We start from the raw sequence: 144179 nt of genomic DNA, 5'->3' as shown, positions 1-144179 counted from the left end.
GACAGGTGATTCAATGGACGGGTGACATAGAACACAGGACTCAGAACGTAGAACATACAACTGAATAGGGCAAGATCAGGCACTTTGGTGCACCCTGTCTGCAGTTGTCATGATGATCCTCTAAACTAATCCCATTTGCCTCCACATGGTCCATTCATATTCTGCTTATTCATCTGCCTACCTAAATACCACTTAAACATTTTTCTGCTTCTACCTCATTCTCTAGCAGCACTTTCCAAGCATCTACCTTTCTCTGTGTAAAAATATTGTCTCACAAATCTCCTTTAAACTTATGCCATCTCTCCTTGAAACCAATCTCTCTACCCTGGGATAAAGACTCAAAAATACTCTTATGTCTCTCATAATTTAAACTACTTCTATCAATTTACCCCTCAGCTTCTGATATTCCAGAGCAAACAATCTATCTCTGTCCAACCTGTCCTTATAGTTAATATATCCCATGCCAGGCAACATCCTGATGAACATCTTCTGCACTTTTTCCAAATCCTCCACATCTTATTACTATTATGGTGAATAGAATTGCACATAACACCCCAAATGAGGCCTAACCAAATTATTATACAGCAGAAATATAACTTGCCAACTATTTTATTCAATAGCAGACTGATGAAGGCAAGCATGCCTTTGCCTTCTTTACCATCCTATCGATTTGAGTTGACACTTTCAGGGATCTATAGACACACCCCAAGATCCTGCTGTATGTCAATTGTCCTTATGGTCTTGCTATTTACTGTATACTTTTGTCTTGCATTTGGTCTCCCAAAATGCAATAACTCACTGTTATCCATATTAAACTCTGTTTGCCATTGCTCTGCCCAGATTCCAATCGGTCTATTTCTTGTGACAACCTTCCTCATTATCCGCAGCTCCACCAAATTTCATGGCATCTGGAAACTTACTAATAAGACATCTAAGTATGTGAATTCCCAGTGCCAATCCTTGCTGACCAGCACTGGTCACAGACTTCAACCCTCAGAGAAACACTCCTCCACCACTTTGCTTTTCTCTTCCATGACCAAGCTGATTTTGTATCCAGTTTACCAATTTATTATGAGGTTAGGATCATGTTGGTTCTGGAATGAAGGCAAAACATCTTGAACAGTTTTTATGTGTTCATTGGGAAGCTAACTGAGGCCAAGATGTGGCATTACTGTGAGGAAGAAGGAGGAAAGGTGTCAAGCAATGATACAATCTGAGTTGATGCTAATTTGAAAAGAGAATAGATATGTTCTTTAGGATTACAGATTGCATGCCTTCAATAAAGAAATATTAGATGGAGGTCAAATTTGATGTGGATGTTGCACTGTCCCTCTCAATTCTAAGGCTTAGTTTAGACAGACCAATACGTGTCACGTACAGTAGTTGGTGCTGCTTGCTACTTCCATTTTTCCTGGAGCTAATGTTTGCTGAAGACTGTGTTATTTGTGCATATGGAAAGAATCCACATTACAATTCAGGGAGAGATTCTCTGTCTAATGGGATGAGGTGGGAGAGGAGCAGACCAGCAATGATTTTTGGTGTGTCAGACTGGTGAGTGACTCCTCTAAAGCTGCTGCAGCTGGCTTTGTCTCCCTTCTTATAGTAGATGGATCTGCGAGGCAAGGCAACCCTAGCATCATTCATGTTTCTTATGCAAGATGCATAAGCAAGTTTAATTTATGTAACACTGAAACATGCATCAGTGGACAGTGTTGGCATGACATACCACTGATAAAAGATAGCTCATCTTTTTCTCACTGATTTGGAGCATATGTGCTGACATAATTTTAGATAAATTGTAATCAATTAACTTTAAATAAAATCATACTTTAGAACCAGCCACTGAGTGAAGTATGAGATTTATGTGCAATTTAAAACTTAGGAACAATCGCAGGATAAATAAAACTGCCTACTATTTTTTCCATTTGAGAAGCAATACCTTCAATGCTTATTCTGAAGTTCGTTATAATACTACTGATTCAACTTGTTGAAATTACTGAGAATTTCCATCTTTCTTTAGTACTTGTGTGGCATTTTAAGCTGTGTATAATTGCATTTATATAAGTGGTTTATTAGATCCAAACATATCAGTGCTTGGATATTATTCAGACAAATTATATTGTGTGTTTTTATCTGCTAATAATAAGCATGTAGACTATTATTTTGGCATGGCCCAATTAAGCTCCTTAAATAAACTCCTACAAAAGGTCTTTCTTCAAGGTTGCAAGCAGCATGAAAGGACACATACAGAATAGGTTCAGTTCACTAACAACCAATGGAACTAAGGATATGTATTTTTTTACTTATTAAGATAACTGGTTGATTCCCTGTGGTGTTGATCAGGAATCAAAATTTGCATAGTATTTGCCTCTTGACAAATGAAGCTCTCCCTCATTTATTCTTATTTTTGGACCTTGCAGAGTGAAATTGCTAATTTAGTTCCAATTAGTATTGGATTGGAGGTAATTTTGGGATTTCATGCTATTCAGTTGAGCTGGATTGAAAACTAGGCACTAATCTGCCACGCCATTCAATCATCTGAATAGGGAATTTAACGTTTACTCCAGGCTGTCAGGAATTCAGAGCTCTATGACTTGAAACACAGATCAAACATCGACCAGAAAGCTATGTCTCTTTGTAACTTTTCGGATTCTGCTGCAGTTAATCCAAAGTAATTTTGCACGTCAGAAGTCAGAACAACCATCAATAGTGTTGGCTGAAAGCGTAAGGAATCCATCAAAGAATACTCTACAGGATTCAGTGATACTTCATAGGATATTAATCACATTTGTATTGATTTTTACATTCACAGCCAGCTCTACGCTCAAGTCAGTGATTTTTACATTCACAGCCAGCTCTACGCTCAAGTCAGTGATTCTTGTGAGTGACCAGCTTTTTTTAAATTAAAATTTACAGTCAGAAAGGTTATGTGTGAAGAGAACATTAAGATTTTTAAAAATTCTACATGTAGATGTAACAAATATAAACATTTGTATGTTCATTTTTTATAATAGATTAGATTGACATTTTCCTTGGAACTATCACACAAAGTAATTTAAAACACTGTGGCAACCTGTAAATTGGTGAAATATTTCCTAGGTAAGCTTTTTTGACAATTAATGGAAATGTAAGAGCTGTTTTGTATTGTGGAATCATACCCTTTGGGAAGTAAATGGAAATGGATAGAACTAATTTGTCTAGCATTCTTATCAGTCATCAAAGTGAAGAGCCTTTCATCCTGGATCAGAGGCCCAGAAGTAAATGAGCAGAGCACTTGTTCAGACACACTGAGGCACCCAGCCTCCATGTGGCCAGGATTTACACTGCACTTGAGCTATACAACTGCTCTGATTGTAAAAGATAGCATGCAAATCATTTCATTGATGCTGGAAATCCCAGCTGTGTCAGCAAAACATTTTTCCTTTAAGCATCAGTTATCTTGTCGAATGGCAGTTGTGATATTATTGGTTTGCTGAACATAAGTGCAAGACACCCACTGTAACAACTTAGCTTTCAAATTCTAACTTAAAGTGTTCCCTTTTTTGGCTCGAGAGCTATATCTACTGTCGACATTCTTGACATTAAGAAGATCAAATACATCCCTGTAATTGGATCTCCCCCTTCCCCTCCCACTTTCAAATTTCTTACTAGCTCTTCCTTCAGTTAGTCCTGACGAAGGGTCTCGGCCCGAAATGTCGACTGTACCTCTTCCTAGAGATGCTGCCTGGCCTGCTGTGTTCACCAGCAACTTTGATGTGTGTTGCTTGAATTTCCAGCATCTGCAGAATTCCTCGTGTTTACCCTATAATTGGTTGTACGCTGAAAATACTGCAGATGCTGAAAATCTGAAATAAAGGCAATAAATTTTGAAAATATTGAGTGGGAAGAAAACAAGAGTTAATGTTTCAGCTCAGTGAATTTTCTTTTGAAGTGGGAAATGCTAATTATGAAACAAGATTAAGGCGGTTTAGAGCCAGGGGAAGTACAAAAGGCAAGATATGAAAGATAGGAGTGATGAAACAACAAAATAGATGATAATGCTACTGAAGAGAAAGGAGAATAGGACAAGCAGCAAAGGCACAAACGTTGATTGTAGACAAGATAAAAGATGCGGAATTCAGCTATCTGAAAAATGGTGTAGTGCAAATTAGATGATACTCTAAAACGTGATGCTGAGTCCAAAGATTTACAAAATGGCTAATATTTGATGATTCTTAAGCTTCTATTAACCTTTGACAGAACTTGTGCAAAAGACCACAGTGAGGTCAACTTGAAAACACATTGCAAAATTAAAAGCAAGAGATTGGAAGCTTGAGTTTGGTTTCCACATCTGCAATTGCTCTCCTAAAAGAGGAAGAATGCATATTGTGAGGAGTGGTTTCACCTGAAATGAGTAGTGGGGGCTCAGGATAATGAACAGGAAGGTCAAAGGATTATTCAGCACAGAAACAGGCCTTTCTGCCCATTGAATTCACACTGACTCTCAAATACTCCTAGATACATTAATCTCAATTTTTCTTCGTCCTGCACTCCCTCCCCCCCCCCCCCCCCCACACCCCTTGATTTTACTACCCATACTAGGGACAATTTAGAACAGCCAATTACCCACCAGCTTTCATGTCTTTGTGGTGTAGAACAGCGGTCCCCAACCATCGGGCCGCAAAGCATGTGCTACCGGGCCGCGAGGAAACGATATGATTTGGCGATATGAGTCAGCTGCATCTATCCTCATTCCCTGTCAACGCATGTGAGGTCATGACCCACACGTCATCCCTGTCAGCACGGGAAGGAGATCAACTCCTCGAGCTTTCAAATGATGGTGGGCTGAAAAGTATGTTTGACATAACATCTCTGCTGGCATTCCGGATGAAAGTCAAGGCTGAATATCCCGAGACAGCCACGAAAGCACTGAAAACGTTGCTTCCATTTCCAACATATCGCTGCAATGAACGAAACGGAAACTAAATTGGGGAATAGACTGGACATAAGGAACCCCCTTCGAGTATCGCTGTCTCCCATCAGCCCTTGATGTTGTTGCACGGAAACAAGCCCAGGGCTCCCACTGATTCAGCGATATTGGTGTGTTGCAATGATTTTATATGTTCATATGGGGAAAATATATGCTGTGTGTTTAATATCCAAACATTACTTGAAATGTTACGATGCTATTGACTTATAAGTGACTTATATAACCATATAACAATTACATCATGGAAACAGGCCATCTCTGCCCTTCTAGTCCGTGCCGAGCGCTACTCTCACCTAATCCCACCGACCTGCACTCAGCCCATAACCCTCCATTCCTTTCCTGTCCATATACCTATCCAATTTTTCTTTAAATGATAATATCGAACCTGCCTCTACCACTTCTACTGGAAGTTCGTTCAACACTTACTTCAAGCTCCCCTGTCCTCCCCTGATAATTGACTTATCACTATATTCATGTGAGGAAAATATGCGCTGTGTGTTTAATATTAAATTCGTTAGATAAACCCTTTTAGAAACGAAATTGAGTGTATTAGCCACTTAGCACCTATATTCCGGTCGTGATTAACACTCCCCACCGAACAAAATCGCCAAAAACCATTTGTAGAAAAAAATCGGCTCGTACACGCATGCGCACTGGTGTCCGTGCAAGGCTTCATGGTCACTGTGTTTATCCCGAGAAAGACTACAATGTATTTGACTGCTACTCTTGTCCGTTGGCAACACTACCCTTCCCCCCCCCCCCACCCCCCCCCACCCCCCCACCGGGTCAGCCGGTCCTCAAGAATATTGTCAATATTAAACTGGTCTACAGTGCAAAAAAAGTTGGGGACCCCTGGTGTAGAAGGAAACTAGAGCGCCAGAGGAAAGCTCCCATTTGGTCACATGAAATTGTGCAAGCTCCACACAGAACAGCACCTGAGGGCAGAATTAAACCAAGGCCTCCAACTCCTTAAGACAGCACCTCTACTAGCTTTGTCACTGTGACAGAGAAGTTGCAATCTACATTGAATATTTTGGAACTGACAAATGAAGCATGCCTGTGGATGTGGATGGTTGCAGGTATTTGACCAAACAGATGAAAATTAAAGGTGAACAAGGTAAAAGAACCTCTTCAGACTGAGCATTCAGACTAAAGAAACAGCAGTGAATTAAGCCAATTTGAAAGCAAAGTGATGTGCGGACAGGAAATCTGAAATCAAACATTGCAATTCTCAGTGGACCAGGCACCAGCTACAGAGAGGGCAACAGAGTTTATGCTTCAGTTCAGCAGTCTCTTATTGGAGCAGCAGAAGGCTAGAAATGCAATAGATTTTGAGCAGTTAACTGAAATTGGCTAATTTATCTGTGAAGCACTAGAAGATATCACATTATTTACTGTCTGGTGAGCCTTGTTAGCATTTTGAATGTTCGTCTCAGCTGCTCTAAATGATAAACCATGAGTAGCCTTGATAGGAAAAATTTAATTCTGAATTTATGTTCTCCCAATACTATGTGCAGAATTTAGCTTGTACTATCAAAAAAAAATTCCTGCCTGGTGCCAGATGAGCAGATGAAATGATCCAAATTATAAACAAGCCAGGAATGCCATCCAGAGTCCATCAGTTCCTCTGATACCTCATCTCTGTCCAGCTCTACCTTTCTGTCCCCAAACCTCCCTGCTTTCCTGCCTCCTTTAAAATACTCTTCAAATAGATAACTCTGACCAGCTTCCCTTTTGCAGCAGCTTGCAATACGTTTTTTTTTACTACCGTGCCAATAAAACATATTCACCTATTTTAAAAATGCAAACACGAGGAATTCTGCAGATGCTGGAAATTCAAACAACACACATCAAAGTTGCTGGTGAACGCAGCAGGCCAGGCAGCATCTCTAGGAAGAGGTACAGTCGATGTTTCCGGCCGAGACCCCTCGTCGGGACTAACTGAACGCAGGACATTAATTTTGTTGTTTTTAAGCCTTACAGTGTAGCTTTGGCTTTATGCTTAGGGTGATTGTCTTGCTAGAAAATGAATCTTCTCCCAAGCTGTAGTTCTCTTGCAGACTGCATCAGGTTTTCAACGAGGATTTCCCTGTATTTTGCTGCATTCATGTTACCCCCCTACCTTCACAAGCCTTCCAAGGGCATGCTACAGTGAAGCATCCCTACAGCATGATGCAGCTACATGGTTCATGGTAGGGATGGTGTGTTTTCGATGATGTGTGGTGTTTAGCTTACTCCAACATCGCGCTTAGTCTGATGGCCAAAAAGTTCAGTTTTGGTTTCATTAGACCATAGAACCTTCTTCCAGCTGACTTCAAAGTCTCCCACGTGTCTTCTGGCAAACTCTAGCTGATATTTCATGAGAGTTTTTTTTCGATGGACTCTTTTTCTTTGCCACTCTCCCATAAAGTTGTGACTGGTGAAGCACCCGGGCAACAGCTGTTGTATGCGCAGTCTCTCCCATCTCAGCCACTGAAACTTGTAACTCCTTCAGAGTTGTCACAGATCTCTTGGTGGCCTCCCACACTAGTCCCATTCTTGCACAGTCACTCAGTTTTGAGGACAGCCTGCTCTATGTGACTGTGCCTTATTCTTTCATTTCTTGATGAATGACTTAATTGTCCTCCAAGGGATATTCAGTGACTTGGAAATTTTCTTGTATCCCTCTACCGACTTGTGCTTTTCAATAATCTTTATGAGGAGTTGCTTAGAGTGTTCTTTTGTCTTCATGGTGTAGTTTTTGCCAGGATACTGACTCACCAGCAGCTGGACCTTCCAGATACAGGTGCATTTTTACTACAATCAATTGAAACATCTTGGTTGCACATAGGTCTCCAAAAATGGATATTGTTGTAATGTGAGTATTATTAAAAGTAAGTTAATACTAATTAGGATAATGGGTGGGGGTTTTCACTTCCATTCTTTTAACTTCCGGTGTGCTCTGTATGTAGTGTCCCTGCAATGCCGTACGGGTTGTGAAAGCCTCTGTATATACGTAACGGTTTTGACGTTCGAGATAAAGTTGTTCCTTTGGGCATGAAGTTGTCGAGTGTGCCTTTTTCAAAGTAGAAGTTACCACATATTTTTGGCGACGAGGTAAACTGGTTTTGTGGATGTGTCGGCACGTCTCAAACGGGAGCAGCAGCAGCGATAAGGGGCCTCACGTTCAGATGGCTACGTTTGGGACTATTGTTGAATTTATGGAAGTAATGGAGGACTGGCCAGAGTATGAGGAAAGGTTGGGACACTTTTTCTGTGCTAATGGAATTACTGAGGGGGCTTAAGAAGTGCTCCTTTCTCCTGAGTGTATGAAAGGCAAAGACTTGCAAGCTAATAAGGAATTTAGCCACACCATGGAAACTGGGGGACATTCCATATGACGAACTGGTCAAGCTTATGGGGAACCACCACAATCCAAAACCTTCTGTGATAGTCCAACTGTGTAAGTTTCACAGCCGTTTCAGGAAGCCAGGTCAGTCTGTGGCTAATTTTGTGGCCGAGCTTCGGCAGCTGTCAGAGCATTATGATTTCGGAGTGGTGTTGGATGACATGCCCCGTGATCGATTTGGTATGCAGCATTAATAATGACGGCATACAACGCTGCCTGTTAGGGGAAATCCCACTGTTGACTTTCAAGAAAGCCTTAGAGATTGCCCAAGACATGGAGATGGCTGCTAATAATGCCAGGGATATCCAGAAAAGACATGGGGGTCGCAGTTGGCGGCAGTGCACCAAGTCAGGAAGGAGACTGGTCAACAGGCAAAGCGGGTGGAATGTTTCCGGTGTGGAGAGACGCACTATGCAAATGATTGCAAATTCAAAGACACTGTCTGCCATGCTTGTAGCCTAAGGGACTTTTAGCTAAAAAGTGCAGAAGTTCAAAGGATAAGATTAAGCCTGGGCAGGGGAAAGCTCAACAGGCTCAGGCAGCCACACACCATCTAGAAGATGCAGATGAAGAGGCAGCGTGTACTTACAACATGTTTGCAGTGGAAACAGATGAGGAACCACCTGAACCATATTATGCCACAGTCACTGCCAGGGGAAAGGACATTAAGTTTGAGATTGATTCAAGGGCTACTGCATTGGTCATCAGTGAGGAGACCTACAGGAGGACATGGGGGTCCAATCTGCCTCCCAAAGCTCAAACTCAGGACCTATACGGGACAGCCTATACCTCATTTAGGGGTGTTATATGTGGACATTTCAGCCGGGAGTCAGAAGGCTGAAGCCAGGCTGGTGATAGCTAAGGGCAGGGGGCCCAGTCCTTTGGGACACAATTGGCTAAGTAAAATCCGGCTAAACTGGCATGAAATTAAGTATGCACTCACGGTGGAGGACATTCTGCAGCGGTACAGTGACGTTTTCAGGGACGAGCTAGGAACTGAAGGGCGTGACAGTGAAACTCCATGTCGACCCTGAGGCCACACCACGTTTTTTTAAGCCCAAGTCGATGCTCTATGCCATGAAAAGCAAAGTCGAGGAGGAGCTGGAACATTTACAGAGGCTAGGCATTATTGAGCCCGTCCAGTTTTCAAGGTGGGTGGCTCCCATTGTTCCAGTTTTGAAAGCAGACAAAACAGTGAGGATATGTGGGGATTATAAGCTTACGGTGAATCAGGTCTCTAGGCTGGAGGAGTACCCATTGCCACGGGTGGATGACCTGTTTGCGACCCTGTCAGGGGGTAAGCTGTTCACAAAGCTGGACATGAGCCACGCCTACCAACAGCTGCTGCTCGATGAGGATTCAAAGGAGTACGTCACAATTAATACACACAAGGGATTATTCAAGTACAATCACCTGGTGTTTGGAGTGGCGTCCAGCCCTGCCATTTTCCAAAGGACAATGGACACTTTGCTGCAGGGGATTCCGCACGTAGCAGTGTACCTTGATGATATTTTGATCACAGGGGCCACAGAGGTGGAGCATCTGGCTAATTTAGAATGGGTGCTGAAGAGGCTCTCAGATGCAGGGCTGCGGTTGAAATGTGGGAAATGTGTGTTCCTGGCATTGAGTGTGACTTACCTGAGACACAGGATCACAGCTGAAGGGCTTTTCCCTGCAGAGGACAAAGTGAGAGCTGTTAAGGAGGCCCCAAGCTCCAAGACCGTCACAGAACTCAGATCATTTTTGGGCATGGTGAATTATTATGGCAAGTTTCTTCCTGACCTCTCAAAGGTTTTGACCCCACTGTATAAGCTGCTTCACAATGACACTGTGACAGTGGGGTGAAGAGCAGGAGAAAGCTTTCAAGGAAGTGAAAGAACTCCTCCACTCAGTGAAGCTGTTTGTTCACTATGACCCAGACAAGGAGATCACCCTTGCATGCGATGCCTTGCCCTATGGAGTCAGGGCAGTTCTCTCACATGTAATGAGGACTGTTCAGAGAAGCCTACTGGTTTTGTTTCACGTACCCTGACGGCTGCTGAGAAGGGATATTCACAGCTAGACAAAGAAGTTCTGGCCATTGTTTTTGCGGTCAAATGCTTTCATCAGTACCTTTATGGATGCCTATTTACAATTTATACGGACCATAAACCACTGATGAGCCTGTTCAGTGAGACGAGATGCATCCCACCGCTAGCCTCAGCCAGGATACAGCGTTGGGCTCTTACACTGTCAGCCTACCGGTACACTATAGTGTACAGAGCGGGTAGGGATAATGCACTGAGTCGACTACCTTTACCTGAGACACCTGTTACTACATATGTGCCTCCAGAGACTGTGTTTTCATTGGAGAGGCTGTCAGAGACACCTGTAAAGGTGACCTAGATCAAGCAGTGGACAGAGAGGGACCCAGTTCCATCCCAAATCAAGACTTTTCTTTTACAAGGTTGGCCCAGAGTCATGGAAGGAGAGGAACTGAGGCCATATGCCAATCACAAGACAGAACTCAGTCTGCAGGATGGCTGCATTTTCTGGGGGGTGAGCATCATCGTGCCTCCTCCTGGCCATTCACAGATTGTGGAGGAAATTCACAAGACTAACCCAGGAGTGTCTCGAATGAAAAGCCTTGTGAGATCCTATGTTTGGTGGCCAGGAATGGATCAGGATCTGGAGAGCAAGGTAAAATCATGCACACAATGCCAGACCAATCAGAACATGACACCACCAGCTCCTTTGCACCCATGGGAGTGGCCAGACCACCCCTGGTCTAAGCTACATTTGGACTTTGCTGGCCCCTTTATCAGGTAGATGTTTCTTGCAATGGTAGATGCACATTCTAAAGGGATCAAAGCTCACATCATGAGCAACATCACAGCCCCCTCAACCATAGACAAACACAGGCAAGTGTTTGCAGTCCATCAGTTGCCTGACACTTTGGTCACTGATAATGGTTCATCAGTGAGTTGTTCAGTGAGTTCATGCAGCAGAACGGCATTCATCACATTCGGACGGCCCCTTTCCACCCAGCCTCAAATGGTTCGGCTGAGCGCGCTGTTCAGACAGTGAAGGAAGGCCTGAAGTGGATGACAGGGGACTCTCTCAGCATTCGGTTTTCACGTTTCCTGTTTAGATACCACCTCATGCCACAGACTATGACTGCCCGCACTCCAGCGGAGATGCTGATGGGGCGTAGGCCCAAGTCAAGATTGGACCTGCTGCACCCAGACATGAAGGCAAAAGTGAGACAGACTATGGTGGAAGCATATCCACCAGTGACTTTGCCAGAGGGCGAGATGCTGGCAGAGGGGTCGGGGTCCCCTGAGGAGGATGGACATTCTCACACAGACACACAGACCCCTCTCATGCCCCCAACACCAGACCCACCCAAAACACCATCACCAGCGATGCCTGCTGGGTCACCGGGGGTAGTGCACAGATCACAGCGTACTCATAAACCTTTGACAGACTGAATCTTTGATGGGACAGTTTATTTTGTGTTGTTAGATTGAATGTTGAATCTGTCATGTTTTCCAGATGACTTGTATCGGTAAGCTGTTGTTGAGATACTAGTATAAGTTTTCAGGGGTACACAAGTTAATAACACCACTGTTTTTTATTTCCTAGTTACTTACTTTTGGGAATGTTGGATTTTAAAGGGGGAGAAGTGTTGTAATGTGAGCATTATTAAAAATAAGTTAATACTAATTAGGATGATGGGTAGGGGTTTTACTTTACTTCCGGTGTGCTCTGTATGTAGTGTCCCTGCCATGCCGTATGGGTTGTGAAAGCCTCTGCATATACGTAACGGTTTTGACGTTCGAGATGAAGTCATTTGTTAGGGCATGAAGTTGTTGAGTGTACCTTTTTCAATGTAGAAGTTGTAGAACTAATTATGTGACTTCTAAAAGCAATTGGCTGCACCAGTGATGATTTGTTGTGTTGCATTAAGGGGCGGGGGGATACTTATGCAATCAATTTGAAATTAACTTAGATCACTTCGTAGAGATCTGTTTTCACTTTGACATGAAACAGTTTTTTTTCTGTTGATCAGTGTCAAAAAAGCCAAACTAAAATCCATTAATCCATTGTGATTCAATGTTGTAAAACAATAAAACATGAAAACTTCTGGGGGGGGGGGGTGAATACATTTTACAGGCACTATACTCAAGAGCTACTACACAAATGGAAGTAGTTGTAGCCAACTTTTCATTTTCAGATACAGTAAAAAGAAACTAATTCAAACACTCAAACATTTCCAGGATTATTTGGATTTCTAGTCCAATAACACGCATTATATTACCCTATCTATCTAGGATTTTGGTAGGATTTTGGTGGGAATTAACTGTACCGATTATGTGTGAAATTTCATGGTCACATTTTTAATTAAACCTGATCTATTATTAAACACTAAATTTCTTGTCCTCTTAAAATGATAAAGAATATGTATTCAGTACATCATTGAAAGGACACAAGTGAAAGGCATAACAAAGGAATAGTTATTCTAAAAGGAGAGAAGGAGGATGTACTACAGAATGACCAGATTGTGAGTTTATGGCCCAAGTACAGAGGGAGAGGCACAGAATTGGATGAACAGTTTACTGGCTTTTAATAAGAACTGTGCAGAAGTTAATGAAAACAAAGCAATAAATGTTAGGCCACCAGGGTCGTTAACTCACACTCTCAAACTGAAAGTGAATGGCAACACACTGCAACTCAGAGTCAGTAACTTCATAGTAAATAAATACCACTCCTTACAGCTTCACTCCCAGATGAATTCAATGCCGCCTTTGCTCACTTTGACCAACAAAACATGCAAGAACCTTCACAAATTCCCACAGCTACTCCTATGATTTCAATCTCTGAGGCTGAGGTGAGAGACTGGAGGGTGAACCCAGAAAAAGCAACCAGCCCAGACAGGGCTCCTGGCCGAGTACTAAAGATCTGTGCTGCTCAATTGGCTGGAGTGTTCACCAATACCTGTAACCTCTCACTTCAGCAGTTTGAGGTACCCATCTGCCTAAGAAGAACGCAGTAACTTGCCTCAATGACTGTCACCCAGTAGCGCTTACATCCACTGTGATGAAGTGTTTTGAGAGGTTGGTGAAGAAACACATCAACTCTGCCTGAAGGGCAACTTGCACCTGCTCCAATTTACCTACTGGAGCAACAGGTCCACAGCAGATGCCATTTCATTGGCTCTTCACTCAACCATGGAACATCTGGACAGCAAAGATGTACACATCTGAATGTTCTTTATCAACTACAGCTCGGCATCATCATCCTCTCAAAGCTAATAAATAAGCTTCAAGACTTTGGTCTCAATACCTCCTTATGCAAATGGATCCTTGATTTCCTCTCTTGCAAACCCCAGTCAGTTCGGATTGACAAGAAAACCTCCTGCACAACGTGCGTGAGCACAGGTGCACCACAAATCTGAGTGCCTAGCCCCCTTCTCTATACAGTTTATAATTATGACGGTGTGACTAAGCACAGCTCCAACGCCATATTTAAGTTAGCTTATGACACTACTATTGTTGACAGAGTCAAACATAGGTGGTGATGAATCAGTATATAGGTGGGAGGTTGAAAATCTGGCTGAGTGGTGCCATAACAACAATCTCTCTCTCAGTGTGAGCAAGACAAAGGAACTGATTATTCACTTCAAGAGAAAACCTCAGGCCCATGAGTCAGTCATTGGGGGATCAGAGTTGGAGGGGTTGGGGGACAGCAATTTTGTTGGTATTATAAATTCAAAGGACCTGTCCTGGACCCAACACGCAAGAACAATTATGAAGAAAGCATGGCAGCACTCCCTTGGAAGTTTGTCATGATATCTAAAACTTTGAGAAACTTCTATTATGGCTGGTGGAGAGTACACTGACTGGCTGAATCGCAGCCTGGTATGGAAACACTAATGACCTTGATGGAAAGTCCTACAAAAAGTAGTGGATATGGCTTAGTCCATCACAGTTGAAGCTCTCCCCACCATTGAGCACATCGACACGGAGTGCTGTCTCAGGAAAACAGAATCCATCACAGGGGTCCTCACCACCCAGGTCATATTCTCTCCTCACTACAAACATCAGGAAGCCTCAGGACTCTCACCACCAGGATCAGGAACAGTTATTAACCCTCAACCATTAGACTACTGAACCAGAGGGGATAATTTCACTTAGCTTCACCTACCCCATCATTGAATTGTTCCCACAACCTATGGACTCACTTTCAAGAACTCTTCATTTCATGTTCTCGATACTTATTGCTTATTTATTATTATTAATATTTCTTTTCTTTTATATTTGCACAGATTGTTGTCTTCTGCACATTGGTTGTTTGTTGGGTGTGGTCTTTTATTGATTCTATTATGGTTCTTGGGTTTACTACAAATGCCCGCAAGAAAATGATTCCCATATATAGTGACATATATGAACTTTGATAATAAATCTACTTTGAATTTTGAATCTGAACAATAATTTTCCTTCCTGGAAGGAGGACAAATTTAAGCAGGGAGTGTTGATGTTGTCATTCTCATGGTCAAGAATTGACAAGACTGAAGGGAGAGAAAGGGAGTTAAATACAACCACAATGAAACATTAATTGGCTGAAATGTGCACCCACACAAGTGTGATTTCCAACACCATTCCTCAGCCCACCTGTGAGGTCACTCAGGCCCTGCTACAAAGCCCATTGTTGTGACAGGGACCCCTTCCTAGGCACAGCTCCTTAGGTACAAGAGACCTGTGCGTGTTGGAAGTTCTGGATGAGAGACTTATGCAGGATGTCATAGGCCTGACCCAATAATGTTCGTCAAGACCATACCCCTCCTAATCTGTGAGATACAGGAGCCAGCCCTGCACCCGGTGAGATGCCAGGACTGGGGGTCCATCTAAGAGATGCACCATGTTACTGTTAAAGCAGAGGACGTGGGAGGTGCTGGAAGTGGGACTGACCTGGCCGCAGACTGCTACTGCTGAATTGAGGCAGTGAGAGCAGTAATCACCGCCACTCAATCCTGGCTGGATGTGGTGAGTTGCTGAACTATTGCTGCAAAGGCTGAAACCTGTCCTTCCTGCTTGGACTGAGCTTGCCGCTCTGAAAATGGCTGTCACACTGCACAAGACACTTTGGTCAACTCAGTTTCTCTTGATTTTAACTTCTCCTCCACGGATTTCATTTTGGGCCGGGCTTGTCATTCTGCAAGTAGCTGTTGCACTGCATGAGTCACCTCTACCAGCGCAGACTCCACTGACTGTAACTTCTCTCCAATCTGACCAATTGATGTCAGGGCCATGGTCAGCTGTTCTCTCTCCATGGTTTCATTTTCTTTGGTCAAATGTTGTTGACAAAAGTGTACAGTTATGGCCCAAGCATAGAGGGAGTGACACTACAGTGGATGAATAGTTCACTGACTTTTAATAAGAATTGTGCAGAATTAAAGGAAAAAAATACAATAAACATGAGACCAACAGGGTCATTAACTAACAATCTCAAACTGAAAACTTACACTAATACTGTGGATTGAAAGCAGTAACTTAATACTAAATAAATACCACACCTTTACAGCGTCACTCTCACAGTAGTCTTCCTTCCCAGAACAACAATAAAGGCAAGCAGGGAGTGTTGACATTGCTGTGCTTCTGGAAAATATTTGACAAAGGTGAAATGAGAGGAATGGAGTTAAATACAATCTCAATGAAACACTAATTGGCTGGAATGTGCATACTGACGAGTGTGATTGACAACCCTATTCTGCAGCTCACCCGCAGGGACACCAAGACCCTATGGCAGAGTCTGTGGTTGTGACCCAGAGAGGGACAAAATAATAGATATGTTAAGAGAAAATAAGTAATTTGATACCTAAGGGAAAACCAATGAAAAAAGATGACTAGTGCTAGGCATGTACTTAAATTAGCCATCGAACAATATTGTTTTTCAATAGCTAATTTAAGTACAAGCAGAGCATTGGTCTACCCTCCTGGGGAGTCAAATTATAGACAGACAGGAGAAAGATATGACCTTGTGAAGCACTCTGTATAACCTTTGAGGGAAAACCATTGTAAATCATTCCATATGTTGTCTATTGAAGGGTTCAATTAGCGAAATCTATTTACACCAAGGAAAGATATCCCATCTTCGCCTTATTGGCTCATTTCCCTTTCGACCAAATAAAAATCTATTAGCAAATAAAGAATTAAATACAGTCAGAATCCAGTTCAAAGCAGCATGGAGTCTTTGCTGCTGTTGACATGGAAGAAATCCTCTCCCATTTAACTAGGCAATGTTGATTTGTACTTTGATTGTTTTGATTCCCAGGCTAAGTTTATAATTTCACTTCCACGGTGTTTGGGAAGGGAAACTGGAAATAAATTATTATTCTCATATCAATTTCTACTTGCCTTTGTAAATATGCCTTTATCAAGAAAATTGAAAAAAGATGGGGTTATTTTGGTCTACATTAATCAGACTTAAGTAGACATTGATTAACAATGGAAGTGTGACGCACAACACAATAAGATGTGGCAAATTAATGGAATATATTAAAGGACAAAAGGGGCATGGAAGTAGAAGAACTGAAGAAGATATTCCAAACTGTGGAATACCAGAGATTTTTGAATACTTGGCTGCTAACTTTAGGGTGGAGGAATTTTGGGATGAAAAAGATTTGAGATTGAGAAATTGAGAGTACAAAATTAGGGCTTATTTTCCCCACAAGGAGGATGACTTGAACACAGATTTTATGTGGTTCTTAAAGAGAATCTCCTCTCCATTACGTTAGATTTTGAGTCTAATTATCAGGTGGCTAAGCTGCTTATTGTATGAGGATTAGTAATAGTTTGAAGCAAATTAAATCATTGTTGGGAGGGAGAGCAAATGTTATTAGTTGCATAATCATTACAACTGTGGGTTTTCATGGAAGAGAATCACAGACCTAAGCAGCATGACAAGAAGGTGGGGTAATGAAGGAGTGTGTGTTGATGGGTGTGGGATTGTGAGTTGGGAGTCTACAAGAGACCCTTTGTCACAACACTCTTTAGTTAACCTGACAGGGAGCCAAAGGTGCATGGGCCTGTGAGACAAGCATGAGGCTGTGCCAACTGTACAGGAACTAATGCTGACATTTAATACCATTTTAAGAACAAAGTGCAGCAAATATTCAACAAATCAAGCAGCATCTCTGCAGAGAGAATTAATGTTGTCCTGAAACACTGACTCTGTTTCTTTCTCCACAGATGATACCTGATCTGCTGAGTATTTTCAGCTATACTTGTTTTAGTTTCTGATTTCTAGAATTCATAGTATTTTACTTCAATAGTTTATGGTTAGGATATTTTAACCAGCTTGTCAATGTCACACACAATTATAATGAGTTAAAGGGCATGTTCTATCAGTTTAGAACTATGAAACTACTTTATGCTATAGGTATTATACCATTTGAAACATGAACCTGGATTCTGTTGAGTGACAAGAAGACTAAACCACCTGCTGAATTACACACACTTACCTTATTTGCCTCTGAGAAAGTACTTTGGCTGAGGCATTGCTGAAACTGAGTGGTGAGCCTTGAGATCAAGCATGGCTTCACACACTATAACTGATGAAGACCAATCTGTCAATAGGGAAAATAATCCTGGACACAAAACTCCTCTTTAAAACATTTTCTAATTTGCCCCAATGTCTATAAGCATTTGAAAACTACTAAAACTTAATAATCAATTAAATTATTAATATAATAAATAATTAAATTTCAGAAATAATTTAAAACACATAAAACATAACAATTTTAAATAATTAAAAACATTACCGCAAACACAACATTTTGTAGAAGAACTATAACTATTCTGTTTCTTACGGCTATCCTTTACTGTTATAAATTTTACTTTGAAGTAAGTGACTTTATGGATTCTCCTTCAGGTCCACATTGATGAAGGATCGGAGAGCTGATTCTGCATTGTAAACACCGGGAATTTTCAGCAAGCTCCTTCGCTACCTCCTTGGCCAGTGATATCTAATCTTCCACACTCCACAAGAACCTTGTGCAATGGCTGACAAATCCAGCAAAACCTGGCCATTCTGTTTCTGTTCCTCAAACACTCTTAGCTTACTTTTTTCCAGAACAGGTGATTTTTCAACGGATTGGCTGATAAGTTAAAACCAGAGTAAGATTTTGACTTTTGGACCAGTTCAGCAATGATTATGTCATACCATCCAAGAATGTGGTTGGTTTATTGTTTTTTCACCATCTCTTCTTTTTCCTAATTTTTGAATATGCACCTCTATACATGTAACATTGAATACAAGTATCCAAACTGTCTTCATAGAGTAGCTGGAAATGTAAGATTTTAAATGGTCTTGTCATGCATCAACTATGACGCACTCAAGATTAATTTTTTTCGGGTTATTGGGAAGTTTAAAGTTTGCAAATGCCTTTCATAAATATTTGCATTCCAGTTTTAGCTACTGCGAATGCACAAGGCTTGATCGCTAAACTTATGAATGGTACAATATTAGGAAGTGTTGTTGATAGTGAAGAAGGTTATTGTAGATTACAGGGGGATCTTGATTAGTTAGAGAAGTGGGCCGAGAAATGGAAAATGGATTTCAATATAGTTAAGAGTAAGGTGATGCATTGTGAAAAATCAAACCAGAGTTGAACTTATACCATGAATGGAGACAAGGAAGTGTAATGGAATAGAGGGACCTAGGAGTGAAAGTTTAGAGTTTGTTGAAAGCAGTGCTACTGGTAGTCAGGTAGGTGAAAAAGTCATTTAGCACTCTGGCCCTCATCAGTTTGAGCAATGAGTATCAGAGTTGGGACATTATGTTATAGCTGTATGTGAGGCCACACTTGGAGTACCTTGCATAGTTTATGCCACTCTGTTTTAGGAAAGGCATAGTTAAACTGGAAAGAGTGTAGGAAAGATTTATGAGGATGTTGCCAGGAATATAGGGCCTGGGTTGTGGATTTGGGTTGACCAGTCTAGGTCTTTATTCCTCCTAATGTGGACAATTCTGATTTGATGGAGAATGGACATGAAAGCTCAGAGGAATATCTGGAGAAATTTCTGAAATGCCCGTTTGCTGCTGTTGTTACTGTGTGGTCGTGAATCTTTTGGAGAGTAGGCCTCAAAATCCCCGGCCTTGCCTGCTTTTGGCGACCGAGAAGGAGGTCGAATCATTTGGACAGAGATAGCGCTCAGTACTCGATGTCGGAGAGCTGATCAGAGCTCGAAGTTTTCAGATGACTCAGAGTCGGATTGTGGTCTGCATGGCAGAGAGAGTTTTCCTTCCTTCTCCCGTCTGCGTGAGATGTGGGACATTTGCGAAACTTTGAACTTTACTGTGCTCACGGACTTCTTCATCAAGTTATGGTATTGTTACACTGTTGTAATTATATGTAATAATTATGTGGTTTTGTCAGTTTTTTCAGTCTTGGTCTGTCCTGTGTTTTGTGATAGCACACCGGAGGAGATAATGTATCATTTCTTAATGCATGTATTACTAAATGACAATAAAAGGGGACTACGTGTCTTCATAATCATCATGAGGATTGCCCTTACTGATGCGTTTAAAATTATGAGCAGCATAGATAAGGTGGATGGTAACAGTCTTTTCCCCAGAGTAGGAGTGTAGTGGGTTATTGACTTTGGATGAGAGGGAGAAATTAAACGGGATTTGAAGGGCAACTTTGTCACACAGAGGATGGTGAATATATGGAATGAGCTGTCAGAGGGAGTGGTTGAGGCAACTAAGACAGTATCATTTAAGAAGCACTGGGATAGGTAGGGAAAGGAGGGGCCAGGAAGGATATGGGTTGAACAAAGAAAATTGCTAGTTGCACAACTTGGTCAATGTGGTGTCGTTGGGCTGCAGGGATTATGTCTGTGCTGAATTGCTTATGACTTTATAACTCTAAATCAATTTTCTGTCTCCAAGTTTATTCAGTCTTGAAATTTGACACCCTATGCTGGATGACCTGGAAATCTTACAAAATAAATGTTGGACAGACTGAAGTTAACACCTTTGTTCGATCCCACGTATTATATCCTCTTGCTTCTTTTTGATCTCTCTCCCTGACATCTGATCAAAATTTATCCAGACTATTCGCAACCTTAATGTCATGTTTGATCCCAAGATAAACCTTAGGCCATGTATCCCAGGCAACACTAAGGCTTCCTGGTGTTGTGTCTTCGATATCAACCATGCAACCATGTCTTCCCTCACCTTCGAAACAGAAAAGAACTGCAGATGCTGGAGCATCTGAAGTGAAAACAGAAGATAGCCAAATCAATCAGTCAACATCTGTAGAAAGAGAAAATGAGTTAATGTTTCAAGTATCAGACCCAGCATCAGAATTTCCTCACCTTACATATTTCTACTGAAACCAACACCCATGCTTTTGCTTTATCCCCTTAAAGTTGCTACAGTAGGTAAAAATATCATGGAGCAAGCTGATATTCAAAAATGCAAAAAAGCTTCTGCCTCTTGTAATCACAATGCATTGTCTCATCTAGACATACTGTCCTTAAGTAGTGATAGTCACTTGTAATATCAGAGCTCTGTATCATGAGCAGTCATTGAACTATGCAGAAAGTCCTGACTGTAAGCAGCAATGGAGACCTTGTACTGCAAGCTACCATCATTGTTTAAGGGCAGTAATTTAGAGCAGACAGAAATGCAATGGATGGGAGTGTGTTAATCATGTACTCAATCCCCACATTCACTTTCACATGTTAGCAAATTTCTCATCGTTATCTTTTAAATGAGCCTGTATCTTTAATAATTAATCATTGCTGGATCAATGAAATTTTAAATTTTATATTATATTTTAAATTACCCATCCCTAAAATAATCTATTCCAAACTCAATGAATACCCGTCTTCTCAAATAAAATGATTCCAAGATATCTGGACAAATATGAATTATTTTGTAGAGCCTAAAAAGCAGTTAAAATGCCCCAACCTTATTCCAATAATTTCAGTGTATATTTTAAACTTCTGTAGACTTAAATGAGCAAACATCGATAGCTCATGCATTTGATGAAGTGTTCAATAATTTCACAGGCAAAGGAAGAGAACTATGAATCAAATGCATTGTAAGCTTGGAACATGGAACAGTTCAGACTCCCGTTTTACCAGGATTGACCTCCTCCAGGTCTCCTTTTCTCTGAGTCCTGTGTTCATTTGTAGAGGGCTTCTTCCTCTCTTCTGTAGTGCGTCTCACTCTCTTAAGGAATTAACCAAAGGCTAATTGTTGAAAATAAATTCACCACCTGTTACAGCTATAATATACCTTATTTTAAAGAGATGCCAGCACTATTTAGGTAACTTTGTCCTCCTGCAATTTCACGGCCTCTGGTGTCCTGCCATTGATTAGCAATTGTTGCTTGCAGTAAACATTGTGCAAATAGTACAAATTTTATTCTGCTGCCTGCAACTCAATAGACAGGCATGAGTTAATCACATGGTAAGATCTCAATGCATACTTTTAATGCTAGACAATTGTGTTTTAAATGAGACCGAATCTTTAAAATTTAAACAGAGTTGGAAGAAATGAAATTTTAAATTTTATATTACATTTTAAATTACTCTTACCCAAAATAATCTATTCCTACCTCAACCAATAACAGGTTTTTCAAATGAAGTGCATCACAAGTATTTCAACCAACTCAATTCATCAGCAAACCACTGACCAGGGTACATTCGTCACAAATGATTCAAATAATATTAAGTATTTTTTTTATTTTGATAAACTCAAGTAAGTTAGAGTTAATTGTTTGCATTTATTAAACTACCTCAGAAATACAATAACTCACGAAAGTCACACAGGATGCAATTTTCACAAAATTACTGGTGAAAATTAAGCTGCAGTAGAAGGATCTGGAGTCCATAGATTACCTTCTACAAATTGCTGACTGATTTGTACATTAATAATAGTTGGTGGTGTGCGTCAAAATCTAGTCCAATGTGAATTAGTACAGCTCTGTCCACCAGTTTGAGATGCAATATGGTGACAGTCCCTTCCAGTCCAATGACCCCGTGCCACCCAATTACACCTATATTACTAATGAACCTACTAATTTATACATCTTTGGGAGGAAACTGGAGCTCTCCAATGAAACCCATGTGGTCATGGGGAGAATGTATGAACTCCTTAGAGACAGCAGTGGAATTGAACCCAGATCACTGGTGCTGTAATAGCATTGCACTGACCATTACATGACCTTGCAAGACCATGTATTCCAATTCAAATCTTAATTAGGGTTAAAGTTAATTAGGGTTACCATAGAAAGCATTCTTCTAGGGTGCATCACAACCTGATATGGAAGTTGTCCTGTCCAAGACCGAAAGAAGCTGCAGAAGATCGTGAACACAGCGCAGCACATCACACAAACCAATCTTTCATCCGTGGAGTCACTTTACACTGCACGCTGTTGAAGCAGTGCTGCCAGGATAATCAAGGACACGACCCACCCAGCCAACACAATTTTTGTCTCTCTTCCCTCCGCGGAGAAGGCTCAGGAGCTTGAAGACTCGTACGGCCACATTTGGGAACAGCTTCTTTCCAACTGTGATAAAACTGCTGAACGGATCCTGACCTGGATCTGGGCCGTACCCTCCAAATATCCGGACCTGCCTCTCGGTTTTTTTTGCACTGCCTTACTTCCCATTTTTCTATTTTCTATTTTTGATTTATAATTTAAATTTTTAATATTTACTAATTTTAACTATTTTTAACAACTTTAATATTTAATATTTGTAATCCAGGGAGTGTGAAGTGCAGAATCAAGTATCGCTGCGATGATTGTATGTTCTAGAACCAATTGTTTGGTGACAATAAAGTATAAAGTTTAAATTCAGAGTATTGAAAAATTTGAATGGATCACACCTACTTTTGATGAGGCAGAAACTAAAAATATATTGAGACTAATTACTACAAAAGGGAGCAGTGGAGAGATGCAGAGAGGATTCACTAGGATGTTGCCTGAGATGGAGCAGTTCAGTTATAAGAAGAAACTGGAGAGGCTAGCATCCCTGGAGCAGAGGAAGTAAAGAAGGAATATAATTAAAGTGTATAAAATTACAAGAGGTATAGGTAAGATACACTACAAAAAACTTTTCTTTTATCAGAGGTAGATAAAGGTAGAGGCATTGATTTAGAATAAGGGGTAGAAAATTTAAAAGGGATACAGGTTAGAATCTTTCTTGCCCAGACAGTTAAGAGTTCCTGGGAAGCTCTGTCAGAAATAATGATGAAAGCAGAGTCACTGACAGATGTCTAACTGAGGGGAGGAGAAGATGGTGACACGACGCAGCACGCGCGGCTGCTCCGAATTGATACCGTATTTGTTAAATAGGGGCCATGCACAATCCTAATTTGATGGAGACCGACGTGAGAAGCACGGAGGAACATCTGGAGAAACTTCTCAAATGCCTGCTTCGCTGCCGCTGCTACTGTGCGATCAAGAATCTCCGGAGAAGAAGGCCCCAAATCCTCGGCTTTGCCTATTGCCTGTTGCCAGGGCTGGGGTCGAAGTGCTCAGCAAAGATGGTGCTCGGTGCTCCGTGTTGGAGGGCTGGTCGGAGGCTCGAAGTTTTCGGACGGACTCAGAGTCGGACTGTGGTGGGGTGCTTCCAGGATGCTGCATCGGCAAGTTTGTGGCGCCGGAAGCTCATGGCAGGAAGAGTTTCTCCCTTCAACAATCTGCATGAGATGATGGGACTTCCGAGAGACTTTGAGACTTTTTTTTACTGTGTCCATGGTCTGTTCTTCATCAAATTACGGTATTGCTTTGCACTGTTGTAACTATATGTTATAATTATGTGGTTAATAATTATGATTATAATTATGTCAGTTTTTTTAAAATCTTGGTTTGTCTTGTGTTTCTGTGTTATCATTCTGGAGGAACAAATTGTATCATTTCTTAATGCATGCATTACTAAATGACAATAAAAGAGAACTGCGTGTCCTCATAATCTAATCTAATCTAATCTAAATAAGTACTTGAACCAGCTAGGCATGGAATGGTAAGGGACAAGTGCTGGAAGATGGAATTAATAAGACTAAGTGTCCACTGATAAGTCAATGGTGGGTCAAATGGCCTATTTTCATGCTCTATGTATCTATGACTCAAAGTTCAAAGTAAATTTATTATTAAAGTTCATATATATCACCATATTCAACTCTGAGATTCATTTTCTTGTGTACATACTCAATGAATCTATAGAATAATAACCATAGCAAAATCAATGAAAGACCACCCATTGGGAGTGCAGAAAACAACAAACTGCAAATACACAAAAAAAAGCAATAAATATCGAGAACATGAGATAAAGAGTCCTTGAAAGTTACTCCATTGGCTGTGGGAGCATTTCAATGATGGGGCCTCTCAAACCTCTCAAAACACTTCATCACTGTGGATGATAGTCATAGTGGCAGATTACCTTGCTTTTCTTGACCAACTGTACAATTGAAGCAGGTGGGTACAACACACTGCCAAAGGGAGAGGTTAAAGGTTTCAGTGAACATTCCAGCCAGTTGATCAACACAGGACTTTAGTACTTGACCAAGTACCCCATTTGGGTTGGATGCTTTTCATCAGTTCATCCTCCTGAAAGCTGCTCGCATGTTGGCCACAGTGAATTAAATCAGAGAATCATTGGGGGAAGTGGGTGTTTGTGATTGTTCCTGCATGTTGTGTTGGTACCGCATGTGCTACAGGGTAAATGCTGATGGTAATTGGGCAGGATTTTCTTCAACAAGCCTGGTTGAAGCCCCTAACTCTGATTTGAAATGTGTCGGATGGACTGTTTCTTGTTTGGAGAGGGCATTATGCAGTATCTCAAGCATTTGATTATAGTTGGCTGCTGGTTGTATGTAAACTGCAAACTAGATTATGGAGGAAAACTTCCTAGGTAAATAGAACCAATGACATTTCACCACTAGGTGTTCCCACTCAGGAGAACACGAGTTTGACAAAACTGCCACATCAGAGCACCACTGAGAGTTTATCATGAAACACACACCTCCACCTTTTGGCTTTTCCAAATCTGCAGTTCAGTCCATTTGGTAAATTGAGAAGTCTTCCAGTTTGACCACCATGGCACATGGCTGGCACTGCCAACACTTTAGTGATTGGCGTATATCAGAGCCCAACAGTGTGGATTTAAAGTGTAGGGCTTGGAGCGTACTGGGTAATCAGCCAGCTGTGATGCTCTGCTAATTAATTGTATTAAACCCACAATGGAAGAACTCCTGAAGGTCATGCAAAAGTCCTCTAAGGGTAAATTTACTCTTTGATGTGATGTCTCACCATCTTTCACATTGTGAAAAATCTCCTGGACATTACTATGGCCCTGAGAGCCTGCCACCAGCTTGATGATAAAGTGATAGTCTCGAAAAGGTGGCATCCATCATTAGAGATCCCCATCACCTACCTCCATCTTCTCATTGTTACCTTCAAGCAAGGAGAATGTGCAGGAGCCTGAAGACACACACTCAGTGTTCAGGAAGAGCTTCTTCCCCTCTGCCATCAGTTTTCTGAATGGTCAATAAACCCATGAACACTACCTCAGTGTTTTTGCCCATTTCTTTTTGCACTATATATTTAATTTAATTTTCTTTTTTTATATATCCTTGTTATTGTAATTTATAGTTTTTTTTATTATGTAACTGTTGCTGCAAAACAACAGATTTCATGACACCTGCCAATTTAAACCTGATTTTGATTCTGATTCTGATCGCTGGTGTGGGGACATACTGTGAGCTTCTCAAATTTATCTCAGTCTGTTAATCTACTATGACTCATCCGTTTATGTGAGCAATTTGACAGCATCTTTCAAATGCTGACTGGGACACAACTTGTGGGTGGAGTCAAGAAATTGCAAGGGTAAAAAAAACATTATAGGAATCACATGTAGGCCTCCAAAGAGTAGTCAAGATGTGGGGTTGAGATTGTAAAGGGAGCTGGAAAATGCCTGTAATAAGGGTAATGACACAATTGTAATGGGGGACGTCAATATGCAAGGGGATTGGGAAAATCAAGTTGGTGTCAAATCACAAGAGAGGGAATTTGTTGAATACCTTTGAGATGGCTTTTTAGAGTAGCTTGTTCTTGAGCCTACTCGGGGAAAGGCAATCTTAGATTGGGTGTTGGGTAATAACCCAAATCTTATTAGGGAACTTAACATAAAGGAACCCTTAGGAGGCAGTGATCATAATGTGATTGAATTCATACTGCAATTTCAGAGGGAGAAGCATAAATTACATGTATCAGTATTGCAATGGAATAAAGGGAATTACAGAGGCATGAGAAAGGTGGATTGGAAGAGGATACTGGAGGGGATGACAGCAGAGCAGAGATGGCTGAAGTTTCTGGGAATAGTTCACAAGGAGCAGGATAGATAAGTCCCACAGAAGAAGTTGTTCTCAAATGGCAGAGATAGGCAACTGTGGCTGACAAGTGAAGTTAAGGACTGCATAAAAGCCAAGGAAAGGACATAAAAGGTAGAAAAATTGAGTGGGGTTGGATGATCGGGAAACTTTTAAAATCCAACAAAAGACAGCTAAAAAAGCTCTAAAAAGGTAAAAGATAAAATATGAGGGCAGGATACCAAAAATTTTTTCAGTTATATAAGGAGTAAAAGGGAGGTGAGGGTTGATATTGGACCACTAGAAGGTGATGCTGGTGAGATAGCAATGGGGGGACAAAGAAGTGGCAGATGAACTTCAGGGGTACTTTGCATCTGTCTTCACTGTGGAAGACACTAGCAGTGTTCCAGAGGTCCGTGAGTGTCAGGGAGCAGGAGTGAGTGCCATTGCTACTACAAAGCAAGAAGTGCTAGGCAAACTTAAAGGTCTTTCGGTGGTTGGGTCACCTGGGCCAGGTGGATGAGTTACCTGGGTCAGATGGATGACATCACAGGGTAAAATAACAAGATAAAATCCTATGGCGTTACATGAAAGACACTGGCATGGAGGCAGTGAGTAGGAAAAAAGGGGGACTTTTTTGCTTGGCTGCCAGTGTCTAGTTGTGTTCCTCAGGGGTCAGTATTTGAACAGTTGCTTTTCACATTGTTTGTCAGTGATTTAGATAATGGAATTGATGGCTTATTGGCAAAGTTTACAGATGATACAAAGATAGGTAGAGGACTAGGTTGTGCTGAGGAAGCAATGCGATTTCAGCCTGACTTAGACAATTGGAAGAATGGGCAAAGAAGTTGCAGATGGAATACAGTGTTGGGAAATATATGATAATGCATTTTGGTAAAAGGAACAATAGGGCAGATTATTATTTAAATGTGGAGAAGTTTCAATCATCAGAGGTGCAGAGGGACTTAGGAGTCCTCGTGAAAGACTCCCAGAAGGTTGAGTCTGTGGTAAAGAAGGCAAATGCAATGTTGGCATTCATTTCAGGAGGAATGGAATATAAAAGCAAGGAGATAATGCTGAGGCTTTATAAGACACTAGTCAGGCTGCACTTGAAGTATTGTCAACTGTTTTGGTCCCCATATCTCAGAAATGATGTATTGCCATTGGAGAGAGTCCAGAGGAGATTCACGAGAATGATTCTGGGAATGAAGGGGTTAACATTTGAGGAGAATTTGGCAGCTTTGGGCCTATACTCACTGGAACTTAGAAGAAAGCAAGTGGGTCTAATTGAAACCTACCAAATGTTGAAAGAACTAGATAGGGTGGATGTGGAGAAGATGTTTCCTACGGTGGGGGTATCCCTAACTAAAGGGCACAGCCTCAAAACTGAGGGACAACTCTGAGGACAGAGATAAGGAGGAATTTTTTTTAGCCAGAAAATAGTAGATCTGTGGAACGTTCTGTCACATACTGTGGCGTAGGCCAAATCTGTGCATATATTTAAGATGGAAATTGATCGTTTCCTGATCAGTCAGGGCATCAACAATTTGGTGAGGAGGCAAGTGTTTGGAGTTGAGTGGGATCCGGGTTCAGCCATGATGGAATAGTGGAGCAGACTCAATGGGCTGAATATCCTAAATCTGCTCCTATGTCTTATGGTCTAACTTGATTACCTGTCAGCAGATATCCATTAGTTAGATGTTAACCTTGAGTCTGCCAACCTAGTGCCCATGTTGAGTGTCCTGAAAATCTTCCCAAAATCTTTTATTCAATATTTCAAATAATGTTAACTAATTGCTCTCCAAGCTAAATAATGCAGCAGCTAGAAGTCTGTCTCTAGACAACCATTTATGAAAAGATAGATTTTCATTCTATTTAAAATAGACCAAAGGTCTGCCTGTACACTTCACCAGTATTTGCTCAGGAATTGTCAGTCCCTCTAAGGATTCCATGTCAGGTAAGTTCCAACATGGAATTTCAATCTCATGGTAGGCATCTTTAAGAACATAATTATAATTATATTCTACAATATATTGTTATCTTATTATTACTCATAACAAAATATATACAAATATTTACTACTGTGAAATTTAAACAAATTTTGCTACTTTGTTACAGCTGTTAATCCATTAGAGATAATTAGGTTAACATCTGTATAACTGGGACAAGATAATGACAGTAAGCTTTTGTACATTCTTATCTCACATGATGGCCTCTTGGTTGACAAAACAAGGTTAGAAAAATTTGTAAAATAATATCCTTTTTTAAATCATATTTTATGCATAAGAGTTATGATTTTTTGAAAGTAACATTCAACCATAAAAATAGCAAATTATATAGTAATATTTATAAAGAGTAAGGCATTTATAAATTACAAACATTTATAAAGGTTGGCTAACAGTTGCAGCTGTGTGTACTATCTACAAGATGCACTGCCATAACACACCAAAGCTTCTAAGGCAGCACCTTCCAGACCCGCGACCACTACTATCTAGAAGGACGAGAACAGCAGATAGCTGGGAACACCACCAGTTGGAAATCTCCCTCCAAGTCACTCACCATCCTGACTTGGAAACATATCGCTGTCCCTTCATTAACAAGAGAAAGTCTGCAGATGCTGGAAGTTACAAGCAACACAAAAAAGATGCTGGAGGAACTCAGCAGGCTAGGCAGCACCTATGCACTTTTTCCATAGATGTTTCCTGGCCTGCTGAGTTCCTTCAGCATTTTGTGTGGTTTGCTTACTGTTCCTTCATTGTCGCTGGGTCCAAATCATGGAATTCCCTCCCTCACAGCACTGTGGGTGTACCTACACCTCAGGGACTGCAACGGTTCAAGAAGGCAGCTCATCACCACCTTCTCAAGGGCAACTGGGGATGGACAATAAATGCTGGCTTAGCTGGTGATGCCCACATCCCGTAAATAAATTTAAAACAAAATTACATTTCCTTTGAAAATAAAGGGGGTTGAATTGGTTTTGGCAGTACAAGGAACACTGGATGGAATGTAAAATTGATTGTCCACTTACTGGTTTTCATTGCCACTAAAGACCAACCTCACCCCTAATCTGTAAAATTTTTATTGGGTTCAAAACAAAGGATATTAACTAGCTTTAAGTGTGAAAAGAGAAACATGTATTGAAATGAGTGAAGGTTAATTCTTCATTTACTCTAAGTCATAAAGTTTGAAAATCAACAGAATATTCCAGATAATCTGTTAGCTTCACATGCATCTAACACATTTCTCATCCTGGCTCGTATGTGGTACATCATACCATCAAAAAGAAAGCTTCTTGCATTTTGAACTATGACGTGTTCAGTCTGCAGCTCCTAATAATGACACGCAGGACCAAGGATTATGATCTATGTTCCACAGCTCCCAGCTTTAATTCTGTTTATTGCTTGTCAAAGAATATTTAGTTAGATAATTTGCATCTCTTATGTACTCTAACTTTCATTTTAGAGATCTTACAGGCCATACTTTTTATCCACCACTAAACCAAAGGAAAGAAACTTTATTTAAAATCTTGCCTTTTATTCCTGCCTTATTTCTCCTGTGATTGGCAATGGCTGCAGTTTGCAACTTCGAATACTTAATCAGGATTTTTAAATAGATTTGATTTTAGCAGCAGTTTATGGGATGTATAATATTTAATTTTTCCAGCAAGTTGTTTCTTTATTCCAGCTTCCAAACATCTGCCGTCTTTTGTTTCTCTATGATATATGACATACTGTAAATTCTGCTTATAACACATGCAAATTCCACACATGCCTGTTAAACTGGAGTTTTAAAGGGAACCATTCCTGGAAATAATTAGGCAGTTTTGGGCAGCCTAATGGTAAAATTGCTGGAATGGACATGGTAGGAACCTTTCTGACTCCAGAGTGGATACTGTAGTAGTGCAGGGGAACAGAGGAGCAGTAAAAGAAATCAAATGTTTTACTGACAAAATGGAGAGAAATCCAATGTATCTAAATTGAATCAGTCCTTGTCCTCTTTGGCAAACTCCCAACAATTGTGAAGGGCAGTATGAGTGTGGTGCTTCCAGTTTGAAAATGTACTGTTTCCTAGTCACAAGTTTGCTTTTTAGTTTTGCAGTAATGACACAAGCATACTGTCTTTTACTCATGGACTGACAGCATTGCTACTGCCCAGTGACTTTCTTCTAATAAGTCAAGTATTCATTGCCATTCTGATATTAATTAAGCAAATTGGAAGGTTACTTCCTCTGGTATCCCCACATAAATACAATTTATAAACTTAGGCCATATACTTGAGAGTATTCTTCAAACAAACAACAAGGATAACAGGTAACGGTTTTAAAAAGCCAGTGTTGATCTCTTTAGTTAAGGAAGCAGCAGATACCACCAAAAGGTATGATAGAAAGCAATGTGATCTTAAACAGAAGAGATTCTGCAGATGCTGGAAATCCAAAGAAACGCCCACAAAATGCTGGAGGCACTCAGTAGGTGAGACAGCATCCATGGAATGAACAAACAGTCGACATTTGGGACTGAGATTCTATTTCAGAACCAGACCAGGACTGGAAAGGAAGGGAGAAGATGCCAAAATAAAAAGGTGAGTGGTGGGGAAGAAGGATAGCTAGAAGCTGATAGGTAAAACCAGGTGGGTAGGGATGAATATCAATTTCTCCTTCTGATAAAAAAATCCCTCCCCCTCCCTTTATCCTCTATTCCCCAATCTGGCCTCTTACCTCATCTCACCTACTTATCACCTCTGCCTAGTGTCCCTCCTCCTTCCCTTTCTCCTATGGTCCACTCTGCTCTGCTATCAGATTCCTTCATCTTTAGCCCTTTACCTTTTCATACCTCTTGTTTCATTTATCACCTTCTGTCTGCCCTTCTTCCACTCCTCCCACCTTTTTATTCTGGCATCTTCCCCCTTCCTTCCCAGTCCTGAAAGACGGTCTCATTCTAAAGAAGGGATCATTCAATTGATTTTGAAGATGCAACCACGAGAAAATCTGCAGATGCTGGAAATTCAAGCAACACACACAAAATTCTGGTAGAACACAGCAGGCCAGACAGTATCTATAGGAAGAGGTACAGTCGACGTTTCGGACTGAGACCCTTCGTCAGTTAAGGATAACTTCTTCCATTCCAGTTCTCTGTGTTCCATTGCTGGCGAGGCCACTGTGGGATCCATAGGTAGTAAACGTGATTGAGCTGGTCGGTGGGTGGCTGGTTAGGGGTGTTGGGCTCTCCCTTCATCTGCTTTAACCTGCTGCCTGTTCCTGACCAAGCACAAATGATGACCTGCTGGAGTGCAGGAAGTCCAGACTGCATGAAAACAATAGCATGTATAGACATTCTCATCACTGCCAAGGCCACCTCGGGTTCAAGTATCCAAGGCCTACTTTGCTGGAGGATCAAGAAGAGAACAAACATGTCAAGCACAAGAGGGCACCCATGACATAGCACACTTCAAATAACTCATCAGCTGTGGCTCTGTCCTTGACAAGTGTCCATCGTTGTCTTACTCCAAACTACAAAATCTGACTATCTCTGACAAAAAAAAAGCACGTTTTTAGGAGCAGGCAATGCTCCAGCTAAAGTTCTACGATCCAGAAAAAAGGAACTTCAAGCATAAATTTATAGCTTCATCTCTCACATCTAGGTTAGTTAGGGCAACTCAGAGAAGTCATGGGTACTGTGTTGGTGCATCAGGGCTGAAAAAAAAACACAAACTTTAGGCATGTCAAAGTTTGTTCAGTTGCTATTTTTATGCAATATAATTTGTTGAGACCATAAGACCATGAGACATAGGAGCAGAATTAGGCAGGTTAGCCCATTGAGTCAGTTCTGCCATTCAGTCATGGCTGATCCTATTTTCCCTCCTCTGTTCCAATCCGCAGCCTTCTCTCCGTAACCTTTGATGTCATGTCCAATCAAGAACCTATCAAGCTCCACATTAAATATAAGCAAAGACCTGGCCTCCACAGATGCCTGTGGTAATAAACTCCACAAATTCACCAGCCCCTGGCTAAAGAAATTTCTCTGCCTCTCTGTTTTAAATGGATGCCCTTCTATCCTGAGGCTGTGCCCTCTTGTCCTAGATTCCTTCACCATGGGAAACACCCTTTCCACGTTTACTCTGTCTAGGTCTTTCAGCTTTCGAAAGGTTTCAATCAGATCCGCTTTCATCCTTCTAAATTCCAGTGAGTATAGGCCCAGAGCTTTCAAGTGTTCCACATCAGATAACCCTTTCATTCCTGGAATCATCCTTGCGAACCTCCACTGAAGCCACTCCAATGTCAGCACATCTTTTCATAGATGAAGAGCCCAAAACAGTTCTCTATATTCAAGGTGAGGCCTCACCAGTGCCTTATAAAGCCTCAGAATCACATCCCTGCTCTTGCATTCTAGACTTCTTGAAATGAATGCTAACATTGCATTTGCCTTCCTCACCGACTCAACATACAAGTTAACCTTTAGGGTGTTCTGCACAAGGTCTCCCAAATTCCTTTGCAACTCAGAATTTTGGATTTTCTCCCCACTTAGAAAATAGTCTTCACATTTATTTCTTCTACCAAAGTGCATGACCATGCATTTTCCAACATTCTATTTCATTTGTCAATTTCTTGCCCATTCTCCTTATCTGTCTAAGTCTTTCTGCAGCCTACTTGTTTCCTCAACACTAGCTACCCCTGCACCAATCTTCCTATCATCTGAAAACCTGGCATCAAAGCCAGCTATTCCATCATCAAAGTCATTGATATACAGCATAAAAAGAAGCCGTCCCAACACGGATCCTACAGAACACCACTAGTCACTGGCAGCCAACCAGAAAAGGATCCTTTTATTCCCACTCGGTGCCTCCTATCAATCAGCCAATACTCTAACCATGCCAGTAATTTTCCTGTAATGCCATGGGCTCTTAACTTGGTAAGCAGCCTCATGTGTGGCATCTTATCAAAGGCATTTTGAAAGTCCAAATATACAACATCCACTGCATCCCCTTCATCTATCCTATTTGTGATCTCCCCAACAGGTTCGTCAGGTAAGATTTTTCTATAAGCAAACCATGCTGCCTTTGTCCTATCTTGTGCTGTGTTACCAAGTACTCCATAACCTCATCCTTAACAATTGACACCAACATCTTCTCAACCACTGAGGTCAGGCTAAATGGTCTATAATTTCCTTTCTGCTGTCTTCCTTCTTTCTTAAAGAGTGGAGTGACATTCGCAATTTTCCAGTCCTCTGGCACCATGCCAAAGTCCAATGATTTTTGAAAGATCATCTCTAATGCCAACACAATCTCTAATGTTACCTCTTTCAGAACCCTAGGGTGCAGTTCATCTGCTCAGGGTGACTAATGTACCTTTAGGTCTTGCAGCTTTTTAAGCACCTTCTCCCTTGTAGTAGTAACTGCACCCACTTCTCTTCCCTCACACTCTTGAACATCTGGCACACTGCTATTGCCTTCCACTGCAAAGACGGAGATGCAAAATACTCATTTAGTCCATCTGCCATCTCCTTGTCCCCCATTATTATTTCTCCAGCCTCATTTTCTAGCAGTTCTATATCCACTCTCATCTCTCTTTTATTTTTTACATACTTGAAAAATCTTTTGCTGGTCACCTTGCTATTGTTTGCTGGCTTGCATTCACTTTATCTGTTCCCACCTAATGTTTCTTTCAGTTGCGCTCTGTAGGTTTTTAGAAACTTCCTAATTCCCTGTCTTCCCACTAATTTTTGTTTTGTTGCATGGCCTCTCTTTTGCTTTTACAATAACTTTGACTGCCCTTGTCAACCACGGTTATACTATTTTGCCATTTGAGTGTTTTTTTGTTTTTGGAATACATCTACCCTGCACCTTCCTCATTTTTCTCAGAAATGCACGCTGTGGTTGCTCTGCTGTTATCCCTGCCAGTGTCTCCTTCCAACTTACTTTGGCCAACTCCCATCTCATACCACTGTCATTATTTCTTTACTTCACTGAAATACTACTATGTCAGACTTTACTTTCTCTCTATCAAATTTCAAGTTGAACTCAATCACATTGTGATCACTGCCTCCTAAGGTTTCTTTTGCATTAAGCTCCTTAATCATCTCCGTTTCATTACATAACACCCATTCCAATACAGCTGTTCCCCTAGTAGGCTCAATGGCAAACTGCTGTAAAAAGCCATCTTGTAGGCATTCAACAAACTCACTCTCTTGAGATCCATTGCCAACCTGATTTCCCCAATCGACCTGCATGTTGAAATTTCCCATGACTATCATAACATTGCCCTTTTGACACACCTTTTCTAATTCCCGTTTTAATCTGTGGTCCACATCCCAGCTACAGTTGGGAGGCCCGTATATAACTGCCATCAGGGTCCTTCTACCCTTGCAGTTTCTTAACTCAACCCACAAGGATTCAACATCTTCCAATCCTATATCACATCTTTCTACTAATTTGATGCCATGCTTTACCAGCAGGGCCACACCACCCCCTCTGCCTCCCTTCCTATCCCTCCAAAATAATGTGTAACCTCAGACATTCAGTTCCCAACTACAGCTGTCCTTCAGTCACGATTCAGTGACACAGTTTGAATTGATACATTTATATTACAATGCCTAGTTTGAGCGTGGTTTAGAAATGTATTATGGGAGAGTGGGGGAAGTAGGAGAAGCAAGATAATGATTGGAACTGTTAGGCTAGGACTTGCATTTTATTTTATTACCAGAAAAATATGCCTTTTTTTATAGATAGGAGCTGTGAAGTTTGCCTCTACCTATCATCTTCCTCCATATGGCTGTCACCCTCTTGTTCTTCAGTGGGTGCAGAGTCTATTGACCTTATGGTTGTGAGTGTGCACATTCTGAAGCAGACCACCACACTCTGATAGCTGCACTGTTACTACTGGGCTTTCCCAGGGCAGCCCAGGCAAGAGAAACATTTGGTCAGCCCACTGTTGGTCAGCGTTAGCACATCCTGTGTATCAGCACTGTTGGTCAGCGCTAGCACATCCTGTGTATCATACTGTGCAAATATTCTTACGAGTTGAACACTGGAGTCATCAGTCACATCATCAGCAGAGAATGGGTAGGCTGGTAGAAATGCCTCTGCCTGGTCCATCAGCATGATTCCATACGTGTGTTGAGAAGTCATAGTGATTTACTCCTTCTCGACACAGCACCTGAACCCTGGGGGGATGAAACCTATTCAGTTGTGGGACAGCTCAGAGTTTGTCTGCAGCACTCACAAAACAGCATGCATACAGTCTGTGGGACCATGCATTAATGGAACCCTGTACCCTAGGTCAAGTCAGGCAAGAAGGAATCAAATGTCTTCTGACTGCTTTGAACGGTAAGTCACTGTGACCTTTTCTTATGCAACAGTGAAGAGAAAACTAAGAGATTCTGTTTGAAGCAGGCCACTCAACACAACAAGTTCCTGCCAGAATCTTGTTCTTTCTTTCTTCACTTAAATCTATCAGCATAACCTTCAATTCTCTTTGCCTTCATTTGATTTTTCAGCTTCCTCTTAAGTGCATTTGCACTTCTTCCAAACAGACAATTCACTGCAGATGAGATTTATTATTTATCATTTTAAATGCTATAAAGCTATGAGAGGTAGAAATTTATTATTAATTACCTAAATGTGCCGATCTTTCTGAACTGCCAATCAGTGAAGTTAAGGTCTTCTGTAATGGATGAAAAGTGTGTAACAGAATGAGTTGGAAAGAGGTACCTGTGAAAATAGAATAAAACAGAACCACTTCAGCTTTCAAGTAATGTAATGGTATTTAGCAATTCAAAATTACGCCTAAAATTGCTTGGTGGTTGTTTTGTTAGTAGAGGAAGCCGGGTGGCTGTGAATAATACACATGAGAGATGGAGACGTGAGGAACAAATGTGCTGCTGTTTATTTTGCTTGTAAGTCACCTACATAGAATGCCCTCTCATATTACGTTCGACACGTAACACAAAGGGAAGAATCAAAATTTTCATGAATATGTAACATACCCCCTTATATTTTAAAGGTTTCTCCCCCTTCCCATATACAGACTAGATGTTGAACTATTAACATTAAATGGAATAATCATCAAATTCAACCAACAACAAAAATAATTCTTTTTCTAAACTAAGGAAAGAGGGTAGACTGCCTCTGTTCCCAGGCATAACCCTGGGGATTATTCTGCCCCGTGTGCTGAGGGTGTCATGGTCCCATCTGTGAAGTCCGCATTCCGGTTCACGGTCCGGTCCATCGATCTGTATTCCAGGTTTTCTGGTTTTCCCTTGTCCTGTTGTGTACCTTAATTGAGGCACATGATTCTGATTTTGGGCTGGCTACGTAAATAGCTCCCAGGTTCAGCTTCATTTTCTGGACTGTTCCCTTCCCTTCCTCTTCACCTTCCTCCTCACCTTCCTCCTGAAGCCTCTGCCTGAAGCCTTGCCTGCAGCCTGGTCACGTTCAACCACCGGAGCGAGACTGGAGCCTTGCTGTGTCAAGATAAGGAACTGTCTATTGTTGAGTTGAAACTGTCTCTATGTCTATGCCTTTGCTAGGTAGGTCTGGCTGTTTGCCGCTACCTAATGTTGGGAATCATCTCATCGTGTTCAGCATTCTGTGTATGAGTCCTGGCCCTATGTCCTGTTCTCAAGGAGGGGTCCTGGCTCTGTGTTCCATGTTCCTGTCTCTCAAGTCCAAGGCTCCGTGTTCCTGTGCTCGAGACCAAGGCTCTGTGTTCTGCGTTCCTGTTGTCCCAAATCCATGATTCTGAGGTTTCTGTCATCCCAAGTCCAAGGCTTGGCTGTTCCTGAGTACCAAGTCAAGGCTTTGTGTTCTCATCCTGCGCTGGAGTTCCCTCATCTTGCCCAGGAGTCTCTCATTCTGTCCTGTAGCCTTGCCTAGTCCTTTCTCCCAAGACCATGTCGTCTTCGCCTAGTTCCGGAGTCCGAGCCTGAGTCAAGACCCAGGTTCTGGGTCCTTGTCCAGCCTCTGGCTCGGAGTCCGAACCCAAGCCTCATCATGTCCTTGCCTCGAGGAACCCAAGCATCATCATGTCCTTGCCTCAAGGAACCCAAGCCTCATCATGTCCTCACCTCGAGGAACCCAAGCCTCGTCATGTCCTCGCCTCGAGGAACCCAAGCCTCGTCATGTCTTCGCCTCGAGGAACCCAAGCTTCGTCATGTCCTCGCCTCGAAGAACCCAAGCCATGTCCAGTCCTGTAGCCACATCATGTCCCTGCCTAGTTTCGGGGTCCGAGCCCGAGTCAAGACCCAGGTTCTGGGTGCTTGTCCAGTCTCTGGCTCAGATTCCAAGCCAAGGATCCTAGTTCCCAGTTCCTTGTCCTTGTCCCGCTTGCCTAGCCAATGTCCTAGCCCAAGTCTGTGTTCTTGTCCCAGCTCTCTAGTCAAGTCCTGTTCCTAGTACTTCAGTGTCTGTGTCTTGCATTTGGGTCTGCTCCTAACGACCCCCTTATGACAGAGGATTAGTCACTAAACTAGAGAATCAGTCTGGAGGCCAACTGTTACTGTTAGGGTACCAACAAACTGGGAAACAATCCAAAGTCATTTTATCTCTGGGTAGTGTATATATAGATATTGGCTTGGATACTGCATTACCAGTAGGGGCATCTCAGAAAGCATAGGTGATGGGAGACAAATGACCTTGCTGATTAAGGACTGGCATATAATGATTCTGACTGCCAAGCAGGTCACCAAGAATATCTAGGGATGGAGGCCTCACTGCAGGGGGTGGTAGAATTTCAGGGGGGATTGATTGCAAGGCAAGGTTCCACTTGCCTTTATACTGTTAATGAGTTTATTGAAATCAGTCATATATCAGAGTCTTTTTTTTGGCATTTGTTTGGAACCATATCATGCAGTTTGTTCCAAATGTTCTGCCATGAATGGGGTGGCAAGCTTTCTCTCAGTTCCATTTTGATTCCTTACAGTTCTGCTTCCATCTCTCAAAAAAACAAAACCATTCCAGTCTATGAACTCTCCTTCAGTTTCTCCTTCTTGGCCATGAGACTGAACAGCAGTGATTTCACATTCACATTTCCTTTTCACAGTATCTCTAAAATATGAACCTTTTTATTGATCTCATTATCTTCTTGTGATGGAATGAGAACAAGTTGTGAAACAGGAGACAGAACCCTCTGCTCCAGACAAGCAAGTCTCTCAAGTTCTTCATGTTGGGTAGACTGCACAGTACTGGAGTGGCTACCTGGTCGAGTTAAGTTACTTGAAAACCATTGATTGAACTGGTTGGATGACACTGCTCCTTTACCAAGCATCTCTTCAAACATCAAAGTTAGTCCAGATACACTTTTCTCCATGTTGAAGAACTCATTGAAGTTAGAGTTCCCCAATGACGGTTCAAGCAGGACTGTTTCCTGGGGAAGCTCTAGCTCAGTTTCTGATGCAAAAACAGTAGGTACCTCTGCTTCGGCAGTGCCATGGCATCATGCACCTTCTTTAAGGGTTTCTGATTGCTTCCTCATCCTCTTTGCCTGCCTTGGATCCTCCATTAGCACTTTTACATCAAAGCCTGTCCGCTCTATTGTTTCTGATTGACTGACGGGCCCACCAGATAACCATTCTGGTTCCTCTTCAGTATGGGAATCACATCGCCTCCACTCACCAAAAATGCGTTTGCCACCACCAAACTCTCTCCTACAGAGATTTTTCTTGTAGTCTCGCTTCCTGCCTTTTCTAGTTTCTTTGTCATACGTCTTTGTCTCAGCCATGCGGATCAAAGGTTCTTGATGCTATCATGTGTCCACTTTCAATTCTCCACTGGCACCCTAACCCAGAAATATTTTCATTCTCTTTCATTTCCAATGAGCTTGCAAATAGTTAATCATTGAAGGTTTTGGCCACATGACAGCCACCACCAGTGCTTCAGCACTGAGCTCTGAGTACAACATTAAGATCTTCTGCCTTTAGTCTCTCTCATGGACCTGCAATTCTTTGCATCCAAGCTGCTCTCTCCAAATCTGAAGTATATTCCTTCTTTATTCTATCCAGAGGCAAACTCCTGCCGAAACTGGGATACAAGATAAGATAAGATATAGGAGCATAATTAGGCCATTTGGCCCATCAAATTGGCTCTGTGTTTCACCATGGCTGATCCAATTTTTTCCTCAGCTCCAATCTCTTATCTCCTCCCCATATCCCTTCATGCCCTGACCAATCTTGAATCTATCAGCCTCAACCTTAAATATACATAAAGACTTAGCCTCCACAAATCCTAGTGGTGAACATGGTCAGCACAACATTGTGGGCCAAAGGACCTATAGTGTGCTATAGATTTTTCTATGTTCTAATTCCACAGAGTCATCACTCTGTAACTAAAGAAGTTTCTCCTCTTCTCCATTCTGTCATAGTTTTCCAAAAGACATGCTAGTCTCTGCTTTGCATATGGGTACTCTGATTTGTTTTTGTTTTGGCGTTTGCGTGTGCGTCCGTCTGTGATGATGTCTTTTTCATGGCTTTTACAAGGCGCGGAGTGAGAGAGAGACTGCGTGGCGCGCCACTCCTCACACAGACATTTTCGCAGTATTTTTCCCTTTATTTTACGAAGCTGAGTTGTGATCTTGACACTCAACCTGGCACGGATGGAAAGCATACTCAGGAACGGACCCAACTGGTTTCGAACCCAGGAACCTCCGCTCCCGGGTCCGGCACCGATGTCATTGCGCCACCAGCCGGCCCGGGTACTCTGATTTCTCGCAGCGTTTCCATGGAATAGTTTCTTCATGCCACTCTTTTTTATTGTGTAATTTAATTGATCTTTTATCGTCAATCCATTTTTTTTTAATCCATGCCACCACCGAGGCTCAGCAGCTGCCTCCGGTACTCTGTGTAGAACCCAGGCTTAACAGCCAGCTTAATAGTGATTCCTTTCATACTGTCCAGCTCTTCATTGAACACTACTGTGCGTTTCTTCAATACTTCTTGTAGACCAGTGCGCCCACCAATCCAGTGCACTTCATGCCAGCTGAGTTTGAGCTGCTCCAACCACAAGCAGCCAGAAGCACTGGATAACTATCTTTAACGATGTTCGGTGGAAGTTTCTTTCTCTGTTCGTTAATCTCCACTGTAACATGTATTACTCCCCTCACTGAAACAACCTCACCAGTGCAAGTCTTTAAAGTCAACTTTTCACCTTCCGATTTTGTAAACTGACTCCAATGATTCGTGTCCATCTGCAACCTCACTGTGGCCCCATCCAACCATGGGGTCACCCAATAGTCATCTTTGTGTCCTGAAACAGATAAAACACGCAAAGCTTCTTCAGCCACAGAGTGAGAGTCACTCAGTCCATCCTCAGCATGCTCCATCTTCAATTAAATTTTCCTTTGAACTTTGAACTTGTTCACGCTGCCCTCAAATGCACCTCTCCCATTTCACGCACATCTGCTCTCACCCCATCCTCCCGCCACCCCACTAGGAATAGGGTTCCCCTTCTCCTCACCTACCACCCCACCAGGCTCCGGGTCCAACATATAATTCTCTGTAACTTCTGCCATCTCCAAAGGAATCCCACCACCAAGCACTTTTTCCCTCCCCCCCCCACTTTCTGCTTTCCGCAGGGATCACTCCCTACGTGACTCCCTTGTCCATTTGTTTCCCTCCCCCAGCCTTTCCCACTGATCTCCCTCCTGGCAGTTATCCGTGTAAGCGGAACAAGTGCTACACTTCCTCCCTCACCACCATTCAGGGCCCCAGACAGTCCTTCCAGGTGAGGCGACACTTCAGCTGTGAGTCGGCTGGGGTGATATACTGTGTCTGGTGCTCCCAGTGTGGCCTTCTATATATTGGCGAGACCCGACGCAGATTGGGAGACCGCTTCGCTGAACACCTATGCTCCGTCTGCCAGAGGAAACAGGATCTCCGAGTGGCCACACATTTTAATTCCACGTCCCATTCCCATTCCGATATGTCAATTCATGGCCTCCTCTACTGTTGAGGTGAGCTCTACTGTTGAGGTGAAGCCACAGTCAGGTTGAAGGAACAACACCTTATATTCCGTCTGGGTAGCCTCCAACCTAATGGCATGAACATTGATTTCTCTACTTCCGCTAATGCCCCTCCTCCCCTTCTTACCCCATCCCTAATTTTTAATTTTTTTTCTCTCTTTCCCTCTCCCAATAACTCCTTGCCTGTTCTCCATCTTCCTCTGGTGCTCCCCTCCCCCTTTCTTTCTTCCGAGGCTTTCCATCCTATGATACTCCCCCTTCTCCAGCCTTGTATCTCTTTTGCCAATCAACTTCCCAGCTCTTAGCTTCATCCCTCCCCCTCCTGTCTTCTCCTATCATTTCGGGTCTCCCCCTACCACTTTCAAATATCTTACTATCTCTTTTTTCCGTCAGTCCTGACGAAGGGTCTCGGCCCAAAATGTCGGCTGTACTTCCTATAGATGCTGCCTGGCCTGCTGCGTTCCACCAGCATTTTGTGTGTGTTGCTTGAAATTTCCAGCATCTGCAGATTTTCTCGTGTTCACGCTTCTTTTTTGTTTCTCCAATAGAAACATAGAAACATAGAAAATAGGTGCGGGAGTAGGCCATTCGGCCCTTCGAGCCTGCACTACCATTCAGTATGATCATGGCTGATCATCCAACTCAGAACCCTGTACCAGCCTTCCCCCCATACTCCCTGATCCCTTTAGCCACAAGGGCCATATCTAACTCCCTCTTAAATATAGCCAATGAACTGGCCTCAACTGTTACCTGTGGCAGAGAATTCCACAGATTCACCACTCTCTGTGTGAAGAATCTCGGTCATCTCGGTCCTAAAAGGCTTGCCCTTTATCCTTAAACTGTGACCCCTTTTCTGGACTTCCCCAACATCGCGAACAATCATCCTGCATCTAGCCTGTCCAATCCCTTTAGGATTTTATATGTTTCAATAAGATCCCCCCTCAATCTTCTAAATTCCAACGAGTATAAGCCTAGTTGATCCAGTCTTTCATCATATGAAAGTCCTGCCATTCCAGGAATCAATCCGGTGAACCTTCTTTGTACTCCCTCTATGGCAAGGATGTCTTCCCTCAGATTAGGGGACTAAAACGGCACACAATACTCCAGGTGTGGTCTCACCAAGGACTTGTACAACTGCAGTAGTACCTCCCTGCTCCTGTACTTGAATCCTCTTGCTATGAATGCTAGCATACCATTCGCCTTTTTCACCGCCTGCTGTACCTGCATGCCCACTTTCAATGACTGGTGTATAATGACACCCAGGTCTCGTTGCACCTCCCCTTTTCCTAATTGGCCACCATTCAGATAATAATCTGTTTTCCTGTTTTTGCCACCAAAGTGGATAACCTCACATTTATCCACATTAAATTGCATCTGCCATGAATTTGCCCACTCACCTAACCTATCCAAGTCACCCTGCATCCTCTTCACAGCTAACGCTGCCACCCAGCTTCGTGTCATCCGCAAACTTGGAGATGCTGCATTTACTTCCCTCATCTAAGTCATTAATATATATTGTAAACAACTGGGGTCCCAGCCCTGAGCCTTGCGGTACCCCACTTGTCACTGCCTGCCATTCTGAAAAGGTCCCGTTTATTCCCACTCTTTGCTTCCTGTCTGCCAACCAATTCTCTATCCACATCAATACCTTACCCCCAATACCGTGTGCATTAAGTTTGCACACTAATCTCCTGTGTGGGACCTTGTCAAAAACCTTTTGAAAATCCAAATAGACCACATCCACTGGTTCTCCCCTATCCACTCTACTAGTTACATCCTCAAAAAATTCTATGAGATTCGTTAGACATGATTTTCCTTTCACAAATCTATGCTGACTTTGTCTGATGATTTCACCGCTTTCCAAATGTGCTGTTATCACATCTTTGATAACTGACTCTAGCATTTTCCCCACCACCGTTGTCAGGCTAACTCGTCTATAATTCCCCGGTTTCTCTCTCCCTCCTTTTTTAAAAAGTGGGGTTATATTAGCCACCCTCCAATCCTCAGGAACTAATCCAGAATCTAAAGAGTTTTGAAAAATTATCACTAATGCATCCACTATTTCTTGAGCTACTTCCTTAAGCACTCTGGGACGCAGACCATCTGGCCCTGGGGATTTATCTGCCTTTAATCCCTTCAGTTTACCTAACACCACTTCCCTACTAACATGTACTTCCCTCAATTCCTCCATCTCACTGGACCCTCTGTCCCCTACTATTTCCGGAAGATTATTTATGTCCTCCTTAGTGAAGACAGAACCAAAGTAGTTATTCAATTGGTCTGCCATGTCCTTGCTCCCCATAATCAATCACTTGTTTCTGTCTGTAGGGGACCTACATTTGTCTTAACTAATCTTTTTATTTTCACATATCTATAAAAGCTTTTACAGTCATTTTTTATGTTCCCTGCCAGTTTTCTCTCATAATCTTTTTTCCCCTTCCTAATTAAGCCCTTTGTCCTCAACTGGACTCTGAATTTCTCCCAGTTCTCAGGTGTGCCACTATTTCTGGCTAATTTGTATGCTTCTTCTTTGGAATTGATACTATCCCTAATTTCCCTTGTCAGCCACGGGAGCACTATCTTCCTTGATTTATTCTTTTGCCAAACTGGGATGAACAATTGTTGTGGTTTATCCATGCGATCTTTAAACGCTTGCCATTGCATATCCACCGTCAACCCTTTAAGTGTCATTTGCCAGTCTACCTTAGCTAATTCACGTCTCATACCTTCAAAGTTACCCTTCTTTAAGTTCAGAACCTTTGTTTCTGAATTAACTATGTCACTCTCCATCTTAATAAAGATTTCCACGATATTATGGTCACTCTTACCCAAGGGGCCTCTCACGACAAGATTGCTAATTAACCCTTCCTCATTGCTCAATACCCAGTCTAGAATAGCCTGCTCTCTATTTGGTTCCTCGACATGTTGGTTCAAAAAACCATCCCACATGCATTCCAGGAAATCCTCTTTCACAGCACCCTTACCAATCTGGTTCACCCAATCTATGTGTAGATTGAAGTCACTCATTACAACTGCTGTTCCCTTATTGCACACATTTCTAATTTCCTGTTTAATACCATCCCCAACCTCACTACTACTGTTAGGTGGCCTGTACACAACTCCCACCAGCGTTTTCTGCCCCTTAGTGTTATGCAGCTCTACCCATATCAATTCCACATCCTCCCGGCTAATGTCCTTCCTTTCTATTGCGTTGATCTCCTTTCTAACCAGCAATGCTACCCCACCTCCTATTCTTTCATGTCTATCCCTCCTGAATATTGAATATCCCTGAATGTTGAGCTCCCATCCCTGGACTCTGTGATCCCAACTATATCATATTCATTAATAACAATCTGCACTTTTAATTCATCCACCTTGTTACGAATGCTCCTTGCATTGATGCACAAAGCCTTCAGGCTCGCTTTTACAACACACTTAGCCCTTACACAATTATGTTGAAAAGTGGCCCTTTTTGATTTTTGCCCTGGATTTGCCAGCCTGCCACTTTTACTTTTCACCTTACTACTTTTTGCTTCTACCCTCATTTTACACCCCTCTGTCTCTCTGCACTTGTTCCCATCCCCCTGTTGTGAACTAACCTCCTCTTTCCTAGTCTCTTTGATTTGATTCCCAACCCCCAACCATTCTAGTTTAAAGTCACCTCAGTAGCCCTCGCAAATCTCCCTGCCAGGATATTGGTCCCCCTAGGATTCAAGTGTAACCTGTCCTTTTTGTACAGGTCACACCTGCGCCAAAAGAGGTCCCAATGATCCAAAAACTTGAATCCCTGCCCCCTGCTCCAATCCCTCAGCCACGCATTTATCCTCCACCTCATTGCATTCCTACTGTCACTGTCGCGTGGCACAGGCAGTAATCCCGAGATTACTACCTTTGCGGTCCTTTTTCTCAACTCCCTTCTTAACTCCCTATATTCTCCTTTCAGGACCTCTTCCCTTTTCCTACCTATGTTATTGGTACCTATATGTACCACGACCTCTAGCTCCTCACCCTCCCACTTCAGGATATTTTGGACGCGATCAGAAATATCCTGGACCCTGGCACCAGGGAGGCAAACTACCACCTGGGTCTCTGGACTGCGTCCACAGAATCACCTATCTGACCCCCTTACTATTGAGTCCCCTATTACAACTGCCCTCCTCTTCCTTTCCCTACCCTTCTGAGCTACAGGGCCGGACTCTGCCGGAAGCATGGCCACTGTTGCTTCCCCCAGGTAAGCTGTCCCCCCAAACAGTACTCAACCAGGAGTACCTATTGTCAAGGGGCACAGCCACCGGGGTACTCTCTATTACCTGACTCTTCCCCTTCCCCCTTCTAACTGTGACCCACTTGTCTGCCTTCCGTGGCCCCGGTGTGACCACCTGCCTGTAACTTCTCTCTATCAACTCCTCACTCTCCCTGACCAGACGAAGGTCATCGAGCTGCAGCTCCAGTTCCCTAACGCGGTCCCTTAGGTGCTGCATCTCGGCGCACCTGGCGCAGATGTGGACGTCTGGGAGGCTTGGAGACTCCAGGGCCTCCCACATCCAGCACTGAGAACAACAAACTGCCCTCACACTCATACTGCCCCTCTCCTCAAATAACAACGAAAAATGAATACCAAACCTTCCTCGCCTCGCCCGTTTCTGCCTAAACCCGTTGAGCCAAAGCCCTTAAGCTTTCGCTCTGCTCCCGGCTCACTCCGCAGCCCACAAACTACGTTGCCCGCTGTATGAGGCTCTGTTCCTTTTAAATCTTCTGCGCTTCACTGCCTGACGTCACACGCCTGCGCAGTCCCGCCTCCCTGAACGCCGATGGGAAAAAAACCTGAAAAATTCAAAAATAGCTTCCTCCGCACTCCCGCTCCGATTCTCAGACTTCCTTCTTCGAATTAAACCCAAAGCAGGATTTCTGTCCTTTTAAATCTTCCATGCTTCACTGCCCGATGTCACACGCCTGCGCAGTCCCGCCTCTCTGAATGCCAATGGAAAAAAACCCGAAAAATTCAAAAATGGCTTCCTCCGCACTCCCGCTCCAATTCTCAGAATTCCTTCTTCGAATAGTAATTTTTCCTTTTTTTGTGATTTTGCTTGACTGTGTCTATTTACTTTTACAGACATGTTCAATACTTCCCTTTTTGCCACGGCTTTAGCAATCTAAGTACTTATACCAGCATTCTTTTGCTGAGTGACCAGTTTTGCCACAGCAGTAACACTGATTGCCAAAAGGTGACTTATTCTGAAAGTCAGTAGAAACTTTATGAACTCGGGAGATGTGTTTAATAGTTGTGCTTCTTTAGCTGCCACCTCCATAGATGTATTCCTGTCAATTGCCTTCTGAGATGTTATTCTGTCTTCTGTAAGCAAATGTTTCTGAATTGCCTCATTACACAAACCACATATGAGCCTATCATGTAATATGCCATTTGGCAATTGTCCAAAATCACAGAGTTCATCCAATTGCTTCAGCACTTCAACAGACTGCAAAATAAGCTCGTTATCTTCCTATACTATTTTTCCATAGATGCTGCCTGGCCTGCTGAGTTCCTCCAGCATTTTGTGTGTGTTGCTTGGGATTTCCAGCATCTGCAGATTTTCTCTTGTCTGTGATTTGATTACTACTCTGCGAAGTCTCTTCCAGGGATGCCTACCCTGAAGAAGTTTAAATCTTTCCTTCGGGTGTTCAGTGAAACGCTCTCGCTGCTCCCCCTCTGTGATCCCTGCTGCTCTCCAGCTCTTTGACCACGTGCATTTTTTTTGACTGCACTTTTTCCCACAGATGCTGCCTGGCCTGCTGAGTTCCTCCAACATTTTGTGTGTATTGCTTGTATTTCCAGCATCTGCAGATTTTCCCTTGTTTGTTGATTTCCTCTTGATTCCTTTTATGGAATTTAAACCTCTCGACAATAATCAAAGGTTCAGATGAATAGATATCCTTTACGACTTTAACTATGCCTTCAAAAAGCTTATCACCAGGCTTAGCAGGTTGCAGTAGACTGTGTAATAAATTGAAGGTTTTTGCGCCCATCAGTCAGAGAAGTTGGAATACAAATATCATCTGAAATTTGACTTGCCAGTGCAAAATATTCAAATCTTTCAGTATATGAATCCATTGCTCTGTCATTTCACCATCGGGCCCCTTACTCCCAAACATTGTCACCATTTTCAAAGACAAAACGTTCCAGAAAAGTTAACTAGTCTTATCCATCTCTCTTTCTCTATCTCTTATTTACTTCATTTAACCATTTTGTTCTTAGTTTTCTTCCATCGGATTTTACCCTCACTATGCTTCCAACACCCGTTACCGCACGGTGTGCACGTCTTCCTTTCACTCACCCATATTACACACCTTTTTCTTGCCAAAGGAGCAAAACTTTAAATATTGAATGAGGTCTTGTCACATTATCGTCATTTGTTATGTTTGTGGCACTGGGAAGCTGTGTGGCCATGAATAACACACACGAGGGACAAAGAGGTGAGGAACAAAGCTGCTGCTATTTATTTTACTTGTGAGTCATCTACCCAGAATACCCTCTCACTCTATGTAACACGCAGGGAAGCTCGACAGCAACCCATAATGTTCAAAATATGCATGAATACATAACAGTGCTATTGCAGAGGCACATGAGTCCTGGTATACATTCTGTAAGGTACTTCATCATCTTCATTCGTTAAGTGAATTCTATATTTGTCAGAGTTCCATCAGGCATCCTTTAGGACAGGTACAAAAAATGAATAAATAATCTTTTACCTTAGTTTTTGGACAAAGGCAGTTCCAAGAATATTAGCATCATTTTTACTTATTATCATTTATCTCAGTACCACACTAAATTAAGGAACAATGTTTCATTGGTAAATTCATCTGAGGAGGTAATAAGCAAACGGAAAGGTTGGAGATGTTCTTTGGTCCCTGAGAAATGCAGGCCATTTATAAGATCTTGAATTTTGCAGTAACAAATTTTAAATTGAGAACTGGAGTAATTTATGAACAAAATATCCTTTGAGATATTATGGTGAATAAATTATTCAAATGTTAATTTTTAGATGTCATCCAGAACTAAGATATTAATACCATAAGTATACGCTGCAGTAAAGGATTAAACGAATGAGTGCACCTGGCTGTAAAGGATTAGTTCTGTTAAATTTGTCATACACTGGGATATTGTGTAATATTTATGTCTAAAGTCATGCATCAACATGTCCGTAACAGCTAATAGAGGTAATAAACACAGTAAACCGTATTTTATGTAAGTAGTCTTCAGTGCAACATTTAGCCTTAAGCCTATTTCATATTAAATAAGGTAATATCATGGGCAAGTTCTGGGCAGCATACTGGGTCTTGGCATTTCTTTTTACAAGAATTAATGTTGGATGCCTGATTGAATTATATAACCACTGGAATAAATTAATAACATTCATTAATCAAAATGTATAATGCTCAGGCAATAAAGACCTCTGCTGCATTGTACTCTTCTCATCAATGACAGCATTTAATTTAAAGATGCTGTAATCCATTTTTTAAAGTAATAGGCATTTTTAAACATTTTGCTTCCTTATAATTATACAAAGCAAAAAAGGAATATTTTAATTTTTTTAGTATAGATGTTAAATTGGAAAACAGCTTTGTATTGTCAAGATTATTCAAAGATATTTTAAATGTCAGTCGTGATTATCTACAAATGAAATCAAATGATAACTAAAGTTTTGTAATAACTAACATTGTACTTGACAGAATTGCTAATAATGCAGCTAAAAATACATCTGATTATTGTTGGTGTATTTGTACACTAAGAGACAACATCTGCCTCATGTATACCTTAAAGCTGATTTTTAATAGATTTCTAGATCTGATGCAGATGCATTGAGTTCAGGATGAGGAAGATAATTTTGTTTAATTGGCTTATGTAAATATAAGTGGGTAACATTTGTTGGGGTTGGAGGAGGAATAGATGATGGGGATGTGAGAAGGAAAGATGGAATTAGTGCGGAATAGTTGCTGTGGGTATTGTCATCTGAAGAATCTATTTCATGCTATATGGCCCTACGATTCCATAATATATAAAAAAAACCCTTGTCAGACATAATCTCTGACAGGTATCCCAAAGTTCTCAATTTAGCAAACTATAAGATTTTTTCCTTGAAATTTTACTTAGCTTGTGTGAAATCCCCAGTATTAACTTTGCCAAGGTACCTCCATCCAGGAAAACTAGGCATGCACCTTGAAAACCTTATCTCTTGTGTTTTACTTCTGCACACAGCATCTAATATTCTTTCATATCCTATTTTGAACTTTAAAACAATCAGAAGTAAGGGTGGTACGGTAGAGCGGTGATTAGCATAGTGCTATTATAGAGCCAGCGACCCGGGTTCAATTCTGCCACTGTCCATAAGGAGTTTGTTCATTCACCCATGACTGCGTGGGATTCCTTCAGGTGCTCCAGTGCCCTCCCACATTCCAAAGATGTACAGGTTAGTTGGTTCATTAGTCATATGGTGTTATCGGGTGCTGTAGGCTCATTGGGCTGGAAGGGACAGCTAGCATGTGGTATCCATTAAAAAAATTGTACTTTGAAACCTCAACATAAACTCCTTACGTTAAAATTAACATCTGTGAATTATCTGAAAAGCAAATGGGCCATTCCAGTTGACTCTCAAAGGCAAGTTCCAAAACATAAAATGATAGGTCCCCTTGAAATTTGCCTTATTAGTGAGAAGATATCAAAAAAAAAGCATATACTCAAACTGACGGGGAGAAACAAAAAACTAACTGTTCACACTTTATAAATAAATAGTAACTTGTCTATACTCCTGGTGATTCCCACAACACATCAGGGATGCACTTCAAAAGCATTGTATCAACTGTTAAATGCACAGCCATGCCCTAATCTCATAGATGCTGTTTCATAATTGCGAGCTCCTGTTTTCTTTATCAGTAAGTCAATTCCTTTCACTTCTGTACTACTTAAACAGCAACGAAAATCAAATTACAGTACAGTGGGCAAGTAAACTGGATATTTTCCCCCCAAGAAAAGCTGAATTTGTACCAGATGCAGATAAACTTAGTTTATGGATCAAAGTATGTTTAAAATAATTGAGCCAAATTAAGAGTTTGATCCTTATCTAATCTGCAAAATGTATCACACCATTGTTTTTAATCTGCACATGCATCAACATGCTGATAGGTAAAATGATGACCAAAATTTTGCTATGAGCAGTTGAGGAATAGCTTTTACTGTTAACAGAATACAGAACAGTACAGTGCAGGAAGAGACCTTTGCCCCACAATGTTGTACTGAACTAATTAAATTAGTAATCAACTGCCCAACCAAACTAATCCCTTCTGTCTATATCCTTCAACTTCCTGCACATCCATTTGTCTATCTCAAAGCCTCTTGAATACTTCTATCATGTCCTCCTCCACTACCACCCTAGGGAGTGCATTCCAGGTACCCACCAGTCTTTGTGTACTACAGGAAGAAGCAGGCCATTCAGCCCATCTAGTCTGTGTCCAACTGTTATTCTGCCTAGTCCCATTGGCCCACACCTGAACCAGAGCCCTCCATACCCCTCCTATACAAACCTCTGAAATGTTGCAATCAAACAACATCCATCACTTCCTCTGGCAGCTCACTCCACAATCACACCACACCCTGAGGAAAGTAGGCCCCCTTAGGTTCCCCTTAAACATTTCATTTTCACCCTTAACCCATGACCTCTAGTTCTGATCTCACCCAATCTCAGTGGAAAAAGCCTACTTGCATTTACCTGATTTATACTCCTCATAAATTTGAACACCTTTATCAAATCTTCTTCATTCTCCTATGCTCCAGGGAATAAAGTCTTAATCTATTCAATCTTTCCCTATTACACAGATCATCAAACCCAGGCAACATCCTTATAAATTTCTCTATACTATTTAATTCTTATTGATATCTTTTCTGTAAGTAGGTGACCAAATCTGCACACAAAACAAAAAATTTAACTGCACCAACCTCTTATACAACTTCAACAAAACGTCACAGCTCCTGTACTGAGTATATTGCCTTGTGAAGGGCAATGTGCCAAAAGCTCTCTTTGTGACTTTATCTACCTTTGATACCACATTAAAGGAGTTAAGGGTAAATTCCTTGGTGAAAGGGGCGAGCCGCTTTGGATAACCCTCGAGCAAGTGCACAGACCAGGGCTTTCTTGATATCCGTAAAAGACTTTTCCTCATCTGGCTTCCATTTTACTTCCTCCAGAGGGGGGTTTCCCTCCTTTCATTAAGGCCTGTATTGGTGCTGAGAACCCTGATACAAAATTATCATCAGTAATTACATTCCTCACTCCTCTTACAATGACTAGGTGGGGCATGGAGCTAATTGCAGAATGTCTGTCATCTAAGATGTCCTTCCTCCATTGTAGAATTGTGTATCCTAGGTACTGTATCATTTCTTTCCCCATCTGAGCTATGTGTGGGCTGATTTTAAACCTCTGTCTTACAGAATTTCCAAAACATTGGCAATCACCCCTAAGTGACCTGCTTCATCCTCTGAGGCAATTAGTAAGTCATCTACAATTGTAAGATGGTCCAGCGGTTAGGGTGCTAAACTGAGCTTTTCCAAAGTCTGTGCCAAGACCTTATGAAAAATTGTTGGGCTATTGAGGAGTTCCTGGAGGAGTCTGGTCCATGTACACTGCCGCCCACCACGTGTGAAGCCAAATCGGTCTAGGGGCTCAGGTGCTAATGGGAACCCTCAAGATCTATTAGCACTGTCCTAGCCTGAGAAACTTTTATGTTCTGGAGACAGGCCATTCCAGATTGTGGCAGGGCTGGCCACAATGGGATTCTGTCTCAGTGTGGTCTCATTGAGGGTGGCATAGTCTATTGTTAACCAACATGATTCATCTGTTTCAATACAGGTCATATACAGTAGGTGAGTTAGTGGTTGATATGATCTCTATTAGCACCCCCTGGTGTTTCTGTTCCTTCACTACACTCTGAACAGCTGTCAGTACATCAGCTTTTGTGGGATACTGCTTATGGAGTTTATGCAGATCCCCCTGTAGGGTAATGCAATTGGTGGAAATGTACATAATTCACAAGCATTGACACTTTAAGAGGCTGATCTGACATAATTATGTAAAGGGTTTTCAGTGCACTTTGAGTTCAGTTTTTTGGAGTTCAATAAATGAGTTGCTATGGCTTTTCTGAAACATAAAGAGCCTCTGTCATTTTATGTGTGAAAACTTACATTGGTGACCTCAATACTTCAGGATGATTCCAGAGTTATTGAACATGTCAGCTGATGCATCAACTCAAAACTGCTAGAGTTTTGGGAGCAAAATGCCGTCGCTGAGTTTCTACAAGCCGAGGCTCAATTTCCACTTCAAGAAATCTCTGCTGATGACACCAAATATTTCTATGTAGTAGCATCGCTCAGCAACTCCATGCTGTGAGAGTGGTGAGTCTACCAGAACACTGGCCTGAACATGATAAATACCGATCACTGAAAACTCTGGAATATTTGGAGACTGAGTGTGTCAAGCAGCTGCTCTTCTTGCCAGGCCTCGGCGAAGGTAAGCCTTCAGAACTAATAGACCACATGCTGTCTCTATCGGGAAATCATCATCCTTGTTTTATTTTTAAAGAACTCTTCATGCAACAAATGCCTGATCAATAAACTCTTCTTGGGCTTGCAGCCAGGTACAGGTATCGATTATAACTGACATTTTGATGACAAACTCTGCCATCTTCATCAGGGATGATGTCTGGTCAAGTCTTGTCCAGTGGTATTTATACCCCTGTTATCATCTGTCCTGATTGGTAGGTCCTCATCCAATTATTTTTCCGATCTCCCATCTTGTTTACAATCAAATTTGAGTTTTTACTTAAAGTGAGACCTTCGTCTTTGTTAAAATCCTTTTCCTCTAGTTTTATTTCAATTGCTTTCTGCACCAGGTGGTCCCAAAAGCCATTGGCGCGGCACAGTAGCCTTGTGCTGTCAAAGTCAATCCTATGGCCATTGCAAATGCGGTGTTCTGCTACAACCAAACTCTCTGGGACACACCTCCCGTGCTCCTTGACGCTGGTTTCCACCAAGCGTCTTGTCCGTCCGATATACTCTGCTCCACGTTCACTGGGAATCCTGTAAACACCAACTGATCTGAGTTTCAGGTCATCTTTGACTCGCATAAGCTGTAACTTGAGCTTCTTTATGGGTTTGTGAAAGACATCAATCCGGTATTTCTTCAGGATCCTCGCAATCCTTCCAAAAACTGTGGAAATATAGGGAAGACAGGTAGTAGTGACAGGTTTCTCCACATTGTTAGGTTTCCTGGTTTTCCTGTCAGCCCCTTTAATTCCTTCACCTTGTAGCCATTCTGTAGGAATATTGTGCATAATTGTCTTATTTCCTCAGGGAAAATCTCCAGGTCCAAATTAGTTCTCGCATGGTGAATGCCTGATCAAGTTGCATAGTCCTCACTAATACATCTGTGATGGACTATAGGGAGCTTACTAAAATGCCGATGGTCTACATTCAGCTATGCAGCTGTGCATCATTCCTGCTCCCTTCCCTACCTCAATAAGCCTGGTCAGCAAGGCCCTCAATATAGGGGCACCCACAGCTTGAAACAGACGAATCTGGGCCTGTGTTTTTACCACACTCACTTTGGTAGGAAGTGCCGACCGCCTTGCAGCCTTGACAATGCCACCTCATCGAAACATCAGAGATCTGTGAACACCATGGGTTTCAGCTGCCAGGGTTGTCTACTGTTCATAATGGACACCTCTTCTGGGTGATGATTCTTGTGTGGCACAGGTGCTCGGGTGAGTGTGTAGCCAACATTGCCTGCTGATGAGAAGGCAAAGAGCAACAAAACCTCACTGGAGACTGCCAAAGGCAGGATCCAGACCTATGGGACACAACAGGTGACACTCTTCCTCAGTGGGTGACATTACATGTGGGACTTTGTCCTGGCTAAGATGGCTAAACCTCTGCTTGGTGCTGAATTCCTGTGTGTCCCAGAACTGTTGGTCGATCTTAAGAACTGCTGGCTCATGGATGCCAAGGACTTTGGGTCGTTACCCTGCTCTCCCAGTAAGTTCCCCACAGTGACTCTGTCAAGCTCACGCACCACCACAAGCGAGTTTACTCGACTGCTAGGTGAATTCCCAAACCCACATTCCCCACGACAGTCACATAACGTGGGATCGAGCACACATCAGTCCATGCCCACACACATAGAATGGACCCAGAAAAGCTGGCCAATGTGAAGGGTGAGTTTGCCAATGTGGAAAGACTTGGCATTGTATGCCAGTCGAATAGACCCTTGGCTTTGCTCCTCCATGTGGTCCCTATGTCCAATGGTGGTTGCTGCTCATGTGGCGATTACTGACACCTCAGTGAGGGCATCATCACCCTCCCTGTCCCCCACCCTGCGCCGATTGTTACCCAGTACACACATCACCACCTTTAGCCGGAAAGTCAATTTTTTCCAAAGGTGATTCAGTTATGGGCTACCATCAGGTCCCTGTGTGCTCGGAGGACATTCCCAAAACAGCTATGATAACCCCATTTGGCTTCTTTGAATTTCTGCCCATGCCATTTGGGCTGAAAAAAGCAGCATGGACTTTCCAATGGCTGATGGACTTGTATTAAAAGATTTAGCTTTTCTTTTTGTTTACCTGGATGACATATTTGCCACCAGTGTATCTAAATCAGAACACGTATGTCATCTCTGCACACTTTTTGAGCACTGAATCCACCATGGGTTGATTATTAACCCTATTAAATGCTAGTTTGGGTTGTCATTGACTTTCTCGACCATCGCATCACTGCAGAAGGTGTGAAACCTCTCCTATCAAAAGTAGCCACTGTCATGAGTTTCACACCACTCCACACTGCAAAAAAACTACTGGAGTTTTTTTAGGCATGGTGAATTTCTATCACCGCTTCATTCTGCGAGATGCTGAACTTGTGCTTCCCCTGAACAGTGTGCTTAAAGGCAGTACCCCTAATCACGTGCTTGACTGATCAGCAGACATGACCAGGGCATTTGATGACACTAAATGAGCTCGTTCCAATGCAACCCTACCGGCGCACTCACTCCCCAATACACCCATCGCTATTACTACTGGCACTGCGCACGAACGGCTGGTCGGAGTGTGTGGCGGCCACTTGCTGCCTTCAGCCAGCAGTTCCGTCTTCCCAAAATGAAGTACAGCACTTTTGACAGTGAGCTTCTCAGTCTCGATCTGCTGTCCGCCATTTTCACCTTCTTCTAAAGGGTCGCCATTTCACAGCGTTCGTTGACAACAATCCCCTCCGTGCACGTGATGTCCAAAACTCAGCAGCGACATCACCTGGCCTACATATCTGAGTTCACAACTGATATACAACATGCCAAAGGGAAAAGTATTGCCGTGGCAGCTGACCAAGCTGTAGGTTCAGGCTTACCAAACAGCAGTCATGGACCTGGGGTTGGCTGACGTTAAGTTCAGGAAAGCTGGGGTTTTTCTCCTGTGTGATGTCTTAACCAGCTGCCCTCGCCCCATCATGCCCGCAAACTAGAGGTGGTCTATTTTTGTCTCCATACATGGCCTCTCTCATCCGGCCCGAACAACCTTACAGAAACTGGATGCACTAAAGTTTGTGTGGAATGGCCTTCGTAAAGATGTGCGTGATTGGACTGCAACCTCTGGGCAAAAGTTAACTTTCAGGTTCAGACACCTTTGGCACCTTTTGAGGTCCATAAGCGATGGTTTGACCATGTCAATGTGGACCTTGTTGGTCCTCTTCCCCTTCAACAACCCCCCCCCCCCCGCATGGTTTCACACATCTCCTTCCCAACACCAGGTGGCTAGAGGTCATCTCCCTAGCATCGATGATGGCCGCAGAGTGGCTCAGATGTTCATCAGCACCTAGGTTTCTTGGTTTGTCACCCAATCTGATATTTTCTCTGACCGTGTTCTCAAATTCATATCAGAGCTCTCGGTTGCGATGAGCGAGAACCTCAGCATTAGGCTATGTCACACCACGGTATGTCGCCCACAGTCCAATGGCCTATGCGGGTGGTTTCACTGCTCCTTAAAGGCTGCTCTGAGGGCTGCCCTGACTGATGAGTGTTGGCATGTTCATCTCCTGTGGGTCTTGCTGGGGCTCAGAATAGCTACAAAAGAAGACCTGTAGTTGAATTGGTATATGGACAGCTATTATGAATGCCAGCTGATTTCATGGTTGATGCTACGACTGCCTGGTTGGCCTCTCAACAACATTCCATCCTCTTCAGTAAATTCAATTCCTTTTAGCCCATTCCTATCTCCCATTATGGCGTACAGCACTCTTTGTCCAGCATAATGCACACCAACATCTCTTGGCTCCCTTACGTTGGCCTGTTCTGCATTTTGGAACAGGAAGAAAAGGCTTTAATCATAGATAAGAAGGTAGATCGCCTTAAACTAGCCCACCCAGCATGACATGACCATGAGCATGTCAACGCACCTCTGGACGAGCCAGAGGCACCTGCTGTTCCTCCACCTCGTGGAAAATAGGATTGAGCCGGGCAGCAGACTGACTCACAATGCCAGTGTTAGTGAATTCTGGAGGGGGAGAGGGGAAGAACACCTGTGTAGAGTCACTTATTTGGTGGAAATTTTACATAATTCACAACCACTGACATTGAGTTGGGGTTCACTTTAAGAGGCTGGTTTGATGTGATGATGTAATTATGTAAAGGGATTTTAGCACACTTCGTGTTCAGTATTTTGGTGTTCAAGAAATGGCTTTTCTGAAACATAAAATGCCTCCAATATTTTATCTGCGAAAACCTACACTCTCTATTTTAGGTTTAGCTTCACTCAACCACAGTCTTGCTTGTGCCTAGCTCACACCACTGGGTCTGCTGACAAAGTAACCCATAGACACCATCCTGGCTCTAATTCCTGGTGATTAGAATGGCTGTGGCTATGCTGGATTCATTGTGTACTCATTAGTTGCATGTGTTGGCTATCCCTGACTTGTCCATGTTATTCCCTTTCCAGAGTCTACAGGAGCCCCTGCCTTTCTCAGTATGCCCATTCCGTGGTTCCAAGGATAGCATCCTCATTATTTGTACAGACGCAGAAATACACTGGAAGCTTCACTCCACCAATTTTGAGAATCAGCGACTCTCTTCTTTCTGCCTTTACTGTTCTTCCCCCTGTACCTGTAATATAAACAGCCTCTCCAGTCACCGGCCATGGTAGATCACTGATGCTCCTGTGTCCACTAACATATCACACTGTCAGCCCCCTAGCAGTGCTGTTGTGTACTTCAGTGGCTCACCAGTGCTGACGATAGGGGTTGCTGCCAGCCACTTGTCTGATCTCAAGCCTGACTTCACTAGTTCTATAATCTGGTCAACGCTCAGGTTGGAGGCAGAGGGTGCTGTCACGTTTGGGGACTTAGGTTCGGTTTTGATCTCTGTCTGTCTTCGTGGGTGACTCTGATGTCTCCTTCCCCTGTTAGGACACTGTCTCTAACTATGGCCTGCGACACCACAGTTGTCTTATTTTATCTCCTCTGCCCTTTTATGGCTAGCATGGCAGACCCTCTCTAAGCACCCTGGTTGGTGGCAATTAAAGCAAGATTACTGTGTCTTCACAGCAGCTACATCAGCTACAGCCACCTTATGACTCCCTCTTCCCTTTCTTTTGATTTATTTCACTGGCCCATGAAACTGTTGTGCAGAAGGCGGATCCCACTATTGCTCCCTAATCTAAAACCTCCTGGTGGGCTGAGCTCACTCCCTCCTTGAGCGTTTTCAGGAAGACTGGATCATCTTTCACTGGATTGCTCAGCCCTGAGCACTCCTCTTGGTAGGGTCAGCCAAGCCAAACATGTCAAAGGGTAAAGGCCAGATCCCACCAGGCATTCAACTAGCATTAGTTGGAGCAGAGCACTGGATCACAGTCATGTTCACCTGCTTCCCTTTCAGTCTGACTCTCATCAGCCTACGGCTGATTGGTTTCCAATCCAGGAAGCACTTTTCAATGCTTTTTTTTTCAAAATGACAGCTACACCATCATGATGCTATCTTCCTTGCCTGAGTATAAAACTGTCTCACCAGTTGCTGCTTTTAGTCTGCCAGACTCTGTCCATCTGTTTTCACTGACGTCCAGTATACGAAAGTTGCAATTCTGCAGCTACTTGCACTAGCTTGCCAGTGTAGATGGTTCATACGCTCCAAAAAACAATTTTGGTCTTGATCTTGGTGGTGTTCAGGGCTTCCTTCATTGTGTAGTCATCAAGGATACTGGAAGTCTTGCTAGTGTGGATCAGTGGTGGGGAGAGGGTATTGCAGAGAGCAATATTCAGGGAACCTCATCTTATCATGCATTTGCAAGTGGCAGGATTTACACTTTTACTATGTCAAAATAGCCAGTATTCCCTTCATTAATACAGCAAAATTCAAGTACTAAGTCAGTCATCCATAGGCCATAACCCCATTTGGTTATCCCATGCCAACAGATCTTAAGCAAGTTATTTTTTATTGAACTGCTCATACATGTCTTGTACTTTTACTTCTAAATGGAGAACCTAAGTACAAAAGCAAGTTTGTGGTCTGAATTCAACTTCTAATTCCATTGAGGATAATGATCCCAGAAAGCCTGAGACTGTTCATTGCTTTCAACTAAGCAAAAATAACCTTTAAGTTTATGAGGAATATCACCAGGAAAATATTTAAAAAGCTCTTTTTCAATATGTGAAATTTGCTATACTTTTCAGTGTTTTACTAAATAAAATATAGTTAGACAGGAAACAGCCAGCAAATGCTGCATTTTTAATTAACCCATGTAGGAGTTTTTCAGTTTTCTAGAATGACGTGAGGTGTGAGCAAAATGAACTTTCCTGTGTTTAAAGAGCCAGATACTTATAAAATCTATTTAAAAAGCAAGGAAGTTAGAAAAGTGCAGTCTGAAGATGAAACATATTTGAGTCTGACGTCTAGAGCTTGTTTACTATTTCACAATGACATCTGTTACTTCAGCTGCTCCATGTAACCATGGTCAAGAAACAAATGGTCAGGAGAAAAATCTCTTCCCTCACCAGAACGAAAAGGTCAAGTGTGACAATCATGTTATGTACTGTATAAAAACACAATATAACATATATTCATTAAGACGCCATTGGAAAACAATATCATGATTGAAGAACTGAGAACTCAGGCAACACGTGTGAGAAGAGCAGCTCTTGTATGTCTCGTGGCACCATGCTTCTGAGGGCTGCGTAGCTGAATTTCAATGAGAAATCAAAAATAAAGAAAAACTAGGTGATAATTGCATGGAATATGCATTTTTCCTTTAGGATTATTTATGAGTCTGCAGTACCAATAAAAAATGGAGTTTGGACATAAATGCCAAGCCATAACTTCTGGGGTTTTGTCTAAGCACACACGAGCTGCAGATATGTGTAAGAGCAAGCCCTTGCAATTTAGTTTCTGTTTCTGGATATCATGTTGAAGTAATGTGCTTGTCCATTCTTCTTTGGGTCCCCAGGCTTGTGACACCCACTTTCACTTGCTTAAAATCATTAACTAGTTCATAAATCCAAGTCTGTCCCCGTTACCACCAATCCTTCTCAATCACTGTCTGTTGGCCTAATGACACATCTGCCAATCACACTTCATGATAAGCCACCTATTAATTTTCCATTAATGATCCACTAATCTACACACATCTGCCAATATCTCAAGCCCCACCCTCACAGTATTAACGTCTTCTGACATACCCAGCATCCAACACTCACTCCATTCATTGTTAAATCATCTCACTATAAATTGATGATAAAACTTCAAATGATAAATGTTCGAGTCACTGAAAACTTCACTATCAAACTCTGGAAAGAAAAAAAGTACCTACTGGCACCGATGTTTAACTATATAACTTAATTACAGATTGATGAACCAGAGCATATTTCTGCTCAGCTTTATGTTTAATCATTTTGTACCATCATATAATGTCGCAGCACAGAATTAACGTTAAATTTGGTAGAATTATTCAACTTATCTCAGCTTCCATAGCTCTTCAGTTTGTACCTTTGAAAAATTACTTGTAGATCTGCTTTGACCACCTTCCCCGGCAATATTTTTCTGATCTGTCAGTTCACTGTATGAATGAAGGTTTCTCCACAACAGCTTTTGCCAGACACTTCAAGTGTTTGTTCTGTGGTTACAACTAGAAACATTTCCTTCATATTTACACTTTTGAAACTATGCATAATTCTGACAACTTTTCTTAGCTTTCTATGATAGAAGAAGAATGTCTAGAGGTTCTCCATTTTCCCCACATAATCTACTTTTCATCTGTAACATCATTCTAGTAAATCTTCTTTTTATGTATGCTAAAGCCTTAATACTTTTTAGTTTGAATGAGCACAACATACAATAAGATGTGATCTAGAAATCACTGTCTAAAAGCATTGTTGAAGTAGATTCAATAGCAATACCTAGAGCGAAAGAGGAGAACTGATAGGACATGGAAAAGCATTAAAAAAAGACAAAACACGCTAAATTAATTGGATGGCTCTACTGAAGAATTAATGACTTCATATGCTGTAAGCTTTTAACATACAAAATAGCAGCCATTGTTATATCAGAGTATGGTAGATGGTTTAAAGGCAAAATTCAAACACAAGTTAGAGGCTAGGCTAAAGGAATTGCAAAGATATCTCATAACAAAAATTACTTAATAATTAATAGACTAAAAATAATCAAAGAAGGAGTTAGCTCACACATCTAATTGAACTGTTGTGCATCACTGAAAGAGTACTGTGACTGCCAGCTAGTCACTTAAAAGAGTCATGGACCTATTGTCTTGATTTTCTGTATTTTTAAAGTTGAAAATATTTTAAGCATGTTTATCATGTTAGTTCCAGGATGGAAGAACGGTGTAATTAAATTACTTGGATTGGTTGGTAAATAAATATTTTTTACTTTATTTACAGTGCTATAATTTTCCTTAGCTGAATTATGAACTTACAATTCCTTAGGTGCCATATATATTTTTGAAGAGAATGGGAACGTGGATATTTTATGAGACCACTTCTGTTTTTTCAGAAGAAAGAATAAAAAGTAGTTAGGCTTTTCTTCTTTTTATTAGGAAACTGAGAATTTTCCTTAAGCCTCAGCAAAGAAAATTCCCAAGAGATTTGTTCAACTTTAACACTCACTAATAAAGCAGCTAGTTTATGCTTACATTTAAGATGAAGAAGGTGATTACAGCAACTTTAAGTGCCATAGGCATTTGTATGAATAGATTTGCATTCTTTGCTTAGGCTCTTTTGTCCCAGTATCATGTGCATATGGCTCATGACATATTCTCTTTTATCCTTCTAATTATATTGGACAATGACATATCACTGAAGTGTCAATTTAGCAGAATACAAGCTCTATGGTTGACAACATAAACTGCATTCTATTGGTAAAAAGTAACTATTTACTTTTTCTTTGGATAATGCTTACACATTGTGCCACTTAACATTATTGAAATAAAGAGAAAATAGTTTCATTTTTCTTCCTTTTGTTGGAGCTTTTTGCCTGACATATACACCCAATAATTTTTCCCCAAGTAACAATGACTTGTCAATGGCATCTTAGGAATAAAGTTCACTTAATTCAATAGGCATGATGAAGGTTGAAAGTACTCGTCAACTGATGTTCAATAACATTTTGTAGGTCTTTGGTCTTGCAACCCTCAGTTCACTGATCTGGATTTGAAAGTCAGTCTTTGTTACACAAGAAAAAGCAACTGTGCTTACATTTGAAGACCTTTCACAGATTACCTTCATCGTTCTCCTGTGGTTTTTTAAATCGTCTTCACCAGCTTATCATTCATAACATCCTTGCACTTCTTATCATTTTTACTTGTTAATATACCTCTGGAACTACATTGTGGTACATATCATTTGTGGGTTATTTGACAATAATATCAACCTACACTCTTTTCCTCTTCTCCATCAGGTTAAAAAATTCTGAAAGGTTCTGAGGCATACTTTCTGCTTCAGGCAAGGAAAGAGCATTTGATTCTACCAGTAATGAGGTGATGGCAATGTTAGGATCATGGTAGTATGTCTCTCACCTCATTCCTATTTAAATCTTGCTTCCTGCTATTTTACAAGTGGTGCCCTGGTGCCGGTGTGAAGCAGATGACAAGTGACTCATATATACAAATTTGAACAATTACATTTGGTTAGAATTTGGAAATACAAGTGGGCACAACTGGTCAAACAATGCCAAGAAAATTATTTATTTTGCCATGGTCTGTAATATGTTTAGATTGACACAATCAGTATAACATATCTGTTAGGCACAAGCTCAAAAGGGTCAGCAAGAAACAAAGGTACAGTATACAGTATCTCTCTGTTCTATGCCTCCCTCTTTCAGTAAAATCCCAAAGATAGAGTTGCTAAGTTTGCCGATCGTACAAAAATAGATAAAAATAGAAATTGTGAAATGGATATAAAGCCCTCTGAAGGGATATAGATAGGCTGAGTAGGCAAATAAATGGTAGATGGAGTATAATGTCAGAAAATGTGAAACTGTCTATTTTGAGAGAAAAGACAAAGAGGTAACACTTCTCCAGCCCTTTATCTCTTTCACCAATCAACTTGCCAGCTCTTTACTTCGCCACTCCCCCGTCCTGGTTTCACCTGTCACCGACTACCTTGTGTTTCTTCTTACCCTCGCCCCTTCTCACTCTGACTACTCACCTTTTTCCCTCCAGGGCTGATGAAGGGTCTCAGCCTGAAACATCAACTATACTCTTTTCTGGCCTGCTGAGTTCCTCCAGCATTTTGTGTGTGTTGCTGAGATAACACTTTATTGAATAGAAGATTATTGCTGTTCTCTATAAAGTAGAGGGATCATAGTTGTAATCAGCTCTGAGCTTATGTGGAGAGCCTGAGAGTTCAGGGCTCCGAGGTTTTTAAAGCACCTGAACTGGTTAATTGTTTTTATCGAGAGATGTTAATTGTTAGTTGTGTTTTCTTCGAGTTACTCACACTCGGTAATGTGGTCTCCCTTTGCTTTCCGTTTCAACTTGATAAGTTTATTTTGATAAGCTTGAAGATTCCATATTACTTGTATTATTTAAGTGGATGCCCAATTAGCACTAACGATAAGGTTCTAGGTTTGATAATGTTACATCTCGCAGTGTCGCTCAGCTGAGCCACTGATATTCTGTTGGAAATATTATGAACAAACTCTGGTCGCTGTCTCTATGTTGAAGTCTGTCTTTCCTCCATACTTGTTTTCTGACATTGCCAGTGCACATTGTGACAATAGTGTTCATCATTGGTGAGGCCACACTTTGAGGACAATGCATAGTAAAATGTGAACGTATTGGAATCAGTTCAGAGAACGTTTACTAAATTGTTACTCTAAATGTATGGGTTATCTAAAGAGGAAAGTTTGGTTAGCCTGTGTTTGTATCTGTTAGAGTTTAGAACAGTGAGAAAGGACAAGATTGAAACATATAAAATCCTGAGGGGTCCTTTCAGGGAAGATGTGATTAGGCTGCTTGCTCTCTAGGAGTAACCCAGAAATAAGGATACTATCAAAAATAAGGTGTTAGATAATTAAATCTGAGGTGATGCAAATCTATTTTGCTCAGAAAGTCATGAGTCTCTGGAATTCTCTTCCTCTAACGGCAGTCAAAACAGAAACTTTGAATATTTTAAGACAGAATTAGATAGATTCTTAATAGAAAGGTGGTGAAAGGTTACAAAGTGTAGCTGTGAATGTAGAGTTTAATTCACAGTGCGATTTCCCATGATCTCAATTTCCCATCATCTTGAATGCCTGAACAGGCTTGACAGGGCTGAGTATTTGACACCTGCTCCAAATTTGTGTGTTTGTTCTTTGCGTCCAATATGTGGAGTATCTGTATAAATCTGGATCTCCATTATCACATTAATTTATTAGTTTTCATGGACTGATCTGTCAACAAGTACAATCCTTTTGTTATGTTGTCTCTGCTGGCTTCATCTTTATAATGGAGTGAATATATTGTGGAATATATCTTAAGAACTTTGTGCAGGTGGAAAATGTAGACAGAAAATCAGTAACAAATTGCATCTGATAATTATACAGACTTGGAAATTTTGTAAGAAGTTCCATTCCCTGTGAATAGTAAACCCAGTGAGACTACTGGCTAATCAGCTGTTGAAAGTGCCATCACATTCCCGAACTGAAAACCATAAAAGTGTACTGACAGTATTGATCCTCTTCAGTTTTTCAGTCAGTTCAAGATTTAAAGAGTTTTAGGTTTCAATACAAAACCAAATCCAGGATTTTCTCTTGCATCTCAAGTGGTAAAATTTTGCTTTTTCTGAACTTCATTAGCAAAGGGCCAAATGATCGATGGAAATCTAATTTTACTCCATATTAATCTTTCAATATTGTGCACATCTGACAAGACCCTCACAAGTATTTAAAACTACAAATGAAAAGCTGCACATAACAAATTCTAAAATGTGGTCTCATTTGCTGAAGCTCCCTATAGGAAGAGCAAAATGGGAAATTATCCCTAAAGAACCAACTTATATAAACAGAAAAAAATGTGTCTTAAAATGAATCACAAAAAGCTGATTAGAAAGAATATTAAATATCCTTATCACCAAATTAGCAATTATTTCTTAATGGTTATTACTGATTAATGTGGATTACTATAAGCTTGAACCAAAAGTATATTTTTATATTTAAGAGTATAGCTAATATGGTATCATCAATCATTCAGTTAATGTTAAGAACTCAAATAACAATTCAAACAAAGCCACCGTTGTTGGCTATTTGGCTATTTTCTAATATAGCATATCAAGTTGCTTTAACAGATTTTCAAGGAATGACCTCCCATTGAAATGGTTTCCAATGATTTAAAAGTATAATGCAGTGATTCCCAACAGTGTCCTAAGGGGGTGTTAAGGGAAATAGAAGTCATCAGGGGATGTTTAAAGTTCTTGGGGGGGTGCAGTAAGTGGCACCCTAACTTGAGGCACGAGACCTGACTGACCATGTCAACTTGATGTTGTCATCAACATCCCATGAACATTCCCAGGTTGTGTTAATTTAGCCCCATTAATGATGTATAAATACATACAGTGTGATCTCTATGAGTCTGAAAGCAGTGAAGCCTTGAATTCTAATCCTGCTAAGAAACAGAAACTATAGTAAGTGCATCAATAAAATGTTACAAACCTGAAGGATGTTTTTAATCTGTTCTTATCTCAGCGATGTCCCATGTGTCTTATTTATGAAGCTGTACTGTCAAGTGAAGCCATGAAACCCTCAAGATTGCAGGAATACTTCTGTAAAAGACACCCTGAAAAGGCTACTTATGGTATTACTCAGTTCCAGAAGATGAAAAAAGCATTTGAAAAGCAATGCACACTCGAGTCATTTGCCAAGAAAGCTAAAACTGACCTTGATAGTGGTCTTATTGCTTCTTATAACATTTCCAAAATGATAGCAAAGTGTGGAAAATCACAAACAATTGGTGAAAGATTAATGATGCCTGCTGTAACGGAAGTGCTCACCACTGTTCACAAAATGCATACCAGTATTTTAAAATCAATTCCTGAGTAATAACTCTGTAGCTCGTCATATTGATGAAATGAGTGAAGACATTGAGTATCAACCATACAGAGCTACAAGAAACAGAATTTGGGATACAACTGGATGAGTCAACTGTGCAAGACAATGAGGCATTGCTAACGGCATATGTACAGTCTATCAAAAATGGAAACGTTTATGAAGAGATTCTATTTTATAAAAAGTTAAAAGCAAATATAACTGGAGAATCAATGTTCCCATTAGGGACATGATCTCTAGTGCAACAGGTCACCGTGCTGTTTAGTAGCATTTATGAAAAAAATCCAAATCTGTTTGCAATTAATTGTGTAATTCATCCTCAAACACACCGCAGCCAAAAGCCTCAGCTAGCGACTTTTTTTAAGAATGACTCTTATAATATCTGTTATTAATAAAATTAAAGCTCATCCATTAAATTGCTGAATGTTTCTCCAGTTATGCCAAGGTAACAATGAAGAGTTTGAATGCTTGCTTCTTCATACTGAAGAGTGCTGGCTGTCAAAAGGCTGCTGCTTAAATGTTTGTTTGATCTTTTTGACACTGTGGTTGAACTTTTGCTCAAAGTTGACAAGAGCTTAGGAAACAAGATTGAACTTCTACATGGAGATGTAGCATACTCAGCCGACCTGTATGACAAAATGAACATTCTAAATATGAAACTGCAGGGTGAGAATTTCAATTTAATCCAGGTAAAAAGTGCAGTGTCAACACTTATCAGAAAATTGGAAATATATAGGCAAATCACTGTAAGAATAATGTTCTCATAGTTTCTCTGCATGGAAAGTATGGCACTCTCTTTCACAGATGGCCATTTGGAAGAGTACTGCTTACACCTGTGGTCACAGAAGAAGGATTTTCAGAATTGATACAAGGATTTGAACAATCTGCAAATTGTAGACTAGGTAACTAATCCAGCTCGGACCGAGGTCCCGACCCTCTCCGGACTGGGACTGCTTTTACTGCTGCTGGGTCCCACCGCCCGTCTGATTGCCCCACTACCCTCTTTCCTCCCCGTGACTCCCAACCTTCCCTCTATCCCTCATCACCCTTCCATTCCTCTGATCCCTCATCCTCTCCTAAACCCACTCTCCCTGAACATCCCAACCTGCCTCTCCCTCCTGAGACCTCCCACTTTTCACCCTGCTCCGACCCCAGCCCCAACCCTTGCCGTGTCTTCACCATCCCCTCTGACCTTCCCCTTTCTGAGGCAGAATGTTCTGTCCTTAGCAAGGGCTTCACTTTTGTCCCCCTCCGTCCACACCTCAGTGAGTTTCGTGCCCACCGTGACACTGAACTCCTCTTCCGTCGCCTACGTCTCCGAGCCTACTTCTTTGGCAAGGATTCCCCTCCCCCTACTGAGGACCCCTTCTCCCACTTTCAACCCTCCTCCTCCTCCTGGACACCCCGCCCGGGCCTTGTACCTGCACTCGAACTTCTTATCTCCAACTGTTGCCGAGACATCAACTGTCTCAACTTCACCACTCCTCTCTCCTGTTCCAACCTCACTCCCTCTGAACGCACTGCCCTCCACTCTCTCCACACTAATCCCAACCTCACCATCAAACCCGCTGACAAAGGTGGTACTGTAGTAGTCTGGCAAACGGACCTCTACCTCACTGAGGCCAAACGGCAGCTCTCTGACACCTCCTCTTACTTACCCCTGGAACAGGACCCCACCAAAAAACATCAAACCATTGTCTCCCGTACCATTACCGCCCTTATCAACTCCGGAGGCCTTCCATCCTCAGCTACTAAACTCATAATTCCCACACCCCATACCTCTCGGTTTTACCTCCTCCCCAAGATCCACAAGCCTGACTATCCCAACAGACCCATAGTTTCTGCCTGCTCCTGTCTCACCAAACTTGTATTTGCCTTCCTGGACTCCATTTTATCACCCATAGTTCAGTCTCTCCCCACCTACATCCGGGATACATCCCATGCCCTCCACCTCTTCAATAACTTCCAGTTCCCCGGTCCCAACCGCTTCATTTTCACTATGGATGTCCAATCCCTATACACCTCCATTCCCCATGAAGAAGGCCTCAAAGCCCTCCATTACTTTCTGGATAATAGACCTCACCAGTTCCCCACCACCACTACCCTCCTCCGGTTGGCAGAACTGGTTCTCACACTCAATAACTTCTCTTTTGGCTCTTCCCACTTTCCTCAGATCAAGGGTGTAGCTATGGGAACTCGCATGGGAACTCGTATGGGCCCTAGCCATGCCTGCCTCTTCGTTGGTTATGTGGAACAGTCTGTGCTCCAAACCTATTCTGGTACCGCTCCCCAACTTTTCCTTCGGTACATTGACGACTACATTGGTGCTGCCTCCTGCACCCACGCTGAGCTCGTCAATTTCATCGACTTTACTTCTAACTTCCACCCAGCTCTCAAATTCACTTGGTCTATCTTGGACACTTCTCTCCCCTTTCACGATCTCTCGGTCTCCATCTTTGGAGACAGACTGTCCACTGACATCTTCTACAAGCCCACTGACTCTCATAACTACCTCAACTATACCTCTTCCCATCCTGCCACATGCAAAAATGCCATTCCCTATTCCCAGTTCCTCTGTCTCCGCCGCATCTGCTCCGAGGATGAGGTTTTCTGTTCCATGACATCTCAGATATCCTCTTTCTTTAAGGATTGTGGTTTCCCTTCTGCTGTCATCAATGATGCCCTCATCCGCATCTCCTCCATTTCCCGCACTTCGGCTCTCACCCTATCCTCCCGCCACCACAACAGGGACAGAGTTCCCCTTGTCCTCACCTACCACCCCACCAGCCTCTGGATCCAGCACATTATCCTCCGCAACTTCCGCCACCTTCAACAGGACCCCACCACTAAGCACATCTTTCCCTCTCCACCCCTCTCCGCCTTCCACAGGGATCGGTCCCTCCGCGACTCCCTGGTCCACACGTCCCTCCCCACGGATCTCCCACCCGGCACTTATCCCTGTAAGCGCAAGTGCTACACCTGTCCCTACACCTCCTCTCTTGCCACCATTCAGGGCCCCAAACGGTACTTCCAAGAGAGGCAACACTTCACTTGTGAGTCTGTTGGGGTCATCTATTGCATCCGGTGCTCCCGGTGCAGCCTCCTCTACATTGGTGAAACCCGACGCAGATTGGGGGACCGCTTCAACGAGCACCTTCGCTCCATGCGCCAAAACAGACAGGATCTCCCAGTAGCCACCCACTTCAACTCTGCTTCCCACTCCCATTCAGATATGTCCATACATGGCCTCCTCTACTGCCACGACGAGGCTAAACTCAGGTTGGAGGAGCAACACCTCATATACCGTCTAGGTAGTCTCCAGCCTCTTGGTATGAACATAGAATTCTCCAACTTCCGGTAATTCCCTCCCCCTCCCTTCCCCTATCCCTATGTCACTCTGCCCCCTCTTCCAGCTGCCTACCACCTCCCTTATGGTCCCGCCTCCTTCTACTACCCATTGTGTTTTCCCCTATTCCTTCTTCACCTCTCCTGCCTATCACCTCCCTGCTTCCCCTCCCCCACCCCTTTATCTTTCCCCTTACTGGTTTTTCACCTGGAACCTACCAGCCTTCTCCTTCCCACCCTCCCCCCACCTTCTTTATAGGGCCTCTGCCCCTTCCCCCTACAGTCCTGACGAAGGGTTCCAGCTCGAAACGTCGACTCATCGTTTCCACGGATGCTGCCCGACCTGCTGAGTTCCTCCAGCGTGTTGTGAGTGTAACTAACCCATTTCTTTGCAAGGTGGAAGAACAGGAAGAGAGCTTGGAAGAAGAAATTATCGAAATTCAGAATGATGAAGAAGCTCAAAAATGCTTTTCAAAAATGTCAACTTTTGTGGTCTGTGGCTACACTGTCATATGAAGTTTCCTGGTCTTTGCAGAAGAGCCAAACTGCTCTTCATTGCATTTCCATTCTCCTGCCTTGTTGAAAGAGGCATCAGTGCAGTGAACCACATACTCACAAAAAACAGAAACTGCTTACGTTGTTACACATGGGACTTAAGGATTTTGCTGTCACAACTTGAACCAGATATTTCAACTCTTGCTTAACACCATCAAGCTCAAGGATCACATTGATACCAAAACTGCTGTACAGAATCAGAATCAGGTTTATTCTCACTGGCATCTGAAATGAAATTTGTTAACATAACAACAGCAGTTTAATGCAATACATAATATAGAAGAGAGAGAAAAAATAAGATTTAAATATGTAAGGGGTTTCTTTTTTTTATGTCACTACGTAGTCTAATTAAAATGGCTTCTTTGTTATGTTATAATTGAAAGGGCTTCTTTGTTATGTTAACTGCTGAGAAAGTCCTTCCCGCTAGTAGTTTGTTTTGGATTATCTATTGATAAGAGGATGAATGAACAAGTTGCGATAGTTGTTATGCTTTGGTGTGTCTGTGAGATATTGTATGCGCAGAGTTTTGTGGGAGAAGGCGGGAGATAGAGACAGAGGATGGACCAGGTGCTGTGAATCCACTTACGGGTTCGGACCCCGAGCGGGGCGTTTGGTGAGGAGAGGAGACGGAGATGGACTCGTGTGGAGCATCTGGTCGACCACCATTGTTGGTCCCAGGCGGCCGGTCGAGGTGGTCCGAGGGGTCGCAGGGTGAAGGAGAAGGGTCCTGAGCTCCAACTGTTTGTGCACGAAGAGATTGAACGTTGATAAATGTGGCGCCTTTTATTTTCCTTTTATATTTTATTCTCTATTAATTATATAGTTCCAGTAATATCTATAAACTGTAAAGCATTTAATCATATCTGGTGTATTGTCTGTTATTTGGGTGGGGTGGGGTACATCACACAGCATCCACACAAACTAATCACCCAGTTTGGCGGGGCCGAGGGCTGTCTCCCTAGATGACAGCGAGCTGAGCGACCCTGAGGCTGGCCAGGGGGGCTACAAATAAATTTTAAAAATTGGGAAAAAGATCAATCAATCAATTACAGTATACATATATTGAATAGATTAAAAATGTGCAAAAAACAGAAATACTGTATATTAAAAAAAGTGAGGTAGTTTCCAAGGATTCAATGTCCATTTAGGAATTGTATGGCAGAGGGGAAGAAGCTGTTCCTGAATCACTGAATGTGTGCCTTCAAACTTCCGTACCTCCTGCCTGATGGTAACAGTGAGAAAAGGGCATGCCCTGGGTGCTGGAAGTCCTTAATAATGGATGCTGCCTTTCTGAGACACCGCTCCCTGAAGATGTATTTTGTAGGCTAGTACCAAAGATGGAGCTGACTAGATTTACAACCCTCTGCAGATTCTTTCGGTCTTGTGCAGTAGACCCCCCATACCAGGCAGTGATGCAGCCTGTCAGAATGCTCTCCATGGTACATCTACAGAAGTTTTTGACTATATTTGTTGACATGCCAAATCTCTTCAAACTCCTGATGAAGTATAGCTGCTGTCTTGCTTTCTTTATAGCTACATCGATATGTTGGGACCAGGTAGATACTCAGAGATCGTGATATCCAGGAACTTGAAACTGCTCACACTCTCCACTTTTCATCCCTCTATGAGGATTGGTATGTGTTCCTTCATCTTACACTTCCTAAAGTCCACAATCAGCTCTTTTGTCTTACTGACGTTGAGTGCCAGGTTGTTGCTGCGGCACCATTCCACTAGTTGGCACATCTCACTCCTGTACGCCCTCTCGTCACCACCTGAGATTCCACCAACAATGGTTGTATCATCAGCAAATTTATGGTTGGTATTTGAGCTATACCTAGCCACACAGTCAAGTGTATATACAGAGTAGAGCAGTGGGCTAAGCACACATCCCTGAGGCGCACCAGTGTTGATCGTCAGCAAGGAGGATATGTTATTATCAATCCGCACAGATTGTGGTGTTCCGATTAGGAAGTCAAGGATCCAATTGCAGAGGGAGGTACAGAGGCCCAGATTCTGCAACTTCTCAATCAGGATTGTGGGAATGATGGTATTAAATGTTGAGCTATAGTTGATGAACAGTATCCTGACATAGGTGTTTGTGTTGTCCAGGTGGTCCAAAGTCGTGCGGGGAGCCATTGAGATTGCGTCTGCCATTGACCTATTGTGGTGATAAGCAAATTGCAGTGTGTCCAGGTTCTTGCTGAGGCAGTTCAGTCTAGTCATGACCAACCTCTCAAAGCATTTCATCACTGTAGATGTGAGTGTTACCGGGCGATAGTCATTTAGGCAGCTCACATTATTCTTCTGAGGCATTGGTATAATTGTTGCCTTTTTGAAGAAAGAGGGAACTTCCACCTGTATCAATGAGAGTTTGAAAATGTCCTTGAATACTCCCGCTAGTTGGTTGGCACAGGTTTTCAGAGCCTTAGCAGATACTCCATCTGGACCTTCCACCTTGCGAGGGTTAACTCTCTATAAAGACAGCCTACCTTCGGCCTCTGAGACGGAGATCACAGAGTTATCAGGTACAGCATGGATCTTCACAGCTGTAGTTGTGTTCTCCCTTTCAAAGCGGGCATAGAAGGCACTGAGTTCATCTGGTAGTGAAGCATCGCTGCCATTCATGCTGTTGGGTTTCACTTTGTAGGAAGTTATGTCCTGCAAACCCTGCAAGAGTTTCCATGCGTCGAATGTCGCCTCCAACTTCATTCAGAATTGTCTCTTTGCCCTTGAACTAGCCCTCCACAAATCATACCTGGTTTTCTGGTACAGGCCTGGGTCGCCAGACTTCAATATTACAGATCTAGCCTTCATCAGATGACTTACCTCCTGGTTCATCCATGGCTTTTGGTTTGGGAATGTACAGTAAGTCTTTGAAGGCACACATTCATTCACACAGTGCACAGGAACTGTGGGTAAGCTAGATTTAAAGACAAATAAAAATTTAAAGCAGAATCATTTTTCTTATGTTAGCACATGGTAGACCTGTTTTTACACTACGGGGGCACCAGAAAGAATATTGTGCCTAAGAGGGGCATTGGCAAGTATTAAACTGCTTTAGGGGGGTGTTGGGTTAAAAAAAGGTTGGCGAACACACGTATAGTGTTTAGTGATATTTTCAAATTCTCTAATAATGCCAATCAGGTTTTATTACCACAGTACAAAATGTGTGTAAAACAAACTATTCAAAGGCCCAACATTCAAAGTGAGTGAGTGAATTCTGCTTCATTATGTTTACTGTCCACTGTTGTATTGAGGAGGTGAATTCTTAGACAAGAGTGTTTTTTCCATTTTGTAGATAACTTTCCATTCAGATTGCAGTCCAACATCCCAGAAAGGAAAAAAAATATTTTAAAGGCAAGCTGACGCAAGAGAAATCAAATCCAACGTAAAAGCCAAAGACAGAGCATATAATAGAGCAACAATTAGTGGGAAGTTTGAAGATTTTAAAAAAACAACAGTAGGCTACTAAAAAAGTCATTACGGAGGTAAAGATAGAATATGAAAGTAAGCTACCCAATAATATTAAAGAGGATATCAAAAGTGTCTTCAGATACATTAAGTGTAAAAGAGAGGTGAGAGTAGATATCAGACTGCTGAAAAATGATTTTGGAGAGGTAATAATGGGGACAAAGAAACGACAGATGAACTGAATAAGTCTTGTAACCCTCAGGCTCACCCAGCTTGCGTTTGTCTAGGGGAATCAGCCTTCGGCCCCGCCAAACTCGGTAATCACATTTGTGTGGATGCTGTGTAGTGTACCTCCAGTTACAAACCCACAATGCAAAATATCAGACAATACACTATATGCAATTAAATGATAGAACTTTATGAATCTTATTCTGGATATAGGGTTAGTAATGAAAATAAACAAAAAAAGGGGGCCCAAAGTCAAGTCAAAATCATGTTGGAGCTCACATAGTCATTCTTCCACCATCGGTCTCCTCCAAACATTGCCGACCTTCGAACCCTCAGATCCAAGTCCACTTCGTCCGGTGGCCTACCTGCTCTCTGCACACATGTGTTCTCTCTTCATCTCTCCTCGACAAAAGATCATGAAAAAAACATCTTTCCAGACTCACAAGACAAAGCAACAATCTCTTATTGGCTAACATGCATCCCATTATCTCCAACCATAACCCAGACATTGCTGCTACAGAGAAACTGTTACCTCAGCAGTGAAATGTACAAAGAAGCCATTACATTAGCAGTGAAACCCTGGAGCACGTTACAGTATTTTGCATCAGTCTTCACTGTGGAAGACACTAGCAGTATGGTGGAATTTCGAGAGTGTTATGGGGAAGAAGTGTGTGAAGTTGTCATTACCAGGGAGAAGGTTCTTGGGAAACTGAAAGATCTGAATGTAGAGTCGCCACATGGACCAAATGATTTAAACCCCAGGTTTCTGAAGGAGGTGGCTGAAAAGATTGTGGAGATATTAGTAGTGATCTAATGACTTTTCAAGAATCAATTGATTCTGGCATGGTTCTGGAGAAATGGAAAATTGAAAGTGTCACTCCACTCTTCAAGAAGGGAGCGAGGCAGAAGGAGGGAAATTATAGGCCAGTTTGTCTGACCTCAGTGGTTGGGAAGATGTTGGAGTCGATTGTTAAGGATGTGGTTTTGGGGTACTTGGAAGCACATAATAAAATAGGCCATCGTCAGCATAGTTTTCTTAAGTTAAAATCTTGCCTGACAAATCTGTTGGAGCGCTTTGAAGAAATAACAAGCAGGATAGACAAAGGAGAAACGGTGATTGTTATATAATTAGATTTTCAGAAGGCCCTTGACAAGGTGCTACACGTGAGGTAGCTTAGCAAGTTAAGAACCCATGGTATTACAGGGAAGATACTGGTATCAATAGAGCATTGGTTTATTGGCAGGAGGCAAGGAGTGGAAATAAAGGAAGCATTTTTTGGTTGGCTGCCAGTGACTAGTGATGTTCCTCAGGGGTGTGTGTTGGAATGGCATATATTTACGTTATATGTCAATGATTTGGATGATGGCATTGATGGCTTTGTGGCCAGGTTTGCAGATGATATGAAAATAGGTGGAGGGGCAGGTAGTTTTGAGGAAGTAGAGAGACTACAAATGGACAGATAGATTAACAAAAGGGGCAAATAAAGGGCTGATGGAATACAGTGTCGGGAAGTGTATGACCATGCATTTGATAGAAAAATTAAAAGCATATACCCATTATTTTTTAAATGGAGATAAAATTCAAATAACTGAGGTGCAAAGGGACCTGGGAGTCCTTGTGCAGGATTCCCTAAAGGTTACTTTGCAGGTTGAGTTGGTGGTGAGGAAGGTAAATGTAATGTTAATATTCATTTCAAGAAGACTGGAGTATAAAAGTGAGGATTAACTTTGATGCTTCATAAAGCACTGGTGAAGCCTCACTTGAAGTATTGTGAGCAGTTTTGGGCAATTTATCTAAGAAAGGATGTGCTGACACTGGAGAAGGTTCAAAGGATGTTCACAAAAATAATTTCGGGATTGAAAGGTTTGATATATGAAGAGTGTTTGATTGCTCAGGGCATTTACTTACTAGAATTCAGAATAATGAGGGGTGATACATATTGAATGTTTAAAGACCTTGATGGAGTGGGTGTGGAGAGGATGTTTCCTGTGGTAGAGAAGCATAAGACTAGAGAACACAGCCTCAGAACGGAGAGGCGTCTTTTTAGAATGGTGACGAGGTGGAATATTTTTATCCAGAGAGTGGTGAATCTATGGAATTCATTGTCACAGGTGGCTCTGGAGACTGTCAATGAGTATATTTAAGGCAGAGGTTGACAGATATCTTGATTATACAGGGCATGAAGGGATATGGGGAGAAGGCAGGAGACTGGGGCTGAGAGGGGAAATGGATAAGCCATGATGCAATGGCAAAACAGACTCGACGGACCAAATAGCCTAATTCTGCTCCTGGATCTTATGGTTTTATGGTCTAAGAGCAAGACATTGCTCAAGTTAAATTAACTATAAGATGTTCAATTAACAATACTTAGTTGGGAACAGAATGCCAAGAGCAGACAAAAAGGCATACCAGCAACTGCAGCAGTCATACAGGTGACATTATAGACAGAATATTATACTCTTTTCTCATCCTTCAGAATTTGGAAATAAATATTCATGTGGAAGGGATTTTTATAACATGGAAATATACAATGTTGAGGTCTTTTTGCATGTAAAATGCAAGCCTTAGTTTGTATATTACCCTCATTACCTTGCTGAGATCTTGTACCCTTCTTCAAGATCTCAGCTCGAAATCAGAACTGTTTATTCCTCTCCTTCGATGCTGCCTGGCCTGTTGAGTTCCTCCAGTGCTTTAGGTGTGTTGCTCTGGGAGTCTGAGATCTCTTCCTGCTGCTCTCCGTCCAAACCAAAGCATCAGCTCCTTTAAGCATTGCTGCATTTGATGCGATATTCTCTCTTTGAAGTACTTTCTTTTCTCTCATGATGGTTACTTAATACGGGCCCATTTTACATTCCTGCAGGAATAATGAGGGACCTTTGAAGCAAATGTTTATTTTGGGGTCCAGAAGGCAGCCAGTATTTAATTTGAACATTTTTGTGCAGTGATATTTAGGTTTGCAGTTGAAGAATCAATACTCAAGCAATGCAATGAAATTAAATCTACTTGTGCACTATTCCTTTCAGTAGAAAATAGTTGCAAATAAAGTTATAACATCTAGTGATGATCAAATTGTAAGATGTGAACACAAAGAAACATAGAAACATAGAAAATAGGTGCAGGAGTAGGCCATTCGGCCCTTTGAGCCTGCACCGCCATTTATTATGATCATGGCTGATCATCCAACTCAGAACCCTGCACCAGCCTTCCCTCCATGCCCCCTGATCCCCGTAGCCACAAGGGCCATATGTCATTCTGGGTAATGTTAATTGTTCTATACCAGCAGAGCTTCCAGATGGAAAGGATACATTTTTTCTAGTTTTCTTATTGCTGCTTGTAGTATAGGAAAATAATACCTCTTAGGTTTAGCAATGACACTTTGGTTGACTGGCACCTATTAGGCAGCAGCTCAGGAGCTCTAGTGTGGTGGCTTCAGGGATCTACAAGAAGAGAAAGCAAATACTCCAAATTTAAGATAGACAATGAATGGGCACTGCAAAAATGGAAGAAAGGAGTGAACAAAAGGGGAGAAAATCTGAAGATGACAAGCAGTACCTCCACATACCAACTGCTATCATACAGATCTCCAGCTCCCCAAGCTCCCAGCCTCCGCCAACTCCCCAGTCATCATGGACTCCCCTTCACTACCGAGCAGGTGAGAAGGGCTCTGGGAAAATTCAAACACAGCAAAGCACTGGGGCTGGATGGTGTGAACTCCAAAGTCCAGAAGGAGTGTGCTGAGCAGCTGTGTGGAGTTCTCCAGCACATTTTCAATCTGAGTCTCAGCCTGGAAAGGGTCCCGACTGTATGGAGAGCATCATGTGTGGATCCAATACCCAAAAAGGACCAACTAAAAGTCTTGAATGACTCCCGTCCAGTGGCACTGACCTCATACATCATGAAGACCCTAAAGAGACTTGTCTTGGCTCATCTCTGACCCATGGTCAGATCAATCCCCAAACCCCTGCAGTTTGCCTATCTGGAGCACATTGGAGTTGATGATGCTGTCATCTATCTGCTGAACAGAGCCTACGCTCATTTGGATAAGCAGGGCAGCTCTGCGAGGATCATGTTTTTTGGTTTCTCAAGTGCCTTAAATACCATATAGCCCTCAATGTTGGGGGGAAAGCTCCGTACAATGCGGGATGGCACTTCCATTGTATCCTGGTTAATGGACTACCTGACTGGCAGACCACAGTTTGTGCAGCTTCAGAACTGTGTGTCAGATATGGCTATAAGCAGCACTGGGGCCCCACAGGGGACAGTATTGTCTCCCTTCCTGTTCACCCTGTATACCTCGAACTTCAGATGCAACACTAAGTCATGTCATCAACAGAAATTCTCTGATGACTCAGCAACAGTTGGGTATATAAAGGATGAATACAGGGCCCTGGTGAAGGACTTTGTCAAATGGTTCAAGCTGAATTATCAGGAGCTCAATATCAGTAAGACAAAGGAGATGGTGATGGACATTAGGAAGATGAAGCCTGCACTGTTCCCTGTTACTATTGATGGCGAGGAGGTGGATATAGTGAGGACCCACAAGTACCTGGATGACAAACCTGAGGGAAGCACTAACACTGAGGCTGTGTACAAGAAAGACCAGAACCACCTTTACTTCCTGAGAAAACTGATGTCCTTTTGTGTATGCAGGACTCTCCTTCACATGTTCTACCTGTCTGTTGTCACTAGGCAATCTTCTATGCAATGGTGTGCTGGGGCAATGGCATCAACAATGGGCCTACAGAAAATCCTGGCAATTCTGGACAATGTTTATCACCCTCTGCAGGCTACTTTGACTGAACAGAGGAGCACTTTTAATAATAAACTAAGACAACAATGCTGCTGCAAAGGTCATTCTTGCCCTTGACCATTAGGCTCTATATTGAGTCAACCTTTAGATGGGGAAGTGATGATCCCCTCCTGCTAGACTGTTTGAAGTAACTTATTTTTATTCTTTCTTACTTCCTTTCTAATATTTGTATTTTTATATATCTGTGCACTTGGAATGCTACTGTGACACTGTAATTTCCTTTGGAATCAATAAAGTATCTATTTATCTCAGTAATATCTGAAAAATATAGAAAAGCCCGGATTCAAACAATCAAGTGCTTACAAGTGAAATTTATACATGTTCTCTTCACCCATGTTATTAACTGTGTTTTTAAATAATAAATTATTGAATTTTAATGATAACCATATACTTGCATAGTTATTACTGTAACGAGATTGGACTCTTGGATCAAGTTGCTCCTGTACTTTGGACGTAAAAGGTATTAGAGAGAATAGTATGAGTGGGTTTCAGATTGAGACTAGAATCCTAATAGTAGTGTAACTCAGAATCAGAATCAAAATCACGTTTAATATCACCGGTGTATGGAATGAAATTCGTTGTTTTGCTGCAGTAGTATATTGCAATACATAATAATAAAAACAGTGAGTTACAATAAGTATATATATACTATTTAATTAAGTCATCCAAAAAAATACCGAGGTAGTGTTCATCTGTTCAATGCCTATTCAGAAATATGATGGCAGAGTTGAAGAAGCTGTTACTGAGACATTGAGTGTGTACCTTCATGCTCCTGTACCTCCTCCCTGATGGTACAATCAGAAGATGGCACGTCCTGGGTGATGGGGGTCCTTCTCAAACAGTACCAAATGGCTAGTGAGAACAATTAATTTGCGATTGTTAAGTACATTTTGCATTGTAGTGCAGGGCTATTTAATAAATAGGATTATTTTTAAATGGATGAAGAATTGCCATCCCTCATCTCTTCTGTCACCTTCTTTCTTTATGGATGAATGGAGAATGAGCAAAACTTGCTCCCTGTGTCTTCAGGAGAAGGCTTTATTTTAATTCACTAAGTGATAACTTTCTATATAAGTTGAAAAGATTTTCTGCCCACTGGTGACATTTATTTTTGAACTAACTCATTAATTTCCTGCAGATAAGGATTTTACAGCAGTAACAATCTTTTGAATGCTTCTGTCTAGTTTCAAATACATGATAGGAAATGCACTCTAAAAACAAAGACGTATTTCAGTACAAAGATAGCTTGCTGAATACCGAAAGAGAAACAGAGACGGGATCTATGGTCCTCTGGGGATTGCTTGCATTTAACTCCACTGTGAATGGAATTAGCAATCTAGGAAAAAATACAAATAGTGATTGAAGCAATAAGGCGATATCAACATATTACTGCCATTCTGATATTCCCTTATAACCTGCACGGTTTTCCTAGAGGCATCAAATTTGAGGAATTTCAAATTATGAATGACACAGAGGCAATGGGAAAAATATTATGATGAAGAAGTATTTCAGTTCTATACTTCTGAGCAACGTTCCATTTAAGGTGTGTGCGCGTACATATCTTTTGCCACTAGTGCACAAAGGAGTTTAAACTGCACACAGAAGGTTGTCACCCTCTACCTCAATAGAATGGTAAGTATATTTCACTGTCGTACACAATCACATTTCCTTTTCTGGTTTCTGATGCAGTTGGTGTTGACAACATGGAGTTTGCGATGATATGTCTGCAGATTTTAGAACTGGCTTACTTATACCGTTTTTATTGAAGAAATTATTGATTCAAGATGTCAAATTGCAAAGAAACAAAAGGCTTGAAGTGCAAAAGAACTGCTAGTTCATTTAAAGTGGAATGGCTTAATGAAACATTAGAAACCTCTACTCTAAAAGCTCATGAGGTCAGGAACGTGCAGCTATGAGAAATATTTATGCACAGTACAGGAGCTGGTGCGACCTGTGTGTATTGTCGTGATGCAGAAATTGCTGGAAAATTTGCAAATGGGAAGAAGTGGAGGTATATTTGAAAACTTGACTTTTTAAAGTATCATTTTGCAAGCATATCACATATGGATGGTGTGCAAAAGGTCCAGGGAGAAAATCCTTCATTACCCGCTACAGGCCTGCTATGTATGTTTTGTGAGAGTGCAGATGAATGAGTCACAGTCAAACCCAGAGGAGATCAAAGTTCTTATTAACAGGGTTTTGCTAACTGTTAAAATGAATACCTCTTGATATAACTTCAGTGTGAACATGTTGTGAAACTGGGCAAAAAATTGCACAGTACAAGATTTCTGCACACACTGGTCATTACAAATTAGAGGAAACATTGCTTCTGAGTCATCAAGCCAAAATCTACATTTTACTTGTGCAAGATGAAAGTGTGAGTGTGTAGATGTGTACTTCCGCTTGAATAACCACACGGCAAAAGGGAGCATCACTGTTTTGCAGCAGACAATGCTCAAACATGCAGAAGTCAGGCAGTGGTTGTGGATGCAGAAACGAAGTTAACATTTCAAGTCAAAAATACCTAATTTCCAACATTTTATGTTTTTATTTCAGATTTCCAGCATGTCCAGTGCTTTTGTATTTTTTTCTTTTTTTGAGATGTAGGCTGAAGTAATCTATTGGGACAGCACAGACAAATCAATGCTCACTCCATAGTGCACTATAATTGACTGAGAAAGGCTAAGTACTAATACTGGAGCCAATGTTGTGCGCTCAGACATAGTTGGGTTATTTTACAGTTAGAAGCAAGAGCTAAAATGGAACCTATTAATTACTGAAAGGCCATCACTCAGTTTGCACCTCTCATACAGTCATAGAGTAATACAGCAAGAAAATGGGTCCCCCAGCCCAACAGGTCAATGCTAACCACAGCACCCCCCGATAGTCCAGTTATCATGTTCGGCCCATAACCCTCCAGGCCCTTCCCCTCCATGTACCTTTCCAAATGCCTCTTAAGTGTTGCAATTGCACCCACATCGGCCACTTCTTCCAGCAGCATGTTCCAGGTACACACATCCTTCTGCGTAAAGAAGTTACCTCTCAGGCCTCTTTTAGATCACTCTGCTTATATCCTGTATCTTGTGTTGGGACTCCGCAAAGCTAGGGAAAGGACCATGACTGTCCACCATATCTACACACCTCGTGATTTTATAAACTTCGATGAGGTCATCACTCATTTTCCTGCACTCCAAGGAATAAAGATCCAGCATGGGCATCCTCTCCCTGTAACTTAAACTTTCTAGTCCAGACAGCATTCTTCATAAATCTCTTCTGCACCATCTCTAGCTGGAGAAAGTCCAAGTTGTCACAGAGAGAACATGCAAGCTCTACACAGGTGATGGTGGAGGTCAGGATTGAAGGTCATTGGGTTGGCAACTTTACCAGCTCTGCAATACACTATGACACCCTAACCCTTCAAATTTTCATGCCAAACATAATAAAATGAAATTAAGAATTCTTCTCGGAATTAACCAGATTTTAAAAAGTAAACCATCAAATTGAGGTCTAAGTAAATTTAAGAATGTGCTAAGAAAACTGAAGAATTTCCCTCTAATTAGCAAGAGATCAGACAGGTTTAAAATAATTTTACCCTCAGTGTTTATATTATTCACATAATTTATGAAAGCTAAATTCTTCAGACTTTACAGTTCAAAATAGTAAACTTTTATTAAGTTGAATAAAGATTGATTTTTTTGTTTATGACATTCCAGTATAGCTTTTGCTCTTTGCTTTAAACTGACTAAGTGACAATTTCAATAGTCGGTGTTCATTGATTCTTTGGAAATTGATCTTGCTTCTTTTTTCAAATCCAGTTTTCTTGTTTTTTTCATGTTCTTTGAGATAATATTTACACAGAACAATCTTTTTATAGCAGTCCTATTTACCAGCATCACAAGTCCTTGTTGCAGAATTTCATACTACAATGGAATTGGGGCAATTTAACACCACTGACTGACAGTTTGATGAAACAAAGAAAGCAATGAGTCAAGAACAGTAAACAACTCATAAGCTGCAACCTCAATACTGATTCAATGGACAACTCAGGATGGTTCAGAACCTCTCAACATAACCAAACTGTGGCATTGTCTGTTTTCCAAATCAAATATGCAACTTGTAACCGATTGCTTTCCTTGCAAAACTGTTTATAATCATCAGATTTATCTTCTAAATGCCAAATAGAAGTCTTAAAATGTGGAAATCAGTCTTCACACTCTTAGTGCTTTACATTGATCCGTATGTAATATTCCATCGTCATTTATATGTTTAACAATGGAAGATTAGACTTCAGATTCACACAGTAAGCAAGTAGTCAATACTCTACAGCAGGACTACCGTTTCTTCAGTTATAGCAATTTGAGATACTTAATTATTTTCAGAACACAGGTAATGAACAAGTTCTGCCTCTACAGACATCCTTAAGTTGATTTTGCTCTAAGTAAGAAGAGTTACAAAATTCAGTCAACTGTATCTCCACGGTATTTTAATGAATGATATCAAAAGCATATTAGACTGTTATGAAAGAACAATTACTTGAAATGAAGGGAGAGAGGAACTTCAACAATTATGATTTTATGAGAACTCATTGGCATGTAGGGTGGATAAGCATTCTTAATCCTGGAATGTCCCGTAAATACATTTTGTGGTATGAAAGAACGTTAAATGTCAATTCATCATTCTGATTTAAAAAAGAATGCTAGGTTAACATATTCCTTAAAATAATGCAATTTTGGAGATGCATGTGCAATACATGGTGGAAGTGAGCAGTAGGTCAGCACTGGCTGTCAAGCAGGTGAGTAAGTGGGCTGAGGAATGTTACAAGGAGTTTAATTTGGATAAGTGGGAAGACAAATGAGGGTAGGACTTTTACAGTGAATGGAAGGTCCCTGGCGAATGTTGTAGAACATAGCGACCAATAATTTCAAGTGCATGTTTCCTTGGAAGTAGCACACCAGGCTAAAGTCAAAGTAAAATTTATTATCAAAGTGCGTATATGTTTCATTTTCTTGTAGGCATTTACAAGAACATAAAGAAATACAATAGGATTTATGAAAAACTATACATAAATAAACTCCGACAAATAGCCAATGTTCAAAAGGAGACAAATTGCACTTATATAACAGACTGAGATCATGAGTTGCAAAGGGTCCTTGAAAGTGAGTCCACAGTTTGTAGAATCAGCTCAGAGTTTGTAGTGAGTGAAGTTATTCACATCAGCTCAGGAGTCTGATGGATGTAGGACAATAACTGTTCCTGAACCTGGTGGCATGGGACATAAGGTGAGAATCAGGGGCAAAGAGACAATTTTGAATGAGTTTGGAGATGACATCAGATGCACAACAACTCTGGCAGGGCTTGCAAGACATAACATCCTACAAAGCGAAACCCAATAGCATGAATGGCAGCAATGCTTCACTATCAGAATCAGAATCAGAGGCAGGTTTATTATCATTGGCACCTGAGGTGAAATTTGTTAACTTTATAGCCGCAGTTCAATGCAATACATAATGTAGAAGAAATAAATAAAATAATAATATTAAATAAGTAAATCTTATTCAGTCTACTTTATACAGAATACGTATATTGAATAGATTAAAAATCGTGCAATAAAAAGAACGATATATTAAAAAAAAGTGAGGTAATATCCAAGGGTTCAATGTCCATTGAGGAATCAGATGGCAGAGGGGAAAAAGCTGCACTATCAGATGAACTCAACACCTTCTATGCCCGCTTTGAAAGGGAGAATGCAACTCCACCTGTGAAAATCCCTGCTGCACCTGATGACCCTGTGATCTCCGGCTCTGAGGCTGATGTAAAGTTGTCCTTAAAGAGAGTGAACCCTCGCAAGGAGAAAGGTCCTGATGGAGTACCTGGTAACGCTCTGAAAAACTGTGCCAACCAGCTGGCGAGAGTATTCAAGGACATTTTCAACCTCTCATTGCTATGGGCAGAAATTCCCACTTGCTTCAACAAGGCAATAATTATACCAGTGCCTAAGAAGAATAATGTGAGCTGCCTTACTGACTATTGCGCGGTAGCACTCACATCTAAATGATGAAATGCTTTGAGAGGTTGTCATGACTAGACTGAACTCCTGCCTCAGCGAGGACATGGACCCATTGCAATTTTCCTATCGCCACAATAGGTCAACAGCAGACGCAATCTCAATGGCTCTCCACATGGCTTTAGACCACCTGGACAACACAAACACCTACGTCAGGATACTGTTCACGGACTATAGTTCAGCACTTAATACCATCATTCCCACAATCCTGATTGAGGAGTTGCAGAATTTCTGCAACTGGGCCTCTGTACCTCCCTCTGCAATTGGATCCTCGACTTCCCAACTGGAAGACCACAATCTGTGCGGATTGGTGATAACATATCCTCCTCGCTGACAATCAACACTAGTGCACCTCAGGGGTGTGTGCTTAGCCCACTGCTCTACTACATGAATGTGTGGCTAGGCATAGCTCAAATACCAACCATCAATTTGCTGACGATACAACCATTATTGGTAGAATCTTAGGTGGTGACGAGAGGGCGTACAGGAGTGAGATGCCAACTAGTGGAGTGGTGCCACAGCAACAACCTGACACTCAGTGTCAGTAAGACAAAAGAGCTTATCGTGGACTTCCAGAAGGGTAACACATACCAATCCTCATAGAGGGATCAGAAGTGGAGAGAGTGAGCAGCTTCAAGTTCCTGGGTGTCAAGATCTCTGAGGATCTAACCTGGTCCCAACATATCGATGTAGTTATAAAGAAGACAAGACAGCGACTATACTTTATTAGGATTTTGAAGAGATATGGTATGTCAACAAATACACTCAAAAATTTCTATAGATGTACCATGAAGAGCATTCTGACAGGCTGCATCACTGTCTGGTACAGGGAGAGAGGCTACTGCACAGGGCCGAAAGAAGCTGCAGAGGATTGTAAATCTAGTCAGCTCCATCTTGAGTACTAGCCTACAAAGTACCCAGGACATCTTTAGGGAGCGATGACTCAAAAAGGCAGTGTCCTATTAAGGACCTCCAGCACCAGGGCATGCTCTTTTCTCACCGTTACCATCAGGTAGGAGGTACAGAAGCCTGAAGGCACACACTCAGCGATTCAGGAACAGCTTCTTCCCCTCTGCCATCCAATTCCTGAATGGACTTTGAACCCTTAGACACTACCTCACTTTTTTAATATATAGTATTTCTGTTTTTTGCAGGATTTTTAATCTATTCAATGTACGTATTCTGTATAAAATTTACTGAATAAGATTTACTTATTTATTATTATTATTATTATTATTTTCTCTTCTAGATTATGTATTGCATTGAACTGCTGCTGCTATGTTAACAAATTTCACATTACATGCTGGTGATAATAAACCTGATTCTGATTCTGATTCTGATATTCTGAAGACCAACGGTCACAAAAATGATGACTATACGTCTGAAATGTGGGGATTACATCAGGATTGAGAGGAATGCCTGGCAAATGTAGGCTCCTTTTCCCGGAATTTCTATTCTTTGACTGTTGATGGAGGGTCAGGGAAACATAGTGAGCATGCTCACAGGTATCTAGTTCACATGCTTGTCAATTGAACCAATAAGAGTATTTGCCAGTTAATACAGATTCTCTCTGTGTGTAATTGATCATTATTGTTGACAGTTAATACCTGTAACAGAATTAAGCAGGAAGCAATGGCTTGGACAAGGATGGAGGGTGGAGGGGTTGGGTCGGGGTGTTGGGGTTAGTCTGTAAAATGATAATGATCTGTGTTATGAATGAATGCTTCAAAGTGTATAGAGTGTTCTGATAGTTTGATGGTGTTAAATTGATTAAAATGGATTTAAGTTGCCAGTAAATTCAATGCATAAATATTACATTACAATAAGAGAAATATAAAAATTAATTCCAAGATGACATTTCAGTAGGAGGATAAATGTAAACAATAGGAATCTTGTTTCCTCAACTTACATTGGTTTTGGAGTCAGTTTACTACTTTAAAATCATTGACACAAATTGATTATAATTTGAGATGCAATAATTACACTGTATCAGTGATCACAGAACTTATTTTAATTGTATTCTTGTGAGAAATTAAATAGTAAGGTACCCCTGCCAAAAGTGATATACTTGCCTTTGAGGTGTCATAGTATTGGTTTCTTACTAATCATCCCTGGTGAACTAGAGAGAAAAGGGACATGTTTGTTGACAATCTGGGAGACGGCTTATTCTATTGTACACAAGCCCAGAATTTACTTTGTTTCAGGGCCCAAGTGAAGAGAGAGGCTCTTTGGTTTAAATATAAGCAAATATGGATTTTGCTTGATAGAGAATTTTTAACAGGCTCTCTTCCATAGTTCTTTCTTCTGACTTTTCTGTATTTTTCAGCTTGACTTGCCTATGAGATGCATGTGAGAGGGAGGTTAAGGGAGGTAAGAGAATCTGTGGACAGCAAACTATCATGTCAAGGTTAATATTAAGAGAGCCTGTGCTGCTTCAGTTCACATTCCAGTGTAATGCAACTGATGCAGCTCTGATTTTCTATCTGCTGACCGGCGATTTTTAAGATGTAACTACTGGAAATCTGCAGTGTGTCATTGCTTCTGTTCACTTATCCATTTACTGCTTGAAGAATCTGGTGGTTTATAGCCTGAGGTAAACTCTAGCAATTTTATTTCAGCATCTTCCGAAGTCGAGGAAGAGCCTGCGAAGAAATGTGATATAACCAGTAAACCAAGATACTGTAATAACTTTTTCACTTCAATTTCCAGACACGCTCTAAGTTAGCTAGATTTTGTCAGTCAAAGAACACTGTGCCCAGGGCAGCAATAGCTGTGGCCTGAGATGAGATGCCAAGAAAGATATCTGCGGCATAAATCAGAAAGCATTCCAGCAGCACAGAGAATAAAGCCACAGTCTCTCTGCTCCAGCAACAAGAGGTTGATCTTAACCTGCGGCCTCAAACACAAGACAATCTGCAGATGCTGGAAATCCAAAGCAACACACACAAAATGCTGGAGGAGCTCGGTAGGCCAGGCGGCATCTATGGAAAAGAGCAAGCAGTCGACATTTCGGGCTGAGACCCTTCATCAAGTCCCAATGAGGGGTCTTGATCGGAAACGTCGACTGTTTTCTCCTTTCCAAGGACGCTGCCTGGCCTTCTGAGTTTATCTAGCGTTTTGTGTGGGTGCTGTCTGTGTGAACTCTGCCTATTCCCTTGGTTATAAGTATAGGCAGAACCATAATTTCAACTGGAATTGCTATTTTAGAAGAGACTAAGTTATGGAATATGCATTAGTCCTTGGAAATAGAAATACAGCTTCCTTGAATTATACAACATAATGGGTGCAAAAAATGGACCACATTTCAACATCTGTTGAAATGCAGATGTTTATGATAAATACTTAACGAAAGTGTCCCATATATTCATTGGGCTTAATTCAAGGTTATTCTTTTAAACAATTGATGTTTACTCTTGGCATTGTAATTATGTGTGTGGCTTCATAAGCTCCACTGAAGATAGAAGAACATGATAAACCTCACAGCAGTGTAATTATTAAAAACATGCATTTCATTTCTCCTAATTTGGGAATGACATCAATCATCCTGAATGTCATGAAAAATGATTTGACAACTACCTTGACACTTACATGTCCTCAACCTCAAAATGATGCCAGAGAAAAATGTGACTTGAGTTTTATCATTATCGTTTGGATTGTGACTCCTGCACTACTTTGACAATGTATCACTAAGAGTTAAAGTTTGGGATATACTGAGCTTTTATGAATAAAGAATGGTATACTGAATTTATGAACGCCACATTATGCTTTCATTCATCATAGTCAATATGTGCAAGTAATTTGCTAACAAAATTAAAATAATTACAGGAATGCTAATCAGGTGATCGAGATTTCAGGCATAATTATGTGTTCTTCCTTTACAGTGAGGTAGCAATTAGAGACCAGATCAGGTAAATTTCAAAAATTTCAAAAGCATAACTTTTGATAACAGGCAAGTTCTAGAGTTAATGAGAAGTGGCGAAGTTGCCTCATGGCAGAATAATCTTACAGATGTAGCCTCAAACAATTGTCAGGTTCATTATTGTCATTTGAAATATTTTATAATTTCAGCAATATGCTGAGCATATTATTGAATCAATAGGCCTCAATGGCTGAAAATGGGTGCAACACTGCTGAATTTATGTGGCATGTTGTTACATAAAGTCAAACTGTCACTAGCAATTTATCCAGTATTTATCAAGCCTCAATTTAAACAGCAGAACTGGAGTGATTCCATGGGTGAACAGAAACTGAATTATTAGTCAGAAAAACTTGTGCTAAGCAGCCATGTATAGCTGCCAACTTCCAGCTTTGCAATTTAGGGATCAGATTGAGTGTGGCTGAGGAACAAAAAGCTGAACTTCCACGCAGCTGATGGCTGCTGTCAAGTCCAGTGCAGTCTAGCAGCAGAACACCAAATGCCAGACTGGGAAATCTGCCAGAGTAAATTGCTATAGGTAAGATCTGGTACAGGTTCAGTGACCGCTCTCATTTCAGTGAGCAGAGTGGCTGGAAGGGCAAAGGAAATGTCAAAGGTAATTAGTATTTTGTGACTTTATTGAGTTAGTTTAAAAGCAGTTAATTGTTTGGAGTGTTTTTCTTTCTTTAGTATAAATTATGTTTTAAAGAAATGCCCATTTTACTTTTTCTGATAGTATACAGTATTTAATTCTTAGTAGCCCCTGAATGTTTGTGAATGTCACAGATGTCCAAGTTATCTGAGAGCTTTAATACCTGACTCAGACTGAAAGTATTATTTACTTGGCTGCCAGGACATTTTTGTGGGATTTATCATCAGAAGGACTGGAGTTACTCAGGGCCAGTGTTTCATTATCAGAACCAGCTTCTTCGTGGAAGTTTCCACTGGGAGACCTACTCTAGTGAAGAATAAGTTGACGACCCACAACGTGTGCAGTGAACTGCTATGCAGGCATTTCAGGCCATCCATTAAGCCACATGGTTTAGCAAAACTCTGTTTAATTATACACCCATTGGCAGTTGACATTAAGCGGGTAGCAAAGGGAGTCAAATCTTTCAGAATCAGAGAGATTTCCAAACAGTTTGAAGCTGGCACATATTGTAATCATATTTATGAAAAATGTATAGGACATAGCAGAAAATTATAGACCTTTAATTACAGACTGTCAGTTGTAACTGATAATTTCTGATAGCAGGTCCACTATAGCAGGTAAGTTTTGGCAAATATTTTGAAATCACAATCTACTGAGCAGGTCAGTAAAAATTTTTAAGTTTTACGTGGAAATTTCCAAATTTAAAAATTTTCAAAGGAGATCAGAATTTAAGTAAATGGGTTGTTGTAGATGTCGTATAAGTACATTTGTAGAAATCAATTGATTAATTATCACAAGTGATTGGCTATGAAAATGAACATAGATTAAGGCCAGAGGTGTATCGTTGAACCAAGGACTCCATGCAAAAATTTGAATGGATTTATTTTAGCTTAGTTGATAATGTATCCCAGGGAGTCTACTGGAGAGCATTTTCATTCATTTAATTTGATGGAAAAAAGAATGGTATTAAAGTTTATGGATGCCACTAAATCAGGGGTCACTTCAGTGGAAAATGAGCAAGGAGGCTTAGGAGGTAAGCAGGGAGGGTAGGTAATAGTTCCAGATTAATAGTTATGTTCAAAGTAGCCTACTATAAAATGTGAGAGTGAGAGGAGTTCCTGTATATCCTCAAAGGCATTTTATTTTAAGAAACTAAACACAGAGGGACTTAAGCTACAGTGCTTTAAAGAGGAAGTGCTCGTATAAAGGCTTCTCAAATGGAATAGGGATTTAAATGTTGAACTGTTGCAGTTGAAAGGACATCTACTAAATTTGGACAAAGATATTACACCAAAGTTCCAGTATAATGGTATTGGATTTGCTAACTAGGAAGTTCTAAACTCAAATGAAGATCAAATGAAGACTTTAAGCCCTATCGGATATAATTACCAATGAGTACTCTCACTAAAGGGAGATTATACTGTAACTATCCAATCTCCAAAGACTAGTTCACTTTCCTGTTTATTCTCCACCAGGAGTTCAGCTGCCAATACCCACTTTTCAAGTGGTGGATCCCCTCTCCCTACCAAAAAGAAGATACTTGTAGCTAACAAAGTAGCTTAAAACACAGTTCATTTATTTCCAATGATACACATTTAAATCCACACAACACCCTCAAACACACAACACATTTAAAACTCAGAGGCTTTCTGTCTTGTCTTGAATTATTGAATTATTATCTTTAATCTTGAAACACTATGAAACATTTCCAAATTACAAACTATTTCCAATACATAAACCATAAAGCATTTCTTAAATTCAAAGGATTTCCAAAACATGGGCACAATCCCTATATATTGAAAAGGCATTCCAACAAGTTGCAGACAAACAAATCATCTGTCACTAAAACCAAAATTAGAGGAATGGATTCTCGTTCACCCCATGTTTCTTTCATGGCTTCTTGATGTTCTTTACCCCATTTTGCGGCCGGCTGGTGGCACAATGGCATCAGCGCTGGACTCCGGAGCGAAGGCTCTCGAGTTCAGATCCAAGTCAGGCCACCCCCTGAGCACGCTTTCCATCCGTGCCGGGTTGAGCATCGAGCTAGCCATTCGGCCTCGTAAAAAAAAGGGTCGTGTCAGGAACGTTCATATCATGACCCAGTTAATCCAAAAGGAGACCAATCTTGACACCACGTGCCAGACAAGAATGACTGACTGTCTGGTGCGACATGCTAAAAAAAATATTAAAAATTTCGAATACATTTTTCTATATTCAGACCCTTTTCCCCCACCTGGATGACTTCACACTCATATGGTATTTCTTCAGACATCCTTTTAGCACAAAAGGTTTAAAAGTTTTTTCAAAAACACAAACCTCAACTAAGGCTGTAAATATTGTGAAGTTAATTTTCTTGAGCAAATTAGTTATTGATATGGCAAGTTATATTATCCATCTGTTCTGCAAGCTTCCTTGAACTGAGCAACTTGTCTGTTTGAAGCAACACAAATTAAGAAACCCATTGTCTTATACTACATGTCCAAAAGCAGTAAAGCAGATGCAGTGACTAGTATCTGCCACAACACAGAGTGTTTGCAAAATAGCAAATACAGAGCTTGTTTGCAAAGATGTGTTTTAACTTCAAGTTGATTACTGCTTTCCAATTACATTTAGGAACTGAAAACTGACTTCCATTTATGACCAGAAAGCAATATAGTTGGAAGTTTTCTTACATCTATTTTTAATCTTACAAATGGCAGACGTTATTTAGAAAACAAGTTTAGCAAGCATGAGAAAGAAGCAAATATCTAGAATATCCAACACACTAGTATTAAATAAATTGCATACACTTTACTACAGGATCATGGTGGAAACATGGAAAGTGTAAATAAAATTATGGGCATTGTGAAGCTTTCTTAAGAAGAAAGATTTAAAATTATTGATGCTTTTGTCACTGAAATGGAGAAAGTCTAATAAAGATGTTTCAGGATGAATGCCTTTCGGAGTAAATGCAAAAAGATTGTCAAATTGGTAAAAAGGAAGATTAAATTATGGATTAACACTAAAATAAATGTAATATTAAATCGAAAGATATCCTATTATACAGAGATTAGTTTGGATTTGGACTGTTTTTCAATTAGTAAGCTGAGATAAATATCTCTAGAGATGTCTTCTCTGTAGATTGAGCTGTGAAGTAACTTAAAGACTGACTCTTGATCTCTGGCTCTCCCTCATGTCTTGCATTCTCTTCTTTTGTAAGGCGTAAAAAATTAGACACATGAATAAGGGTAATAGTATGTGTTACACACAAGAATGGAGAATCTTTGTCTATGAGGGATTTGACATTTCATAGGACTGAAGTTCAATGCCAATGGTGGCCGAATGAATACGAATGTAAGAAGTGCACAGATAGAGAGGAGTAGTGCACTGCAAGGTGAGACACATGACATATAATGTTGAAGTAGAATTAAGTGAGGCTAGAGTAGGTCAGAATGTTGGTGAATGTACCATTGTCATAACTTATCCACATCTAATGGAGTAGTTAAACAGCTTCCAGCATATGGATTCCAGGATTTCCAGTTACATGTGATTTAAGTCACCAGTCACTCTTTATCTCCTTTTAGTAGATTGAATAGCTCCTGTGTAACTTTGAGCAATGACTCACTGAATCTTGGGAAGCTTTGAAATAATGTGCACACAGCCAACTCCAGAATTCATCTCCTCTAATTGGTGGATCTGAAATTGTGTTTGCGCTGTTATGATGACTGCTTAGGCTGATTAATTGTGAAATCCTAAAATAATACAGTCATGGCATGACTGAGTGTAAATAGACCCTGGAAAACAGTGAGGCTTTGTTTATTTAAATGAACAGTCCAACACTCCCACTTGGCACTTCACATTCTAATATCCAAAACTCCAGCTCCCGGCATCACTTAGCCCGAGAATAAAATTTGTATGAAAAGCATAAATTATTAGTAACAAAACTTTTAAAAGGATACAAGGAAAATGAAGCAACATGAATGGCTTGCACTGTTCTATAATTATTATCTGGAATTAATACTTCCAACATTTCTGCCAAACTTTCACTAAGACGACATAATGTGCTGAGATCTCAACTAGAGTTTTCCATATGTACCAATAAGATACAATCTCCTAAGGGTATATTATAAGCTACAAGAAAAAGAATGAGGTCTGTTCCACTCAATGCCTTTGGGGTGCTGGTTCTACATTGTTAAATTATTTTAGTATCCAGGAAAGGAGGAACATATCTTCAGACAAGGCTAATTATTACACTTTCTTTTATCCTTACATCATTTAATTTTATGTACACTTTTTTTCATTGCAGAGACAGAAGATAAAATTTTTTAAATTCCTGCGTTATTATCTCGTAAATCATATTTTCTATACAGAAGACAATAACTCTTTTGGAACAATAATTAAAATCTTTGATACTACTAAAACAAACATAGTCTTAGACAGGTACATCATAGAAATAGGCCCATCGAATCCATGGCGACAACATTTAAACAACCTGCTCCTATCAACATGCACCAGGACCATTGCCCTCCCACTCCCGTACTATCCATGTACACATTCAAACTTCTCTTAAATGTTGACATAGAGATTGCATGCACCACTTGTGCTGGCAGCTTTTCCCACATTCTCATGACCATCTGAGTGAAGAAGTTTCCCTTCATGTTCTCATTAAACTTCTGACCTTTCACTCTTAATCTATGACCTCTGATTGTAGTCGCACACATTGTCAGTGGAAAAAGCCTGTTTGCATTTGCCCTATCTATACCCCTCATAATTTTGTATACCTTTATCAAATCTCTTCTAAATCTTTTATGTTCTAAAGTTGATGATCCTAACCTATTCAATCTTTCCTTGTAACTCAGATCCTCCAGACCTGGCAACATCCTTGTAAATCTTCTTTGTACTCTTTCAAGTTTGTTTACAACTGCACACAATACTCCAAATTACGCATCAACAATGTCTTATTCAACTTCAAAATAATATCTCATCTCCTGTACTCAATGCATTGATTTATGAAGGTCAATGTGCCAAAACCTTTCTGTACGACCTTATTTACTTGTGAAGCCACTTTTAACAAATTATGGACCTGTATTCCCAGATCCCTTTCTTTTACTACATTCCTCACAGCCCTGCCATTCACTGTGTAAGACCTACTCTGGTTGGTCCTACCGAAGTGCAAAACCTCACATTTCTCTGCATTAAATTCCATCTGCCATTTTTAAGCCCATTCTTCCAGCTGATGCAAAACCCTCTGCAAGCCATGATAGCTGTCCTCACTGTCCACTATACCTCCAAACTTGGTGTCAACCACAAATTGCTGATCCAGTTAACCACATTATCATCCATATCCTTAATACAGATGACAAACAACGATGGACCCAGCATCATTCCCTGTGACACACCATTAGTCACAGGCTTCCAGTCAGATGGGCAACTACCTAGTACCACTCTCTGGCTTCTCTCATGAAGCCAATGCCTAATCCAATTTACTACCTCATCTTGAATGCTGAGCGACTGGACCTTCTTGACCAGCCTCCTCCCATGCAGAACCTTGTCAAATGCCTCACTAAAGTCCATGTAGACAACATCCATTGTCTTGTCTTCATCTACATTCCTGGTAACTTCCTTGAAAACTCTATAAGATTAGTTAGACATGACCTACCATGCACAAAGCCATGTTGATTATTCTTAAGTAGTCCATGTCTATCCAAATACTTATATACGCAGGCCCTTACAATATCTTTCAACAACTCTCCCACAACTGATTTCAGACTTACCAGCCTATAGTTGAACTGGAGCGGGACTAATATCCTAGCAGGAAGATTTGTTAATGCTGTAAAGTGAGGTTTAAACTAGAGTTGTAGGGGGATGGGAACCAGAGTGTCAGAATAGTTAGTGGAGAGGTTGTGGAAGCAGATGTTGGTAAGACCTCAGACAAAGTTAAGAACCAAAAGTATGAGCATGGTGCACCTAGTGTTCTGTGCTGCATCTATTTCAATTCAAGAAGTATCGTAAGAAAGGCAGATGTTAGTGATGGAGATGAGGTAGCTGGTTTACAAACAGAGGCAGTGTGTAGTCAGGAGAGGCTGTCGACAGCAAAATTGCAGTTAACAGGATGAGGTGCAACTTGAAAAGCAGAGAAAATTGAAGAGGGTGAATACAGCATTGAAGGTGTTATACTTGAAAGCGTGCAGTAAACAGTATAAGGTAGAAGAACTTGTAGTAAAGTTGTAGATTGGCATGTATGATGTTGTAGGCATCACTGAATCATTGCTGAAAGAAGGTTATAGCTGGGAGCTTAACAGCCAAATATCAAGCAGGAAAGCAGAAGGGTGTGGTTGCTCTGTTGGGAACAAATGAAATCATTAGAAAGAGGTGATATAAGGTGTTGAATGATTGTGGATATAATTGAATTGAATTGACTTTATTACTTACATCCTTCACATATATGAGGAGTAAAAACCTTTACTTAGGACACAGCCCTGGGGGGGGGGGGGGCTCCTGTGTTGAGGGTCTGAATGTGCAATGTGCAAATTATAGTAATTTGTAATAAATAGTATGTACAGTAAGATATAGAACAGAACAGTCAATATAGCTTAGAAATACAATTGTGTCAGTGGGAATTAATCAGTCTGATGACCTGGTGGAAGAAGTTGTCCCGGAGACTATTGGTCTTGGCTTTAATGCTGGCGGTATCATTTTCCGAATGGTAGCAGCTGGAACAGTTTGGGGTTGGGATGACTCAGGTGTCCAATGATCCTTTGGGCCCTTTTTACACACCTGTCTCTATAAATGTCCTGAATAGTGGGAAGTTCACATCTACAGATGTGATGGCTGTCTGCACCACTCTCTGCAGAGTCCTGTGATTGAGGGAAGTACAGTTCCCATACCAGGCAGTAATACAGCCAGTCAGGATGCTCTCAATTGTGCCCCTGTAGGAAGTCCTTAGGATTTAGGGACTCGTGCTGAACTTCTTCAACTGTTTGAGGTGGAAGAAGTGCTGTTGTGCTTTTCTCACCACACAGCTGGTATGTATAGATCAAGTTAGATCCTCGGTGATGTGTATGCCAAGGAATTTAAAGCTGTTCACCCTCTCAACCCCAGATCCACTAATGTCAATAGGGGTGAGCCTGCCTCCATTCCTCCTGTAGTCCACAACCAGCTCCTTTGTTTTTGTGACATTGAGGAAGAGGTTGTTTGCTTGACTCCGCTGTGTCAGGGTGATGACTTCTTCTCTGTAGGTTGCCTCATTGTTATTTGAGATTAGGCCAATCAATGTAGCAAATTTAATTAGCATATTGGAGCTGTGTGTGGTGACACAGTCACAGGAGTAAAGGAGGGTCTTAGGACACAGCCATGGGGGGCTCCTGTGTTGAGGGTCAGAGATGAGGGAGCCAACTCTTACCACCTGCTGGCAATTTGAGAGGAAGTCCAGGATCCAGCTGCAGAAGGCAGGGTGAAGGCCAAGGTCTCTGACCTTCTTCTCAAGCCTGGAAGGGATTATGGTGCTGAAGGCTGAACAACTTTCTCACATAAGCATCCCTCCTCTCCAGATGTGTAAGGACGGTGTGTAGAGCTGTGGCTGTTGTGTCATCTGTCAATTGGTTGTGTCGGTAGGCAAATTGAGGGAGTCCAGTGTGGGTGGTAGCATGTTGCAGATGTAGTCCTTGACCAGCCTCTCAAAACATTTGCTTATTATTGAGGTGAGTGTGACAGGACACCAGTCATTCAGACATGTTTCCTTGGTCTTTTTAGGTACAGGAACAATGGTGGATGTTTTGAAGCGGGGGGCACTCTACGCTGGGAGAGCGAGAGATTAAAAATGTCTGCAAATGCACCTGCCAGTTGAGTCATGCACACACAGCCTCAGAGATGACCAAGGTGTGGGTCTTAGATAGAGCTAAGAAACTGCAAGTGTTAAAAGACCCTGACTGGAGTTGCATACAGAACCCATACAGTAGTAAGGATGAGGTCTACAAATTACAATAGGAGATTGAAAATGCATGCTATGGGCAATGTTACAATAGTCATAGGGGATTTCAATATGCAGGTAGATTGGAAAAATCAGGTTGGTTTTGGATTCTAAGTGGGGCCATGAGGTGACTTTTCAGACCTGCTGATGTTTGAGCCCACCAGAGGATCAGCTATTCCAGATTGGGTGCTGTGCAATGAACCAAAATTGATTAGGGAGCTTAAGGTAAAACAACCCTTCGGGGAAGTGATCATAATAGGATCAAATTCACCCTGAAATTTAAACTATATAATCTTCCTAGTTCTGGACTCACTAGCATGTGGCAAGGGTAGCAGTCTTGAGATCACAACCCTGAAGGTCCTGCACTTTAACTTTGCACCTAACACCCTGAACTCCCTATGCCAAACTTGTCCTACCCCTGTCAGTCCTGATGAGGGGTTTCAGCCTGAATCAGTGACTGTTTACTCTTTTCTACAAATTCTACCTGGCCTGCTGAGTTCCTTCAGCATATTGTGTGTGTTGCTTGGATTTCCAGCATCTGCAGATTTTCTCTTTTTGTGCTATAGTATCTGACAATATCATTCTCACCCAAAGAACCTCCTGTCCATTCTCCTAACTAATGAATCCTCTATAGAACATAGAACATAGAATAGTACAGCAGCACAGTACAGGCCCTTCGACCCACAATGTTGTGCCGACCCTCAAACCCTGCCTCCCATATAAGCCCCACCTTAGATTCCTCCATATACCTGTCTAGTAGTCTCTTAAACTTCACTAGTGTATCTGCCTCCACCACTGACTCAGGCAGTGCATTCCACACACCAACCACTCTCTGAGTAAAAAACGTTCCTCTAATATCCCCTTTGAACTTCTCACCCCTTACCTTAAAGCCAGGTCCTCTTGTATTGAGCAGTGGTGCCCTGGGGAAGAGGCGCTGGCTATCCACTCTATCTATTCGTCTTATTATCTTGTACACCTCTATCATGTCTCCTCTCGTCCTCCTTCTCTCCAAAGAGTAAAGCCCTAGCTCCCTTAATCTCTGATCATAATGCATACTTTCTAAACCAGGCAGCATCCTGGTAAATCTCCTCTGTACCCTTTCCAATGCTTCCACATCCTTCCTATAGTGAGGTGACCAGAACTGGACACAGTACTCCAAGTGTGGCCTAACCAGAGTTTTATAGAGCTGCATCATTACATCGCGACTCTTAAACTCTATCCCTCGACTTATGAAAGCTAACACCCCATAAGCTTTCTTAACTACCCTATCCACCTGTGAGGCAACTTTCAGGGATCTGTGGACATGTACCCCGAGACCCCTCTGCTCCTTCACACTATCAAGTATCCTGCCATTTACTTTGTACTCTGCCTTGGAGTTTGTCCTTCCAAAGTGTACCACCTCAAACTTCTCTGGGTTGAACTCCATCTGCCACTTCTCAGCCCACTTCTGCATCCTATCAATGCCTCTCTGCAATCTTTTACAATCCTCTACACTATCTACAACACCACCAACCTTTCTGTCGTCTGTAAACTTGCCAACCCACCCTTCTAACCCCACATCCAGGTCGTTAATAAAAATCACGAAAAGTAGAGGTCCCAGAACAGATCCTTGTGGGACACCACTAGTCACAATCCTCCAATCTGAATGTACTCCCTCCACCACCACCCTCTGCCTTCTGCAGGCAAGCCAATTCTGAATCCACCTGGCCAAACTTCCCTGGATCCCATGCCTTCTAACTTTCTGAATAAGCCTACCATGTGGAACCTTGTCAAATGCCTTACTAAAATCCATATAGATCATATCCACTGCACTACCCTCATCTATATGCCTGGTCACCTCCTCAAAGAACTCTATCAGGCTTGTTAGACATGATCTGCCCTTCACAAAGCCATGCTGACTGTCCCTGATCAGACCATGTTTCTCTAAATGCCTATAGATCCTATCTAAGAATCTTTTCCAACAGCTTTCCCACCACAGATGTAAGGCTCACTGGTCTATAATTACCCGGACTATCCCTACTACCTTTTTTGAACAAGGGAACAACATTCACCTCCCTCCAATCCTCCGGTACCATTCCCGTGGACAATGAGGACATAAAGATCCTAGCCAGAGGCTCAGCAATCTCTTCTCTCACCTCATGGAACAGCCTGAGGAATATTCCATCAGGCCCCGGGGACTTATCTGTCCTAATGTATTTTAACAACTCCAACACCTCCTCTCCCTTAATATCAACATGCTCCAGAACATCAACCTCACTCATATTGTCCTCACCATCATCAAGTTCCCTCTCATTGGTGAATACTGAAGAGAAGTATTCATTGAGGACCTCGCTCACTTCCACAGCCTCCAGGCACATCTTCCCACTTTTATCTCTAATCGGTCCTACCTTCACTCCTGTCATTCTTTTTTTCTTCACATAATTGAAGAATGCCTTGGGGTTTTCCTTTACCCTACTTGCCAAGGCCTTCTCATGCCCCCTTCTTGCTCTTCTCAGCCCTTTCTTAAGCTCCTTTCTTGCTTCCCTATATTCCTCAATAGACCCATCTGGTCCTTGCTTCCTAAACCTCATGTATGCTGCCTTCTTCCACCTGACTAGATTTTCCACCTCACTTGTCACCCATGGTTCCTTCACCCTACCATTCTTTATCTTCCTCACTGGGACAAATTTATCCCTTACATCCAGCAAGAGATCTCTAAACACTGACCACATGTCCATAGTGCATTTCCCTGCAAAAACATCATCCCAATTCACACCCGCAAGTTCTAGCCTTATAGCCTCATAATTTGCCTTTCCCCAATTAAAAATTTTCCTGTCCTCTTTGATTCTATCCTTTTCCATGATCATGTTAAAGGCCAGGGAGCGGTGGTCACTGTCCCCTAGATGCTCACCCACTGAGAGATGTGTGACCTGACCTGGTTCATTACCTAGTACTAGATCTAGTATGGCATTCCCCCGGTTGGCCTGTCCACATACTGTGACAGGAATCCATCCTGGTCACACTTAACAAACTCTGCCCCATCTAAACCCTTGGATCTAATCAGGTGCCAATCAATATTAGGGAAGTTAAAGTCACCCATGATAACAACCCTGTTATTTTTGCACCTTTCCAAAATCTGCCTCCCAATCTGCTCCTCTGTATCTCTGCTGCTACCAGGGGGCCTATAGAATACCCCCAGTAGAGTAACTGCTCCCTTCCTGTTCCTGATTTCCACCTATATTGACTCAAAAGAGGATCCTGCTACATTACCCACCCTTTCTGTAGCTGTAATAGTATCCCTGACCAGTAATGCCACCCCTCCTCCCCTTTTTCCGCCCTCTCTATCCCTTTTAAAGCACTGAAATCCAGGAATATTGAGAATCCATTCCTGCCCTGGTGTCAGCCAAGTCTCTGTAATGGCCACTACATCATAATTCCATGTATGTATGAAGCTCTCAGTTCATCACCTTTGTTCCTGATGCTTCTTGCATTGAGGTACACACATTTCAGCCCTTCTACCTTACTGTCTTTACACCGTTTATTCTGCTTCTCTTTCCTCAAAGCCTCTCTATATGTTAGATCTGGCTTTACTCCATGCACTTCTTTCACTGCTCTATCACTCTGGGTCCCATCCCCCTTGCAAATTAGTTTAAACCCTCCCGAACCATGCTAGCAAACCTACCTGCAAGGATATTGCTCCCCCTCGAGTTCAGGTGCAACCCATCCAATCTGTACAGGTCTCACCTTCCCCAGAATAGATCCTAATGATCTAAAAATCTAAAATCCTGCTCCCTGCACCAACTCCTCAGCCATGCATTCAACTGCCATCTCCTCCAATTCTTACCATCACTGTCACGTAGCACTGGCAGCAATCCTGGGAATGTCACCCTTGAGGTCCTGTTCTTCAGCCTTCTGCCTAATTCCCGAAACTCACACTTCAGGACCTCATCCCTCTTCCTGCCTATGTCGTTGGTCCCAACATGTATCACGACTTCTGGTTGCTTTCCCTCTCGTACCAGGATGTCGTGCACCTGGTCAGAGACATCCCGGACCCTGGCACCCGGGAGGCAACAAACCATGCGGGTGTCCTTCTCACGTCCACAAAATCTCCTGTCTGCTCCCCTGACTATAGAGTCTCCAATGACGACAGCTCTCCTCTTCTCCGTCCCACCCTTCTGCACCACAGGGTCAGACTCAGTGCCGGAGGCCCTGCCACCGTGGCTCACACCTGGTCGGTTGTCCCCGCCAACAGTATCCAGGATGGTAAACTTACTATTCAGGGGAATGGCTACAGGGGTGCTCTGCACTACCTGTCTGCTCACCTTCGCTTTCCCCCCTCCGACTGTAACCCAACGACCTGCTTCCGACAGCTTAGGTGTGACAACCTTCCTGTAGCTCTCATCTATGACTGCCTCATTCTCCCTTATGAGTCGAAGGTCATCCAGCTGCTGCTCCAGATTCCTTACACGGTCTTCCAGATTACCCAGCCATATGCATTTCTGGCAGATGTGACTCTGCGGGAGAGGGGTGTTCCTCCAAGACTGCCACATCTCACATGAGAGGCACATCACCGTCTCAGGAGACATTGTAAAAATTAACTGCGAGCTAGCTTGTCCTCTGCCTCTTCTCGTCGAAGCCTCTCGAGTCAAAGCCTCAAATCTCCACTCCTTCACTGGCCCACTCACTCACAGGCCGCTTTCCATATCACCATAGCAAGTCTCTCCTCCCCTATTCCCTTCTGAATCACAGAGGCAGACTCAGTGCCAGAGACCCAAACGCTGTGACTTTCTTCTGTTAGGCCATCAACCTCCCCCCACCCCCCAACAGTATCCAAAGTGGCATACCTGTTGTTGAGGAGGGCGGTCACAGGGTACTCTGCATTGGCTGTTTAACCCCTTTCCCCTTCCTGACTGTCACCTAGTTTCCTGTGTCCTGCACCTTGGGTGTAACTCCCTCTCTATATGTCCTATAACCCCTTCAGCCTCTCGAATGTTCCAGAGTTTATTCAGTTCCAGCTCCAGCTCCTTATCATGGAATGTTAGAAGCTGCAGTTGGATGCACTTCTCGCAGTTGTGGTTATCAGGGACACTGGAGATCTCCCTGCCTTCCCACATCCCACAAGAGGAGCATTCAGCTATGTTGCCTGGCATCTCTCCTGTCCTAACTGAGCAGATGTAAAGAAGGGAAAGGAAAAATGTCTTTACCTCGAGCTTTTTTTTAATGCTTTCTTTCCAACTGAAGCCTCTCTTCGCTGAAGCCTCGAAGAGCTAAAGCCTCACTACACAAGCAAGCATTTACAAAATTGTACCCAAACTCTCATCAGACTTATCACTAAATGGTACTTTTTATGTTAAATCTACACATTCTGCCTAATATGCAGAGATCAGGAAACATAAAAGCATGAGTTCAGAAACATATTTCTCCAGCCAATTCAACCAGAGTTGATCTGTATTATAACTCCATTTTCCTGCCTGGACTCATCTTCTTTTATACACTTATGCAACAAAATGTTATTGGTGTTAGTTTGTAAATGTTTTATTGATCTGGCCTCAATAGAAATCTGGAGGAAGCATTTCCTGACTTTTGCTGTTCCCGATGTGAGAGTTGGTATTAAATGGTGTTGTTAAGTTTATTCCCCTTTACTCTGAACTCTCTCAACAGAGGCAATTGTAATCTCTGCCAAAGGAAAACGAGGACTGCCTACAGCACAAAGAAGCTATTGGGTACAGTGTGGGTTGGTAAAAATATTGCAGCCTATTTGGAATCTCTCAAAACAGGAAACCTAAGAGACTTGCAGGACAAGTGAGTTTTGCCTTAAATTCTAAAATCCCACTTTAGCTTTGAAATTCTCTTATCTGATTGAATTTAAGCTAGTTCTTATTCTCATTCTTTTCTGAGTGTATTTCCTGAGAAACAGGTCAAGTTGCTCAGTGTATCTCATTCCGTTATGTGGGGAGGTGCCCAGCCATGTGCCACATTCAACACAGTTTTGGATAGCATTCACCTCTGGGCTGTGTAGATGCAAAGAGTTTTAAGGAAGTTTGCTGCCTTACTTGTTCCTTGTCCTTCAATGCCTGGATCCACTTGCAGGTGTGTGTGTTTTCTTAAGTTTTTAAATTGCCAGCACACCCTCAAGGTCCCAATCTATATACCTCAATTCTTACACTCCCCACTTCCCACCCTACCCCTCCACTTGAAGCTTCAATCTTCTTGAGACTTTAGTCCACAGAGATTATGAACCATGATCTACAACCTGCCTGGATTCAGAGTGTGTCATTTTGTTCACAAAATGAGCAAAACTAGCTCTAATGCACACAGTACCTTGGATCTTGTATGCAATACAATTACAGGTCGACTTTCACTAATCCGGCACCATTGGGACCTGAGGAGTGCCAGATTAGTGAAAATGCCAAATTACAGAAGGATCACATTAAGCATAATCAGTGTCGGACTATTGAAGGAACCGGATTACAGGTATTTGGATTAGTGAAGGTCGACCTGTATTTATTTTGTTAGTTTATTTATTTATAAGTATAGCATAGTAACAGGCCCCTCCAGCCCAACGAACCTGCACCACCTAATGACACCCATGTGACTAATTAACCTACTAACCTGTACGTGGTAGGAACACAGGAAGAAACCGGAGCACACAGAGGAAACCCTCATTGTCACAGGCAGAATGAATAAACTCTTCACCAACAGTGTCGGAATTGAACCTGGGTCATAGCATTTATTAACTATTATGCTTCTGTGTCACCCATCTGTTAGCCTCCTGCATGGCATTGCCCTGCTGAGTTGGAGAACAATTTGTAAGCCCTATCTTTAACTAAGGAGAATGGGTGAAAATGTGAGATTGAGTGGAATTAGATTAAATGGAAGTAAGTCAGCTCAGTGACTGCTGACCTCTGTGGCATTGAAAATCTTCTTCAGCATGGGGCTTGAAAGAAGTTTCTCTAACCACTTTAAGTGTGTCATCTGGAGTATGAACACAGATAGATTGAGTTTCTTTTTGGGATAGATCCTATCATGGGGGAAGAGTGACAGGCTGCCACACATAGTTCCATTTAGCAGCCCAATGATTAATGGAAGACATGACGTGATACCATATTCTGGTGTAGTGAGCTACAGAGTATCCAACAACAAATCCACCTCCAGCTTATCAAATATATATTAAATACTTTAAGGGCAAACACGCTTAACTAGCCTGAAATTAAATGCAAGTATTGTTACAATTTTGCAGTAAAACTTACAACACATTAAAGCAACTTATGTGCTAGAATATCAGGAAGGTCTTGAAATTCATTTACGTCTAAAACAGTCACGTAAAGGCCTGGGGACTAGGTTTTGAGTGGAGGGGTGGGGAAGGTGACTGCATTTCAGGTTATATATCATAAGTCAGCTGCTTACCCATTATCATGACTCAACTGTACAGATAAATTTATTCTTAGGGTGGACATCCGAAGGTCATATATCAAGTGCTCTCTCATATTACTTAAAGGCATTTAGGGCCTCTTAAGGGACAGTGAAAGCTAAAGCTTCAAAGGTTCAAAGGTTCATTTATCATCAAAGTATTTATGCATTATACAACTCTGAGATTTGTCTTCTCCAGATAGCCAGAAAACAAAGTAAACCATGGAAGTCATTGAAAGAAAGACCTCAACCCCACCCCCACCCACACTCAAAAAAAAGGGACAAAAACTCACAAACCCCAAATCCCCAACCCCCTCCCTCGCACACAAAAAACTAACAGATTGCATAGACAATGGCAACAAGGACATCAAACCCCAAATCCCCAACCCTCAACTTGCCAATTGGCAACGAGAAAGAAAGGGCAAAAATACAGAAAACTAAAGGATTCCAATATGAACTACAGACCACAGTCCCACACATAAACCTCAGAATTCTGATAACATCCTCTGACAGCATCAAGGAGAGCAACCACTCGAACACTACAGCCTTCTGAGGAGAGCAACCTCTCCAATACAGTGACCTTCTGAGGAAACAACCACTCCAATACAGTGACCTTCTGAGGAAACAACCACTCCAATACAGTGACCTTCTGAGGAAACAACCACTCCAATACAGCGACCTTCTGAGGAAACAACCACTCCAATACAGCGACCTTCTGAGGAAACAACCACTCCAATACAGTGACCTTCTGAGGAAACAACCACTCCAATACAGCGGCCTTCCGAGGAGAGCAACCTCTCCATTACAGTGACCTTCTGAGGGGAGAGACCACTCCAATACAGTGACCTTCTGAGGGCAGAGACCACTCCAATGCAGTGACCTTCTGCGGGGAGAGACCACTCCAATACAGTGACCTTCTGAGGGGAGAGACCACTCCAATACAGTGACCCTCTGAGGGGAGAGACCACTCCAATACAGCGACCTTCTGAGGAGAGTGACCACTCCAACACAGCGACCATCTAAGGGGAGTGACCACTCCAATACAGTGACCTTCTGAGGGGAGAGACCACTCCAATACAGTGACCTTCTGAGGAGAGTGACCAGTCCAATACAGCGACCTTCTGAGGGAAGTGAGCACTCCAACACAGCGGCCGTCTGAGGGGAGTGACCACTCCAATACAGCAACCTTCCGAGAGGTGTTACCACTCCAATACAGTGACCTTCTGAGGGGAGAGACCACTCCAATATAGTGACCTTCCGAGGAGAGTGACCACTTCAATACAGTGACCATCCGAGGAGAGTGACCACTCCAATACAGTGACCTTCTGAGGGGAGTGACCACTCCAATACAGTGACCTTCCGAGGAGAGTGACCACTCCAATACAGCGAACTTCCGAGGGGAGTGACCACTCCAATACAGCGACCTTCTGAGGGGAGTCACCACTCCAATACAGCGTCCTTCTGAGGGGAGTGACCACTCCAATACAGCGACCTTCTGCGACCTTCTGAGGGGAGTGACCACTCCAATACAGCGACCTTCTGAGGGGAGTGACCACTTCAATACAGTGACCTTCTGAAGGGAGTGACCACTGCAACACAGCAGCCTTCCGACGAAAACAACCACTCCAACACAGTGACCACACCAATACGCTGGCCTTCTGAGGAGAGCGACCACTTGATTTCCTCCACATTTGCCTTGATGTTTCAACCTTCCCTGCTCCCCGTCTCTGAGCTTCCCCTCATGGAGGAACTCACTTCCTGGAATTATTGCAGAGGCAGCAGAGCACTAGATCACTCAATTGATCTCCAAAGTGTAAGTCACAGGCTCCAACAGTTACAAAAACACCTTTAAGATAAATAGAAGATGTAGAAAAAGTGAAATAGCTGTAAGCAAATAGGAAATCCTCACAACACTCTCAAGGTACTATGTTACTACCTTGGATTACATGCTGACAGGTCATGGGCAGAGGATGGAGATCTCCTTCATTCACTTCAAGAAACCTGTTAGATCACAGTTCTGATGCCAGTGGAATGAGTTTGCTGAAGAGGTCCATGCCAGGAACTTACCTCCAAATACGTTTCCATAATGCTAAAAGAATTCACTCCTAACTTGAATTACCTGACTAATTTACACCATCCATCTCACATGATTTTCCAAACTCTCCCTTTCATCCTGCAGGAAAGGTCTGCCAAAGAAATTAGACAGCTTGTAGATAAAACTTTCTAATCCACTAATAAAATAATTTTCTTATTGTAGATATGGATAGGTTATGACAATGTTATGATGTCGCACGACCTCTTCATACCTTAATTATTTTCTCCTTAATCACATACATCTAACTGCACACAATAAAATAAAAATAGCTGACACCTTCACTAGATAATGCTATCCATTTTCACCACTTTAAACGCTATTCCACGTCCCACCCCATTAAACTTAGCCGTTGAAAACACAAACTTTTCTCTTCCAATAATGGAGTCACTTCTGCCAGGTTTTCTGATGGTACACAGCCAAACATTTTGACTTTCAGCATTTGTACTATGTATACTCCAGAGACATGGCAGGCGAAAGGGTCTTCTCTTGTAGAGAAACAAGAGAAAGAAGAACAGATATTCGGAGTTGATGGTAAAACACTATGTTTGCCAATGTACAATATCCAAACCAGCCCAGATGACTCAGGTGTTGACCTGAGAGGAACAGCTGACTGAACAAGGCTGATGGATATACAGCAAGATGCACTGGGCAGTCTGTTGGTGAAGTTGCACACAAATATACAGAGAATAGATGAGTCCAGCTTTATTTGCTTAAAGGTTCACACAGAGTATAGAGATTAATCTGCCCAACATGAGCTCAGTGATCATCCCCATCATTATGATAATCACCAGCATTAAGTGCCCCTGCTAATAGCTGTCATTTCAGGCAGATGTGTCAGTCAGAATTTGAGGATTTCATATCAGTTCGATGGTTTGAAGTACTATAGGGTGCTAAGGCACACTGTCAGGAAGCCTTGACTCTGGTGAGGGCAAGTAATGCATCAGTTGCTCCATTACTCACTCATCCATTGCCGTCCTCTCTACCACTCCATCAGAACATTGTGTTCCTCATGACTAGTAGCTGCAAACATTCTCAATGGAAATTCAACCAACTCCCAAATTGTCCTGGGAGTTATCATAACTCTCGGTGATAAGAAGTGGGGAGCTATACAAAAGTCATATATAATTATTTCTGTTTTCCCTTAAATATGGAATTGAGTTAACATATTCCTCAGAGAGGAAACATTGGAGTAGATCACCCAAACTATAATTTTCACTGTTAGTACTGTTGGTGAGGCCCTTGTTTGTTTGTAAAAGGTTGCCTTGATGATCTGAGGAAATAAAATGATGCAAATGCACTGGATAATATACTGACTGCATGGTTCCTGCCAGGCAGCCAGTATTGCCATATTTTCAAATGCATTTCAGAATGCAAAGAACTTACCAGAAATTTATGTTAATTACAACCATCTCCATCTACGATAGATTTTATCCAGGGTGACTTCTTGAGGATGTGAAAGGTGATTACTTCCCAAGTAGAGTAGATACTTCACAATGTCATTTGTAAGATTTGCTTTAACCTCAGTTGTTATCGTTGTTAGGTCGCATCTGGAATTTCCAGTTGGTGGATGATTTCCCTCCACGCCGCTCTGCCCCGACACTTGTCCACAATGTCCCTAGTCTTGTCCAGCTTGGTCCAATCTTTAATGTTATCCAGCCACATTGTTTCTTTACCTTCCTCTTCCTTTCTTTCCCTCCAACTTTCCATATAGCAAGTCCGCCAAGATGTTATCTCTCCGCGTAACATGTCCACAATAAGTAACTTTTAACTTCATAATCTTCTCCAGCAATATCCGTGGTCTATCAACTTCAGACAAAACCCTCTCATTTGAAACTTTCTCTACCCAGGTGATCTTTGACATTCGTCGATAGCACCACATTTCAAAAGCATTAATTCGTTTCATGTCATCCTTCTTCAGGGTCCATGTTTCTGATCCATACCTCAGCACTGACCATACGTAACACCGAGGAAGCTGATTCTATTTTGGATGTCTACTTTCCGATTGCATAGTAAATCTTTTAGCTTCATGAACTGGGTCTTAGCCGTAGCTATTCTCCTTCTGATCTCAAATTCACATCTCCCGTCATCTGCCGGACAACTGCCAAGATATTCAAACTTTTGCACCTGTTCAATATCTTGTCCATTCACTTGTAATGATACCATCATGAATGAGTCTTTAGTGTTTGTTTTGCTTACTGCCATCGAATTTGTTTTCTTAGGGTTGGTTTTTAGTCTGTAGTCAAGGCTTTTCTCATTCACTTTATTCAGCATAATTTGCAGTTCGCATTCGCTGTCAGCTAACAAAGCGATGTCATCCGCATACCTGATGTTATCCACCTTCTGGCCTCCGACTGGAATACCTGTCTCCTGATGGTCGCATTCCCGAAAAATCCATTCTCTGCAGAGGTTGAACAAAGTCAGCGAGCCAACACAGCCTTGCCATACACCTGGTTTAATACATGCCCATGGTGATAGCACATTTTCTACCCTGACCACCACTTACTTTTTCCAATACAAGCTCCTTATTATCTGCACATTCTCCCATCCCAGATCATACTTGTTCACCACCTCTATTGCTTTCTTGTGTTTTACTTTATCTAAAGCCTTTTCATAGTTAATATAGCATAAGTAGATGGACTGGCAAATGACACTTAAAGGATTGACGGTGGATATGCAATGGCAAGCATTTAAGGATTGCATGGATGAACTACAACAATTGTTCATCCCAGTCTGGCAAAAGAATAAATCAAGGAAGGTAGTGCACCCGTGGCTGACAAGAGAAATTAGGGATAGTATCAATTCCAAAGAAGAAGCATACAAGTTAGCCAGAAAAAGTGGCTCACCTGAGGACTGGGAGAAATTCAGAGTTCAACAGAGGAGGGCAAAGGGTTAATTAGGAAGCGGAAAAAAGATTATGAGAGAAAACTGGTGGGGAACATAAAAACTGACTATAAAAGCTTTTATAGATATGTAAAAAGGAAAAGACTGGTAAAGACAAATGTAGGTCCCCTACAGACAGAAACAGGTGAATTGATTATGGGGAGCAAGGACATGGTAGACCAATTGAATAATTACTTTGGTTCTGTCTTCACTAAGGAGGACATAAATAATCTTCCAGAAATAGTAGGGGACAGAAGGTCCAGTGAGATGGAGGAACTGAGCGAAATACATGTTAGTAGGGAAGTGGTGTTGGGTAAATTGAAGGGATTAAAGGCAGATAAATCCCCAGGGCCAGATGGTCTGCATCCCAGAGTGCTTAAGGAAGTAGCCCAAGAAATAGTGGATGCATTAGTGATAATTTTTCAAAACTCGTTAGATTCTGGACTAGTTCCTGAGGATTGGAGGGTGGCTAATGTAACCCCACTTTTTAAAAAAGGAGGGAGAGAGAAACCTGGGAATTATAGACCGGTTAGCCTAACGTCAGTGGAGGGGAAGCTGCTGGAGTCAGTTATCAAAGATGTGATAACAGCACATTTGGAAAGCGGTGAAATCATCGGACAAAGTCAGCATGGATTTGTGAAGGGAAAATCATGTCTGACGAATCTCATTGAATTTTTTGAGGATGTAACTAGTAGAGTGGATAGGGGAGAACCAGTGGATATGGTATATTTGGATTTTCAAAAGGCTTTTGACAAGGTCCCACACAGGAGATTAGTGTGCAAACTTAAAGCACATGGTATTGGGGGTAAGGTATTAATGTGGATAGAGAATTGGTTAGCAGACAGGAAGCAAAGAGTGGGAATAAACGGGACCTTTTCAGAATGGCAGGCAGTGACTAGTGGGGTACCGCAAGGCTCAGTGCTGGGATCCCAGTTGTTTACAATGAGGGAATTAAATGCAGCATCTCTAAGTTTGCGGATGACACGAAGCTGGGCGGCAGTGTTAGCTGTGAGGAGGATGCTAAGAGGATGCAGGGTGACTTGGATAGGTTGGGTGAGTGGGCAAATTCATGGCAGATGCAATTTAATGTGGATAAATGTGAAGTTATCCACTTTGGTGGCAAAAACAGGAAAACAGATTACTATTTGAATGGTGGCCGATTAGGAAAAGGGGAGGTGCAACGAGACCTGGGTGTCATTATACACCAGTCATTGAAAGTGGACATGCAGGTACAGCAGGTGGTGAAAAAGGTGAATGGTATGCTGGCATTTATAGCGAGAGGATTCGAATACAGGAGCAGAGAGGTTACTCTGCAGTTGTACAAGGCCTTGGTGAGACCACACCTGGAGTATTGTGTGCAGTTTTGGTCCCCTAATCTGAGGAAAGACATCCTTGCCATAGAGGGAGTACAAAGAAGGTTCACCAGATTGATTCCTGGGATGGCAGGACTTTCATATGAAGAAAGACTGGATGAACTGGGCTTGTACTCGTTGGAATTTAGAAGATTGAGGGGGGATCTGATTGAAACATATAAAATCCTAAAGGGATTGGACAGGCTAGATGCAGGAAGATTGTTTCTGATGTTGGGGAAGTCCAGAACGAGGGGTCACAGTTTGAGGATAAAGGGTAAGCCTTTTAGGACTGAGATTAGGAAAAACTTCTTCACACAGAGAGTGGTGAATCTGTGGAATTCTCTGCCACAGGAAACAGTTGAGGCCAGTTCATTGGCTATACTTAAGAGGGAGTTAGATATGGCCCTTGTGGCTACGGGGATCAGGGGGTATGGAGGGAAGGCTGGTGCAGTGTTCTGAGTTGGATGATCAGCCATGATCATAATAGATGGCGGTGCAGGTTTGAAGGGCTGAATGGCCTACTCCTGCACCTATTTTCTATGTTTCTATGTTTCTATGTCTTTTGTGCCTCAATGCATCTCTCCATGATGTCTCTCATCGCAAATATTCCTTCCCTTGTTCCTGAACCTTTATGAAAACCAAACCTCAGTAACAACGACAATAACTCAAAAAAGGTGCAATTGCTGTTGCAGTGATAATTAGTCAAATGGTGAAAAAAACTCCTCTTGCCTAAATTTCCCCTGAGCTCTTGAATACAGCAACTGAGCCACAGGGCAGATTTTATTCATGTTGCAGTGTTACAGACCAACATTGGTGACATGATTTAATTGAAATTTATCTGTTCCTCTTAGAAACAAGGCAAATAACATACTATCTCTGATCAGGGCAATTGCTGCATAACAGCACCATGAACACGAAACAAATCAGGTAGAGTCTTAACACCTTGTAAAAGGAAGGAGAAAAGGAAAAGGAAGCACAAAGGAAAATAAGGAAGGTTGAAATGCTCCAATGAATTTTATGACCTGAGGATATCCCAAGACCATCTCCCAACCCCCATCCTCACCACACTCTACAGAGGTTGTATTGAGAGCATCCTGAGCAGCTGCATCACCGCCTGGTTCGGAAATTGCACCTTCTCGGATCGCAAGACCCTGCAGCGGATAATGAGGTCAGCTGAGAAGATCATCGGGGTCTCTCTTCCCGCCATTACATTTACACCACACGCTGCATCCGTAATGCAAACAGCATTATGAAGGACCCCACGCACCCCTCATACAAACTCTTCTCCCTCCTGCCATCTGGCAAAAGGCACCGCAGCATTCAGGCTATGTAACAGTTTCTCCCCCCAAGCCATCAGACTCCTCAATATCCAGAGCCTGGACTGACACCAACCTACTGCCCTCTACTGTGCCTAAACACAAAATAATCTGCAGATGCTGGGGTCAAAGCAATACTCACAACACGCTGGAGGAGCTCAGCAGGTCAGGCAGCATCCGTGGAAAAGATCTGTCGACGTTTCGGGCCAGAACCCTTCGTCAGGTCCTGAGTATTAATGTGAGTATTACTCTACTGTGCCTACTGTCTTGTTTATTATTTATTGTAATGCCTGCACTGTTTTGTGCACTTCATGCAGTCCTGGGTAGGTTTGTAGCCTAGTGTAGTTTTTTTGTTGTTTTACATAGTTCAGTGTAGTTTTTGTATTGTTTTATGTAGCACCATGGTCCTGAAAAACATTGTCTCATTTTTACTGTTTACTGTACCAGCAGTTATGGTCAAAATGACAATAAAAAGTGACTTGACTTGACTTGACTTGACACTTTGTAGTCATTTATATGTATTAAAAGTGATTTATAGCAGAAAGCTTGTGTGTACGAATCCAATAAACTACTAACTTCAATTTTTCAGTGTGTTGTTGAATGAGGGGAAAATATTGATCAAGAATATGAAAATACTTCCCAGATTGTCACCTAGTACTTTGGGCAGATCTATGAGGTAGGTGCTATTGCAGTTTCAAATCGATTCCAAAAGACAGTGGGGAGTAACATGATAAACGCTAGAAAATGTATGTGTGATTCACGATACACGAAGAACAGTGTGAGTGTTGCTTTTTGCATTTCTACATATTCATGGGGTGCAATTCTGTGAATGGCAGGCATGAGCAGAAGCTGGCTGGTGCTAACTGGAACCATTCCTGCTTCCTTTAAAGGAGAGTGCTCATTGTGTGTTATCTTCTCTCGCAAGTGGCATAATGAGTATTTATCACCAAGTCTGGGTGATGTTCCTGCCATAGGTGAATACTGGGCAAAGTATGTGTAGCCCCCTGACCACTCTCAGGGTTGCTCGGCTCGCTGTCGTCTAGGGAAACAGCCTCGGCCCCACCAAACTGGATAACTTGTTTGTGTGGATGCTGTGTGAGGTACCCCACCCCGCCCAAATAACAGACAATACACCAGATGCAATTAAATGATTTACAGTTGATAGATATTACTGGAACTATATAATTAAAAGAGAATAAAATATAAAAGGAAAATAAAAGGCGCCACACTTAGCAAAGTTCAATCTCTTCGTGCACAAACAGTTGGAGCTCAAGGACCTTCTTCTTCACCCTGCGACCCCCTCGGACCACCTCGACTAGCCGCCTGGGACCAACAATGGTGGTCGACCAGATGCTCCACACCAGTCTGTCTCCGCCTCCTCACTGAACGTCCCGCTCGGGGTCTGACCCCGTTAGCGGACTCACAGCACCTCGTCCATCCTCTGTCTCGATCTCCCGCCTTCTCCCCCAAAACCCCGCGCATACAGTATCTTCAAATACACCAAAACCATAACAACTATCCCAATTGGTTAATAGCACTCTCTTGTCACACACTAAAGCAAAAACAAACTGTTAGCGCAAACTTTCTCAGCGTTTAACACAACAAAGCCGCATTCCCCAGATTAACATAACAAAGACGCCATTTTAATTAGCCTCCGCAGTAACATAAAAGTCGAAACCCCCTTACATATGTATACAGTGAGATAGGACAATGAGGGATAGACTGCTACCACATATGCACTTATGGCAGAGCCGTTTTCCAGACTTATAGCAAAACATTCATTAAGCCAGTTGCATAAGAACATAACATACAAATCCCTCTTGCAATAGCTGATGCTGGGAGGCAAGACCATGACTTTCAGGGTCTGCAGAATTATTTGGATATGCAGTTTAAGGTCCAAGGCTTGGGCCATATGCCAGGGGTGGAGGTCCAAGTATTCAATCTTTGCTTGTACTCCGTTATTTCAACTATTAAGGTGGCCAGTGAATGCCTGTTGTGCCAAAGATTGCACAAGTGCTGGAAAGGATATCCACAGCGAGAGACACAAGGCCACTAGAAACATAACAGTAGAGATTTGAGCGGATGATCATTTAGGTGTAGCTCAAGAATGCACAATAGAGAAAGACCCATCATTCAACATCAACTAACACACATCAAAGTTGCTGGTGAACGCAGCAGGCCAGGCAGCATCTCTAGGAAGAGGTACAGTCGAAGTTTCGGACGAACGGTTTCGGCCCGAAACGTCGACTGTACCTCTTCCTAGGGATGCTGCCTGGCCTGCTGCGTTCACCAGCAACTTTGATGTGTGTTGCTTGAACTTCCAGCATGTGCAGAATTCCTCGTGTTTGCGCATTCAACATCAACTGCTGTCTTGTCCACGCTTTGCCAAAATGAGAGTCAGATCAATGCGCTGTGTCCAACAGCAGTCAGAAACAGAGGAGAGGAGGGGGAGAAGAAACAGGAAGAGCAAAGTTATCCCCCACAATGGTTAGAGACACTTTGAGGATATGTTGTCAATTCTCTTATCATTCAGCTCTGAACCCCACTTCACTCATTAAAGACGTAGATAAAGAGACAGCCTAAGCTCGTCTATAATTAGACGAAATATAAGTGGCAAGTTTTCATTGCACCATTAATTGACCAAACTCTAACATTTTGCCCCTGACAATTAACATTGGGCTCACTAACTAGACCCTGATTTTCAACATCTTGTGGACTAGTACTGAGCAGAAATTAACCAGGTAAAATAACTCAGCTACTGGAGTCTGTCAGAGTCTGCACATTCTCTCATGAGGTACTCAGGTCATGACTTATCAAAATATTTCCAATATCAGTTAAAAATCAGTACTTGTAAGGACAATTCTCAATTTGCTTCCACTATGTAAGGGTTACAGTGAGGTTGCAAACAAAAGGGCAGCTTTTTCTCAAATGAACTGAAACCTTACAGCACATTTGGAGCTATACACATTGAGGCAAATGAACCACAGTGTGTGCGCAAATTGATGACAACATCCAGCCTTCATTAACATCACACAGAAAAGAGGTTGCCTCTACAACAAAAAGAAGTACCCCATTAACTGTGAAGTAGACTTCATGCCATAACTTTGGAATTATGAACTGCCAATCATAAAGTACAATAATGGAGCCTCCTATGTGTCAGCCACAAGCACTCAAGCACAGCAGTGGGTCAGAAAGCACATCTAGCAGTATTTAAGCATAATCATTCTCTGCTGACCTTTCATCCACACTCAGCTTTTATCGGTAATTACAAATACGTAAAACCTTAAACTCTAGAGTGTTAATTTCCATGTTACCATCATTCAGCTTCTATTCTTCTGTGTCTACTTGAGCCCTGATCATTGAAAATAAGCACCATGAAAACCAATATAACAAACATATTTATCTATCCTATCAATCCCAAACTGTGGTTATCAGCTAATTGTTCAAACACAAACCCCTCTTCTGCGGATATTTGTTCATCTTCATCTTCTACTTCAGTGACCACAGTCAAGCAGGTGAATATATTTCTCCTTACAGCCTCTGATGTGGTCTTCCAATGGTAATTTACTCCACGGTCCTGTTCAGGTTTTCTTCAGTGTTTGTCCCTTTCAGATCTGGGTACAATTACAATGTTTAGGCAATTAGACATAGAGAAAAGATTAGAGAAATATGGACCATATAGAAATTTCTGTCACCAAGAATGGGCAGAAGAATCAGTTGTATAATTCTATGACTATAAAGGAATTCCAGGTGATCATAAAAGATGTTCTCTTGTGGTCTGTACCCAAATAGCCCAGTTCAGACAGCTTTCTTTTGCCATGAGCAACAACAGTTTTGCATTTGCTGGCTAATGATCAACGGCCAGGGTTGTCGGTAGCAAACAGTGGACATCCAGAGAGAGTAGTTGGCTCCAAGGACACCTCAATTGACAGTGAAGTGCCTATCCAATCTGAGAGTTGCCAGAGGGATATGACATCTCCAGATTTCTTCATGCACTGGAATCATAACTCATAATGTTAACAGGACACTGAGCTTCAAAGGCATACTTAGAACTTTGACTGTGGTTCTTGGGTAGCTTCAGCTTACATTGCCCTGGATTTTCAGAGCTTCAGAATTAATCATTGCATCATGGCTTTGGGGATGCATGTGGAGTTAATCTACACATTTGAAAATAATAAGCTCTGGGCTTCATACAGATCTCTGAAAATTTGAAGCTATCTTCTACGTGATCTAAGGCAATGCATGTTTGCCTCTGGATAGTCCTTAAAAAGCACCAAGAATCTCCAAGAGCTTGCATATTAATTTTTGTAAACACACCCACTGTAATTTTGTCTATGCGTTCTGGAGTACAACTCGCGTGCAAACTCATTCCCTGGGGTGGTCACACACATACTAATCTCCCTGTTCTGGCTTCAAAATATGGTGACACTTTTGTGAGCTAAGTAGAAGCAGGGATTGCAAAAAGTGTTGGTGATGGATGGATGTAGTGCTGTTGCTGTTGGTGCATTTGATTTGTTGGCAACTTTGAACAGATGCATGAGCTCATTCATCTTCCAGGTTGGAAGGCAATTCCTCTAGTATTGTCCTTCCTGACAACATTCTCACAATGGTGCTTCATTCTGGCATTTTTGGCTTTCCCTGGCCCCCAAAAACAATGGACCTCTCTTCTTGTCCTCTTTGACTATGTGACAAGAGTTCCTTGACATGGAGTGTCTGAAGCAAGGATGGAGACACGGTATCAATTAGGATCGAGAACTGAGATAATTTCACTAGTAGGGCTTATGATTGAGCACAGAGCTCTTTTGATACTCAGTTCGTTCAGGTGCTCTTTAAATACCCTATTCTAGGACGTCCTGAATCTTTAAAGGGACCACACCATCTATCCATATTCCAGAGAGTTAGAGCGTCTAAACCCCGGAAGCTGGCATGGTTGGGTGCATGCTGTAACAGACTAATGTCATCAATGAAACTCAAAGAATTGGGATAAGTTAATTTGACATTGTAGCTGGAATAACACCGAGAAATATTAAAAGGTAGTGAGCAATGTCTCCTTAATTGCTGCAGGCATGATCATAATTAACACCAATTGCATGCAACTATTGTATGGGCCTCCCTAAATTACTCCTCAATATTGTGTTCTAATGATAAGGGCTGTGTGGTTGGCAATGTTTAAACTCTATAATTAACACATCGGGTGCACACTTGAATTTCAGGTGGGATCGTGTTAACTTACTGTATGTATATATCTAATCATCAGAGATCACTGTTCTTGCAGCAAATTTATTCAAGTTCATTGTCATATGCATACATACCTGGGCTATAAATGTCATGAAAATTGGCTTTTTACAATAGCAGAAGAGTCGAATGCAATCATGACGGGCATAAATTGCATGAACTGAAATTAAAATAAATTCTACTTAACTTACATGAGAAAATAAATAAAAATAAATATATTGACATCCGTGCAAATTGAGCGAGAGAAAAATGTTGTATTCCTAGGTAGAATTAAAGTTTTTTAGGCAGGGTAGGTTCAGGAATCGGACAGCAGTGGGGAAGAAGCAGTTGTTGAATCTCAAGGTATGCTCTTCAGGTTCCTGTCTCTCCTGCATGATGGCATCAATGAGAAAAAGGCATGGCTCAGATGGTGGAGGTCCTGAATAATGGCTGCCACTTTCCTGAGACATCACCTCTTCTAGAAATCCTTGAAGAGTCTAGAAGAGGTTGGACATGACTAGACTGAACTCCTGCCTCAGCAAGGACCTGGACCCATTGAAATTTGCCTATCGCCACAATAGGTCAATAGCAGATGCAATCTCAATGGCTTTCGACACGGCTTTAGACCACCTGGACAACACAAACACTTATGTCAGGATGCTGTTCATCCACTATTGCTCAGCATTTAATACCATCATTCCAACAATTCTGATTGAGAAGTGGCAGAATGTGGGCCTCTGTATCTCCCCCTGCAATTGGATCCTCAACTTCCTAAATGGAAGACTAAAATCTGTGCGGATTGGTGATAACATATCCTCCTCGCTGATGATCAACACTGGTTCACCTCAGGGGTGTGTGCTCACCCTACTGCTCTACTCTTTCTATACCCATGACTGTGTGGCTAGGCATAGCTCAAATACCAACTATAAATTTGCTGACGATACAACCATTGTTGGTAGAATCTCAGGTGGTGACGAGACAGCGTACAGGAGTCAGATATGATAACTAGTGGAATGGTGCCACAGCAACAGCTTGGCAGTCAACGTCCGGAAGACGAAAGAGCTGATTGTGGACTTCAGGAAGGGTAAGACGAAGGAAAACATACCAATCCTCATAGTGGGATCAGAAGTGGGGAGAGTGAGCAGCTTCAAGTTCCTGGGTGTCAAGATCTCTGAGGATCTAACCTGGTACCAACATATTGATGCAGTTATAAAGAAGACAAGACAGCGGCTATACATTATTAGGAGTTTGATTTGGCATGTCAACAAATACACTCAAAAACTTCTATAGTTGTACCATGGAGAGCATTCTGACAGGCTGCATCACTGTCTGGTATGGAGGGGCTACTGCACAGGACCGAAAGAAGCCGCAGAAAATTGTAAATCTAGTCGACTCCATCTTGAGTACTAGCCTACAAAGTACCCAGGACATCTTTATGGAGCGGTGTCTCGGAAAGGCATAGTCCATTATTAAGGACCTCCAGCACCCAGGGCATGCCCTTTTCTCACTGTTACCATCAGGTAGAAGGTACAGAAGCCTGAAGGCACACACTCAGTAATTCAGGAACAGCTTCTTCCCCTCTGCCATCCGATTCCTAAATGGACATTGAATCTTTGGGCACTACCTCAATTTTTAAAAAATATACAGGTCTTCTGTTATTGCACATTAAAAAAAACTATTCAATATATGTAAATGACTTGTTTATTTATTATTATTATTTTAATTTTATTTATTATTTTTTTCTCTCTGCTAGATTTATTGCATTGAACTACTGCTGCTAAGTTAACAAATTTCACATCACATGCCGGTGATAATAAACCGGATTCTGATACTGCAGAGAGATATACCTATTATGGAAATAGCTGAGTTTATCACTTACAGTAGCCACTTGTGTACCTGTGCATTGGAGATTCCATATCAGGCTCTGATTCAACCGGTCAGAATGCCATCCATTGTATATCTGTAGACGTTTGCCAGAGTATTGGTTGACATGTCAAATCTCCATACACTTCTAAGAAAGTAGAAACACTAATGCCTCTTTTCACAGTTACATCAATGTGATGAGTCCAGGGGAGATCCTCTGTGATGTTGGCCTCTAGGAACTTGAAGGAGCTCACATTTTCCACCACAAATGCTTCAGTCAGGAGTAGGACAAATATGTCTGACTTGCCCTTTATTAAGTCCATAATCAATACATTGGCTTTTACTGACAATCATTGAGCACAGATTGTCGTAACACCATTCAACCAGCTGACCTATCTCATTCCTGTCCACCTCCTCATAATCACCAATGCTTTTGCCATCGATAACAGCATTATCAGTGAATTTGTAGATGTTGTTGGAACTATGCTTAGCCATACATTTGTAGGTGTAGTGAGAGAGCTTTCCATATGTCTTTCTCTAAAGATAGATTTCTAACATCTTTTGCACACTATAGACGATAAAACAATTCATATTAACCATTTTTCCTTGCTCCTCTCTCTCTGTCTATTTTTAGATGATAGAGTGACATCTGCAATTTTTCAATTCAATAGCACAATTCCTGAATCCAAAGGGCTTCAGAAGATTATAGCTAGTGCATTAAACCAATTTCATTTAATACACTGCAGTGGAGATCATTAATTTCCAGAGATTTGTCTATCTTAAATCTTACTATTTCCTCCATTACCGTTTTCAAACATACATTGAATCCATTAAATTCCTCCTTATAATTTGCTTTAGATTCAGTATTGCTGATATCTTGTCCATTTTCTCCAGTGCAAAAATACACAAGATATTAATCTAATGAGGCTACCATTTCCTCATTATCGTTTATATGCTTGCTTTTATCTTTAATGGTTCCACATTCCCTTCTTTAATTCTTTTTCCAAACAAGATTGCAAAATTATTCTGTTAGCATTAATATCTACCACATTTTTTTCATACCTCACATATTTTTTACATCTCACATTATCTACTGTGTTTTTTTTTAGTATAATCTCTCTCACTTTGCAGGATTACTTTACATTCGTGTCTATTTCATTTATTGACCAAAAATAGAGTCTTTGACCTTTAGTAGAATGTACTGGTTTTTGAATTGACCAGATATTTCCTTGAAAAACAACCCACAGTGTAGCAGATGTTTCATTCTGTTAACAGCACATTTAATTGTGGTTAATTCAATTGTCATCTGTTTAAACTTTGTCTACTTTAATTTCAAAACCCTAGTCTGTCACTTTCTCTTCTCTGTAAAAGTGTTATCAATTTCAATAATTTAATGTCACTAAAAGAAACATATTTCCCTGTTGCCAGATTCTTTATGGATTTATCATAGAGGTACAATCCAGAAACAGGCTGTTTGGCCCATTAACTCTGTTCTGACCATGAGGCAGCTATTTTTATTCTGACTATAGCTGAAGCTATTTTATTCTCCCCATGGTCTCATCAAATCCCACCTCTCCTTCCCCCAATTACAGTACCCAGCCTTACCACCAAGCTGAATGTCTACTGTGCAGTGGTCCTTACCACCCTCCTTTACGCCAGCGAGACCTGGACTGTCTACAGTAGACACGCCAAACAGCTCAACCACTTTCACCTGAGCTGTCTCCGCAGACTCCTCCACATCAGGTAGCAGGACAAAGTCCCCGACACGGAAATCCTGGAACAAGCTGGGCTCTGCAGCGTCTACACCCTCCTGCTGAAAGCCCAAGCCAGGTGGGCTGGACATGTGGTCAGAATGCCAGACAGCCGATTGCCTAAGCAGCTGCTGTACGGAGAACTGTGTCAGGGCAGGCGCTCAGTTGGGGGGCAGAAGAAACGTTACAAAGACTGCCTCAAAGCGTCCCTCAAAGGCCTGGGTGTCGACATCAACACTTGGGAGACGATTGCCCTCGACCGTCCAGCCTGGCGCAGCAAGATCACCACAGGAGCCTGTGCAGCTGAAGTCAGGCGCATCATCGAGGCGCAACGAAAGCGTGCTGTGCGCAAGGCCCGAGCAGCATCCACTGCCACGACAGCACCCACCCACTTGTGTCCCACATGTGGGCGAGCCTTCAGGGCCCGGATTGGCCTCATCAGTCACCTCCGGACCCACAGCCACCAATCTCCCATTTGATTTTGAAGCCATGGTCATCTTCGACTACGAAGGACGAACAACAACAACAACAACAACAACAACAGCATAATTCTACCAGTTATCTTTTGACCAAGAGAAATTTAGTGCGGCCAGTTAACTAAGTAACTAGTGTAGGTTTTATTTTGGAATACAGGAGGAAACTAGAGTATACAGAGATCATGAAGTCACGTAGAGAATGCACAAGCCTCACAGGACACCAACAGAGAGCAGCTCTATTACTGAAAATCAAAACAGAAAATGTTTTAAAAAATCAACATGTTAAACAGCATCTGTGGAAAAAGAAACAGTCAATCATTGGGTCTGTGACTCTTCATCAGATCTAGGAAAGAGGAAGATGTAAGTTACATTTTGGTAGAAGGGAAGGTCATAGTCATAGTTATAGTCATAGTCATACTTTATTGATCCCCGGGGGAAGTTGGTTAATTGGTGAGGGCGTGTCTGTGATAGGAACATCATTATGGCTTAATCCAGAGTGTTCAGCTCATTAAACTTCTAGTTCAAGCTCAAATTCATGTTTAATTGTCATTTCACCATATATGAATACCCATGAATTCAGCCAAACAAAACAACATTACTCCGGGGCCAAGGTGAAAAACACAGTGCCAACAGTCACACAGCACAAGGCACATATAACACATATAAGATAACAAATTTATATAAGGTAACAAGCACATATAATATAGCAATAAAGTATTCACACAATAAAAATTAGTACAGGTCCCTGAGTCCATGAATGTTGCAGCAGTCTGCAGTTGGACACATGCAGTTTGTATTCTGCCGAGTGAATATGGGAGGACAGCACCAATTCCATCATGGACGCCGCACTACACTGCCTCCAGCACTCCAATGGAGTGCCTAACTGTGGCCCCTCACTCTGAGTGGCTGCAAACAGGCAGACCCACAGCTTAAGGCCTAGTCTTTGCTGCGACTAAGGCTATCCAGCTCCCCCACCGTTTGCCAATAAACCAATGAATTGGACTTGCAACATTCCACACAACCAATGTCCAACAGGGTCTTGCAATCACAAGAAAAGTGACCAAGGCAATCACTCGCTGTTAGACTGCATACCTCCTTCACTCGCCGACATCTCCTTATCGCAGGTAGCATCACTGTCCGCACCTACTCCAGCTCCTTCAGCTTCTCTACCAATGAGCAGCTCACTGATGGGGTTGATCCACAGTACTTTAAGCTCTTAGTTTCTAGAAGGGTCTTGCGATCATAAAAAAAGACAATAATGCCTTTGGTTGACGTTGTAGAAGCCACTGCGTCTGAGCACAAGTTCGTGCTGAGGTTTTTTTTTGCATTGTCTAGGTCTGTGTAATGAATTCTTAGTGGGAAGTTGGTAGACCTGCCCAGCAGAGTAAGCTTATTCAAATAGGAAGGATACAGCAAAACTGAACCAACATGATATCAAAACAGTAAATTTGAAATGCAGGAAGAACTAAGAATGCTTTCTGATTGTTACCAGCTCTGCTATTACCCTTGGCTTTTGTTGCTTTGGTATCACTTAGCTCTGCTCTCTTTGCATAAGAATTCAAAAGCATTTTGAGGTAGATGCTTGTTTAAGGTAATGTGCTGGGTTGCACAAGTCCTGGTGGAGACTTTGTGATCCACATCTGCTTTTAGTATCTGCAGTCTGAGGAGCTTCAGTTCTGAATTAATGAGCTTTCAGGCAGAGAGATATATCAACGGGGCAGAAGTCACCTGGATCATTCGTTCCGGGGTGAAGCCCACATAGATGAGAGACTACTAACAATTGGAAGGATGGGGAAATGGTGCAGGCAATTGTTGGGGTGGGGTGGGGAGGTTGGAGGTGTGGGGGCAGTAAGCAGTGATTCAGTTCTGCATGCTGCCAAGTTAAAATCTCCTTTGGCCTTGAGAAAACTATGGAGCAGGAAAGTGAAAATCTCGTTTTAATGTGGGAGAATCCAAAATTTACAAAGGTTAAGTGATTATATACAGCTACAAAATATGCAGAGTGTGACGGGAAGAGACAGAGTATGCAAGCATCAGAGTGCATCAATAAAGAGAACCAGAGGCAGAAAATGTGGTAACATTCATAATAAAAGCACAAAATATTTCTGTTAGTGCAAATGGAAATACATGGGTTTTATCTGATAGCAATTGCAGTGACTCAGTTACAATGTGACTCCAGATGGGAAGTGAATGTTGTGGGATGCGCATCATCTTAAAAGGATAGAAAGAGAGGAAAATGAGTTGGACAGCTCTGTTTATAGGAATCAGTGCAGTAGAGAGAAATCTCTTGGCTCAGAAGGCAAAGATGTAGGTTTAGATTCATAGAGATAAGAAATAATAATAGTAAACCACTAGTGATAGGAATAGGCTATAGACCCACACTGACTTCAGGATAGGTACCTGAAAAATTGTGGGTGACTTTAATCTCCATATAGATCATTCAAATCAAATTGGTAAAGGTAATCTTGAGAAAATCTCATTGACTATATTTAGGACAGTTACCTTTCCCAATATGTTTTGCAGAACAGAAGGAACAGGTTATTTTAGATCTGGCATAATGAAGCAGGATTATGATCTCATAGTATTCTCTGAAGGAGGATGTTCATAACAAGATAAAATTTCACATTCAAATTGAGAATGAAAAGTTTAGGTATGAAGCAGATACTTTAAAAATAAATAAAGGCATGAAGAGAATATGAAAGCACAGTTGATTAAAGTGAACTGGGAAATGGATTAAAAGGTAGGATGGTATGAAAGCAGTGAATGACATTAATAAGATCATTGGGAAAACAATTTGTGAAGAGGTTGTAGAAAATCTACAGTGGAAAATGGGCAGATAAGTGATGGAACAAGAATTTGGCAGATTGTGTATAACGTGGAGAGGTGTGTAAGATAATCCTTTTCTGGAAGGAAAAATAGAAAATTGTAATTTCATCTAATGGAGAGAGATTACAAAATGCTGCTGCACAGAGGTCATTGTACACAGGACACGGAAAAGTAGCGTCCTGGTTTAGCAAGTAGTAAGGAAGGCAAGTACATATTTCGCCTTTATTGCAAGAGATGTGAAATATAAAAGTGAGAACGTCTTGATACAGCAGTAGTAGTGAGACCATAGTACTGGGCTTTTTTATTTAAGGAAGGATGCATTTGTACTGGAGCCAATTCGGAAAATGTTTGTTAGATTGATTGCTTCAATAAAGTATTTATCTTTTGAGGAAAGGTTAAGCAAGCTAGGTCTATACTAAATGGTGTTTAGAAGGTTGATGACCCTGAGGAGCTTGACCAGGCAACTGATAAATGTGCTCCATGTACTGAAATAATGCTCCTTAGAACAAAGGAGCAAAGTTTCCGAATATGGGGTCACTCTTTTAAAATGGAAATAAGGAACAATTTCTTGGTACTCCAAGGATCCGTGAAGGCTGAATTATTGATTTGAAATATTAAAAGCTGATATGGAATGAATTTTAGTCGAGGGTTCGGGAAAATAGGCAGGAAAATGAAACTGAGACCAAAATCAGATCAGCCATAATCTTATTGAATAGCAAATCAGTCTAGAGATGTAAAATATCTAACTCTCACTACATTTTTATGCCAGAAGACAAAAAGAAGACTTATTTGAAAAACAGGACCTCTGACTGACAGTGTGACAATACTGGCATAATGAACTGAAATCTCAGTCAAGATTACATCCCCAAGTCTATTAAGTGGTATTTGAACCTTTAACCATCTGACTCATCGGTGAAAAGTGGTACAGATTAAGTATCACGTAATTTTCTTTCTGTTTCAAAATGAACAATCATTGATAAAGTAAAAACAAAACTTGCCAAGTAAGGATAACATTACAGCTGGAGTGAGATATAAGATATATGAGCAATTTGCTCTTATTTAAAAATTTAACCAACGGATTGAAGTGAGAATGCAAAACTGACTTATTCATCTTTGTTGCAGATATTGTATTCAATTGAGATGTGATTCCCAGATTGATTTATTCAAATATCTTTATAGTCATTTTTGTAGCCTGCCATGTTTTGAGCATATTACTGGAATAAATTATAAGAAAGAAGATGGTTTAAGTTTTCAAAAGAAAAGGATGGTAAATATTGTCAACTCAACCATTGAAACTAAAATGAACAAGTAAAGCAGGTTCAATCTATAGAAAACAATCTTCAATTCGTTTTGGTGGTTCCTACAGAATTATTCATGTCTGAATATTATTTTACTTGACAGGCTCTTTGGGTGCTGGAAGGCATGATATTACAGCACACTTAAAAATTTTTACGAAGTTAGTGCTGTGAAATTTATTAATTTTTACATGATTAAAATGTTTTAAAAACTGCTAGAAGTATGAACAATATTAAAAACAAAAACAAACATTTTTTGACAAAAAGACACTGTTACACACTACTAAATTTTGGTGGGCAGTTTATTGTAATAACTTGCTGCATGAAATACTAAGCTTGAACATATTTCCCTTTTCCTGGAGATTTAGTAAAGAATCACTGGCAAGGTCCCCTATGTGATTCAGTGCCTTGCCTGTGTATTAGATCATGGTACAGGTTGACCTGTGTTGGCACGTGGCCAAGTGGTTAAGGCGTCGGTCTAGTGATCTGAAGGTCACTAGTTTGAGCCTCAGCTGAGGCAGCGTGCTGTGTCCTTGAGCAAGGCACTTAACCACACATTGATCTGCGACGGCACTGGTGCCAAGCTTTATCGGCCCTAGTGCCCTTCCCTTGGACAACATCGGTGGCGTGGAGAGGGGAGACTTGCTGTATGAGCAACTGCCGGTCTTCCATACAGCCTTGCCCAGGCCTGCACCCTGGAAACCTTCCAAAGTGCAAACCCATGGTCTCATAGATACCAGACTAGTCTCACCAGACTAACGGATGCCTATATACAGGTCAACCTTCACTAATCCGACTACCTGTGATCTGGTTCCTTCAGTAATCCGGCACTGATTTCAAATTTTCTGCACAACTGTAATTTCAAATTTCCGGGCCACTGTACCAATCGGCTGCGCATTGTTTTGGTTGCACTAGATCTGTTCATATGTTGGCGCGGCCGCCCAGCACCCACCTGTCTCACCCGCCAGCGGTGAGGGAGCTGGTGTGCGCTGGGCCGGTCCGCCTTCTTGCACGCCTGCCGGCAATCGTGCACTGCCCTCCGGCGTTGCCCGGCGGGTGCTCCATTCTTTTCTTCCTACGACCTCAGATCAGACATGACGACCCACTGAATTTAAGCATATTACTAAGAGGAAGAAAAGAAGTTAATGAGGTTCGGCGGGACGAGAGAGAGCAGCGCGCCTGAGCGTGCTCAGCCCTCCGGTGAAAAATGATATCGTATCCGTTAAATAGGGGCCGTGGATAATTCTGATTTGATGGAAACAGATGTGAAAACACAGAGGAACATCTGGAGAAATTTCTGAAATGCCAGTTCGCTGCTATTGTTACTGCACGGTCGGGAATCTTCTGGAGGGAAGGCCTCAAAATCCCCGGCTTTGCCTGCTGTTGGCGACCGAGATTGAGGTCGAATCATTCGGACAGAGATGACGCTCAGTACTTGGTGTCGGAGAGCTGATCAGAGGCTCGAAGTTTTCGGATGACTCAGAGTCGGACTGTGGTCAGGCATGGCAGGGAGAGTTTTTCTTCCTTCTCCTGTCTGCATGAGATGTGGGACATTTGAGAGACTTTGAACTTTTTACTGTACTCATGGACTTCATCAAGTTATGGTATTGTTGCACTGTTGTAACTATATGTTATCATTATGTGGTTTTGTTAGTTTTTTCAGTCTTGGTCTGTCCTGTGTTTCGTGATATCACACCGGAGGTAATATTGTATCATTTCTTAATGCATGCATTACTAAATGACAATAAAAGAGGACTGCGTGTCTTCATAATCTAAAAAAAAAACTGCGAGTGGAGAGAGAGGAGCCAGCGCTGAATCCCCGGCCGCCTGGCGGTTGCGTGAAATGTAGCGTATAGAAGGAGTCTCACTTTAGGAGCAGAAGTGCTCAACTGTTCTGTATAAGTTAATTCCTGTACATTTACTTGTACCCTTTATTTTATCTGTGCCTGTTCAGTACATTACTTTATTAAAATTTCACTTGCTACTTATTTAGTATTTCAGTTTCATTATTATCTAACTTTTACTGATTTACATGATATTTTAAAGGTATGATGAGGCGGTTAGCTATGGCTTAATGTGTGGGCACGTAGCCAAGTGGTTAAGGCATTGGACTAGCGACCTGAAGGTCGTGAGTTCGAGCCCCAACCAAGGCAACGTGTTGTCTCCTTCAGCAAGGCACTTAATCACTCATTGCTCTGCGACGACACTGGTGCCAAGCTGTATGGGTCCTAATGCCCTTCCCTTGGACAACATCGGTGTCGTTGAGAGGGGAGACTTGCAGAATGGGCAACTGCTGGTCTTCCATACAACCTTGCCCAGGCCTGCGCCCTGGAGACTGAAGGCTTTCCAGGTGCAGATCCATGGTCTCTCAAGACTAACCGATGCCCTTACTTTAATGTGATCCTTCTGTAATTTGGCATTTTCACTAATCCGGCACTCCTCAGGTGCCGGATTATAGAAGGTCGACCTGTAGTAGGTGTATATCAGGAAGTTTATAGGATCCCCAGTAGATTTTATACTGAATCCAGAGAGAGATATCCAATCATAAACAAGAGAAAATCTGCAGATGCTGGAAATCAAAGCAACACACACAAAAGGCTGGGGAAACTCAGTAGGCCAGGCAGCATTTATTGAAAAGAGTACAGTCAACATTTCGGGTCGAGACCCTTCAGTAGGACTGAATAAAAAAAAAGCTGAGGGGTAGATTTAAAAGGTGGGAGGGGAGGGGAGAGAGAAACACAAGGTGAGAAGTGAAACCTGAAGGAGGAGGGATGATTTTTTTTTGTTATGCTGAGCTGAGAAGCTGATAAACTCTCACACATGGCCTCTCACTTTCATACAATCCATGGTTGATGTACCTAGCCCAACACCATTCATTTGCCAACTTGGATGGAAAAAGGAAATGAAGGTAAATGGTTTATTCTTATTCTAACTTTATTTAAAATTAATGTTCCTAATGAGATTATATAACAATGTTTTCAAACAAATTTATTCTTTTTATAAAAAGTGAGGTAAATATTTTTTGATAATCAAAGATATATAAAGATAATTCCTTTCGCAACTCGAATTGACAAGGCAAACTGTGTGAGGCTATAGAATCTACTACCTGAGGCCTGGTTACTGCATGCAGATGGTGCAACCCTGGCAGGACAGCTGGAGCAAGGAAGTATGGAGATTGATCTGTTCCACAGGAATTTTAAAGGTTAGAATTGACCTGGGAGTAGGTGTCAATGAGTATAGGTCAGGTTGAGCACTGCTCAGCCCACATGTATGTATAACAGTGCAGATGGGAAAACTATCATTATCTCCTACATAATAGTACAGACAAGTACAAAAGCAAATTTGTATGCAATTTCTATTCATGATTATTAATGTATTTTGGTAGAAGTGCAAATTCTTTGATTCTCATGAAATAGAGAAGGCCAAATGTGACAGGCCTCTCATTCCCTGTTTCCACTGAGCAATTAACCTATTCATTCTGACACATGTAGCATGCCCACTCCATGCTGTTTGTTCGTTTAAATGATTGTCAGTTGTCCTAAACACAGTTCAATAGCTCCACACTTCCAGAATGGATAGCACCTCACTAAGGCCAGGCAGGACTTCTTAAATGTGAAGTGTATTGAAAATGCATCATTGTTCATGAACACAGCAAAAAACTGAGCAAAAAATATTTCCACTTGGATGCTGCACCAGAAGATGATTGAGGAGATTGCACAAGTAGACAAAATGAATAAATGTAGTTTTCCCAGCAACTATTCCACTACCCACAGACAATGCCAATGCACCAAACCTCAAATACTAGTCCCATCAGGACCTAGCTTGGCATGCTCCACAGAGCCTTTACATATTAGGCATTTCTAGATGAATCGTGCTATATGAAGCTGCCATGACCAGCTACTAAATGATGACAGTCAAATGATGTAAACACTATGTGTTACACCCATAACACATAGTGGATGACAAGATGACACATAATCACAGATTGAGGCATTCAATGAGCAGGACACAGGCACATCATCATCATGAAAGGGGCATCACTTGGACCATGGGCTGAAATTATCTCCATGCCTAATGTATTTTCTCACATCTTACTTTCCCCTGTTTCACAATTTTTTTAAAAATTTGCAAACTGCAAATAATGTAAGACTACACCAATTAGTTTTCCACTTAATCATTCTCCGCACTAGAGCTCTATAAATGTACCTTTCTCCCTTTGCACAGTCAGGAATGTAAAACATCAGAAAAGGAAATGAGTAGGCCATTCAACCTGCTGCTTCTGCTACATGTTCCACAGGGTCATGGCTGATCTTTACTTCAACACCATGTTCCAGCACTAACACATATCTCTAGATTTCTTTAATATTCAAAAATCTTTTGACCTCTATCTTGAATACACTCAGTGGCTGAGTCTCCACAGCCCTGCTGAGTAGAGAATTCTCAAAAATCATTACCCACTGGGTGAAGAAAATTCTTCCTATCAGTCCTGCACAGGTGGTCCTTATTTACTGAGTTCCATCTTATTCAAATTTAAAGTATCTATTTATACCTTCCTTCTTCTTATATTAGCAATGAAAAATGCAACATTCCTTTGACGGACTCACTTGTATTGCTGAACCTGGAAATGTCTACATGTGATTTGAGGTGCTCAGGGACAGTGAAGTCATTAAGGACTTAGAGAGAACTAAGTCCATTTGTCATCAATCTAACTAAACTTCTTGGCCGAAGTTGTTCCAATTCATCTATCTTAAACGAGGAATGCATCATGAGTGCTAGATCTGGACATTACATAGGCTCAGGTGAATAGTCCTCAAGAGAGTGTGGTACACGGAGAAGGGGAACAAATGAAACACAAAGGCTTTAGACCCCCACTCCTGACTATTCTGTTGGTGAATGTAGTCTCTGGAAAATAAAATTGAAGTCTCAGAGCAAGATTGTAGTACCAGATGGAGATCAGAGATGGCTCTATACTTTGCTTTACAGAAACTTGTTTCATCCAAACCATTTTGGAAGCAGTGATGGAGCCCAATGGCTTTACCATTCTCCAAAAAGACAGAACAGTTCAGAGGGAGTGGAATATGTTTTACAATTAACTCATCAAGTTGCACAGATGTGGAAGTTCTATCTTAGTCCTGTTTAGCTGACCTGGAACATCAAGGGTTGTCCACTTTATCTGCTGAGGGAGTTTTCCACCATCATCCTGGTAGCCATGTACATTCCATCTCAGGCGTGTGTTTGGCTCTGGAGGAACTGAGCACCGTAATCATCAGTTACAAGACAACACATCCAGATGCCTTCTCTTTCATTGCGGGAGGATTTCAACCAGGCCAGCTTGAAGAAGTCTCTGGCAACTACCACAAACAAATCACCTGTGGAACCAGAGGAGCCAACCCACTTGACCACTGTTATACCCAAGAATGCTTACCATGTCATTCCAAGCCCACACTTTGGAAAGTCTGATCACCTGGCTGTACTTCTACTCCCAGTGTATAGGCAGAGCCAGCTGTAATGAACAAGAAGATATGTTAAAGGGAGGTGGAGGAGTACTTACAGGACTGCTTTAAGTCAATTAAGTACATAATTCTCAGGGTCTCATCTTCGAATCTGAATGAATATGCCACAGTTGCCACTGACTTCATCAAGACCTGAGTGCATGAAGTGTGTGCCTGTGAAAACATATCAGGTATGCCCATACCAAAAGCCATAAGACATAGGAACAGAATTAGGCTATTTGGCCAATTGAGTCTACTCCACCATTTCATCATGACTGATCCAATTCCATCTCAGCCCCATTCTCCTGCCTTCTCCCCGTGACCTTTCAGGCCTTGACTGATCCAGAACCTATCAATCTCTGTCTTAAGTACACCCAATGCCCTGGACTCCACAGCCACCTGAGGCAATGAATTCCACAGATTCACTGCTCTCTGGCTAAAGAAGTTCTTCCTCATCTCCGTTCTGAAAAGATGTCCCTCTATTCTGAGGCTGTGCCCTCTGGTACTAGACTCCCCCACCACAGGAAACATCCTCTCCACATTGACTCTATCGAGGCCTTTTACCATTCAATAGGTTTCAATAAGATTTCCCTCATTCTTCTAAATTCCAACCAGTAATGGCTCAGAGCCATCAATCGCTCTTCATACGATAAGCCTTTCATCCTGGAATCATCCTTATGAACCTCCTCTGCTTCCTTTGAACCTTCTCCAATGACAGCACATCCTTTCTTAAATAAAGGGCCTAAAACTGCTCACCAGTGCCTTATAAAGCCACAACATTACATCCTTGCTTTTATATTCTAATCCTCTCAAAATAAATACTAACACTGCATTTGCCTTCCTCACCATTGACTCAACCTGCAAATTAACCTTTAGGAAATCCTGCACAAGGACTCCCAAATCCCTTTGCACCTTGGATTTCTGAATTTTCTCCCGGTTTTGAAAATAGTTTTTGCTTTTATTCCTTCTACCAAAGTGCATGGCCATACACTTCCTAACACGGTGTTCCATTTGCCACTTCTTTGCCTATACTCCTAATCAGTCCATGTCCTTCTGCAGCCTCCCTGCCTCCATAACACTACCCTCACCTCCATTAACGAAACCCTGCTGACTTTGTCCTATTTTACCATGTGCCTCCAAATACCCCCAAACCACATCCTGAACAATTGACTCCAACACCTTCCCGACCACTGAGATCAGGCTAAATGGCCCATAATTTCCTTTGTTCTGCCCCTATTCCTTCTTGATGTGTGGAGTAAAGCTAGAAATTTTCCACAGCATCGAGACCATTCCAAAACTGAATGATTCTTGAGAGATCTTACTGGAGCTTCCTCAATCTCTTCAGCCACTCTTCTGGTTCAGGTGATTTATCTACCTTCAGAATTTTCAGTTTCCCAAGCATCTTCTCTCTAGTAATGGCAACTTCAGTCATTTCTGCCCCCTGATACTCACACACTTCCAACATACTGCCTGCATATTCCACAGTGAAGACTGATGCAAAGTACTTATTCATTTCATCTGGCATTTCCCTGTCACCCACTACTACCTCTCCATCATTATTTTCCAGTGGTCCAATATCGTCTCGCACCTCTCTTTTAATCTATATATATGTGAAAACTTTTGCTATCCTCTTTAATATTGCTGTATAGCTTAGCTTCATATTTCATCTACCCCCACCCCCACTGGTATTTTAGTTGCCTTCTGTTGGTTTTTAAGAATTTCCCTGTCCTCTAATTTCCCATTCATTTCTGCTCTATTCTATGCCCGCTCTTTTGCTTCTGTGTTGGCTTTGACTTTCTTTGTTAGCCACTGTTGCAACATCCTGCCTTTTGAATACTTCTGAAGTCCTGCTGAAGGGTCTCAGCCCTAATCATCAACTGGGTCCTGCTGAAGGTTCTCAGCCTGTAACAATGACTGTACTCTTTTCCATAGATGCTGCCTGGCCTGCTGAGCTCCTCCAGCACTTTGTGTGTGTTGCTTGGATTTCCAGCATCTGTAGATCTTCTCTTGTTTGTGATTAGAATACCTCTTCTACTTTGGGATATATCTATTCTGCACCTTCCGAATTGCTCCCAGAAGCTCCAGTCATTACTGCTCTGTCATCATTCCTGTTAGTGTCCCCTTTCAATCATCTTTCAGCAGCTCCTCTCTCATGCCCCTGCAATTCTCTCTACTCTACTGCGATACTGATACATCTGACTTTAGCTTCTCTCTCTCAAATTGCAGGGTGAATTCTATCAAATTATGATCACTGTCCTCTCTGAGTTCCTCTACCTTAAGCTCCCTAATCAAATCCAGTTCATTACACAATATCCAGTTCAGAATAGCTGATCCCCTAATGGATTCAACCACACGTTGCTCTAAAAAGCCATCATAGTCATTCTACAGATTCTCTCTCTTGGGATCCAGCACTAAATCTACCCGCAAACTGAAATCCTCCATGACTATTATAACATTGCCCTTTTGACAAGCTTTTTGTCGTCGTGGTCGTGGCTATCCCTCGAGGTTGAGGATGATAGTCTTCATTCTGAAGAAGTGGCCCACAGAGTGAAGGTGCTTGTGCGTGTATCTGTTTAACATGTATTTGATGCTGCACTCTAAGAAGCACACAATACTTCACAAATCAACCAATTGATTCCAATAGCATGGAAACGATGACGATTGGAGCTGATAGATTTGTTGCAGCCTTCATCCGCCTTCACAGCCATTGAGCTCGAAGTAGCTTCATCTGCCTGTTCCACCATAGAGGTTTGGCTGGATTGTTCTTTGTCAGGGACATCACCCTCGACCTTACCGCCATGGGTGACCCTACCAGGAGCATAGCTCCAGACGGCATTGCTTTCAGGATCACAGGACACACAAGCTTCTCCACCACGACAAGGTGACAATCTTTTTCTATCACCTGTTGTAATTTGTAGCCCAAATCCTGGCTACTGTTTGAGGCCCATATAAAACTCCTATCACGGTCATTTTACGCTTGCAGTTTCTAAGCTGTACCCATAAGGATTCTACATCTTTCAACCCTATGTCATCTCTTTCTAATGATTTGATTTCATTGTTTAACAACCCTTGGATATTAAGTCCCTGTAACACCCTGGTTATGAATGTTTGTGCTATGCTATAGGTAATTCATTTTAGCAGTTCTATAAGAACAGTCTGTTCTGCTTTCAGCATGTCTGGGTTTGAGCTAAAGAGGCTATGTTGTTCAACTTAGGAATGTTGTATCAGCCAATCAGGATGGTGGAATTGGAAGAAAGTTCTAGAGAACGATGGGCGCAGAGGTTTATGTGACAGATTCTAGTGTTGGTCAAGGTACTTTGGCAGGAGCTGGGAGAAGACAGGAGGAAAGTTGGCTGAGGAAGCCGTCCCTGTTGCACAAAATGCTTTGTGCAGATGAATGGCTTCAAGGAGGAAGGACCAATACTCCCGTGGGGAAGCCTATTTGTTCACATTGGACTTGCTTAACTATAATGAGCCCTTTCAATTTTTTTTTCTTTTTCTTTTCCTACTAACTGTTCACTAAAGCTGAAATTTGTAAGCATACTTTCTTTATAATTGTATGCAGTGTACGATCTGTCATTTCTTGCTGACGGGTAATTGCAAGTGGGCAATATTTGCACAGTACTCACTCAGATTGGGGTGCAGTTGGCCGGAACATCCCAGCTCTCCCAGTATGGTGGGACTCAAGTCACATCATATCACGGTCCGGTCCATGGACTCAGGACTCCGGTGTTCCAGCTGTCCCTTGTTTGACTAAACCAAAGGCATCTGATTCCCACCTTTGGGCTTGCAATATCAGTAGCCTTGGGATTGAATGTGACCTGCTGGTTTGTCTTGTCAGTCCCCCTTGGAGCAACCTGCTGGTGGAAGGCTAGAGCAGCCAATTGCCATCTTTAGGCTGCGTTGGGGAACCACCCCCTCATGGAGCCTTGCTGTCAGTAGTCGGAGCTGTCTTTATGGTATGGATTCGACTGTTTCTTGGCCAGCTGAGTGGCTGCCAGCCACTCCAAGCTAGGTAGGGATCTGGCTGTTTCCGTAGCCAGCTGAGGTTGCTGGCCGGACTGAGACTTGGAGCTACCCCGGAGCAGAGATGGAATTGTCTGTTGTTCTTTGGTGTTTGTCTCTTCTTGTCCTCGCCTCCGTGGGGTAAGTCAGGCTGTCTTGCTGTTACCCCGTGGGGGGTCATGTCTTGTCTTGTCTTGTCCTCGCCTCTGTGGGGTAAGTCAGGCCATCTTGGCGTTGCCCTGTGGGGGGATATGTCTTGTCTTTGCCTCTGTTGGGTAAGTCTGGCCATCCTGCCATTACCCAACAGGGGGACCTGTCCCACATTGGTGTGGAGAAGTTGAGTCCCGGCTTGACTTAGGATAAGTCCTGGCTCTATGTCTATGTTCTGTCCTGTCTCATGTTAGTGTCGTGTCAAAGATGAGCCCCGGCTTGTCAAAGGATAAGTCCCGGCTCTATGTTGATGTTTAGTTCCCAGTCTGTCTCCGAGCTCCGAGAACCCCAGCCTCGAGGATCCTGCAGCCGAGCTCCGAGAACCCCAGCCTTGAGGATCCCGCAGCCGAGCTCCGAAAACCCCAGCCTCAAGACCCAAGACCCCAGCCTCAAGCCATGTCATGTCCTTGCCTGGTTCTGGGGTCCGAGCCCGGGGCAGGGCCCAGGTTCTGGGTCCTTGTCCAGTCTCGGGCTCGGAGTCCAGGCCTTGTCTCCTAGTCCATGGTTCCTAGTCCTGTTCCCGCTTTCCCTAGCCCAAGTCTGCATTCTTGTACCTGCTCCTGATCTGAATCCTGTCATGTCCCTAATCTAGTCAAGTCCTGTTCCTTCTACTTCAGTGTCTGTGCCTTGCATTTGGGTCCGTTCCCAGCACCACCTTGTGACATATCAACCCTAGATGTATGGAATTCGGGTAAGGCGGTTTTCTCACCGCTGAGTCCACTGGCTTGTTAGTGTTTCTGAGACTCCTGACACTCCCAGCTATAATATCCTTTCAACCACCAATCAGTGATGCCCTCAATGTCATAACTACTATCTCTAACTGCACTACAAATCAATCTACTGCACATACTGCATCCATTCAAATCTACAACCTTCAATCCTGTATCCAAATCCCTTTTTGATTTTGTTCCCCTTTTACACTGGAACTCATCCTACTGAAAGAATTTTTTTACTATCATTTGCCTGTCGTTCCTGACAGTCTCACTACACGCAACACCTACTTGTCTACCAACTGCCCTATCGCTCTGGTTCCCATCCTCCTGTCAAGTTATGTTAAACCCTCCCAACAGTTTGAGCAATCCCACCTGCAAGGATATTGGTTCCCCTTGTGATCAGGTGTAAACCATCTCTTTTCTACAGGTCATACCTTCCCCAGAAGAGAACCCAACGATCTAGAAACCGGAAAACCTGCCCCCAGCACCAGCTTCTCAGCCACATACTCATATGCCAGGTCATCCTGTTCTAACCCTCACTGGTGTATGGCACAGGCAGCACCAGAGAATGCTATCCTAAAAGTCCTGCTTTCTACCTAGCTTTGTAAATTCTTTCTTCAGAACCTCCTCGCTTTTGCTACCTATGTTATTGGTGCCAATATATACTAAGACTTCTGGCTACTCACCCTCCCCCTTCAGAATATCATGGACCTGATCTGAAATGTCCCTGATTCTGGCACCTGGGAGGCAACATACTGTGTGGGTGTCTATTATGTCTACAGAACCTTGCGTCTAGTTCTCTAACTATGGAATCCCCTATCACTACTGAATTCTTCTTCTCCCCCCTTCCCTTCTGAGCCATAGTGTCAGATTCAGTGCCAGAGACCCAGTCAATACGGCTTCCCCCCCAATCCAGTAGGTCGCCCCCCCACCCCCACCCCGCTCAACAGTATCAAAACAAGCATACTTATTATAGAGGAGAACGGCCACAGGGGTACTCAACATTGGCTGTACATTTCACTTCCCTCTCCTAACAGTCACCCGTTTTCCTGCCGCCTGCAACTTTGGGGTGACTACTTTCCTGTAGCTGCTATCTATCATTTCCTCAGTTTCCCATATGAGTCAAAGGTTAACTGAGCTGCAGCTCCAGTTCCTTAACATGTTCTCTGAGGAGCTTCAGCTCGGTGCACATGCTGCAGATGTGGCTGGAGGTCTCCCAGAATTCCCACGTCTCGCATAAAGAACACAACACAGCCCTTGGGGCCATCCTCGCTGATTGGGCGATGTACTGACAGACAAAGAATGAACAATGAACTCATAAACACTACCTCACTTTTTTTGCCCTCTTTTTCCACTACTTAATTTAATTTTGTATGGTAATTTATAGTTTTGTTCAATTATTATACATTGTAAAGTACTGCTGCTACAAAACAACATGCTTCATGATATGTGGCCGTGATATTAAACCTGGTCTTGGTTCTGAGAAAGTGCCAATATTATGAGTTGCAGGCAAAACAAGAGCAGTCGAAATCCAGCCAACACGACAATGTGAGACCCAGCTGCATATCTCAGCTTAAGTGAACTCCCATTTCAAAAATAAATATATCCAGACTCTGCAAGATTTTCCTGCAATGGGAACTTTGTGAATTTGCAAATTAATTCATCATGTTTCTGCAGCTGTTCCCTGTAGTCAGACTGTAGACTCAAAGAAAGCATGTCCTACAGCAACACTTCCTAGTGTTATTGTTCTTCACATTGACCTTTTGGTATGACAAGTAGTATATTGATCAAACTAAGAGGAGTGAAATAAGCATTGGAACAAAGGAAAGTTCCATTTGTCTCCAGAATAGGTGGCAAGCCACTTAATCTAGTGTTCATGTGCCACACTGTGCTGCCTTGAAGCCCTGGCCAAACTCAGCATCAGGCTTCATTTGAACAGAGAGCCAAACACCAGGTACACTGTGGCACCTTGATCAATCTAGCATGGGTTTTCTTTGACTCCAACACTGATTTGTTGTTTTGTTTCATAGTTTGTTATTTGTTCTTTTCAAAAAATTAACAAAGGAAATACTCAATATCTGTTTATCAAGTGACAGGTGTACTGGTGAAATACACTAATATCCCTGTCATGTTATTTATGCAATAATTTGCTTATCCAAAGTTTCCCACAGATGAAAAGGGTTATTCATCAATTTGCATTTCTTTCATTGGTGCATTGTGAACTTTCAGACTTAAGTATTGTGTAACATTGTGTCCATAATTTCGTCTTTGTTCCTATACCATTCAAGGAGATTACAGTAAGAGAAGTCCATGTATTCCATTAAGTGAATAAAAAATCTTCCCCTACCCCAAGCCCAGTGATCCGTTGATTGAGGACAAATGATTTTATTTGATTAAACAGATTTTAAATATATTCAAATAGCTGATCTCTAAAATACCAGGCAAGGAAATGAATCCTATAATTAGACGTGATTTCCATTCATTTAAACATCCAGCCTTTGCATAATGAGTTATTTTGTAGCTGTGTTTGAAGCATGTCATACTGAAAATTTATCAGTGACAAAAACTGAAGTGGACCATATACATCTAACCTGCCATTTATATAAAAAGTTGACATTCACTTCAGAACTAAATTACATAAATCTAGACTTTTTTTCAAAACTGAATTGATTTTTGAAATAAAAGCAATGATGTTTATAGAAAGACACTTGGTATTCATAGCACACTGACCATTACATGAAGAGAGAAAGTGGAAACTAATATATCAGGTTTCAGCAGAACTGTAAAAAGTTAGATTTCACTTGCCAGACAAAAACTGGAAGTGGAACAGCAAACAGAGTGAATATTGTAAATGTTAGTGGTCTGAACCAGGTATGTTGTTGGGTTTACTGTTACTGATAATATACTCAGATGACAAGAAGGAGACTATTCTAACACTGAAGCCCGATCGCTCTGCGCATCTGCTCAATTTACCTATGTGTTTCCTGATACCATTATCAGTCTCTTGAAGATTTTCATTCACTCACCATTCAGCCTTTTTGTGGAATGGTTCACATATCCCCCAATTTTTGTGAAAATGTACCTTCTGATTTCACTCTTAATTGAAATCGCTCTAATATTAAAATTCTGCCTTTGGTTTTGGATTTCTCTATGGGATGAAATAGTTTCTTTATATTGTGCTCCTATTATTCATAGACTTTACTTTGTCTCCTAACTCCATTACATCAATATACATGTATATGCAGCTTCATATTGCTTCACCTAGCATATTAATAGGCATGGTGAATGGTTGATACATTAACTCAGATCCCAGGGGAAACACTGCATGTGACATTCCATTCTCAGAAAGCAAATTGTTCATCGTTATTCTCTACTTCCAACTTCCTAATCGATCATCATTCTATATCACAAGGTTATTTTCAATTTATGTGCTTTCAGTTTGCTAATTATCTGATTAGAAAGGCTGGCTCTGTTGTAGGAGCCAAACTGGACATACTGGAAGCTATGCTAGAACAAAGGACCCTATGGAAGATCCTGACAATTCTAGACAATGATTCTCACCCTCTGCATACCACCTCGGCTAAACAGGGGAGCACTTTTACTAATAGACTAAGACAACTGCGCTGCTCCAAAGAACACTATATGAGGTCATTCTTACCCTTGGCCATAACGCTCCATAATGAGTCAATGTGTAGCTGGGGAAACATAGAAACATAGAAAATAGGTGCAGGAGTAGGCCATTCGGTGATGACCCCTCCTGTTAGGCTGTTTAAAGTAACTTATTTTTTATTTATTCCTCTTACTTCTCTTCTAATATTGTATATCTGTGCACTTTTAATGCTACTGTGGCATGTAATTTCCTTTGGGATCAATGTAATATCTATCTATTTGTTTTTTCCATAACATAAGCTAATGTCTTCTGGAAGACCACAGAGATAGGATCCATGAACATTTCTCAAATGGATTTAACTTCCCATGCATGAACCAACCATGATACCCTTTGGTCAATAATGGGGCAGACTTGCTGCAGAAATGCCTGTGTTTAGAAATTTAGGCAGCAGTAAGTCAAGATTTTCTGTGGATTTCCAAATAGCAGAGGGATCAAATTTTGCTGGGATCCCTAAGATTTCATTGGGGAGTTTCCTCTTGAATTCACGCTTAGTTTAGACCAGTGGTCCCCAACCACCGGGCCGCAAAACATGCTCCACCGGGCCGCGAGGAAACGATATGATTTGGCGATATGAGTCAGCTGCACCTTTCCTCATTCCCTGTCACGCCAACTGTTGAGCCTGAACGCACGCGAGGTCATTATGCACGTGAGGTCATTACCCGCGTGTCATCCATGTCAGAGCGGGAAGAAGATCAATTCCTCGAGCTTGCAAATGATGGTGGGCTGAAAAGTATGTTTGACATAACATCTCTGCCGGCATTCTGGATCAAAGTCAAAGCTAAATATCCTGAGATAGCCATGAAAGCACTGAAAACGTTGCTTCCATTTCCAACATATCTCTGCAATGAATGCAACGAAAACCAAATTGCGGAATAGACTGGACATAAGGAACCCCCTTCGAGTATCGCTGTCTCCCAACACCCCTCGATAGGACTGTCTTGTTGCAGGGAAACAAACCCAGGGCTCCCACTGATTCAGCGATATTGGTGTGTTGCAATGATCTTATATGTTCATACGGGGAAAATATGTGCTGTGTGCTTAATATTCAAACGTTACTTAAAATGTTATGATGCTATTGACTTACTTATATAACCATATAACAATTACAGCACGGAAACAGGCGATCTCTGCCCTTCTAGTCCATGCCAAACGCTGCTCTCACCCAGTCCCACCGACCTGCACTCAGCCCACAACCCTCCGTTCCTTTCCTGTTTATATACCTATCCAATTTTTCTTTAAATGATAATATCGAACCTGCCTCTACCACTTCTACTGAAGTTCGTTTAACACTTACTTCAAGCTCCCCTGATAATTGACTTATCACTATATTCATGCGAGGAAAATAAGCGCTGTGTGTTCAATATTAAATTCGTTAGATAAACCCTTTTAGAAACAAAATTGAGTGTATTAGCCACTTATCACCGATATTCCGGTCGTGATTAACACCCCCCCTGAACAGAATCGCTAAAAACGATTTGTAGAAAGAATCGGTACGTGCATGCATGTGCAAATCACGCATGCGCACTTGTGCCCGCGCAAGGTATCATGGTCATTGTAATCTCAGGTGGTTAACAATGTATTTGACAGCTACTCTTGTCCGATGGCGATCCTACCCGCCACCACCCCCCCCCCCCACCGGTCGGCCAGTCCGCAAGAATATTGTCAATATGAAACTGGTCCGCAGTGCAAAAAAGGTTGGGGACCCCTGGTTTAGACTTTGTACAGGGTCCAAAACTCCAATGATTTAGAAGCGGATTACACTGATGTTTATTTAGAAGGTAATGGGAAGTTAGAGTCATATTCTCCCCACCTTCTACCTTCCCCATCAACAACTCCCTTGGCTCCTGCACCCACCCCCCTGCCCCCACACACTAGGGGCAACTTAAAACAGCCAATTAGTCTTCCAACCCACATCTGTAGGAAGTGGAAGGAAACTGGAGCAACTGGGATAAACCCATATGGCCACGTGGAGTCTGTGAAATCTCTACATAGACAGCACAAGAGATCAGCATTGAACCCAGTCTGAATGGGGTTATTAAGAGTATTTGGCTTCAGCTTTATGTTTATTATTTATGTGTTTACAGTTTACTTATATTTGTTTTTATATAGTTCTTTCAATTTTAACAGTTTTAAAATGCTTCAGTATATCAGAGTCATTTATCAGCTATTAAAAATCATTTGCAATGTTTACAACTGGAAAAGTTGCATGGGACTTTGTCACCTGTCAAAGGCTGGGAGAGATATTATAAGGCCAGGGCTTCACTGCTGCACACCCTGAGGCAACGTTGCCACTCTTTTCACTGGCCTTGGGGATGCTTTGGATTGGCAAGGTGACCCTCCCCATCTGGATGAGTTAATTATAGGCGCGTGGACTATGATGGTGTTGCTCAGTTGGAGAGACCAAGCTGGCATGATCAGGAACAGCATCTGTTCAAGTGCTCAACCACAACTATTAATTCCCTTTAATATCAGAAATTCAAGTGCAACTGGAGATTATTTTCATTGAAGATGGCCGAAAGGTATGAGATAGAATATTGTCTTAAAGAGGAACTTTTGATTTGTCATATGCACCTTGCTGGACTTTTCTCTTCATATAAAGGAACATTGATTTAGATCACTATTTTTATCTCGAGAGTAGAGGGTGCCTAGAATGGGTTACAAGGGGTAGTGGTGGAAACAGGGAGTTTGGTAGAGCTCCAGAGGCTTTCAAAAAAAATATGAAAGTAATGGATGTTTATGCATCAGGAGGAAGACATTTGGACATCATGATCAGCACAACATTGTGTGCCAAATGGCCTGTTCAGTGCTGTAGGTTCTAATTCTATCATTAGTTTGGTGTAGCAATTGTTCTCGTCCAAAGTACAACTCCAGGAAGTTTTTGAGTTCAAGAACAGCATTCCAGCAATAAAACATCTACTCAGTGGACACTTTTTTAGCTACACCTGTACACCTGCTCATTAATGCAAAGACTGAATCAACCAATCATGTGGCAGCAACTCGATGCATACAGCATGCAGATATGGTCAAGAGTTTCAGTTGTTCTATAAACCAAACTTCAGACTGGAGAAGAAATATGATCTAAATGACTTTGATTGCTGGTGCTAGACAGGATGGTTTGAGTATCTGAGAAACTGTTGATCTCCTGGGATTTTCATGTACCACAGTCTCTAGAGTTTGCAGAGAATGGAGCGAAAAACACAGAAGTATTCACTGAGTGATAGTTCTGTGGGCAAAAATGCCTTGTTAATGATAAAGGTAGAAGAGAATGACCAAACTGGATCAAGGTGACAGTAACTCAAATAACCACAAGTTACAACAGTGATGTGCAGAAGAGCATCTCTGAATGCACAACACATCGAACCATGAAGTGGATGGGCAATAGCAGCAAAAGACCATGAACATATACTCAGTGGCTACTTTATTAGCTACAGGAAGTACCTAATAAAATGGCCACTGACTGTAGTTTTGTCCTTCAGATGATTCTGTGAATGTTCTTAATTCAGCATTGCAGGAGGCATCTAATAATTTCACAGCTGGAGATCTTTTACTTGATCGCTGTCAACTGGAATATAATACATTTAAATATTTATCTTCATAGTAAGAAATTTAAAAGAGCCATTGAGACTGATAAGTTTGGATGATCAGGAGTGATTACAAGACATTATTTTTAAGGTAAAGCTTGTGTGAATTACATCAACTGTTGAAACATCAGAATTGTATATGTCTGTAACTTTTATGGTCAATTATATGAATTGATGGTGGAAATATTAAGGGAAATATCAGAATAGCCAAAAGTGGTGACTGGAAAGCACACCGTCTAAAATTTTGGGCAACATTCCCTAATGCAGCTCGTTCTAATGCTCTTGGCAAGGTGACATTTAACTGGAGACAACGACGGTCAACTGGCAGGTGATAATTGAAATTGTGACACCCTCATGGAGGAGATGGGTAGTTATAGTTGGAGTTGTCAGTGGTTCTGACTGTGACTTTAAGGCTGCCATCACTTTTGGAAAGTTTCGTGTGACTAACTATTCTCTGGGTTGCAATGGTGTTTGATAGAAAGTTCCAGAGGCATTCTGTGAAGAGTTGTTAAATAAGCTACACGCTCATTGTTTAAGCTCCTCATGTCCTGGTGTACGTCCAGTAAGTCTGTGCAAGCCCTAATGAAGTCCACTGCAAGATTAAAACCCATTGAGCATGGAAACCGCGGTATTCTCATATTAGTCCACATCTTCATGTCTTACTTGCCTCTCATTCCACAACCTGTTCTGATCTTAAAGCAGCAGATTATGTATGCTTGCACCAATTATACCCCCTCTCCTGTCAGCACAACCATTCCCACAGAGATCTTCCTTGAGAAGAGCAGGCTCTGTCACTAACCTGATTTTCTGTGCCTTTTTTAGAGGGCGGTGCACCTCTACAACCCA

At 41.9% G+C, this 144179-nt stretch overlaps 1 pseudogene; it reads right to left on the bottom strand.

Moving 5' to 3' along the window:
- Positions 1-38425: 38425 nt before the first annotated feature.
- On the bottom strand, positions 38426-126727 carry LOC140198685 (eukaryotic translation initiation factor 4E transporter-like; annotated as a pseudogene).
- Between the last annotated feature and the right edge of the window lie 17452 nt (positions 126728-144179).

This window comes from Mobula birostris, chromosome 6, assembly GCF_030028105.1.
Source record: "Mobula birostris isolate sMobBir1 chromosome 6, sMobBir1.hap1, whole genome shotgun sequence".
In the NCBI taxonomy this organism is placed as follows: Eukaryota; Metazoa; Chordata; class Chondrichthyes; order Myliobatiformes; family Myliobatidae; genus Mobula; species Mobula birostris.
Note: the sequence above shows the minus strand (reverse complement) of the source record. Positions and strands in the feature narration are given on the sequence as shown.